The sequence below is a fragment of the Cupressus sempervirens genome, chromosome 3 (assembly GCF_028749045.1).
Source record: "Cupressus sempervirens isolate cs-2001-9-10 chromosome 3, ASM2874904v1, whole genome shotgun sequence".
In the NCBI taxonomy this organism is placed as follows: Eukaryota; Viridiplantae; Streptophyta; class Pinopsida; order Cupressales; family Cupressaceae; genus Cupressus; species Cupressus sempervirens.
The window spans coordinates 208,876,686-209,020,864 of record NC_143120.1 but is presented as its reverse complement, the minus strand read 5'-3'; the positions used below and the strand labels follow the sequence as shown (position 1 = coordinate 209,020,864).

Genomic DNA, 144,179 nt, shown 5'->3' with positions numbered 1-144,179 from the left:
ATGTGATTTAAATCAACAAGTTAGTTAATGTTATTGAGATTAACTCGCAATTGATTCATTCCCTACCCCCAGTGCCTCGAGTGTTTGGTGTTGCTACTTTTAAAAATCTCCACCTTTCTTAGAAGTTTTTTATCACCATTTGACTATGAGTGCCTCTTAACATTTTTTTCTTTTTTAATATTTGAATAAATGGAGGAGAGTCTTCGACCGTTTAGCCTCTATCATATTAATCTCATTATTATTTGTATTACCTCTATTCATTAACCTTGTTATTGGATTCATTTTCCTCTCATGTATCAATATGTTTATTGGAGCCTTCATTAATTTTCTTATACATTTTAGCTCTATCATTAATGGTAGCCAAATCCAATTGCCATGCATTATGCCTCTTTTAGGCATGGTATCATTAAGGGTTTCATGTTGAGAGAACTTTTTGGGCCTATCTTTCTCACCAAAATTGGCATGTCTAATTTCTAGTTCATCCTCAAAGAGAGGATTAGTCAAAGAAACACTAACAATGCTCATCATAACATTTGGGGATTTACATTTTCAATATTCACATTGTTTCCATTTATAAAATTGACATCTATATTAGCCAATTGAGGGCCATGAGAACCCTTTTCCCCTATAAAATTTTCACCTTCTTGTTATTCAAGTTAGAGATAACCTTAAATGCTTCATTATTATTATTTTTGACGAGTAATCCATTTTGTTATGCCCATTTTTCTTATAGTGGAAATAAGCATTTAGGTTACCCAATAATGAAATTGTTGACCTTATGGTCAAATCATTTGTCTATTAGTGACTTAACACTTAGTTAGTTGGTTTCATTGCTACCAAGTCCTACAATGTCTACCGAGCTTTAAAGGCAATGTACAGTATTACCTGAGCATAGCAGAATCTACCAAGCTTTCAAGTATAAGTGATGAAGATCTTAGTGTTAACCAAGCTTTGTAGTGTTAAAAAAGTATATCAGTCTCTACCAAGCTCACAATGTTAATGAAGTGAATTCAGCATTCATCAAACCATGTAGTGTCAACCAAGTAATTAAGCATCTAATGGGTTTCTCATTATTCACCGAGTTATACAGTGTTGGCTAAGTTCCTACTACTCAAAGTGATTAGTATGGACCATGCTTCAACTTCAACTGAGTGCTTGATTTTATTGAGTGTTATAACATCACCGAGTTGTCTTGAAAACCTGAGTTACAATAGTGGTCGACCTAGTGAATTATGATGAATTTGGTATTGTAGTCAACTCTAGAAAGTAATTTATTGGATTGGTATATATATGTAATATATCTTTCCATACCCAATGTAATCAATTGATAAGAAAAAGAAGAAGTAGTAGATGAGTGTGAACTAAAGAAGGCTACAAGCAATATAAGGAAACAAAGAGACTTATCTATCACAACTAGGTGATCATTGTTGTTCAAAGGAATCTCATTTAGCAAACTGAGTTGCAGATCAAAGATCAGCTACTGATCCTTCCCAACATGGATGCAATGCAAAAACATATTGCACATGCAAAGACATTGGTCCATGATAATAATTTCTCCATAGCTATTCATATGATGGAACTTTCAGCAAAAGTATAGATAGCCTTGCATGCATCAAAGGGGAACAAGACAATGACAATCATTTTGAAGGTAAACAGTGATTTCTTGTCACAGTGTGGTATTAAGTTGTAAATATTTTGCATCTTTGGCATTTATGTCAAAAAGGGGGAGAATATTATCATACTCCAAATATATGTATAGGAGAGAGATATATGTATGAGGGAGTTGTAATAAGAAAGGAAACACATGTACAAATAGCATAAAATATGTTTACAAAAGAAATTTTGAAAACTAAAATAAAATAGAGTAAGAGGTTACCGAGCTACAATAGTAGACATCAGTCAAAACTAATTTAAAGACCCAGAATGTGGAAAGAGGGAATTTTGACTTGTATTTTGAGCATTCAAATGTTTTGTATGATAATTTTTTTGTCACTATTGTTAAAGGGGGAGATTGTTGACCTTATGGTCAAACCATTTGTCTATTAGTGACTTAACATTTAGTTAGTTGGTTTTATTGCTACCGAGTTCTACAATGTCTACCGTGCTTCAGAGGCAATGTGCAATGTTACCCAAGCATAGAAGAGTCTACCAAGATTTCCAATATAAGTGATGACGATCTTGTTGGATACAATTGACTAATTGTGTGAGGCCTCACCCTGACCCATCATAGCATAGACATGGTACTAGCATTTTGATATTCAAGACTTTGATATTTTGATAGTTATTCGAGACTTAGATGGATAGTGGATTTCTTTATCTATTAATTTTGATATTTTAGTAGTGTTTTTCATTTATGATATGTATTATGAACCTGATATAGTGGAATGGTCGAACACATATGGACGCAACTTTATGACAAGATAATATTAGATTATATTGCAATGCGAAATGTCAATTTGATTATGATGATTTATGATATGTAGACAAATGTTTAATTGATTTTGATGATTCATGATATGTAGAGGGATGTTAAATTGATTTTGATGGTTTATGATATGCAAATTTGATATTCTAACATCTTGAATAATTTATTTGAACTGATTTAGGAGGAAATATAATTTGAATTATGTTAATATGGATTCTATTATTTGCATTTATGATATATATCTTTTATATGACCTCCTTGTACTATTGATGTTTGAGTTTAATGTACAGAAAGTGGAAATTTTTGGGGGGAAACAAGTTCCAAACCTTTGTGAACATAGTTTAACCAAGGCGAACCTTTGGAAGATTCAAAAGCCTCATTGTGAAAGTATTTTTCTTCATAAATGTGAGTTTGTTTGCATGTAAAAATGTTTAATCATAAAGATGCATTAGGGACATGTCATGGTGATGTGGAATGTGTTTTTATGTGTCACTTGACACTTGTGAACTTTATGTGTAATTGACATGTCATTTAGGGTTTTGATCATGGTTGCAATTTACCCTAAAACTAATTACCTTGTTAATGAACAAGTAAGCCCACTTGATAAGGGGTAGGATGGGTCACAATCAAAGGAAATTCGAATTTGGACTTGGCTATGGTTTTGAGGGGTCATTAGGTGGTCCCAAGGTGTCTTTTATGTTAAAATAAGTTAGCCATATGATAGTATATCAAGTTAGGGACCTAATTTTGACCATGTGTTAGGAACCTGTGTGTTCCTTCTGTTTATTTTGTTAGAGTAGTGTTGTTGGATGCATATGCTTTGTAAGTCGTCCCGTGAGTATATTTTATTATCCCACATGCATAGGTAGTATTACTTTTCTAGATCGTACTCAGTATATAAGAATAGGTTGAGGCCCTTGATGGGCACGGACGAATTTATTGTATTGAGCTTGCTCAAAGGAGGTTACCCCCTCGAAGTGGCCTGCGATCAGTAGATTCATTCTGAGTTCTGCTATCACTTTGTATTCTGTTATTTCGAGCATTCTCACGATATTGCTATAAGGAGGTTCTTCACATCTGGTATCAGAGCACTCTCTTGGGCTCGCTGGGTGGAAATTACATCAAATTTTTTTTCTGTCGTGGCCTTCAAGTTCCTCTCACTTCTAATATCTCTTGTTATTGCAATAACTCTTTTCAGTTGTTCTGTCCGTGAGTGAATTTTTCTAAGTCGACTGTTCAAAAAAAAAAAAAAAAAAAAAAAAAAAAAAAAAAAAACCTTGCTTTATGGTTGTTACGCGTACAGGAGCAAAAATCATGGAAGAAGAAATGGCATCCCTCAAAACCAAACTTCAAGATCTGGATGACAAAATTCTGGGTCTTAACTTTCAGCAGTCCGCCATGAGCCGAAACCATTCAGGAGATACTGGGTCCTCTTCTGGCAATTTCCGTGGACCAAAGCTTGATTTTCCACGCTTCGATGGTTCTGATCCGACTGGATGGATCTATAGGGCAGAGCAATATTTCAGCTTGCATAATACTTTGGATAACCACAAAGTCCCCCTTGCATCTTTTCATTTGGAACATGAAGCTCTTCAATGGTTCCGTTGGTACATCAAGGCTAATGTAGGCCCAACATGGAGAGAATTGTGCACCCTCATTTTGGAGCGCTTTGGCCCTAGTTCCTTTGATGATTTCACAGGAGCACTCACTAAACTGCGTCAAACAGGCACTGTAAGAGAATACCAGACATAGTTTGAAAAATTAGCTAATCACACAGAGGGCTTGTCTGATGACTTCTTCCGTAGTTGTTTTGTCAGTGGTCTGAAGGATGCACTTCGCTCCGAAGTCAAAATGTTTCGACCTACTACAATGATGGAAGCCCTTGGGTTGGCTAAATTAGCGGAAGACAAGATTAGTGCTCTACAACGCTCCAGATCTAATTTTGTTCCATTCAGAAATACAGGTTCTCACAACCCTCCAGTCATACCAGCTCCCAGAACTACTCCGATCAAGCACTTGTCTGAAACAGAGATGCGAGTCAGGCGAGACAAAGGGCTTTGTTATAATTGTGATGAGAAATGGTCTCGGGGCCATAGATGTGTTCAGCAAAAGCTCTATCTCTTGGATGTGGATTCTCCACCGGAACTGGAAGAATATGTAGATGCTCAGGAAACAGTGGATGATGAGGTTGAGCCTCACCAGCCTGAACCTCCTTCACCAGAAGCTCCACCAGAGATATCTGTCCATGCTTTGGCAGGAGTCACTACTCCACAAACCATGCAGGTCCAGGGTTTCTTCAAGAAGATCCCTCTTACTATACTCATTGATTCTGGTAGCACTCATAACTTCATTGATCCACGAATAGCCAAACAGGCTGATTGCTTTATCCATCTCTGCTCTAGCTTTGAAGTCATGATTGCCAATGGGGGCACTTTACCTTGTAAAGGGAAATGTCGCAATGTGCGTCTCTCTATTGGCGATTATAACATGCGCTCTGACATGTTTGCCTTACCCTTAGGTGGCTGTGATGTGGTTTTGGGTGCCCAATGGTTACGCACTCTTGGCCCCATTCTCTGGGATTTTGCTGAACTTTGGATGCAGTTTTCAGCTGAGGGGCACCAACACACTTTGAAAGGCTTACAACCAGGGTCTCTCAGCATCATCAGTTCACACCGTATGGAAAAACTTCTTAAGAAGAATTCACATGGTGTCATCGCTCAGCTCCATTCCATTCAGATGCAGCCATCAGCAGTCTCTAGCACTCCTGCCGATCTCCAACACATTTTGGACAAGTATTCTGGTGTATTTGCTGAACCTGTGGGATTACCTCCTTCTCGTCCAGAGGACCACCGTATTCAGCTCCTTCCTGGCAGTGTTCCGCCCAACATCAGGCCCTACCGCTACCCATTTCATCAGAAGACCGAAATCGAGATACTTGTCCGTGACTTACTGAAGCAAGGTATTATTCGCCCTAGTACCAGTTCCTTTTCTTCTCCAGTTCTGCTTGTTCGCAAAAAAGATGGGTCATGGCGACTCTGCATTGATTTCTGAGCACTTAATCATCTCACTATAAAGGACAAGTTTCCCATTCCAGTTGTTGATGAACTTCTTGATGAACTTCATGGGGCTCATTTTTTCTCCAAGTTAGATCTTCGTTCTGGGTATCATCAAATTCGGGTTAATGAGGAGGATATACCTAAAACTGCCTTCCGCACACATGATGGTCACTATGAATTTTTAGTCATGCCCTTTGGCCTCACGAATGCTCCTTCAACATTTCAGGCAGTGATGAATAACATATTTCGACCATACCTCCGGAAATTCATTCTGGTCTTCTTTGATGATATCCTCATATATAGCAAAACTTGGGCTGAGCATCTCCATCATCTGGAGCTTGTCTTGCAACTTCTCTCTGATCATCAACTCTGTGCAAAACTATCTAAATGTGTGTTTGGCCAGGAGGAAGTGGAGTATCTCGGGCATATTGTTGCACACCATGGAGTGCGGGTGGATCCTACAAAAATAGATGCCATGAAAACTTGGCCGCATCCTAAAACTCTCAAGAGCCTTCGGGGTTTTTTGGGCTTGACTGGCTACTACCGCAAGTTTGTCAAAGATTACGGGAAAATTGCAGCACCATTGACAGCTCTGTTAAAAAAGGATGCCTTCTCCTGGACCCCTGTTGCTGAGACTGCATTTGAACAACTGAAACAGGCTATGTGCAGTACACCTGTTCTCGCAATGCCAGATTTTTCCAAACCCTTCACTATTGAGAGTGATGCTTGCGGCAATGGATTGGGTGCTGTTCTCCTGCAAGATGACCATCCTATTGCGTTCACTAGCAAAGCCCTCTCTGGTAAGAATCTAGCCCTCTCTACTTATGAAAAAGAAATGATGGCTATTTTGCATGTTGTACAGAAGTGGCGGCCATACCTCTTAGGGAGTCATTTTTGCATCAGAACCGATCACCAAAGTCTGAAATACTTCCTGGAACAACGGGTATCCTCTCCTACACAACAGAAATGGGTCAGCAAACTCATGGGGTATGATTATGAGATCACCTACAAGAAGGGTAAGGAGAATATTGTGGCAGATGCTCTTTCTCGCACATTTGATAATCAAGCTTCCCTTTCCGCTATTTCTATGCCCATTCCCAATTGGTTAGCGTCTGTTCAGCAGGGCTATGACAGTGACTCTTCTTTATCTCAAATCATTCACCAGCTAACCAATAATCCTTCTGCTATACCACATTACTCTTGGGATGGTGCTTCTCTTCGATACAAGGGTCGGCTAGTGCTTCCTCAGAACCCAGCTCTACATCAGGCTATTTTTTATGAACTCCATGCTTCTCCTTCAGCAGGGCACTCAGGCTTCCTCAAAACTTATGAGCGAGCAAGGAGAAACTTCTTTTGGAAAGGGATGAAACAGACGATTCAACAGATGGTGGCTGAATGTGATACTTGCCAACGCCACAAGGGTGAAACGACCCTCCTTCCTGGCTTGCTCGAACCATTGCCCATCCCTACACGGATTTGGACTGATATTTCTATGGATTTCATTGAAGGGCTTCCTAAATCCGGTGGCAAGACAGTGATCTTGGTTGTGGTTGATCGTCTCTCGAAATATAGTCATTTTTGTGCCCTCAGCCACCCCTATACTGCCTCCTCTGTTGCACAAATCTTCATGGACCAGATATTTCGTCTTCATGGACTCCCTTCTTCCATTGTCTCTGATCGTGATGCAACTTTTACCAGTCATTTTTGGACTGAACTGTTTCAGAAAACTGGCACCAAACTGAAGATGAGTTCGGGCTATCACCCACAAACTGATGGTCAAACTGAAATTGTCAATAAATGCTTGGAAACTTATCTTCGTTGCTTCACTTCCGAACAGCAACATCAGTGGGCCAAGTGGCTCCCTTTAGCTGAATGGTGGTACAATACCTCTTACCACACTGCCTCTAAAATGACTCCATATGAAGCAGTCTATGGTCAGGCACCTCCAGTGCTCCTTCCCTACACTCCCAACAGCTCACCAGTCCAGGCAGTTGACATAGTTCTCCGCAGCAGGGATCAGATTCTTCGTACCTTACTTAGATAATCTTCACATGGCCCGTAATCGGATGAAACAGCAAGCAGATCAACACCGTTCTGAGCGCTCATTTCAAGTTGGGGATATGGTTTTTCTTCGTCTACAGCCATACAAACAATCCTCCCTAAAGCTGAAAGGGCGTCATAAGCTGGCCCCAAAATTTTATGGGCCTTATAAGGTTCTGCAGAAGATTGGTTCAGTTGCTTATAAACTGGAACTTCCTCCTTCTTCCCGCATTCATCCAGTCTTTCATGTTTCTTGTCTAAAGAAAGTTCTGGGTACCACTATCAGAGCACAAACTACTCTCCCTGAAATGGATACGGAAGGATCCATTATCCTGGAGCCGGTGGCAATCATTGACCAGCGCACTCGCCAGCTTCGCTCTCGCTCCATCTCTGAGGTCTTGATTCAGTGGCATGGCATGCAACCAGAGGATGCTACCTGGGAACCCCTTCTTCAGATTCAACAACAATTTCCACACCTTAAGCTTTGAGGACAAAGCTTTTTTCTAAGGGAGAGGGGATGTTAGGAACCTGTGTGTTCCTTCTGTTTATTTTGTTAGAGTAGTGTTGTTGGATGCATATGCTTTGTAAGTCGTCCCGTGAGTATATTTTATTATCCCACATGCATAGGTAGTATTACTTTTCTAGATCGTACTCAGTATATAAGAATAGGTTGAGGCCCTTGATGGGCACGGACGAATTTATTGTATTGAGCTTGCTCAAAGGAGGTTACCCCCTCGAAGTGGCCTGCGATCAGTAGATTCATTCTGAGTTCTGCTATCACTTTGTATTCTGTTATTTCGAGCATTCTCACGATATTGCTATAAGGAGGTTTTTCACACCATGTCAGTGCCTAGACAGCCTAGGGGGGCCCAATACCCATGCATTCTTCCATCAATTCGAATTTGGAGTTGTCACATGTGTTTTCTCCCATGTTCCCACTAAGTCAAATATAGCAAATTTAGAGGAGACAAATTTGTAAGAGGAAGTGGCTAGGTGTTTTTGCTAAAATAGTTAGTGGGAAGGACTTATTAGGGAGTTCTGGTCAAATTAGTGGGTTGTTCACCCACTCTCTAAGTTTAGAGACAATTAGGGTTTTGGAGGGAGGTTAAGGGAGCTCTACTACAACTATCATTGCCTTTAGCTTGGACCAAGATTGGTGATTCAAACCATGTTCATTTTTCTTTCCTTTTTGTATGGCAAAGCAAATCTACAAGTATGGAGTATGTGTCATGGAATCATGCATTATGTGGTGAATCTTTGGTTTGTAGATTTGGGTTTTGTGTTGTGAACATGTGAATGTTTATTGTATTGATGAAAATTTCTTGGTTTAGCCTCTTGATTTTCTTATTTTGATTTGAACTTTGAATGTGACCATGGGTGTGAAGGCTTCACTCACCCTGGGAGGAAAGAGAAGCCTTGGGTGAAGGGGTTTAGTTGGGTTCAAAAATGTAGTAGAGAGCCTCTTCTCTTGGAGAGAAGGGGGAAGATTTTATGGAGTATGGGCTCCATTGAAGCCAATGTCTTGATATTATGATTGGGGGTGATAAGTGGAAATATGAATTTGGGGGTGATAAGTGGAAGTTTGTGATGTAAAATATGTATGATGCAAGCCTTGTGGAAGCATGGTGAATCCAATGTGTGAGAGTTGTATTGACATGGAAAATCTCCTCTTGAAGAGCCCACCTTCACCCAATGTTCTTATGATTCCAATTGTGAATCAATGTGTAAACCTTGGAAGGGAGTATTATGTGGTGACTTGTAGGTGTTCTCATGCATCACCATATGTTGAATGTGTATGTATCCCATTTGGATCTTGTCTCCCCTATGTTGGCGCTCAAAATTGTAGCCTGAACTTTGAGCACCGTTGAAGAAATTGAGCCCTATAAATGCTTTTGATGTGATTGTACCTGGCTGTGCCTTTGAGGCTTAAGAGGTTTTCAATGCTTCTAACACCTTCCATTTAGTGCATCTACCTATTCCATGAAGTTAAATTGTCGTTCTGAGCCATTCTGTGAAGTTTCATTTTGAGCATTTGTTAGGTCTGCATTTTACCCCAACTGTCAAACAACGACAGGAGGTTGTGTTCGTGATTGAATATCTCGCACCCAGAAATGTTTTGTGACATGCCGCTTTGGGAGTGTTTAGTGTCCATACCTAAGAACCTATGTTTCAAATTTTGAGTTGTTTCAAGTCTATTTGACTAGGTTTTGAATCCATCAAAGTTGGTCAGTTACTATTTTTATGCTTTTGCAATTAATTCTGAATTCTAGGAAGCCCTGTTTGATGTGTTATAACTTTTGACTAGTTGACCAAAATAATAAATTTCCTTTTTCATTGTATTGTAGATGTCAGAGACTTGTTATATTTCAAGTTTCATCTCATGACAAATCCGTTTGATCAGTTTTCAAATGCGATACCAAACGTAATTTCTATCTTTTTTATTGGTGTCAACATTTGTAGATTGATCAGTACCCCTTTTCAGGACGTCATAACTTGAGATCCATGATTGGAAAGATCAAATGGATTGTACCATTGTGTTGTACTCTAAAAATACGCCAAGTGCGCCAGTTTGCAAGTTTTGACGAATCCATCTGCACACTTTTCCAGGTCAATTCTATTTGTAAAAATCATTATCTTGTTAGTGTTTCCAATTGCAAATTCTGAGTAGCCCACTTTGACCACTCGCCATTTGCGTCCTGTTATTCATAATGAGCCCAAATTGCAGATCCATATTGTCCTCATGACAGAGAATCGATGCCCCGTCTTTCATTTCCCCATGTGCTCATTTGCCCAATTTTCAAAGCCAAATCCGAACCCAATTTATGGTTTTCTGACATGTTTTCTTGCAGGTAGTTTTGAGAGGTAAACTTTGGCAGCGAATATCTTTTGACCCAGAATTCTTCATGAGACAAGATTCGACATGGTGCAAGAGTGCAAAGAAAAGAGTCAGTGTGTATGATTTCAAAGCTCGTTCAGATGTTCGGGTTAGTTTCTAAAACTAATCGACAGGTGTTGTTAGCAAAAAGTCGCAGTTTGTAGATAAGTGTCAAATTCATTTTCAGTGGTCAAATTTGTTTCAAATCAGTGTCGAAGAGCATATAAGGCAGTTTTGTAGTTCGAGTGTTCAAAAATGAAAAAAAATTAGTCATACCCACTTTGGGGCCTGACTAATTCAGCCTGGATTGATAGATTTGGAGAAGGTTCTCTAGTTGCATGTCGAAATTATTGAAAGAGCTAGATGTGCAGATAAGAGACACCATGGTCGGCACTTAGGACGTGCTTCTAGTTTTCAAAATGGACCTCCAGATTGGCCTGGTGCTGGACATATAGGCTTCAGTGATATGGGTGCTCCTCAACAAGAAGGGTTGATGTCTTATGAACAATTCATACAAGAGAGGGTGGAGGGACAATCTATTTGTAGCATGACAAGAAGATCTATGGATAAGAATCGCATCTTGCAGACAAATGAGGTAAAATATTAGGAGGTTTTATCAGATACAGAAGAAAAGCAAAGTGTCATTCATAATGATGGGGAAACTTGTGGTCTAAATGATCAGACTCAAGTGAAGCAAGAGATTATAATTTTTGAAGTGTCACAGGGAACAAGGAGCGCATCTAATCCACTTGTCACATTAGAATACCATGAAGAAGGTGAGGATCATCTTCATTTGGAGACTTCCAAAAACTCTAGCCTTACCATCTGCATCTCATACTGCTACATTTGTTGCTATGCACCCAAAGGATTTGTCCTTTTTTGTGCATCATGAGGATGACACCGAACCAGCTGAAGGAGGAGTCATTTTTTTTCAAAAGGATGTCCATAAAATAGAGCAGAAGACCCCACCACGTGTTGAATGCTAGAACTAGCATTAGAGGCAAATTGAACCATCATTAACAGGGACGGCACCTGCAAAAGACAGTCAACGCCAAAGAAAGAAAGAGGGAGACATCAATAAACAGGGCAGTCCCACACAGCTATAGAACACAGCAATCATAAAGTCCACACTGATGAAGAGGAGAAGCCATGTGATGTTCAGGTAGCATTTCACACATATAAAGAAAGGCGCCTACATTATGAGAAAAGAGCCCAAGCCTTTGAGGATAAGGACTATGCTACTGTGAAGAAAGCAAAACCTACGATTTGCAGAGGAGCAAATGTATCTGATTTTAAGGTTTGGCCTGGTTTTCTATGGTAGTAGCTCATGGCTTTGTAATGAGGGGAGTCATTTTTTGAGAGACCAAGTCATTGGGTTAAAGTAAGAAATCCCTATGCAGCGGGTGAATGCAAAAGGTGCAGCCCAGCTTCATGAAAGGAATAGTTAGCATGGTTGAAGGAAGTCTGCGCCAAGAAAGGAGGAGACACCATTTGCTTTGATTGACCACATGGGGAGCTATTCCATGCCAATAGACAAAAAAAACCACGAACTTGCAAAGAAAAGATCTATGCAAGGAAAGGAGTAGAAAAAAAAGAAAAGGCGTAGGACTTAAGTCCCATATTGTTCGTGTGGGAGAGTTTTAAAGTATTTAAATAAACCTCATCACATATTGTATTGTGTCTCAAGCAAAAGTGACTTTTGGAAGCTGAGTTTGCATAAGGGCTCCATCGATAATGTCAGTCAAATTTGAGTAAAGCATAATTTTGAATGAACCAACGCGTGCGCTGATGTGGCACCCAAACTAGAGATGCAATGAAATTTCAACACGTGGCCAGAATCTACAGTGCGCACAAGCTTGCATTATAAAGTTGCAAGGAGGATAAATATTGTAGGAAAGCGGGCTACCACCACATGGCAATGGGACCCACATGTGATGAAGTGGTAGTTCAGAATGTGATCCAAGTTCAAACGCTTCAGATGCCAACACGTGGCACATCGAACGAATGGTGCACGCACATCACCCAAACTAGAGATGCAATGAAATTTCAACACGTGGCCAGAATCTACAGTGCGCACAAGCTTGCATTATAAAGTTGCAAGGAGGATAAATATTGTAGGAAAGCGGGCTACCACCACATGGCAATGATATGATATGATATGATAGATTTTAATGACGTCCACGAGACTAAAGTAGTCTATGGGACCCATGCAATCGCCCTCCCGAGTCAGGAGCCAAACTAGTCAGTTGCAAAGTTTTGGTTAACTTGTTTCTTCTTCTCTGAATTTTGATAATCAACTCCGCTGTTCTCTTCACTTGATCTTCCTCAAATAAATAGTTGAAGTCCTTGTTCTGCAGAATTTTTGTATAATCAGATCTGATGTCGTTGTAAGCCAAGCATTCCATGACAAAGTGTTGCTCTGTCTCCACTGTTCCCATATTGCAAAATAAACATGTTCTGTCTGCCCACTCTTCCTTTGGAACTTGCCATCTACCAGTTTCACATCGCAGCTGATGTGAACTAGTTCTAATTTGTGCCATCAACATTTTTGCTTTCCAGTTAATAGGTGCCCTTATATAGGCCTTTTCATCATGACTAGAAGTGGGATTAAATTCTTTAATGTAATAAGATTTTTTCCTCCCTATGTGTCTTGTCCACAGAATATTGCGAAATTTTTCATTGACAAAATTTTTTATTTCTTTAATGTTATCCGGGCAAGCTTGGATGTTGATATCCCATTTTTGCATCCATTTGTCATTTTGTTTCATCCATGTGCTTTTCCGCCTCACAAGTTTTTCCTCTATTACCAACTTGGGCCAACGATGTGTTTCTAGACCTTGAGTTTTCTTTAAATAGCTTAGCATTCGGGTCAATGCGGCGGCTTCTAATGGAAAGGAACCCACCTCCGCCAAAAGGATTTCATACGGAACTGTGGTCTTGACTTTAAGATTGCATGTGATAAAGTGTTTTTGAATTCTTTCTACTTGCCGCCATTTCTGTTTGGACATACTACCGCCCCACACTTCACATCCGTATAGAATAACCGGAGTGACCAGCAAACCAAACAGAGTTTTCATGGTCGTCCAATCCCATAATTCTGCGTTCCTGCACTTGTTTTGTAAAGAGTACAACGCCTTCCAGCCCCCTTGGATTCTTTTCGATCTACAAGTATCCCAGTTGAGTTTGTTATGAAAATCGATGCCCAAGTATTTGTACTCTTCCACAATCTCAAGGGGACTATTTTCAAACAGAAACTTGTCTTGTATGCCCCTATTCTTCTTTAGTGAGAAGATCATAATTTTGGTTTTGCTAGTGTTAACTTGCATTCCTACATCATGGCAAAAAAATTCTAGTGCTTTCAAGTGCTCTTTCAAACCTGTAGCTGTTCTAGCAAGAATAATGAGATCATCTGCATATAAGAGCAATCTTATCACGAAGTGGGCCAGCTGCACCCCCTCACCATTGGTCTTGTTTATCCACTCTTCTAACTTGTCAATATAAAGCCCGAATAGTGTGGGAGAAAGCGGGCACCCTTGCTTAACCCCGATGTTGCTATCAAAATCTTCTGATAACCCTTCTGTCGTTCTGATTTTAGCTTTGACCTGCTCATATAATCTGTAAACCGCTGACGTAAGTTCTTTAGGGACATCCAGCTCTACCATTCTATCCCATAATTTATTACGTGGCACTGTGTCGAAAGCTTTTTTAAAGTCCACGAAACAACAAAAAGCCTCGTTCCCCGGAGTGTTCCAAACTTTCTCTATCAAATGCCTGAGAGTGATGCCGTGATCTATAGTAGAGTGTTTTGGTCTAAAGCCTGCTTGCCCTTTTGCACGTTTGCCTTCTGTTTCAGCCCAGTTGCTGATTTTTTGTTCTACCAAACTACCAAATAACTTGCCAAATAGTGGATTGATCATGATGGTTCGGTAATTAGAAGGATTGTTTATATCTCCACTTTTGTGGAGTGGGATCACCACACTTGTAGTCCATTTTACAGGGAAACCCTCTCTATTGACACTGTTGAAAATCTTAGTGATGTGTGGTGTGAGGATTTCAGCACCCCATTTTAAGTATTCCGCTTGTAGCCCATCTATATCTTGCGCTTTACCAACAGCTAACCTTTTGATGCCTTGAATAATATCATTTTCACTGAATAACTCCCCCGTAGTCTCTGTTTCCATGATACTGTGTTCTCTTAGATCACATTCGTAGAGAGTCTTGGCATATTCCAACCATTTGGTTCCTGTTATGTTATTCACTATCTGAGTTTTTCTCTGCTGAAGCTCTTTCCAAAATTTTCTGGGGTTGTTTTTACCAAGATTAACCAACTCTATTCTTCTTTTGTTCACATACTCTTCTTTCTTCTTTTTAATCAGTTGATTATACTCTTTTCTACTTTCTTTGTTCATGTTCTTTTTCCAATTCCTTTTTGCCATTTTGCACTCCTCATCAAACCAAGGATTGGCCGGAAAAGTGTTCTTGGCTTCTTTTGTGGCCCTAGATCTTTTACACTCCTCCAATGCTTTAATGATAGTAAGAACAAGATTATCCTTGTCCATGAAATGTTGTTTTTCAGACTCTAGATGGTTTCCCGGAACCCTAGACAGCCGCAAAAGAGAGTCTTGAAAAGTATCATGGTTTTCTTGTGTCATTAAAACTTTGCCAGTCGGAATCATCTTCCTCTTCTGTAAAAGTTTTGGGACAATATGTTGATCTTTGAAGTGAGTAGTCACCCTTATCAAGATGGGGTTATGATCAGATTTTAACTCCATGGGGCAATCTTCTATGTCAAAGTTAATTATCTTTGTGACATAGTCTTGCGAGCATATAACATAATCAACAACACTTTGTCCATTGTGTCTTTTGCATGTGATGCCTCCTGATTTAGGCCACTTTTCCATACCATTGCATATAACCATGTTGTATAGGCAGCATAATCCTAGTAATTCAGCACCAAAATGATTAATCTTTCCCGTGCTATCCTGCGAAGATCTTTCCCATTTTTGTGTCCCTTCTTCTTCGAGCCAAACTGGATCTCTGTTTTCATTGTAACTCTCCTTAAGATTGAGAGTTTGGTTGTTTGCTGTTCTAGCATTGAAATCCCCTATTAACATTATTTCCCCTAAAGAGCTAAAGGCTGTTATGTCTTTTTTTAGCGCAACAAACGGATCTTCTCGATCCAACCTATGTTTTTTATATACTTTTGAGCCTTTTGGAGCGAAGTAACATATAGCCACCCTTGTAGAAATCTGATTCTCTGTTATTTTTATCCAAATATACTGCTTGTTTACATCTTCTTTCTCTAAGTTTACAAATCTGCTCCAAGTTTCTTTTATTAGAACGGTGATGCCTCCATGCCCCTTACCATTATCTATCTTTTCATTCCACAGTGATACCTTCTTATATCCTTCAAAATCTGGAACTCTACATCCATCATGCTCATGAGTCTCGGTAAGCATAATGATGTCATTATCTTTAGCTATCGGCCCTAACCCAGGTCCTCTTCTCCAAGGATAACCTCTACAGTTCCAGCTAACTATAGTTAAATGTTCCTGGGTGGGCCCGAGTTCCTATTTATTGCGTGTGATTTTGTCGCTGATTTGGGCTTTGCCATCTTGTAACCACGCCCACTTGCCTTTTCCTCTTGCTGTTTTCACTTTTTCCCATTCCTTCCTCCTTTCTTCTTGTTGAGTTACGGTGAGATCATCATCAAGATATATGCGTGTGCCTCTAAGAAACTTCCTCTTGCTGAAAATGTTATTTTTATCTCCTATATTCTTCATTGTCACTCTAACATGTCTATCTTTGCCTCCTCTAATCCATTTTCCGATTCTTTGAGCTTGTATGGTTGTTCCATGCCAATCTAATTGGTCTTTAAAGAAGTCTTTAACTAAATCCGTTGTTTTCTCCTGTTCTCCATAGTCTCGTAGCCCTTTGACAACGATATTTGTTGCTTTCTCATTTCTTTCTTTTTCCTCTCTAATCTGTCTCCGAACTTGTTTTTCTATGTTGTCAATAGGAGTGTTTGCTGGCCCCTTTACTATGTTGGCCCATGATCTAACTTCTTCAATCTGTTCTCTAAGTTGATTCTCTTTTATTTCCATATTGGCCATGGCATCTTGTATATTTTTCATTTGCGAGTTTTTGTCTGCTTCTGTAGCCTCTCCTTCTCCCATAGTACTTGCTGCTGTCCTCTTTTCCCCTACTTCTTTCTTCAACAATATTAATTCATACTCTCCTTTTTCCATATTAAATTGCAATTTTTGAATTTGTTCTCTAAGTGATTTGACCTCCGCTGCCAGCTTCCAGTTATCTTCAGTAACTCTTTTCATTGTGATACTTTCTATTTGGTTCCTCTCCTCAAGTGCCCACACCCTTTCCTTCATAGCTACTAAATCATTCACAAAAATGTCTGGATACCACGTCATAGGTGTCCTTGTGGGGCTGTAATTATTCGGTAACCCATCCTCCACCATGTCTATCACCTGAGAATTATCTGGCTTCCCTTTACCGTTAATATCTCTGATATTATCAAACTACTCAATTGTTTTAGAGACCCACATGTGATGAAGTGGTAGTTCAGAATGTGATCCAAGTTCAAACACTTCAGATGCCAACACGTGGCACATCGAACGAATGGTGCACGCCCACAAAAATAAGTTGCGGGGAAGATAAGCAATGTGAGAATGCGCCCAGGCGCCATGTGGCAATGGGCCTGGGACGCCTTCTAAGGTGGAAAAAAGGTTGGGGCTAGGGGTGAGTATGTGGCACCTTGTGGGGTAGGTATGTGGCACAGGTTGGCCAATCAGGGGCTACCACATGGCAGCCCGGGTGGCGCTTAGTGGGTCCAGTAAGGAAGAAGGAAAATTTTTGATGAATATAAAAAATAATTTTTAATTATTTTTGCAGAAAAGGGATGTGTACAGATTTTTTTATTGTGAAAAGGCATTTTCTAATGTTCAGACATGAGAATGTTTTAAAATTTTTGAAATTTTAGATTTCAAATAATTGCAGACCTAGACACTTGTACCAAGGGGACTTTTTCAAATCAAGATTATGAAGGTTTCTAGTAGGCAAAATATATGCTCCAATATACCATTGGAATCAGAATGGGCTAAATTTTTTGAATATGGAGTTATTTTTTGCAAAAAATGCCACTGGTTCAAGCTACAGGAGGATTTGTCTCAGGTTCTTATCTTGCAGCCGAATTCAGGTATCAAAGTTCAATTGTGATTTCTAGCAAGGTAATGACTTGAATATGCATAAAAGACAAGGAAAATGCAAGTGGGGTAATTTTTAAGTCAATTAAATGGAGTTTTATCAGCATTCTTGATGCAAATAAGATATAAAGGATTTCATCGTTCAGCAAGAGATATTTTCCAAATCAGTTACAAGGTAATGATGAAACAAAATCAGATCAAAATGGTAGAGAGAAGAGAGAGGTGATTCCGTTGCTGGAGATGGAATTCTAAGTGGGCACCTATCATTCTGAAATCAGATCTGAGATCTCTTTCTTGTTTATATCTTTCTTTCTCTTATCCATTGTAGGGGTTCTAGTCTTTGGAGAAAAACCAGTCACTACTGAGATACCAGGTCTTGGATCCAGTTTTGATGTGTTCCCATACTATGATACTAGATATTTTTCAGCAATTTCTCTTGTATGAATAGCAGTAGTGTACGTTAATACATATAGTTCACATCTATTAGGTGTTTTCATGTTTTCATTTCATGCATTTGGTTGTATTGTTTCAAGGAAATTAATACAAAGAGCAGAAGAATTTCATTAGTTTCATTCTAATTCTTGTCTCCAGTCTCAGTGAATTGTCAATGTTTTATGATCTTTGAACAAAGAGCTTAAGTCATAGTTACAGTCCTTTAAAGTTGTATGTTGTTTTGTTGTTGCTTATGAATCAGGGAGTTATGTAAATGCTTCAAGGAATCAACAGGGTTGCAGGTTCATTGAGAAGGATATCATGTAAGAATGAGGGTTGGATTGAGCACAGATGTTTATTTACAAGGTAAATAGATAGATCGTATATTTGAATATATACATAAGTATTGCTATCCATATGCATGCATTTGATTCATGGATTTGACCAATAGATAAGGCACTGATCGATTACAGGATCATCAACTCTTACTGCTGCATATCTGAGGGTTTGTTGAAATCAACATTATTAATCAAAAGTGTTTTCACCTTTCATGTTGAAGGACTTAAATATAATTCCCTCACTCAGCTTCTGAGAATCATAGCTTTGCATTTAGCTACTGTAGATCTATGTCATTTCATGAGTCATTAGGAGAAATAAGGGTAAAATTTGCTTAATAGATTCAGGGATATGGTTTTGCACTGGTACAATATCATTTGAATCTGAGGTCTACCTGCCTAGGTTTAGCAGAGCCTAAACTAGAAGAAGGGTCATGCCTTATAGTTGGCCTGTTGTCAGAAATGGCATGTTGAAAATGGGAGTTAGCTTCCCCTAGATATGTCAGTTTCTCAGTGGGATAATTGAAAACCCTCCAGCATTTTCATACACCAACACCCTACTCAGTGGGTGGTTTCATAGAAGCCTAAGATGGGAGGTGAGCCTCCATGATTCCAAGTTTTGTGTTGTGTTGCAGGTTTGGTGAAGACAGATTCCTTGGAGATATTAGGGTTTATTCTTGGCAATGTTGGAAACCAAGTGTGTGTAGAGAAACCAATGTTTCATTTCATCTCAAGTGTGTTGTGATATCAACCTTCCATTGTTATTTCAATGTGATGTTAAGTCTCCATTTTGTTTCAATGTGATGTAAAATGAAACCCTCATTTCATTGTATATGGTTGAATTGGTGATAGGATACATTGAGAAATTATATATAGTTCTTGCAAGGAAGTATTCACGGTAAGATTTACATTATTTGATTGATGTAATGTGGAAAAGCTAAGTGATGAGACATCTTTTTTTTATAATGGTCAATAAACCAATTGTTGAAACATTCCATAAGTTGTTGTAGAACCTCATTTGTATGGTTTGCTAAATTTGAAAACATAGGGGATTGAAAAGTAAGATCATATATCATGTTTAGATACAATAGAAAGAAAGTATTATATTTTCATAGTTTGTTGCATACGCATGGAAAATGATTCATTGATTTCAAGTTCAATTAGACCCTTGAATGTGATAGATGCTTTAGTAATAATAATACTTGCAAAGTAAAATTAGTGGGGTAGTCAGATTAGAACATTGGCAACTAAAAAATATATGTCCAACAAAAAAAGAGAGAGGAGAAATGTATTAAACTTAGGAAGAAAACTTCCTGTAGATTCACTTTTCTTCTCTGGAAAATGTATGGGAAGGAAAATAATTTCTTCCCTAGATTACAGATAAAAAATTTATTCAAGAGAATATACCAAGAATTTTGTGTTAGAGTGTAAATAAAATAATGCTTGTACTAAAGAGTAAGACTCACATAATAATTATGGCTTAGCCCTAAATTATCTATGAGAAAAGACCCTCATGATTGACGTGACCATTGGAACACCATGTTAGAAAAAAAAAAACATAAAATATAGTTAAATAAGACTATGATTATAAGGAGGATTAGACACCTACCCTTTTTAAACTAGGATATACCAATGAGATATCCCCACCAAATAATAAAGCAATTTTCAAATAAATATAAAAAAAAATAGTAAAATCCAATTCACGCAAGTGCTTGCCATTTATTTAGGAATGTTATGTGCATGTGACAAGGGATTTGGGGGAAAGGGAACAATGCTGACATAATGTCAGACCCTAATCCCAAGTACCCCACCTTGGGCCAAGGGAAGAGCATTGTTCAAGGGTCCTAAGGCACCAAGTTTGAATGGGAGCCAATGAATGACTAAAGAAAATAAAATAATAAACCAATCCTAAATTCTATTAACAGAAGGGCCATATGTAAGGATGAAAATAAATCCAAAAGGGCAGGTCTTAGGCATTGAAAAATTGGGAACTCAACCAAATCTCATGCTAAAGCACCCTGACACATGTCAGGCACCCTTATCTAGGTGCCTCCTCTCTCCAAGACATCCTAGGCGCATGATGTGACAAAAGGTGACCCATGTAATCCCTCCCACCTTGGTGCCTCCACCTTAGTATGCATGGAGAAAGCCACTAGCTTGGAAGGGCCACCAAGGTTAGGTGAAGTTGCCTTGGAAAAAAAGAGTGAAGTCTTGGGTGGTAAAGGTAAGGGGGTAGGGATTTTGTTTATAGGATAATTAGTATATGGAAAATTATTAATAAAATTTGGTTTGGACTTGGATTAAGGGTAACTTTAGTATTAATGGGCTTAGTTAGAATCATGTTAACATTAAAACCATGTGGTAGTGGTAAAACTTATGATGTAAGACATGTGTTAGTAATAGGAAACCATGGTAAGATTAATGGGTGTTAGTATATAAAATACTTAGTAGGTGAAGGAGTAGGGGGTAGATTAGTAGTTAGAAATAATGTAGTTAGTAAATAAAATAAATAATAATATTAATTTATTATTGAATGAGTTCATATATTTATCGTTATGTATTCATATGTTGTATCCCTATATGCAATCATATTATGTGTTATTTGGTGCATAGAATACCTACATCGAATTAGTATAGTTTATGAAGCTACATTATCAAGTACGTGTAACTTAAATTTTAAATAATCATTTTAATAATAATAGTGACCAAAAGAAATAATAATTAATTAAATAATTAATTAATTAAAAATAAATAAATTTAAGTAAATATGTATATATATGTATATAACGAACAATTTAGTTAAATGACCCATCTAAGAGGATAAGGATGGGATGAAGGTGCAATTTAGGAAATGTAAGGTTAACAAGATGAAATCTACTAGGAGGTGAAGTATTCGGTAGACGTATTGTGTAGTAGGTATTCGAAATATAATTGTTAGCGATCATGTTATCAAGTATGAAAGGTTAGAAAAAGATGAGTATAACTAGTAAGTATTCAAGGTTACTAGTAAGCTTTGGTGATAGTTTGTTTAGAGAATAAAGCTTGAAAATAGGTAGTAAAGTGTTGGAGGTTTTTAAGTGAAGTTTGATGGGAACGATTCGATAATGAATCTTTAATAGAAAAAGGGCATTAACCGATGTTATTGATAATTAGGAGAATTATTCTATTGATCAGGTTGTCCCTTGAAGGATGGAATTTAGTAAGGGAATTACTTTTGTTTATCACATTTTTGAATGCCTTAGAAAGCATATTAGCTAAGATAATGTTGATAAGTATAGGATACTTAATATTTTAGTAGAGTTAATTATCTGTAAGATAAGATGGAAGTGCAAAATAAAGTATGTTATGAAGAGGTGACAGCCATGCAAAAACATAAGATTCTTATTTATATTATCATTGTGATATAATCCATCCACCTATGTTGAATACTGAAATTTTATATATAACCCTAATATTGAAAACACATATACATACTAGAATGAATAGGACTATCTACCTCAATGCATAGCTTTGAGTAAGTTGTGAGCCTATATAAGGAATTGATATCCCACATCTAGGAATACAATGATGTTTTCAAATTAAAAGTGGTATCACTTATCGAAATCATGCACAACAAGGCCTTGGGAAAGCTTATCCCCTAGATACGATTATAATCTTGACCATGTGCCATCACCCAAACTTCAATGAATGATTTCAGGTCTTCCATGAAGGCATATAAGTAGTGATAATGAAGTATCATACAGGAAATCATCTGGCAATGTCACTAACTATTTGATAACCTAGTTGCATCATGCACATGTCAACATGTGATATCTTAGGTTTAGTTTTAAAAATAAAATAAAATTATTCGTTGTGTTTTTGTCTTGCAAATTTTGGGCATGATAAATTGTGTGTTATCTTTGATGTTACACAAATGTCATATCATTATCAATTAGTATATGTCGAGCTCACTCGGGCAGTGGAGATGGTTGTCAGTGTATACCGAGCATTCCTATGCTTGCCTAGTTCAGAAGGCAGTGTCTACTGAGTTCACCCAGGTGTCAAAGGAAAAGATGCAGAAAGTGAGTGTTAACCATGCTCACTCAGTTAATGAAGGAAATTTGGATGGAACTAGTGCTAATTGGGCTCACTCAATTACCAAAGGATTTTTGCAAGTTTGCAATGTTAAGCAAGCTTTTGTTGGTTAACAAAAGAAATCATTTATGAGTTAGTTTCTACTGAGTTGGGTCAAATAATGAAAGATTTTCTTATTTTGGCATATTAAGCTTAATTGATTTATCTATTGATTCCAGCCAACTAAGATGATGAATATTAATTATTCTAAGTTGTATTTGAGCCTACTTGACAAAGTGGAAGATATAAGTATAAGGTCAAGTTGTGATTTCAAAGTGTGTGAAAAGGCATGAAGATGTTATTGAAGATTTAATGATGAGAAGAGGAAGTGAATTTGAAGGATAAGTAGAATATCCTTGTGGAGTAGCAAAGCTATATTCAATTAGGAAGGATAAAGTACAAGCCAGAATAGAGATCTATAATTAGCAAATCAGTTGCATTCAAATCAAGTCATCTCATTGTTATTCTCTAACCATTGTAGCAGTGATCTAAATCTCTTAATAGAGTTAGCTTAACAGCTATTTTCAAATCCTCTAACAAGGTTGCAGTTTTATTAAATTCTCTCAAGGCCTCTAACAAAGCCACTCCTAATAGGGTGATTAAATCCTCCAACAGGGTCACACCTAATAGTGTTTTTTGTAACCTTTAACAGGGTTGGCTCCTAACAGGGCTCACTTTAGAAGAGTGAAAAATAGCAACTAGTTGCAATTGGTGGTTTTTTCCAAATTGGGTTTCCACATTAAATCTTGGTGTCATATGTGTTCATGTTATTTTCTTTTATATTTTTGCAACTCGATTAAAGTAATGGTAATCATAGACAATATCTAAAAGTTTATATGTTAAGCATTTACCGAGCTAATTCAGTCATTATCGAGTTACAAAATTATATGTGCATTTACCGAGCTTCGGCAGTTTTTAGTTTGCATTTTTGTACTGACATCTAAGGGATCTAGGATTTATTTTAGTAGTAACTGATTCACCTCTCCCCTCTCAGTTACTTCTCTTATATTTCCAACAGATCTTAGTGTTAATTGAGCTTTGAGGTGTTGAGCAAGTATATCAATGTCTACCAAGCTCATAGTGTTAATGAAGTGAATTTTTGTGTTGACTGAGTTCCTGCTACTTGAAGTGATCAGTATGGACTATGTGTCAATGTCAACTGAGTGCTAGAGTCTATCAAGTATTGACAATGTTTTCCAAGTGTCAGAACATCATCAAGTTGTCTTCAGAACCTGAGTTACAGTAGTGGGTCGACTTAGTGAATTATGATGAATTTGGTATTGTAGCCAACTTTGGAAAGTAATTTATTGGATTGATGTATATATATATATATATTCATATCCAATGTAATCAATTGATAAGTACAAGCAAAAGAAGCATATGAGTGTGAATTAAAGAAGGGTACAAGAAGTATAATGAAAAGAAGAGACTTATTTATCACAACCAGTGATCATTGTTATTCAAAAGAATCTCATTCAACAAACCAAGTTGCAAATCAGAGACCAACCACTGATTCATCCTAACAGGTGCATCAGTCAAATCATTTAACAAGGTGGACTTAACATTCTAATTCCAAATCTCCTAACAGAATGCATACTTCATTGTATGTTGTAAATCCTTTCACAAGGTGAACCTAACAGTCCTTATTGCTCCTAATAGGGAAGATCATCAGAAGTGATCAATTGTAAGCTTTAACACGCTAACTGTATATTGCAGTAATAAAGCTTGTGGGTATCATCCCCATCCCAATTTTACTTTCTATTTGGAAGGTCTCTAGGTTACCAAATATTGTGTCAAAGTGTTATGAATATTTTATTGCTTTTAATCTTTCATGCAATTAGATCAGATTACATGGTGAATGTTTAATTGGTGAATTAAAGTATAAGTTTTATTGGTTCCTGATTCACGCACCCCCACCTTCAGTCACCTAGTTTATACTACATTTCCAACGAAAACATCCCAACATAGACTTTTCTCTTCAATATTTTGAGAAATTTTCTAGGAATTTCAACCTCTGGGTTGAGTGATATTGAAATCCTGACATTTAAATGTGATAGAGTTGCCTAAGACTTTTTTATTTGAAGGACATTGCCTATTACTTTCAAAATATGCAGGAAGAAAGGTCAAAATTTCCTAAGGACATTTTGAATTTCCATCCAATTTGGAGCAGACCAAATAATGAATTGCTCTTTTTCACCCTTTGGCGACCATGTGAAAGCCCTAAAAAAATAGTAACCCACATTCTAGAATTTCTTTTTCAAAACCCTGTCTTGCATGTTGTGTTCAATTTAAAGACAACCAACAAGTCTTTGTGCAACATCTTTCAAATATCACATAAATACCAAGCTTCTTGCCCTAGATATAATCAATCTAATCATTAAAAAAATTCATAGATGGCAAAGCATTTACATCCATGCAAATATAAAACATCACATTTTTAAGCCGACTATTTTCACTCTTAATTACCTTAATCATATCATCATTTGGAGTGAGGGAAATGATCTTTAGTCTAGAAGAAGGAACCGTACAATTTTTTCCTCCTTCAAGGTCTCCATTTAGTCCATGTCTTCTGACCCCCAATAATTTGCTTGTTCCCATTCCACCAACAACCATGACTCTTCCAATGAACTCTACTAAAGATGGGCACTCTAGTCAACTTTCATTTGCAAATAAAGTAGACATATATGTCATTTTCTGCAACTTATTGTTCTCTACAAAAAATAGTTTACATTATTTTCCCATTCTTTGTGGGAGTATTTGTATCAACCATGGTTTCGTCTATATCAAATATATATAAGCCTTGGGACAAGGGTCGAAGCCACAAATGAGTTTGGAAACTAAACCAAGGGAACGGGGATGGTGACATATCGTCTCCTCAACCTGCACTCCACTAGCCAACTCTCTAATGTTCATGAAATATAATTTCAAAATTGATAATTATTTCAATCTAAATTAATATTTCAATAATTAACTACATTTTAATATTAATCTAAATTAATTTCTTACTTTTTCTATATTACTAAATTAATCTTTAACTCCCAAATTTGTTTTACACCTCTTTATTTTATTTTAATAACGAAAGATAGAAAAGAAGAGTAAGTTGCTATCAATTTTCAAAATCCATACAAATCAGACAAGATTGATAAGAGTGTTTTTTTTAAATAAAATAAAGAAGATATTCCATACATAAAATATTACATATCAAACACTTCGATAAGAACTAAAATGACAAAAGCTTCTAAACACCAGATATTCAAAGTAAATAAATGACACTTCGAATACTTTTTACTTTGTTTTTCTTCCTTCACCGCGTCATATGCTGCTAACCAGTCTATAAGCTGTCAAGAATTCTTCGCACTACGATTAAAGCTCTCTCTTTTTCCCCTCCATTCAAGAAATAAATTTGTTTTCAGTGAAAAAAGAAACGTCACTGAATTCACTTTTCACAGGATCTGAACCTGTTTTCCACTCAAAAACATTTTTTTGTGTAAAGAAAAAGTGGTATTACCGGTCCACTAATGCAGTTCTGTACCCATTCATATCCATCATTCGGCTCTGCAACTGATGACATTTTTATTTTGAAATACCTTAATTCAAGCTTGAACATTTGAAGACCCGATGGAGAAGATAAGCTTGATATTGTTTTGGGATTGGGACATTCCGACACTTCAAGAGACTGAAGCCCTGTTAGAGAATCTAATCCTGATATTGTTTCCAACTCACGAAATATAGACAATTTAAGAGACTAAAGCCCTGTTAGAGAAGATAATTCTGATATTGTTTTACAGTCACATCCCCACACTCGAAGAGACTGAAGCCCTGTTAGAGAAGATAGCCATGATGTTTGCTTCAGTAGGAGACTTTCCAGCACTTTGAGAGACTGAAGCCCCCTTACAGATGATATCAATGATAGTGTATCTAATTTGAAACAATATTCCACTTTGAGAACCTGAAGCCCTGTTAGAGAAGATAGCCCTGATATTGTTTTCAATTTGGGGCATTCCCACATGTAAAGAGTATTCAGTCTCTCTAGCTGCTCTAAGCACGTTTCTTTTAGATTCCCCATGTGTCGAAGTTTCAATGATTGAAGTCTGGGACAAATCTCTCCGCTAATTAGCAACTTTGATATATTATTTAAATTGCCAAAGTCTATGGTCTCAAGTCTATTCATCCGAATCCTTGCAGAAGAACCCAAATTAGCTGAATCTGTAGCTTTGCTCAGATCCAAATTCCCGCTGAAGGAGGCACCCTCCCCAGACCACAATGACAGTGATCTCAGATTGCTAAGTTGTTTAAGTGATTGCACGAAGAATGTTAGATCTGTGCTCTGGAAGGAACAGCCTATGTTTAATTCTTCTAGATGATTGAACATTGCTATTAAATCTGGAAGCTTTTCCAACGAACGAGAGTAGTAAATCTTCAGCACTCTCAGCTTGAAACTGGCCTGGCATTCACAATTACTCTCAAAAAATAAATTAGTTCTCAGTAGTAAACAATTTTCGCGAACGAGGTAGTCCAAAATGTATGCTCTGCCATTTAGGGAGAATTGACTTCCAGAAAAGAATAGGGAAATACCTGAGTATTTGTCTGCAACTGTTTGTGAAAACTGTTCCACAAATCTCCCACGCTGTTAGCGGACAAGCTGTACAATCTTCGTAGAGGAATTCAGGAAGGAATACTTTCTAATTTGCCACCAAGGTAATTACGGTTATCTATGTGAAGCGACAAGAGGTCGGTTTCAGTAGAGTCATTTGAACTACCTATAAAATAAGTAATTATGGCTTGGAGGGGCGGATCCTTGAACGAATGGAAACACCTGCCCTTTGTTTCTGCCAGAATTTGTTTAAATCCTTTTGCTTCCTACATATAAGGATCAGGGTTAACGGTGTGTTAGGGGTGGATTTTTTTCAGTAGAAAGTCAAATACATAAATTGAAATGGTTTTCAGAAGCTTTCTATAGCTTAAATTTCAAAGGAAAAAAGAGAAGCAGCACACCATAGATTTAAGAATGTCTGATTTCCACAGCCGAGGAAGGCCCAACTCATCTGCCATTTGTCCCTCCAGATCGTGGAGGTGATCAGGCATTTCAAAGCACTGGAAAATACAACCGAACAGGGACACCATAGATCTAAGAAGATTTGGTCTCAACAGCCGAGGAGGGCCCAAGTCAACTACCACTTGTCTTCCCAGATCACATAGATGATCATGCATTTCAAAGCGTGGGCCTTCCATCCTCATAGAACCTTGAATCATAACCAGTTCAAGCAGGCACTTATCTTGCAGTGTTTGAACTGCATGCTCGGCACTCCAACCAGATGCCTTCCAGATTGTCATAACTTCACTTTTGAAATCAAATTCACTCAGTAGTTTCTTATTGAAGAAACAAGCTATGTCTACAAATATCTGTTTCTCCTCACTATCCAAACCATCAAAACTAATTTTAAGTCTTTGCATTATATCCTTAGACTGGATTTTGCTGACTTTTTCCAATTCTAACTCCCAATAATGGTCCTCCCTTCGATAAACATGGGCACCCAGAACCATGAGGGAGAGAGGTAAACCTCCACAGAAATCTACAAAGTTCTCAACCAGTTTCTCATATTCAATGGGTGGATCCTATCCACGGAAAGCATGTCTACAAAAGAGGAGTTTAGCATGATCTTTATCCATTTCCTTCATCTTCTAACGGATATCTGCACCCCTTAACACACTCTGGTCACGGGTTGTAATAATTACCAAGCTACCAGAGCTCAGCATATCTTCAAGTAAAAGGGCATCTAACTGGTCTTCATGATCTATATCATCTAGGATGATAAAGAAATGCAAATGCCTTGCCCTTCCCAGATGATACTTCAGCTTTCCGACTCCATCATGCACACTCCCAAATGCCTTTCCATTCCCAGATGATACTTCAACTTTCCGACTCCATCATGCACACTCCTTATGTTTATGTCTTTAATCTCTTTATTCTTGGGGAAAAGATCTTCTAAAAACTGACTTTGCAAACAGTGCAATTCACCTCTGGCATGTGATTCTCTCACATCAGAGAGAAAACATGATGCATGGTAGCCTGAACTCTTCTTGTTAAACAATTCTTTTGCCAGGGCAGACTTACCAATCCCACCTAGACCAAAGCTCCCTATTATGGTGACCTTGTCCCTCGCTCTCTTTGAACAACACCTTTCAAAATCTTGCACAAGTTCAGAAAGTCCAATAGGATACTTTGCAACATCTAATGCTATACTTTTTTTCTTTTCTTGCACTACCTGTATCACACGAGACACAATTTTTTCACCATGGGGACTCTGCATATCGTTTTGAAAAAATGGCAATTCATACACGAGATGAGCATATACCATTATGAATGGCAGCCGTGATTGGATCTCCTCCTTCTATCTCTTCGTGGTCTAAAATACCCAGCACTGTCTAGCCTTAAAAAGGTCGTATAGTTGTTTATGTTGAATATGAACACCTGCACAATCCAATCTATAACAGTAAAGATGATAAACAAGCAAAATAAACAAACCTCCAACAATGAAGAAACAGAGTACGCTCTATTTTTTTTTAGCAGAATCAAACAACTTTTTTATTACAGATTATACTATTCCAAAAAACCATTACACTCAATACCATTGCTGGTATATTTATTTAGAAAAAGAACTAATTAAAACTACTACCTAATCTCAAGTTCTATATGGCATCTTCAGCATGATTGCATACATTATTAACCATCAAATTTAGAATTTGTATGACTACTAAAAAAACTGCTGATAACCATGCAATCTAACAACTATGCATGAAAGTTTTAATTTTAATTGTTGTGAACAGTGGTGGAACTGGAATTTTCTATTTTCGAGCAGCAGCAATCTTGGCGTTAATCTTCATACTCCCCCTTGATGCTGAGAGGGCCAACAATCTGATCTCTGAATGTCAAAAACTAATCTTTTGCACCTGCCTTTGTGAAAATGTTTGTGATTTGCTCCTTTGTGTTGATGTACTTCAACTCAACCGCTTTATTTTGTACCAAATCTCTGATGAAATGTTGTTTCAAATCAAAGTGTTTGGTCCTGCTGTGATGAACCGGATTCTTGGCCAATTTAATGGCACTTATGTTGTCACAAAAAATCACAGTACGCTGAACCTGTATCTCTCCAATTTCTTCAAAAAGCTTTCTAAGCCATAAAGCTTGTGTGCCAACTGAAGTGACCGCAACATATTCCGCTTCTGTAGAAGAGACAGCAACCATGCTTTGCTTCTTTGAACTCCATGTAATTAAACTAGAACCCAAAGAAAAACAATTACCAGATGTAGATTTTCGGTCATCCAAACAACGTCCCCAATCTGAATCACTAAAGCCAACAAGCTCAAACTTATTAAAAGAATAGTGATGCCAAAATCCACTGTGCTTTTCACATACCTCAAAATTCTCTTGGCTGCCTTCATATGTTCCTCTGATGGATTTGTCATATACTTTGAAACCAATGAAACTGAATAAGCAATATCAGGCTTTGTGTGAGTTAAAAACATCAAACTCCCCACAATGCTCATGTATAATGTCTCATCAACAATTTTAGCACCATCATCTCTACATAATGTAACTCCATGAGCAATTGGAGTGGAAAGAGGTTTACAATCTGCCATATCAAATTTCTTCAACATATCTTTTGCATGCTTTTCTTGACAAATAAAAATTTCATCTTTACCTTGATAAACCTTCATGCCAAGAAAGTACTTCATGAGACCTAAATCTTTCATCTCAAACTCATTCATCATAGCAACTTTAAATTCATCTTTCATCTTTGAACTACTACCCATATATAACAAATCATCAACATACAAACTCACAATGAGAATATCATTACCTTCTTATTTGTAGTAAAGGGTAGGTTCACTCTTACTTCTTTGAAAGCCATTCTGCTGAAAATATCCATCAATTCTTGCATACCATGCACGTGGTGCTTGCTTGAGGCCATACAAAGCCTTCTTCAACTTGTAGACATAATCTTCTTTGCTTTGAATCTCAAAACTTTGTGGCTGTTCCACATATACCTCTTCTTCTAAGTACCCATTCAAGAAGGCACTTTTCACATCCATGTGATGAATACTCCATTTCTTTTGAGCTACAAGAGAGATTAGCATCCTAATAGTTTCTTGTCTTGCTACTGGTGCAAAAGTTTCTTTATAATCAATGCCATACCTTTGAGTGAAACTTTTAGCAACCAATCTTGCCTTGTGTCTTTCAACACTCCCATCACTATTATACTTGGTCTTATAGACCCATTTTGTGCCAAACTTCTTCTTCTTATGTGGAAGATCTACAAGCTCCCATGTTTCATTCCTATCAATGGAATCCATCTCTTCATTCATTGCTTGCATCCAAACCTCATTAGCGCATGCATCTTCAAAACATGATGGCTCAAAATCAGCTTTAGCAAGTAATGCAAAATTTATTGTCTCACCTATTGGATCTTCTTCATGTGCTTGATTTTGACACCTCTCATAGATATCACTCAATCTTCTTACCTTCCTTGGAGGACTTGAGGATGGACTTGCTCTTGGGATTGGTGAGGGGTTTCTTGGTGAGCTTGGTGATCTTGAAATAGAACCATTAGTTGGCTGCTCATTATCATTATCAACAATATCATCATCACCCAAAACTGATTTTGGCTTTCCAACGTGTTGTTTTTTATGACCATAAACTCCCCCTTCATCAAAAATCACATCTCTTGAAACAACAATCTTATTAGTAATAGGATTGAATAATCTATAAGCTTTTCTTTCCTCACTATAGCCCACAAAAATACATGATTCACTTTTAGCATCTAGCTTTTGCCTATTCTGATCAAGGATGCGAACATAAGCCAAACAACCAAAAACTTTAAAATGATTTACGTTAGGCTTTTTCTCATACCATGCTTCATATGGAGTCATCTTGTGTAGGGCACTTGTAGGACTCCTGTTGAGAATATATACAGCTGTAGCAACTGAATCAGCCCAATAAGAATTGTTCAAACCCTTGGTTTGTAACATGCTCCTTGCCATTTCTACCACAGTACGATTCTTCCTTTCAGCCACTCCATTCTGTTGGAGTGTGTATGAAGTTGTGAGTTGTCTTTTGATGCCATTCATCTGACAAAAATGTTTAAAATCGTTTGAGCAAAATTCTCCTCCTCGATCTGTTCTCAAACATCTGATTGTGTTCCCTTTCTCATTCTCTACACGAGCTTTAAACCTCTTGAATGTATCAAAGGCTTCATCCTTATTCTTCAAAAAATATACCCAACACATGCGTGAGTAATCATCTATAAAAGTAATGAAATATGATGACTTACCCAAGCTTTGTGTTTGCATTGGACCACAAATATCTGAATGAATAAGCTGAAGTGGGTATTGGGCCCTCCATGCATTGCCTTTTGGAAATGATTCCCTTGAATGTTTCCCTTTTGCACACCCTTCAAAAATCTGTTTATGCTTTTCAACCTTAGGCAATCCAAGAACTAATGCATTTGATGTTAGATTCTTCAAACTATTGAAATTCAAATGGCCATACCTAAGATGCCACAACCAACTTTTATCCTCATAAGCCATATTGACAAGCTAATTGTCATTTTGACCAAACTTCAAAGGAAATATCCTATTCTTTGTCATAGGAACAACTGTAATCACTTTATTTTTTCGATTCTTATCATAGATAGTACATTGCATATTCTCAAATACCACTCTATAATTCTTCTCACATAGCTGCCCAGCACTCAATAAATCATGCTTCAACTTGGGAGTATAATAAATATCTTGAACACTTTTCATACCTTCCTTTGTATGAACATCCATGGCTCCTTTGGCCGCAACATCCACAGTATTGTTATTACCAAGGGTAATATTGGATTTGTAACTATCATCAAGCTTTGAAAATATTTCTCTGTTACCAGACATATGGTTAGAGCATCTAGAATCTAAATACCAAACATCATTCACATTACTTTCACCTTTCCCATAACACAAAAATAAATTACCCGAAGAAGGATCCTCATCTTGTTGGGCATAATTTGCATTATTGTTACATGATTTCAGTCTACACTCTCTCTCAAAATGTCCATACTTATTGCAATGATAGCATTGGATGTTCCTTTTATTAAATCTGCCTCTACCTCTTCCTCCTTGAGCACCTCCTCTTCCTCTAGATCCTCTTGAAAAATTCTAATTTTGGCCCCTTCCTGAGCCTCTGTTATTGATACTACTGCTGCTAGCACCATCGTTCTTTGAAATTTGCAATTGGGAAGCAAAAGCCTTCTCATTAACACTGGTAGATGTGTCCCTTATTCTATCCTCATGTGATATAAGAGATCCAACCAATTCATCATACTCCATGGTAGCTAAATTTTTTCTTTCTTCTATGGCAATTACTACAATATTCCATCTTGGGGTTAGAGATCTCAATACCTTTTGTATTATTTGCTCTTGAGCAATAGATTCACCCAAAGTGGCCATTTTATTAGTCACATCTTTCACTCTCACCCAAAAATCTCCCACACTCTCTGTCTCCTTCATCTTCAAGTTCTCATATTCTCTTTTCAAAGATTGTAGCTTCACAACCTTGATCTGTTCATTGTCATGGTAAGCATCTTTTAGAGTCTTCCAGGCCTCTTTTATTGTCTGTGCATCAGCAATTCGGGGAAACAAGCTCTTATCAAGAGCCATCTGAATGTGAAACAATGCCATTGCATTCTTCTTCTTAGCTTCTTTCTTCAATCTCCTGTCATTAGTTTGGAGAGTATTCCAATCTGCAGGCTCTACATATCTGAATTCAACAATCTCCCAAAAATCTTTCCCAATCAAAAAAGTCTTCATCTTGATTGACCAATATTGGTAATCAACTCCATCAAACTCTGGGATTTGCAAATTGTTTGCCATGCTGCTGTCTTCCAAACACCTTCAGCTCTGATACCAAATGTTGAATATGAACACCTGCACAATCCAATCTATAACAGCAAAGATGATAAACAAGCAAAATAAACAAACCTCCAACAATGAAGAAACATAGTACGCTCTATTTTTTTAGACCAGAATCAAACAACTTTTTTATTACAGATTATACTATTCCAAAAAACCATTACACTCAATACCATTGCTGGTATATTTATTTAGAAAAAGAACTAATTAAAACTACTACCTAATCTCAAGTTCTATATGGCATCTTCAGCATGATTGCATGCATTATTAACTATCAAATTTAGAATTTGTACGACTACTAAAACAACTGTCGATAACCATGCAATCTAACAACTATGCATGAAAGTTCTAATTTTAATTGTTGTGAACAGTGGTGGAACTGGAATTTTCTATTTCCGAGCAGCAGCAATCTTGGCATTAATCTTCAATTTAGCAAGGGTTTCCTTGACATCAAGGCCTCTATGAATGAGGAATACATCATACAGTTTAGTAGATGCAATTGATCTTGCCTCAAGAGACGAGGAGGAGAAAGCCATGAATAGAGAAATACAACTACAAATTTTACTGAACTCTCTAAAGCGGAATGGGCTGGATTTGATAAAGGGATACAGCAATAGTGAATTGTTACCAACTGTAAAACTCGGAGTAGGGTTAATTATGTACACAGAGAAGAAAGAAAGAGAGAAAATTGTGGGGTCAATCGCAGAAGAATTCATTCTTTGAAAGTGGGGGTTTAGAGAGATGTGCGTCATGGTAGCATCTTGGCATTTAAAATTTAAAAGGGAAGATGTCTCGAATAATTCACGCCTTCCAAAAACCAAAAGCAATTGTTATTTGTTATCAACTCTTCGATTTCTTGGGAGATTGTGTTTAGGTGAAATGGGTGATAGGCACTCGGTGTATTGTTGAGATAGAGGGGAAAAGATATAGGCTTAATCAATGTCATTGGCATACCTTACTGTAAAGTGTAAACTTAAATTTCATTCATGATATTTTCCATATTATAGATTATTGCAATACAATTTACGAAACAAGTGTCACATATGACTCAGTACTTGTCTTTAATTTTTATATAGATATTGTAGACGCCTAAATTTGATTACATCGCTTTGGTAATCTTATTTAGTTATCTCTAAAGGCATCATTAATTAAATTCTTATTTAATTAATCCTTTGCCATCCCCTAGCTAATTAATTTAATTAATCATCTATAGTCCTAATTGATAAATCAAATAACCTATTACTTATCAATTAAATCCTATTCTCCTATCTTAAGCTTAGTCACTAACTCACCCACCCTCATGAATGCCATCCACTTGCAAATCTCTAACAAGCTTAATCTAATCCTAAACCATCTCTAAATCCCCCCCAAACTTGTCACATTCCCTAAGCAAGCTTAAGACTTTCCTAAGTCAAGCAAAGTCAACAATCTCAACTCCCTCCAAAATATCCCAACCACTAAGCCTTCAATGTTCTTACAAAGGCCATAAAGACTCTTACAAGCCCATTCATTGCTCTTACAAGCCATAATAAAGGGTCTTTATGAAGATATTATCCCTTGAGCCTCTTTTGTTGACTCATCCTTCCCTTTTCCTCCATCCACTCACCCTGTGACATGTGTCACTCCCTGATTGGTGCTAAACAAGCACAATCCATGTGCTCTCCTTTTATGCAATCTAAGCCCTCCATAAGCTTTTTCCTTTCCTTCCATCTTAGCCCTCCATCCCTCAAGCCTCTTGCCTATAAATTGAATCCCCTCCCAAGCCATTTCATCACAACCTTTTGAGCTAAAGTTATAATGCTAGTTTGAGAAGCAAAAGCCTTAACCATACCCTTATAATGCCAAATTGAGAGCTCACAAAGCTACCAATTTGCCATTTCCATCTCCATTGAAGCTAGTTTGAGAACCTTGAGCATACATCTCATATCCACATAATAGACTCATCTCTAAATCAAGTGACCATTCTCATTGGGAGAGCCATTCCATGGCTCATATTCTCATTTGAGGGTTTTCACTTTGTCTCTCATATATGTTATGATTTTTATGCTAGTTAATGCTTTGTTCTCTTGATAGATTAGTGTTTCTTGCTAACATATTTCTCATATACAGATGTAGTTTCAATTTAATAAAAAAATTATAATTTATAAAATATAAATATAAATATTATATATTTATAGTTTTCTATAATGATATTAATTACAATTTAAATTTTAAATTTTATTTATTAATACAATTATTGATATATATTTTATTGTATATATATCATGTGATACTATTATATTATAAATAAATTATAATATTTTTATAATAATAATATGTAATAATATTTCTTAAATGATTATATAATATAAGAAATATCATTGTTTTAGTATTTTTAATTGAATGATAAAAATTATATTATAAAAAATGCAATATAAAAATATAAAAATCTAAATCAACCCACTTACATTAAAAAAATTAAAAATGAATCATAGTCATCTTAATAAAAATCTACAAACCTGACCATATAAGAGCTAAATAAATTCACCCAATCAAATCTTAGAAATATATTTTCTAAAAATTGTAAAGTTAAAAATCTTACATCTGTCAATAGGCCCTTGGTCCAATGGTGAAGTTGAATGGCTCACAAAGAGCTCGCTAGGGATCAAGTCTTGTTGAGCGCAAGACTCCAACACAAGGTGATTTTGATGGCGTTGATACCCCTCAGTCCTTGGCTCTAAGCCGAGGTTCTGTGCTTCGCAGGTCTGAACCCTCCATCAAAAAAAAAAATCTTGCATCTATGCTTATGCAACATATTAATTTCATAACAAAAGTTAAAATCAATTAGTACTTAGCCTACCGGCAAGTACTAATAATGATTGTCATTCATCATATTTTTCATATTATAGATCATTGTTTAAAAATAACATAATTTAAGAAATAATGTTTCACCCAATTTTTTATTTTTTATTTTTTATTTTTAAAAGAAAAGAAAACTTCAATTGTATATAAAAGACAATATAAACATATTTCCATTGAAGAATTTATCTTATATTTGATTTATTTTGTTTTAAATTTCTATTACATATAACAACAACAAAATAATATGTTTCTATTTTGAAGATTTAATTATTTTATATTAATTAGAATTAATTTATTCTAACAGCTTACAAAATATAAAATATTTTTTATTTATAATACTAAAATATTATGTATCAAATTATTGTATATTAAATTAGATTTTATTTTATTTTAATGACTTGCAAAATATAAAATATTTTATTTAGAATGTTCTAAAATATAAAATATTTTTATTTAGAATATTCAATTATTATGTACCAAATTGGATTTTATTTTATTTTAATGATTTTTTATTGCTTTTGCTTTATGACTTAAGCATATTTTTAAATGACTAGATCTTTCTATTCTTAAAAGAATGAATATTTTTTCCATTTTTTTTTTAATCCTAATTTGATTGAATTAGCTAAGTATGAAAAGCTAAATAAAAAATGAGTCATGGAAAGATTACAACTCTTCTTTTGAATTTGTCTTTCATAAGCATGCACATTTCTTTTTTACTATTATTTTGATGTCCCCTAGAGAGGAAATTGTGCATATTAAAATGTATTGTCCCCTATGCTAATAGGAGCATCGTTAACGTACTCCCAAAAACTTGAGAAGTTGAGAGTACCTCTTACTCATGATACATCTCACACTATAGTATTTAAAAGTGAAGTTTCTATTTCTAATTATGTGAGATTCTTCTACATCTCATTCATTTGAATTTGGCAACAACAACACTTTGAATTTTACCATAGACTGTAACAATTTTGTAATGCTCACATTTTGTGATTTATATGTCTTTGGAGGGGTAATATCTAAACTTATTATTTCTTATGATAATAATTTAAATTTCATTTTTTGCAGTGTTCAAGTACATTGTAAAAGAAAGTTCAGTCTTGTGGCGATAGTAAGAGGCATTCTAAAACACCAACACACCAATGCCACTTGATTGTGTTCAAGCTTCCAAGGTTGGGAAAGTTATAAATCCTCAAAATTGATTAGGCAAACTATACATCACCAAAAGTATGACTTTATAGAAATATCTTGGTCTCCTCAAAAAAAAGGCTAGGAACAAACAAGCCTCTCTCTCTCTCTCTCTCTCTCTCTCTCTCTCTCTCTCTCTCTCTCTCCATCTCTCCGTAGCCTATGATGTGTGGGATATGTCATATGCCTTTAGGATCACTTGGTTATATTTTTGTTATTTCTAGTTTAGTTGGTGAACTTTAGACAGTGCCTAAATTGGAGGCTCTTGTACTCCATTTCTTTTTTCCAAATTTGATACTATAACTAGGAGCCACTAACCATGACTAGAAGTTGATGCAGGAGCATCCTAGGTGTAAGGAAATTCTTGCATCACCCAAAATATTTATATTTTTGTCTTTTCAATAAGGGTTATTTTAGTGAAGATTTATTGTTTGTGGAAGCTTACTATTTTTAATAAGTTGGTCATGTGAGCTCAAAATATTCCAATCTCATAAGTGGGGGTTCATCTTAGATATATCAGCTTGCCAAACAAGTTTCACAACCATATCTTATGTATTTGTGAATTTATCTCGAATTTTCAGTATGAATTTTTGGTAGTAAAACTTCAAGCTCAATTTTGAAGGCCTAAATGGCTCTGAAACGATGTCAAACCTTAGTTGACACATGATTGAGTAGTTAACAAGTGTAGAAAAGAAGCTTTCATTTCCAAAAGGGGTTATAATAACCAATTAGGTCAATGATTTATAAGTTATGGTCTTCAGAACTTGGGCTACCTAAAAATATAATTTGTAAATTGTCTTGAATTGATTCTATGTAATAAAGTATAATAAAATACTATAATTTTGGGTTGGTTGACCTCAAGAGTTAGGGCTAAGTGTCTAGAACCTTATTGGGCAATGGAATGTGGCTATATAAAGAAGGCTTATAGGTTATCAAGGGTAATTTTGAGTTGTGGTTCACATCTTTGTCTTGTTTAATATTGTAAGTAAGATGCTCATGTGGTTTTGTATATTGTATTTCTAAATTTTGTAATTCCATACTTTTTCATTTATAGTTATTGCAAAATTATTATTGTTTCTTTATTTTCTTTTGTGTTTGTGGTATTAAGAGAAGTACTCTTCATCAAGTGGTATCAAAGTAGGAGTTCCTAAGTGCATAGACAAATCACTGACTGTGAGGCAACTTCCACTAGCATTGGAAATTATAATTGGAACAATTGTTATGTTTTCATTGATGTCAAACCTTATTGGTAAGACATTTGCTAACAATGTAGAGTTATATATCAATTGATTGATGAAGAATATTTGAAAAGAGGAGATAACAAGGTGAACTAGTAAAATTTATGAGTTTGATTAAGTTGTTTGAAGTCGTTCAAAGTTGAATTGGTATATCTAGACTTGAGGATAACTAATGCACCCCTTCTTAGCTATTCTAATCACTCTAACAATTGGTATCAGAGCATTGGTGCTTGTAAGGGAAGTTTGAAGGGACTTAATCTAAAGATCAAGATCTACAAGAGAGAGCTACCTAAGTTGAACAAACAAAACTTCTCAGCATGGCAACATCTAATGAGATTGCATCTATCTAGAGTTGGAGTTTTGACACTATACTACTTAAACAATGAATTTATTAAAGTGCCTAGACCCATGACAATTGAGATAATCAAAGAGAAGCAAGAGCATAATCAAATGATGATAGATTTGGCATCTTCCCTAAGTTATGTGGAGTTTGATTAAGTGAAGGATTCCACTAATGTAAAGAAAATGTGGGATAAATTGGCATGAATTCATGGAGGAGACAAAAATGTGTTAAGGGCTAAAGAAGAAAGTTTGAGAGGCAAGTTTGATGACATGAGAATGAAAGAAGGAGAGATCATTGCACAGTATTATGGTTGAATCAAAGAAGTGGTGAATGCAATTAGAGGTGTTGGAGCAGACATATCTGATGAGACTATGATTAGAAAGGTATCAAGGACCTTACTTCCTATCTATGCAATCAAAGTATCTACAACATAAGATCTAAGATGTACACCTGGTAATGATTTGGCCTTAAATAGTCTAACTAGTAGACTAGCTACATTTGAATATTTGTCAAATTTTGATAGGTATACCCCTTCTAGTGTTGAATGTGCTTTCAAGTCTCAACTAACTCTTGATGGATCTAAAAGAAAGAAAGTGTTGATCTCAAATTGGTTTTGACAAGTGAGTGTCAACACACTTAAGTTATTTACTTAGTTCATGTTGAATTAGTAATGCATGCCAAGCACAACATGTAAATATTAGACCATGTCGAGTCATAGTGAGTGTCGAGCCACTCATGTGCCAAGTCACTCAAGTGCCAAGCAGACAAACCATGTCGAGTGATTTAGGAGCCAAGTAAATAGTGGATGTTGAGTAATACAGGTGTCGAGTCACAACAGAAAGATTAGTGTATGTCAAGCATCAAAGACTTTAGATGCCAAGACAGACAGTTTTGACATATTTGTTTGTAATGACACAAACAACTATGTAAACCATTTTTGAGCCGACTTAAGGATGAATTACAATATTTTGGAGATAAGCATGAATCTCTAGTTGGATTCCCTATGCAATTACATGTTGCTAATCAGAAAATAGAAGGATTAAGCGAAAAATGGATGAATCTCAACCGTAGATTCATACCTAACCCTAAGCCACCAAAAGTCTTCTTAAGGAGGATGAAACCCTAAAATTTCTAAGTGTGTTGAAGGAGTGAAGAGGATAGTTTGCATGCACAAACAAAGCATTCATGATGACTTAGAAGTTATGAAGTGAAACCACATTACAAAATCAGTTAGAGCATAACAAAGGATAGAGAAAAGGATACAACAAAGTAGTCCTAATAGACTGTATGAAATCCTTTAACAGGGTGCTTACTTAGTTGTAAGTTAAAGTCCTTTAACTAGGCACACTTCTAATAGGGTGTTGAAATCCTCTAACAAGGTAAGACCTAATAGTCTTTGTAAGCCTTTGATAGGGCAGACCTTTCACAGGGTAGATCATGTTTCATGGTCAAAACATTGTAACCTTTATTGGATACATTTTATTATTGTAGTAGTAAATATTTGTGGGTGTCATCCCCACCCTAGTTTTACCTTCTCACTTGGAGGGTTTCTGGGTAATCATATCTGGTGTTATGTGTGTGGATGCTTACATGTTTCCATGATTTAGATGTATATACTTAACATGTTATTTCAGTTTACTCATTGAATGCATGAGATAGATGTGTGGTAAAGTTTTATGGGTCCAAGTTTAAACTGTTGATTCACACCAACACCCCCCCACCTTAGAAGTTTACCTTTTCTATTGTATTTCTAATAGAAAGGTTGAAAGAGTAAGCTTGTGGATAGTGATAGTGAATCAAATGATGATCTGAAGATCTAGAAGCATTATTGGCAAGAAGACAACCAAGGGGGAAAGGAAAATACAAAGATAAACTTCTTATAATTTGTTATACATGTAACAAAGTTGGTCATATTGTTGCAAGGTGTCCTGACAAAGATGAGAAGTAGGAAAGGAAAGACAAAAAATATCAAGGAAGGAGAGGCAATAGAGAAAACAAAGGTAACAGAGACTATAAAGGAAAGGTAAGAAATCTTTTTATATTGCTAGAGAAGATGGTTCTGATAGTGATTATGATGAACATGATGAAGAAGTTGCTTATGTTGCAATGAAAGATGAATCTAATGAAGATGAAAATTTTAAAAAAATTGCTCTAATCTCACATGTGAGTAATGATAAATGGATAATTGATAGTGGTTGCTCATATCATATGACTGGTGATACAAGTATGTTTGAAAAGCTTGAATGCTATAATTGTAGTTGTGTCAATTTTGGAAATGATGCACCATGTTATGTGAAAGGTAAAGGATCAATTATATTGAATGATAAGATCGGATGTGACAATGCATATTGGTTTGATGGATTGAGATATACTCTGTTAAGTGTGGTACAATTGAATAGTTGATGAATTTATGATGCCACTCATGAATTAATTAGAAGTGGACAGAAAACTAAGAAGAGATGCAACATTGCATCAATTGTTATGATCAGAATATCTTACAAATTGATGTAGGAGGTTACACTTTAGGAGCTTCCTAAAGCTGTGAAAAGAAGGAAAGTTGTATTAAGATGAAGTTGCAGGTCAAAAATGAAAGGAGTGATATTTTAAAGATCAATCAGAATAGTGACAAGAGGATGATGTGTATAAGTGGATGATGTCTTTTGCATTGTTGTCAAAGAGGGAGAAGTATGGCAGTTATCATCCAATTACAAGGAGTAAAGTTGAATATGAATGTAATATCTAAAGTTGTGTAAGGGAGAATAATGTCAAGTTATAAATCAAAAGGGAGAAGGTGTATGTCAAAAAGGGAGGCATAAATTTGGTATTACAATAAAGAATCTAAAATTGGTATCATAGAGGGAGAAGCGTACAAGAAGTGATGAGTGATAATCAGAATGAAACTAAGGATATTAATATAGATATGATACAAAACAAAGAGGGGTTGTTAGTGGAAAGCATGAGAAAGTTTTTTCTATTTCATGGTAGCTAAAGGTGTTTCCATCAATGCCAAAGAGAGAGATCATTGGAAAATACAATTGGAACAATTATTATGTTATCACTGATGTCAAACCTTACTGGTAAGACATTTTCTAATAGTCTAGAGGGTCATATTAGTTGATTGATGAAGAGGATTTGAAAAGAGGAGATAACAAGGTGAACTAGTAAATTTGATGAGTAAAGAGGAGTAAGTATGATGTAATTACAATGTGCACTTGATCAATTAGACTTTGACAATATAATGTGTTGTTTGATCATTATTTAAAATGAAGAAGAAAGATGAGTTGAAGTGTAGAAGAGATGTTTGTTGGAAGACAAGAAGTTGAGAAAATACTAAGCTTGACTGAGTGACAGTTCACTGGGTCAATGAAGAAGTTGAAGAAGAAAATTAGGGAACTTAAGATATAGTCAAGCAAACAGTATTCACCAAGTGATAGTTATGGTCAAGCAAGATGAAGAAGAAAACTAAAGAAGTAATTGAGCATTGTGAAGGTTGAGTGAGCCAATGTAAGCTAAGTGAGACTATACAATATAGACTAAGCTACTCAATAATGACTAAGATGAAGAAAATAATGATGGTTGAGTGTTAACAATTTAATAGTTTGTGTAAGAATCAAGATTTGAGGCTGACACAGATGAATTTACGAATTGAACAAAATGTGTAAATAGTAAGGGTTGATGAGCTACCATATTTAATGCATGAATTGAGTTTGTTAAGAAATCTATGGTGAGGATTTAAGGAGAAGTTTCTAGAAGTTTCAAGAAAGTAGATGGAGGACAAAATGATGGATAGATTCAATGAATTTGATCAAACACCAAGATCTACAATGATATTTAAGAGCAACAAGATCAAAGCTAATTATTTAAGGAGGTACAAGAGATGTTTTATAGTTGTTGATTGGAGAATTTGTGAAGAACTTGCGAAGAACAAAGGAGCAGAGGAAAAGTAATAAGTTTTCATAGATTGATTGCTTGAAGGGTTTCCAAGAAGATCAAAGATGGAGAATGTAATGAAGTCTAGTCAATGAACCAAGAATGAGCCAAATGGATATCTAAATTTTCAAAGTGAGTTGTATTTTATCATATCAAACCTAGATGTTACTTTCTAACCATTATGGTAGTAAAATCCTTTAAGAAAGGTTGACCTAACACTCATATTGTAAATCCTTTAATCAAGGTGACATTCTAATGGAATGATCTAAAGACCTCTAACAAGGCCACTCATAACAAGGTATTAAATCCTTTAATGATTCCACACATAACAGTGTGTTTTGTAATCTTTAACAAGATTGGCTCTTAACCGAGCTCACTTCAAAAGAGTAAAAGTGGTAGCATGTTACTTGGTAGATTTTCCCAAATTGGGTTTCCACGTTAAATCTTGATGTCATATTTGTGTGAATATTGTTTTCATGATGCATGCTATTTACTATTATATATTTATGTTATTCAACATATACTAAACAGAGAGTTGGTGATAAGATGAATAAGTTTGCTTACTGATATTTTTTATTTTGGTTGAGTGGATATATGGGTGTGGTTAAGTTGTTTAAAGTTGTTAAAAGTTGAATTGGTACATTTGGACCTAATGATAACTGATTCACCCCCCCTAGATATTCTAATTATTCTAACAAACCAAGACCATGGTTTAGGATTCAATGATAAGCACAAAAATGCCTCCATGAAAGCAACATAGTGGAAGAGGTAGGGGTGTGACACCTGAGGGTTTTAGAGCCCTCCAGAGATAAGTGTAACATCACAAGAAGAGATTCGATGAGGGATGAATCTTTTCGAAAGAGATAAGAGTGGAGATGAAAGAGTAGAAGAAGAAAATATTGAGTAGGAAGAAAAGGAGAATTTCTAAACAAAGAGGAAGAAATGATTTTCAGAGCCATTTCTAAGATTGGGGAAAGACCTAAGTTTGATGTTTCCATATTTTCAAGTAATCAACACCTTGAAGAATTGATCGACTAAATCAATGAATTAAAATAATATTTTGAGTATGAAGATATTGATGATTCTAATAGGGTAAAGTTTGTAAAGATCAAACTAAAGGTTCATATGAAGATTTGGTGATAGGAGATCCTATTGAAGAAAAATAGAAGAAGAAAGGAGAAAATCACAAAATGTGATTGAATGGTGGATAAATTGAAGTGACAATCCATTTTCATTGATTATGAGATTGATCTACTAAATAAAATGCAAGGTTTGAAGCAAGCATAAGTATATATTCAAGAGCATACAGAAGAGTTCTATCGAGTCCTCGTCAGGATAGGTCATGTAGAAGTTGACAAGGAGAAAGTTTCCCATTACCTTGACGGATTACGAACAAGTATTTAGGAGGAGTTGATTTTGGTTAGAATTAAAAATATTAAAGAGGCATACCAATTTTCCCTAAGAATAGAGAAAAAGTTGAACAAGAAGTAGACAAAGTAGAAGAGTGTATGGTGGAAGATCTTATAGAGGCCTAAATGAAGATCAAAAGAAGGATGAGGCTAGTAGTAGCAATTAGAACCAGAGGGGAAATAACTTCAATCATGATAAGAATAATAGAGATCAGAGAAGAAGAGGAAGAGGAGAAGGATAAGAAAGATGAGGATTCTATGAAACATGTTTTTACTGTGGATAAGGAGGACATAGGGAAATTTCCCCAGTGCCAAGGTAGGATAGATAGGAGAACTTAAGGTCAAGAAAGAGTTGTACATGTAGATGAAGATGCCAAATCATCAAATTCTAAAGATGTTAAAAGAGGAGAAGTCCTAGTCAATATAAGAGTCCTATGAAGTGGTAAGGATGAACCCAATCAAAGGAGGAGCTTGTGTCACATGAAGGGAAAGTGTGAGGATAACTATTGTGATGTGATTATCAATGGTGAAAACACTAAATGATGAAGGGTGCTCCCCTTAATACCATAAACACATAATAGAAACAAAGAAACAACAACAAATGCAAGAAAAAAATATGGACTTCATATTATCACTGCAAATGTGAAATTACAAAATTTAAAATTACAATATGCTAACCCAAATGGGCACCTTCATTACAGTAATCTACTAGACAATGTTGTGAACTATCACCCAAAGTTGTCCTAGACAATGTTTGAGCCTTTCTTAAATAGGCAATTTTATGCCTCCCAAGAAGTTTTTAGATTCTCAAACTTAATACCTAGCGCCAACAGACCCTAACAATATATATTGAGTTGGCCAAATACATCTTTGACATTTATTTTAGAAATTTTGGATAGCCCAACTTTGGAATGCCATAACCCTCGAATCGTTGCTCTAATTGGCTATTATAACCACTTTTTGGAAATGCCAACTCCTAATATATAAGCTCAAAATGGCATAATCACCCTTTCATTGAGTTTTCAAACCTCATTTGGGCACTCTAAGGCCTCCAATGGTGAGCCTAAAGACTTTTTTGTAAATTTTTTCACCGAAAATCTGCAATAACTTCTTTGATACTTAAGCTAGAGCAATAGGATTTTTATGGTAGGCTTATAATTCTAAAATGAACCTTTATGTAGAAAATGAGAACATTCCAAGCTCATATGAAAAACTAACTAAAATTAGTAAGCTCCCATAAATAGTAACCACCTTGTCTACTAGTCCTTATTAAAATAAAAAAGACTAAAAATAAAAATATTTTTGGGTGATGCAAGATTGCTCTTACACCCAGGATGCTCTTCCATCAGACACCTAGGGTAATTTGAGAAGTGAACCCATCACATCTCAGGTGTTCAGAGAAAAACCAAGACAATTAACCTCCTCCCTTGCTATCCATGATGAATCCTCTACTCACCTCCCTTTCCATTTGACCAATTATTCTTCATAATTTTGTTCCTTGTACTTTTGCCAATACGACTATCCAGTATCTCCTCAATCTCCTTTGTATCTAAACTAGCTATTGGAATACTCCACTATGCTTCTGTAACTTCATCTCCATCACCTCCTTCATAATACTCTATCAAATTTGAAATATTAAATACTAGTGAAATATCCAATTTAGCAGGCAACTCTACTTCATAGGCATTTTTAGAATCATTCCTTTTCACTATCTTGCATGGTCCAAACTTCTTCATATTCAGCTTATTATATGTACCCACTAGAAAATGCTCCTTTCACAAATGAACCATGACTTCATCTTCAATATGAAATTCCTTATACCTCCTTTTCACTTCTGCCTTATCCTTGTACTGTGTATTCATCTTTATGATGTGCTTCCTCACCTCCTCATGGATGTTCTTCAAATGGTCTACAAATTCTTCTGCTTCAGCACTGCTTATCTCTCCTTTATCCAACTGTCACAATTCATAAGAATTTCTAGAACTGCTCCCATATACAATTTGAAATGGTGATTTACTAGTACTCCTATTGACAAAATTATTATATGCAAATTATGCCTATGGTAAAACCAGATCCCATCCTTTTGGCTTGTCTCCAACCAAACATCTCAATAAATTTCACAGACTCCTATTCACCACTTATTTTTGTCCATTAGTTTGTAGATGATGTGATGAACTAAACTTCAAATCCATCTTCAACTTCTTCCATAATGTACACTAGAAATACCCAATAAATTTGGTATCTTGATCTAAAACTATACTCTTTGGCAGACCATGTAGTCTCGCCACTTCTCTGAAAAACAAATGTGTCACATGAACAACATCACTAGTCTTCTTGCAAGGAATGAAATGTGCCATATTTGAAAACTTGTCAACCACCACAAAAATAGAATCATGCCCACATTGTGTCCTTGTTAATCCAAGACCAAAATCCATGCTGACATCCTCCCACAACTTCTCTAGTACAAGTAATGGTTGATACAACCCTGTATTTTTCTTCACTCATTTTGCCATCTGACATACTTTGCAACTCTGTACAAACTTCTTCACATTTGCTACATTTGTGGCCAAAAATAATTCTCAACACCAAAGCTATGGTTTTATCTCTACTAAAATGTCCAACCAATCCTCCACTATGCTTCTCCTTGATGAGATTCTCTCACATTGAACTTCTAGAAATGCACAACTAACTTCCTTTGAACACCATACTATAATGGATCACGAAATCCAACCACTTTGTCCTATCAAGTGTAATAGGTTTTGTACAACCCTTATATGCTTCACCAAAATCAAGATCATCTGAATATAATTGATTGAGTTCCTTGAACCCAACCACCTCTATCTACATTTCTATCAGCAAAATTTGTCTTCTACTAAGAGCATCTGCAACTCAATTAGACTTCTCACTCTTGTGTTTCAAAATAAATGTATAACTCTACAAAAATTCAACCCACTTCAAATGCCTTTGGTTTAATTTTCCTTGACTATTCATATATTTTAAAGCTTGATGGTCAATATACAAAACAAACTCCTTAGGAAGAAGATAGTGTCTCCACTTCTTCAATACTTGAACTATAGCATAAAATTTCTGATCATAAATAGAATATTTTCTTTTTGCATCATTCAATTTCTCACTAAAGTAAGCAACAAGCCTACCTTCTTGGCTCAAAATAACTCCTATTGTAGTACCACTAGCATCAAAGCCTACTTGTAACACCTTGTTAAAATCTAGAAGTGTTAAAACATGTTGCTCTTTAACTTTATATTTCAATGGATTAAAACTCTTATCTACTCCAATCCACTTAAATTCTTTCCTATCCCCTCTCATTGTTTCAATCAAGGGTCCACAAATACTGCTAAAACCTTTGATGAATTTTTTGTAAAAACTAGCCAATCCATAAAAATATCTTATCTCTATGACACTCCTTGGAATAGGCCATTCAAAGATAGCCTTCACTTTCTCTAGGTCCACTTTTAGACCTTCTATTGAGACTACAAATTCTAGGTACACCAATTCCTTCTTTACAAAATTTCACTTCTTCAGGTTTATCAACAACTTTTCTTCCCTCAACTTATCAAACACCTTTTGAATATGAATCAAATGCTCCTTCGATGTCTTACTAAAGATCAAAATAACATCTAGGTAAACAATGACAAACTTAAACAAAAACTCCTTTAGTACTTCCTTCATGAGCCTCATGAAAGTGCTTAGTGCATTGGTTAGCCCAAAAGGTATGACTACCACTCATACATTCCTTACCTTGTCTTGAAAGTAGTCTTCAACTCATCACCTTCTCTAATATGAATCTGATGGTACCCATTCTTTAGATCTATCTTTGTGAAATACTCAGCTGCACTCAAATAGTCCATAATATCATCCATCCTTGGCAATGGAAATATGTACTTGATTGTGATCTTGTTGATAGCATGAGAATTGGTGCACATCCTCCATTCTCCATTCTTCTTTGGTGCTAACACAGCTGGTACAACACATGGACTCAGACTCTCTTGAATCAATCCCTTTTATAACAACTCATGAACTTGTCTATTTAACTGTTCACTTTCTGCTAGTGTCATTCAGTGCGCTACCTTGTTTTGTAAACTAGCTCTTAGAACCAAACATCTGGTGATTGATCTTCCTCATTAGAGGGAATCCATCAGGTACATAATATCTGATACAATATTAGAAAACTCTCCCAACATATTTGCAACTTCTATAGGTGCCTCCACTACTTCTTCTTTACTATCTTTAAGAATTATAGAAAAACACACATGCTCATGCTTCATACCATTGAGAAACTCTTTTCCATCAACAAAACATATTCTAGTAGCACTACATACCTTTTCTTCTTTCTCCTTCAATGGCTTCAACTTATGCTTCACTCCATCCTTGATCAGAGTATAGGTATTTCCCCCCCCCCATCATGCACAACATGTCTGTCAAACTACCATGGCCTACTTAGCAACATATGACATATGTTCATAGGTATTATATCACAAAGTATCTCATCCTCGTAACTTCCAGTCTTGAACTTCACTAAGCATTGCTCAGTAACCATGACCTTGTGGTCATCTTGCACCCAAGCAATACGATATTGATGCGGGTGTTTCTGCCTCTTCAACTTCAACTTTGTGACCATCATTTTTGACACTAGATTGTCAGTACTTCCACCATCAATGATCATATCATAATACCTATCTTCACATCTACACCTTGTGTGAAAGAAGCTTCTTCTTTGATCAAGTTCATTCTCACCACTCAATAGGACTCTTCTATTAACTAGGATTTTGCCTCTTTAAACAAAATGTGATGATCTAACATCTTCATCAACATGTGCAACTCTAGCCTGGCCTCTTTTTTTTTGATATGTCCTTCCTTGGTACTAGGAATATTCAAATGCTCTATGCCCTTCTTCTCCATAGTGAAAACATTTCCCGCGGAAGTCTCCTCTTCTAGATCCTTGTCCTCTGCCTCTTCCTCTCTGATCTTTATTATTTTGATCATAGAAATGATTTGGATTATTTCTCCTCTAGTTCTAACTACTACTTCTAGCCTCATCCTTATTCTTTTGATCATCATTATGGCCTCCATAAGATCATCTTCCATGACCTCTTCCACTATTCTTGTTTTCAAACTTCTTGCTTAGTTTCTCCTCAACTCTTAGGGAAAATTGGTATGTCTCCTCAATACTAGTTACTCAAACAAGGCTCATCTCATCTTGAATGCTTAGCCTTAACCCATTAAGATAATGAGCCACTTTCTCCTTATCAACTTTTATATGGCTAGTTCTAATTAGAACTCAGTAGAACTCTTTGATATACTCTTGAACAGATTTTCCTACTTGCTTCAACCCTTGAATTTTCTTCAATGGATCAAGATAATAATCCATAGGAATGAATTATTACTTTAGTTTAGCTAACTTCTGATCCCATCTAGTGATTTTGTTCTTGCCCTTTCTATTCCTCCCTAGTTGAACCTCCTGCCACCAAATCTTTGCATATCCCTTTAGTTTTGCCTTCGCAAACTTGACCCTATCAGGATCCTCAATATCTTCATACTTAAAGTACTCCTCTAGTTCATTGATCCAATTGATCAGCTCCTCTGGGTTAAGATTTCCCAAAAATGTGGGAACCTCAAACTTAGGTTTTTTTCCAATCTTGAAGATGGCCTTAAAAAGCCTCTCTTCCTCTGGGTTTATAACCGTCTTTGCTTCTACATTTTCTTCTACTTTGTCCTCATCGTCTCTTTCATCTCTTATAGGAAGATTTATTCCTCTATTCTTTTTTTCTTTCAATGCTTGCATTTGTCTTTGGAGGGCTCTAAAACCCCCAAGTGTAACACCTACAAGTCTTCTACCATGCTCTCATCGTGGAGGCATTTTCACACTTATGCTAAAACCCTAGTGCAAACTACCTCACAATTGATGATCTGTCTACACACTTAGCCCAAACCATAGTCCTGGTGCAAATTGCCTCATATTTGGTGATCTATCCACATACTCAAGAAACTTGAATTTGATACCACTTGATGAAGTGTGCTCCCTTTAATACCATAAACACAACAAAAACAAAGAAACAACAACAAATATGAGAACAAAATTCATGTTATCACTACAAATGTGGAATTACATAATTCACAATTACAATATACTAACCCAAATGGGCACCTTCATTACAGTAATTTGCTAGACAATGGTGTGAACTATCACCCAGAGTTTTCCAAGACAATGTTCGAGTCTTTCTTAAATAGGCAATTTTATGTCGCTTGAGAAGGTTTTAGATGCTTAAACTTAATACCTATGGCCAATAGACCCTAAAAATACATATTTAGTTGGCCAAATACATCTTTGACATTAATTTTAGAAATTTTGGGTAGCCCAACTTTGGAAGGCCATAACTCTCAAACTATTGCTCCAATTGGCTATTATAACCACTTTTCATAAATGCTAGCTCCTAATCTACAAGCTTAGAATGGCTCAAGTGCCCTTTCGTCAATTTTTTATACCTCATCCAGGAACTCTAAGGCCTCCAACAGTGAGCTTGAAGATTTTTCTTCAAATGTTTCCACTAAAAATCTGCAATAACTTCTTTGATACTTAAGCTGGAGCAATGAGAATTTTATGGTAGGCTTAGAATTTTGAAATGAAACTTCATGTAAAAAATTAGAACATTCTGAGTTTATATGATAAACTTACTAAAAATTGTAAGCCCCCATAATAGTAACCACCCTCTCTACTAGTCCTTATTAAAATAGAAAAGATTAAAAATAAAAATATTTTTTAGTGATGCAATATTGCTCTTACACCCAAGATGCTCTTGCATCACTAAAAATTTGGTGTCAGAGGAGATGGTCACAAAGTTAAAGCTTAAGATTCATAAACACCCACACCTAGATACCATATTGTTTAGGTGTAGGATGACCACTAGGTCATGGTCATTGAACAATGCCTAGTGAAGTTCAAATTTTGAAGCTACCATGATGAGATACTATGTGATATCATACTCATGGATGCATGTCATATGTTGTTAGGTAGGTCATGATAGTTTGACATGTGTATTATATATGATGGTCATGTGAATACACTCCTTGACAAAGGATGAAGTGTGACATAAGCTAAAGACAATGAAGGACATAGAAGAAAAGGTATGTAGTAATGTTAGGACAAGATTACTTGATCAAAGAAATTTCTTATATGGTATGAGGCATTAACATATATGTTGTTTCTATAATTCTAAAAGATGGTAAAGAAGAAGTAGAAGATGTACTTGCAAAAGTTGTTAATTTATTAGATGAGTTTCTAGATATTGTATCTGATAATGTGCCTGATGGATTGCCACCAATAAGGAAGATCAATCATCAAATGTATTTGATTCCAGGAGCTATTTTTCCAAATAATGCAATATATAGGATGACACTAGTAGAAAGTGAAAAGTTGAGCAGACAAGTACAAGAGTTATTGCAAAAGGGGTTAATTTGAGAGAGTCTAAATCTAAGTGTTGTTCCAATGATATTAGCACCAAAGAAGAATGGAGGATGGAGGATGTGTAGAGATTCTTGGGCTATCAACAAGATCACAATCAAGTATAGGTTTCCATTGTCAATAATGGATGATATATAGATCTAAAGAATGGATATCATTAGATTTGGATTAGAGAAGGGGACGATTGGAAGAATACCCTCAAGACAAAGGAAGATTGTATGAGTAGTTAGTCATGTCCTTTGGCTTAACTAATGCACCAAACCCTTTCATGCAACTCATGAATGAGGCACTGAAAAAATTCGTAAGTAAGTTTGTCATTGTTTACCTATATGATATTTTGATCTTTAGTATGACATTGGAGGATCATATCATGCATATTCATAGGGTGTTTGAAAAGTTAAGGAAGAAATATTGTTGATTAATTTGAATAAGTGTACCTTTGTGAAGGATTTTGTATATCAGTAATTTGTAGTTTTAGTAAAAAGTACAAAAATAGATCAAGAGAAAGTGAAGGCTATCCTTGAATGGCCTACTCCAAGGAGTGCTACTTAGGTAAGATCTTTTCATGGATTGGCTAGCTTTTACAAAAAAAATTATCAGGAGTTTTAGTAGTACTTGTGGACCCTTGACTAAAATAATGAGAGGGGATAGGAAAGAGTTTAAGTGGACTACATGAGCATATAAGAGTTTTAATTTATTAAAATAGAAAGTTATAGAACAATCTATTTTAGCACTTTCAAATTTTAATGAGGTGATTCAAGTGGACGATGATTCTATTGGTACTACAACAGAAGTTTTTTCGAGCTAAGAAAGTAGACATGTTGCCTATTTAAGTGAAAAATTGAATGATGTTGAAAGGAAATATTTTGTTTATGATTAGGAATTTTATTCTATAATTTAGGAAATGAAAAAGTGGAGACACTATCTTATTCTTAAGGATTTTATTTTATATATTATAATTATGCTTTTCAATATTTTAATAGCCAAGGAAAGTTGAATTAGAAGTATCTAAAATGGGTTGATTTTTTGTAGAGTTACACAGTTGTTTTGAAATATAGGAGTGGAAAATCTAATAGGGTTGCAAATACTCTTAGCAAGAGATAAATTTTGCTAACAAAGATGTAGATTTAGGTGGTTAGGTTCAAGGAACTCATGAGTTTGTATCCTAAGGATTTTTATTTTGGTGAAGTTTGGAAAGCTTATGTAAAACTTGTTACACTTGGCATAACAAAGTGGTTGGATTTCATAATCCAGAATGGTATGCAATTTAGAGGAAGCCAATTGTGCAGTCCAAGAAGTTATAGGAGGGATAATCTCATCAAATTATAGAAGCATAGTGGAGGATTGGTTCGTCATTTGGGTAGAGATAAAACTATTGATTTGGTTAATGAGAAGTATTATTGGCCACATTTGCAAAAAGATGTCAAAAAGTTTATATGAAGTTACAAAGTATGTCAAATGGTGAAGGGAGATAAGAAGAATACATGGTTGTATCAACCATTACTTGTATTAGAGAATTCATAGAAAGATGTCAACATAGATTGTGTTCTTGGCTTGCTAAGGACTCAATGAGGGCATAATTCAATTCTTGTAGTGGTTGAAAAGTTTTCAAAGGTGGGACATTTCATTCTCTAAAAGAAGACTAGTGATGTTGTTCATGAGATAGAATTGTTTTTCAGGGAAGTGGTGAGACAGCATGGTCTACCAAAGAGCATAGTTTCATATCAAGACACCAAGTTTGTTGGGTATTTCTGTTGCACATTGTAGAAGAAGTTGAAGACATATTTGAAGTTCAACTAATCATAGCATCCAAAGACTAATTGATAGAAAAAGGTAGTGAATAGGAGTCTAGGAAATTTCCTAAGATGTTTGGTAGGAGATAAGCCAAAAGGATGGGATTTAATTTTAAAGCAAGCACAATTTGCATAATAATTTTGTCAATAAGAGTATTGGTAAATCAACCATTCTAGATTATATATGGGAATGGTCCCATAAATTCTTCTAAATCGATGAATTTGAATAAAGGAGAAATAAGTAGCATTGAAGTTGAGGAATTTGCAAAACATCCATGAGGAGGTGAGGAAGTACATCACAAAGATGAATATATAATACAAAGCTAAGGCAAATGATAAGAGTAGGCATAAGGAATTTTAGGTTGGAGATGAAGTCATAGTTCATGTGAGGAAGGAGAACTTTCTAGTAGGTACATATAACAAGTTAAAAATGAAGAAGTTTCGACCATGCAAGATACTGAAGAAGCATGATTCAAGAGATTCCTATGAAGTAGAGTTGTCAACTAAACCAAAAATTTTACCAGTATTTAACATTTTAGATTTGACAGAGTATCATGAAATAGGAATTGAAGAAGTCACAAAAGTGTAGTGGATTATTTCAACAACTACTTTAGCTACAAAAGATATTAAGGATATACTTGACAGTTGTGTTGGCAGGAGCACAAGGAACAAAACATATGAAGAATATCTAGTCAAATGGAAATGAATACCTATAGAAGATTCATCATGTCTGACAAGGGAGAAGATTATATATTTAGGTTTTTTTCTTTGCACAAATGAGACATGACAAGTTCACTTCTCAAATTACCCCAAGTGTGTGATGCAGGAGAATCCTTGGTGCTTGCATCACCCAAAAATATTTATAATTTTGTCTTTTCAATAAGGGTTATTTTAGTGTAAAGTTGTTATTTTTTGAAGCTTACTATTTTTATTATGTTGGTCGTGTGAGCTCAAAATGTTCTAATTTTGTAGGTGGAGGTTTATCTTAGATGAGCCTGCTAGATGGAAAAATAATTATATATCTTATGTATTGGTGAAGTTATTGCATATTTTCAGTGTGAGTTTTGGTATAAAAAATCTAGGCTTGGTTTTGAAGGCCTAAATGGCTCCAAAATGAGCAAAAATTGATAGGCAGATGCTTCTATGATTAGTCATTATACAATATTAGTTATTTTCAAAAAGGGATTATACTAGCCATTTAGGTCAACAATTTGTAAGTTGTGGTCTCCAAAAGATGGGCTACCTAAAAATGTAATTTGTAAATTGTCTTGAGTTGATTCTATATAATAAAATAATATAAGCTTTGGTTGGTAAACTCCAAGAGTTAGGGCTAAGTGTCTAGGACCTTCCTAAGTGGTAGAAAATTCCTATATAAGGAAGGCCCATAGGTTATTTAGGGAAGTTATGAGTCATGGTTCACAGATTTTTCTTGTTGAATATTGTATGGAAGGTGCACATGTGGCTTGGCATATTGTATTTTTGAATTCTGTAATTCCATACTTTTGAAGATAATAAGAAGCCCATTTTCATTTCTTGCAAAATTATTATTGTTTCTCTATTTTATGTTGTGTGTTTGTGGGATTAAGGGAAACACCCTTCATCAAAAGTATTGGTTTGTAACTGTAGTAGATTGTGTCTTTTGGTGGGTCCATGTAAAAAATAATATATTTATGAGTTCATTGCTTTTATTGTTTCTTAAAAAAAATTCAATATTAGGAAAAAAAAATACACTAACATATTTGACTACTTATTTGAATAAATTTAAATTTGCAATACAACATAATGAACTAACAATTGTTAAGTGTCATTTTCAAATTTTATTTTGCATACAATTATTGAGTATTCTTTTGTATTCCACAAGAAAATACACTTCTAGAAATTAAAAATGTAGTGCCTACCCCTAGGTTGCATTTTGTTATTGTTGCTTAACTCTTTTAGGCTAGTTTTCTGCTTGATGTTTTATAGCATTACTTTCAGATTATCAGATATTGTTTCAGATTCATTTGATATATGATGAGATTACTTGGTACTCTATATTTCATGTATGCATGATGATTATTCAATGATTTTAGTTATTGATGATGATTAGTTAGACGGATTATTATGTGTCTTCTTATGGATGCTTACTTCGTACTACATGTGTATGGTGTGCGTGTTTGTTTTCTTTATGTATGGCATTTCTTATGTGGTTAAGGAAGGGAGTTGTAATCATCTGCTAGTTTGGATCTACATGATGCACCACTTCCTGTTGTTGCCTATTTAGCTTAGAATATTGTATTTGTACATGCGTAGATTTTATATAGGTTACAGGTACTAGGTATCGATTTTCTTAAATTGCTAGGATGAGCATACCCTACCACATTATCTCAATGGTAAGAGAGTGGAGATAAATTCTTAAGTCCAAATCCTAAACCCTTAAGCCATTTGTCTTGGAAAATTAGGACAAGTATCTAAGTTGAGTATCTTTTGAATGCATCAAATGATGTTAATTCATGATTATAACCCTTTAGCTTGATTTTGTATATGTTTTTTATGATGGGTTTTCATATTTTATTTTATGAGTCTTTGGTGAATTTTCTATTAATTAAGTCTAATTAAAAGATTTAATTTAATAGAAAATTATTAAGATATTTTAATATTTAATTAATTAATAGGTAAATTAATTAAATAAAAAAGATTAAATTTAAAGATAAAAGTTATAAGAATAAATTTACAATGTGATAATATTTATTTAATTTAATAATAATATATTTAGAGTTCATTTTTAAATAAATGCTAAATATTATTATTATTTAAGTTAATAAATATTTTATCGATTAAGTTTTGAAAATAAATTAAAAAGTGAAAAGATATTAATTTATTTAAAAGTTTTTAGTTCGCATGATGTATGCATGAGATGAAAATATAAGAAATTAATTAAAAAGATAAAAAAAAGTAAATTTAACAAAGATATTTTAATTGCATAAAGTGTGCATGAGATTGAAAATTAATAAATTAATTAAAAGAGAAGTCAAGTGAAAATTAAATAAAGTTATTTAATAATTCAGTTTAATGTGCATGGAAAAGATAAAGAAAAGTTAATTGGAGTCGAAGTTTGGTGAGCACAGAGTTCTCTCAAGTGAATACACAATTAGTGCCCCTATTTAAGGAGAGAAGTCTTTATCACAATTGAAGGGTTCATTTTCAAGGGACATGAATTTTGATGGCGAATTTTGGAGAATGAAGGAATTTTCAAAAAGGGGAGATTTTCTCTACAATTTTCTAGGCTGTAGCGATTAGCATCAGTGTCTAGGTAGACACTTGTGATTATTTGCTCAATTTATTATGCTCTTTCTCTCCTGTCTTCATCATGTCTGTTGAATGGTTTCTGAAGAATTCTTATGACGAATGTTCTAGTATTGAGTAGTTTTAATATGCATGTTAAATCTGTTGTTTATAGGAAAATCAAAAGATTAATATAATCCTTCATAAATAGAATAGAAAGTGGAAAAAGAATGGGTAAGGGTTCTATAGCAAAATTGAAGATTTCGATTGAAAATTTGACTAGTTGGTCGTGTTTCCTCTATCTAATTAAGCTAGAACTTTTTATTAAAAATATATATATAATAATATAATTGCATAGCAATTTACAATTTCTATGTAATTATTACTTTTTATTGGATTGGAGGAGGGTTTTATTTCTTTTATTAAAATGAATTTTATTAAAAATAATAATATAAAAATCAAATTAGGGAGGGGCATGTTTTACCCACCCCCTACCCCCTTACTTTATAATGAACGGCTATAAAGCTGACGGTAGCTATCGCAGCCATGCCTGTGATTGCGGTCGTAGTATGACTGCAACAGTAGTCGTAGGCTAATGGCCACCTGCGATTAGAAATCACATTGGTGATTTGAAATTTGTTTTATATATATATATAATTAAATTTTATTAATTATTTTAAGTATCAATTATTAATAATTTTAATAATAGTTTTATTTAATTATTGATTTAGTTATTATAAAATTTAATTAATAATTATTAACAACATTATTAATAAGTTTTTTTTTAATTATTATTATTTAAATTAATAATATTTATTAATAAGATTTTAATATTTCTTTATTATTATTATTTTTAAAATTTATTAATAAAGTTTTATTATTATTTATGAATTTAAATAAAAATACATTTAAATATAGTTAATTTTTTATGAATAAAATTATTGATATTTTATTAGTTATTAATAACTGATAATTATTGAAATATTATTGTAAGTATGTTGTTTGATAATCATTAATTAATTTAATTAAAAATTTGTTTAATTAAATTTAATTAATGATGAATATAGTTAAACGCAAATTGTAGATTTATTTTAATATCATTTTTAATAATATTGTTTACATTGGAATTACTTATTTATCTTAATAAGTTAAATAAATAACTTGCCTTTAGATCATTTTAGAAAATTGACCTAAATCAAATAGGGGTAACTTTGTGAATTAGTTTAAAACAAGAATGGGTTAATTGTAAGGGTGAACTATAAGACTATTTACTTGAACACAAACACTAAAAACTGAAACCTTATTGTTTAACTCAAAACCATGTGTTTTCAAATCAAACCAAATTGTGAGACTATTATGTTTTCTATGTGTTGTCTATGCTTTGGGGTTTCGAGGTTTGTCCTAGAGAGTTGACAAGTCTTAGGTTGTTACTAGAGACTCGAGGATTATGTGTTTGTGATGTCATGCTGATATTTTGTTCTCGATCTATTTAAACCCAACCATGGTAATGTGATGGTATGCTCTATGATATGTTTGTATTTACTATTCGTTATTGCTTTCCAGTGATCTTGTGTGACACTAAGGTGAATGTATGACCTACTTGACTTAACTATTTTTGAGTCCTCGATCAGTTATACTTGGGTTACTTTCTAGTCACCTTGATAGGACTGAAGTGTTTGCTATGGTTTTGATGATGTCATGTTGTTACATGTTTGACTTAACCATTTTGAATCATTGATCAATATTATTGGGATACTTTTCGGTTGCTCATTGAGAATTGATAGATATTGTGATTTATCTTTGATGCTTTCCAGTTGCTCGCAGAGAATTGATGTGATTATTATGATTGTCTTTATGATGCTTCCTAGTCACTTGTATAGGACTGAGGTGATTTTACTATGATTCTTTCATTTGTGATTTCATAAGCTTAGGGTAGGTTATCTACATGTAGTGTTGGGAAGTGGCTTGTAATGGGGGTCGGGGCCTTAAGTGGTTTTGAGGGTAACCCATTGTAAGTTGTTTAATAAGTGAAAATATTACACTAAATGGGGATTAAAATGAACCTAATAAGAGTCTTTGTATGTTCTCGCCATGCCTCAAGTGCTAGTACTGACTAGGATGGGAGTAGAGAGAATGCTTGGTTGTGACCTTGCATTCTATAGTATGCCTTGTCAATACAAGAGGATACTAATGGCTACATAGGTATTACTAGGGACCCTAGGGTCCTAAGAGACTGCCAGAGTAACTCTAGCATGATTCATGTGATGACACTTGCTCGCTTACATGGTAGGTTTTCTACGAGTCTTGTGTGCCTCTGGGTCTAGATGTCGATCTATGTTGGAACCCTTGAGTTAGAATGCTTCTAGGGATTCCTAGACTTAGAGAGTACTTGTGTTATGTGATTTGATATCCTATTTGGGACTTAAGACTATCTCCTTAGTGCAGTGGGAGTGGGCCATTTAGGTTCCATGTAGTTGGGTGGTAGTGCTTTTTCACTCTTACCATTGAGATCCATCTATTGCTACCGTGGTTGGAGCTTCCTTGTCTACATTTTCTTTCATTCTTTCTATGTATCATTATGATGGATGATTATATCTTTTATGATGGATGGATATATCATGTATGGTGGATGGTTTCATTTATTTTATTGTACTTATATCATGGATCCGAGGAGGATGATGTATTTCTATTTGTACATATGTATATTCTTTTAGCCTTTCATACCTTGTGACATGTACAGTGGATGATTAAGCATTCTAAATTTCATTTGCCAAGAGGGATTCAGAACAAATGTATATTATTCAAATGGATATTGGACTTTATAATTATTCTTTCATATGGATGTGGTATTTGATGGACTTAGTATTGATTAAATTTAAATGTAATTCATTGTCATGGGATCCTTAAGAAATGTAACTTGTTATGTATGCTTTTAGTTGATTGTATGTTATTGCTTTCACTACTATGTGTTTGATGTGCATGTTTTATTTTTCTTGTTTTAAGAAAAATTGTTGGAAAACTTAGTAAAACTTTAGAAAAAAAATTTGGATCCCTAGGCAAGGTGTTACATATGGTATCAAAGCTTGAGTTTCTACATTGGTAGCTTTGGGTATATTGGAACAGCACTATTATTAACTAGTTGAACAAAAATAGAAACTTTAAACTGTTATATGTACCTATATCAAACTAAAATTTGAATTAGTTGAACTGAAACAAAACTTAAACTTTTAGTTGTATATTTTTCATGCTTCAACACTTATACTTCAAAACTGAAATTATACTCAAACCTAAAGATAGGCAAAACTAAAAATTGAGACTTATTCTGTTTTCAAAACATTTGTCTTTCATATATGCTTATAGTAGTATCAGTTATGGTTATTATAGCATCTTGCATGTTTTCTAATAGATTAGGGATGTTGATCCTTTTTTTAGAGTGTTTAGGGGATCTATTTCAGTATTTGTTAAAAGAATGAATGTTGGATCAATGTGATTTTCGGTTACTATTAAACCATAATCATATTGCTCTAATTGATTGAAAGTAGTATGTTATCATAGTACCTTGTTATCTCGGATATCATTGTTGTAGTGTTCTCAAGTGGAGTCATATCCTTCCACAGGGGGAAAGGGTCCAATGGGACCCACACAATAAGTTCATTAGGTTTACCTTTCTTGTAGGCTTCCAGGAGTAAGCCTAAGTCTAGGGGGGGTGGATGTAGTGCATGCCCCTAATTTGCATTTTTTTATTGTTGTTAAACTCTTTTAGGCTAGTTTTTTGCTTGATGTTTAGTAACATTACTTTCAAATTATCTGATATTGTTTTAGATTCAGTTGATATATGATCATTATGTGTCTTCTTATGAATACTTACCCCATACTACATGTGTATGGTGTGTGTGTTTGTTTTCTTTATGTATGGCATTTTTGATGTGGTTAAGGAAGGGAGTCGTAGTCACCTACTAGTCAGGATCTACACGATGCATCACTTCCTACCATTGCCTATTTAGCTTAGAATATTGTGTTTGTACATGCATGAATTTTATGCAAGTTGTAGGTACTGGGTATCGACTTTCCTAAATTGCAAGGATGAGCATACCTTATTGCATTATCTCAATGGTAAGAGAGGGGAGATAAATTTTTAAGTCCAAATCCTAAACCCTTAAGCCATTTGTCCTAGAAAATTAGGACAAGTATCCGAGTTGAGTACCCTCTGAATGAGTCGAATGACATTAATTCGTGATTATAACCCTTTAGCTTGATTTTGTATGTGTTTTCCTATGATGAGTTTTTGTATTTTGTTTTATGAGTCTTTGGTGAATTTTCTATTAATTAAGTCTAATTAAAAGATTAAATTAATGATTTAATTTAATAGAAAATTATTAAGATATTTTAATATTTAATTAATTAATTGAGAAATCAATTAAATTAAAAAATTAAATTTAAAGATGAAAGTTATAAGAATAAATTTAGAATGTGATAATATTTATTTAATTTAATAATAATATATTTAGAATTCATTTTTAAATAAATGCTAAAAATTATTATTATTTAAGTTAATAAATATTTTATCAATTAAGTTTTGAAAATAAATTAAAAAGTGAAAAGATATTAATTTATTAAATGTTTTTAGTTCGTATGATGTCTACATGAGATGAAAACATAAGAAATTAATTAAAAAGATAAAACAAGTAAATTTAACAAAGATATTTTAATTGCATAAAGTGCGCATGAGATTAACAATTAATAAATTAATTAAAAGAGAAGGCAAGTGAAAATTAAATAAAGTTATTTAATAATTCAATTTAACGTGCATGGAAAAGATTAAGAAAAGTTAATTGGAGTCGAAGTCTAGTGAGCACAGAGTTCTTCCGGGTGAACGTACAATTAGTGCCCCAATTTAAGGAGAGAACTCTTTATCACAATTGGAGGGTTCATTTTCAAGGGACACGATTTTGACGATGAATTTTGGATAATAAAGGAATTTTCGAAAAGGAGAAGGTTCTGAGAGGAGGGGTTTTCTCTACAGTTTTCTGGGGTGTAGCAATTAGCATCAATGTCCAAGTAGACGCTTGTGATTATTCGCTCAATTTATTACACTAATTCTCTCAGTCTTCATCGTGTTTATTGAATGGTTTCTGAAGAATTCTTGTGACGAATGTTCTAGTATTGAGTAGTTCTAATATGCATGTTACATCTATTGTTTACAGAAAAATCAAAAGATTAATATAATCCTTCATAAATAGAATATAAAATGGAAAAAGAACGGGTAAGGGTTTTGTATCAAAATTGAAGATTTCAATTGAAAATTTGACCAATTAGTTGTATTTTCTCTATCTGATTAAGCTAGAGCTTTATATATATATAATTACATAGCAATTTACAATTTCTGTGTAATTATATTATTACTTTTTATTGGATTGAGGGAGGGGGGTTTTATTTCTTTTATTAAAATGAATTTTATTAAATATAAAATTATATATATATATATATATATATATATCAAATTAGGGAGGGGCGGGTTTTAGCCACCCCCTACCCCCTTACATTATAATGAACAGCTATAAAGTCGATGACAGTTGTTGCAGCCATAGGCTTATGGCCAATTGCGAGTATAAATCGCCTAGGTGATTTGAAATATGTTTTAAATTATATATATATATATAATTAATTGTTTTAGATATCAATTATTAATAATTTCAATAATAGTTTTATTTAATTATTAATTTAATTATTATAAAATTTAATTAATCATTATTAACAATATTAATAATAAGTTTTTTAATATTATTGTTAATTATTATTTAAATTAATAATACTTATTAATAAGATTTTAATATTTCTTTATTATTATTTATTAATTTAAATAATAAGACATTTAAATATAGTTAATTTTTAATTAATAAAATTATTGATATTTTATTAATTATTAATAACTGATAATTGTTGAGATATTAATGTAAGTATCTAGTTTGATAATCATTAATTAATTTAATTAAAAATTAGCTTAATTAAATTCAATTAATGATGAATATAGTTAAACAAAAATTGTAGATTTATTTTAATATCATTATTAATAATATTGTTTAGATTGGAATTACTTATTTATCTTAATAAGTTAAATAAATAACTTGCCTTTAGATCATTTTAGAAAATTGACCTAAATCAAATAGGGGTAACTTTGTGAACTAGTTAAAAACCAGAATGGGTTAATTGCAAGGGTGAACTATAAGACTATTTACTTGAACACAAACACTAAAAACTAAAACCTTATTGTTTAACTCAAAACCATGTGTTTTCAAATCAAAACAAACTGTGATACTATTATGTTTTCTATGTGTTGTCTATGCTTTGGGGTTTCGAGGTTTGTCCTAGAGAGTTGACCAGTCTTTAGTTGTTACTAGAGGTTTGGGGGTTATGTGTTTGTGATGTCATACTAATATTTTATTCTTGATCTTTTTAAACCCAACCATGGTAATGTGATGGTATGCTCTATGATATGTTGTATTTACTGTTCGTTATTTCTTTCTAGTGATCTTGTGTGACACTAAGGTGAATGTATGACCTACTTGACTTAACCATTTTTGAGTCCTCGATCAGGGCTACTTTCTAGTCACCTTGATGGGACTGAAGTGTTTGCTATGGCCTTGATGATGTCATGTTGTGACATATTTGACTTAACCATTTTGATTCGTTGATCAATATTATTGGGATACTTTTTGGCTGCTTATTGAGAACCGATGGATATTGTGATTTATCTTTGATTCTTTCCAGTTGCTCACAGAGAATTGATGTGATTATTATGATTATCTTTATGATGCTTCCTAGTCACTTGTATAGGACTGAGGTGATTTTACTATGATTCTTTGATTTGTGATTTCATGAGCTTAGGGTAGATTATCTACATGCAGTGTTGGAAAGTGGCTTGCAATGGGGGTTGGGGCCCTAAGTGGATCCTAGGGTAACCCATTGTAAGTTGTTTAATAAGTGAAAATATTACACTAAATGGGGATTAAAATGAACCTAATAAGAGTCTTTGTATGTTCTCGCCGATGCCTCGAGTGCTAGTATAGACTAGGATGGGAGTAGAGAGAACACTTGGTTGCGACCTTGCATTCCGTAGTATGCCTTGTCAATACAAGAGGATACTAGTGGCCACATAGGGATCACTACAGACCCTAGGGTCCTAAGAGATTGCCAGGGTAACTCTAGCATGATTCATGCAATGAAACTTACCCGCTTACATAGTAGGTTTCCTATGATTCTTATGTGCCTTTGGATCTAGACGTTGATCTATGTTGGAACCCTTGAGTTAGAATGCTTTTAGGGTTTCCCAGACTTAGAGGGTACTTGTGTTATGTGATTTGATATCCTGTTTGGGACTTGAGACTATCTCCTCAATGTGGTGGGAGTGGGCCATTTAGGTTCCACGTGGTCAAGTGGTAGTGCTTTTTCACTCTTACCATTAAGATCTGTCTATTGCTACCATAGCTGGAGTTTCCTTGTCTGCATTTCCTTTCATTCTTTCTATGTATCGTTATGATGGATGATTATATCTTTTATGATGGATGGATGTATCATGTATGGTGGATGGTTTCATTTATTTTACTGTACTTGTATCATGGATCTAAGGAGGAGGATATATTTCTATTTTTACATATGTATATTCTTTTAGCCTTTCATACCCTATGACATGTACAATGGATGATTGAGCATTCCGAATTTTATTTGCCAAGAGGCATTCAGAACAAATTTATATTATTTCAATGGACATTGGACTATAATTATTCTTTCATATGGATGTGGTATTTGATGGACTTAGTCTTAATTAAATTTCTTAATTAAATTTAAATGTAATTCATCATCATGGGATCCTTAAGAAATTTAACTTGTTATGTATGCTTTTAGTTGATTGTATTTTATTGCTTCCACTACTATGTGTTTGATGTGCATGTTTTATCTTTCTTGTTTAAAAAAAATTGTTGGTGAACTTAGTAAAACTTTAGGTCATTTCTTTTGAATCCCTTGGTGGGGCATTACAAAAAACCTATCAACTTATCATTCTATGTACAAAAACATGCAACTACTAGTATATATATGGTGTTGTGTTTTTCTATGTTTCTTTATGTTAGCATACTTATGTATGAACTTATTTAGATAAAAAATTAAGTTATCAATTTATCTAGAATATTTTTATGGCTGAAAATAGCAAACCTTACATTTTAGGACTCCATATTTTAGGGGTTAAAATTGGGATGAGACTAAAAATTTAGTCCACTAATTTTAGAATGGTATCTCTTGCTTATAGAATCCTTACCAAAAAAGAACAAAAAAAGGTGGGATCTTATGGGAGGTACTTCAGGATCTAGTTTTAAGGATAGGCATTATACTATTAATGAACTCTTTTCTTTAAAAATAATGATTTCAATTGGTGGAAAAGTTGGTGGGTTAGAAATTGCTCCATTTTTTTAGCTTTTTTATACCACTTGTTACTCATCATTTTTTTCAACAATTTTTTATATTTACTCATATGAATTGAATATGTTGACTAATAAAATTTGTGAGACCACTAAGTCCATAAATTTTGTAGCTTAAACTTTAAATAATAATAAATCTCATAAACACGCATAATTTTTCTAGGAAGTCCCCTCTATGGAAACATAAATTTATTTATTAATTTTTTTTACAATATTATTTATGAGACCATCAACTTTCCTAAATTTTAGAGTTTAATTTTCAAAGTGATTGTACTACTAAATTACAAACTCCTTCCACAAAAATGATTTTCCAATATGCATAATTTTACTTTCATTTTTAACTTAATTCATATACACTTTCTCTAGCTTTGTTATTTGGGACTTCAAAGGTTGGTCATCATTCCTTTTAGTGCATCAAGTCAATGTTTTCTAACTAGTTTCCCTTGAATGTTTCTCAAGTGAGATATATAAAATGAGTGTCAATTAATGTCTTTAAATAGTAGGGCACACCAACAAACTTTTCAAAATGTGTATTTAGTTGACTTGATGGTGTGGGAAATTCAAAAATTTAATATATTTGAATCAAGGTAGAATTAAGATTGATGAACTCTCAAAAAGTCCTAATGCTTCATCATTATGAGTAGCACCTAGATACAATGAATGCTAAAAGGATTATTCATGCACATGCGATAGAGTTTATTGTCAACCATGACTCATAAAATAACTAAGAGCTACTAAAACAACTCAACCCCATTGTGCTCCAGTGCAATATGATAAGAGCTAGTGAAACAACTAAACTCCATTAGTGAATTAGCCAGGAGAAATTCTTGTAGTATGTAAAATGCTACAAAGAAGAAGCATAAGCAACTATACTACTTCCTACATCATTACATACACCTCAAAATATGGAAGTAAACATGCAAATAAGGATGACATGAAATAAAAAGAGCATTAAACCATTCAAAGTAGCACTAATGCAAACCTCATGAAATCACCAAGTGGTGATGATTTCCACATTATGGGATGTGGTTGCTCACAAATCTTGCAACATAACAATGGGCTAGATAGTGCTTCATATACGGAGATGAGGAGAGGGCTCTCCTTTTATAAGAAAATGGAAGGTTGAGATTCAATGCAAGATGAAGGGCTAGGATCTCTCAAGATCAATAAGGTGTCCATGAGGTGGAGGCCAAGTAGACTCCATGTGAATTATGGTTTTTGACCATTCAAAGGGGGGGGAAGATGCCCACACATGTATGAGTAACCTTTGATGTGATAGGTCAATAACAGGTGTAAGAGGTGTGAGAAGCATGGTTTCTCACAAATGTGTGAGACACCTTGATTCTCATGTGAAGGGGGACACATATGTAAGAGGTGTGGAAGACATGAGGGGTGTGGAGAGTGTGAGGGTTCATGTGTGAGGATTCCTCACACATGTGTGAGCACACACTTAGGATTAAAAGGGGATTAACAAGGTGATTAGGAAAAGTAAGTGTGATTAGGTAATGGGTAGGCTTAGAATGATGGGTTGGGTTAGAAGCCATGTGCTCAAATAGGATTAAATTTAACATCTAATTCCAAGTGGGATTAGAAGGGGATTAATTAAGTAAATGAAGTACTTTACCTAATTAAAGTGAATGGGTTAGGATGTAAGTGGGAAGGCTAGGATTTAAATAAACCTTAGTTTATTTAAATCAAGGAAAGATGAATATAATTAAATAAATATAAATTTATTTAATTAAAGGTAGAAAAAAGACAATAATTAAATAAATAATAAATATCTATTTAATTAGTCAGGTTAAGGGTATTTGGATAATTTTAGGTGTCTACATTTTGCCCCTCTTTGATATAGCATTAGTAATGTTATATCAAAGAAAAATAAAATATAGTGGTTGGGAGAATAAGACTAGTAGCATGATGCCCTATTCATGGAAAGATGAGGAAGGATGATGAGGATGAAAAGGTATGCCCCCTTCAGAGGATATGCGGGTTAGGAGAACACAGATATTCTCTCGAAATGGATGGGAGTATGGAAGGGAGTGGAAAATGAGAAGAGTGATAAAGTTATGTTGCAATGGTGTGAACAACCTAAGTTTGATATTGTATTTAACACTATGCACCAAGGTATGAGGAACCAAGATGACCATGTGTCAAGTATGTGATAAAAAGGTGTCTAATACAACCATATGCCTTATGAAACCATGATATGGAAGACCATGATTTCTAGGGTCAATAGGATGCAAAGACCATGATAAATGCAAAAAATACTAATGTATACAAGTAATAAGCAATCATGCACAATAAACCAAAAGAAAACCAACATTTTGCCCCTAGTGAAGCTGAAAACCCAAGTAATGGATTGATTGGTGATGATTGATTAAGGATGGCAAAGCTAACAATAAGCACAATGCACATCCAAGGATTGGGAAGGATTCATCCCATGATAATGTTGAATATGGTTAAGGGATTATCAGCTGATTGGGTCAAATTGATGAATTGATTAAGGATTGATGTACAAGATTGCAAGATTAGATTGATTGAATTAGTATTGATTGCACAATGATATTTATTTAATGTTTTGATTTTATGGAAAGTTTGATGGATAGATTGAATTGAAGTGCAAGTAGAAGAATGAACATGGGTGAGAGTGGAAGAATGATGGTGATAGAATGAAGAATGATTAGAGTAGAATTGATTTGATGTGAAAGGATTAGAAGAAGGGAAGATTGATGGAAATAGAGGATAAATGAATTTGATTGAAGTGAGTGGAAGAATTAGATTGAATGAATGTGGTATAGAATGGATTGGGACCAATGACAAGGGAGAGCCAAGGCATGGTAAATGAAGGAAAAGAAATGTGAGTCAGTGGATGAAAGGAATGGTAAAAGGGTATTAGGGGTGAACCGCCTCACAATAAGTGTTCTATAGTCATGTGCTAGGCCTGGCTTAGGAATAATCTATTCAAACTAAGGACTACTTTTCCCCTACCATGAGGTGCATTTAGATTGTCAACCCAAGGATGTATACTTGAAATGGTCGGCACAGTATGTGCACTAGGTATCTTAATGAGTCATTATGCTTGTGCTGCAGGAAAGTAAAAATGCAAAGGAAGGAAACTACACTACTGCTATGGAAAGGAAAATACTGAATCTATGAATGTTGAAAACACAATGACAAGATAACAGAGATTCCATCTTGACTCATCCACTAGTCTATTCTCACAGATGCTATAGGAACGTTCATGAAGTGTGATGCTATAGGAAGGAAATAACTAACTACATCTTACTTAAAATACGGCTAATGCTAGTAAAATAAATCTATTCTATCCTAATCTAATCCACCTCTCAAGTGGGCCCCCTTGGTTGGCTTCTCTAATCTACCAACGTAGGATATAAATTAAAGAGAACTAATTCATTTTATTAATCAGTCATTACATGATTCAGAATTGTAAAACACAACTACAACAAACTGTGAATCAATGTTCTCTCTTACTCGATAAAACTTATCAAAAACCAAAACTAAAACTTCACACATAGGAGTCGATCCTGACATTTATAAGGAATCTACTCTTTATTAAATAACAAAAAAGTAACATCCTAAATTAAGTCTACAAGAGAGAATATAGGAGAACAACTGAAAGCAGAAAGGAAGGATAACGGAATTGAGGAGGGAGCAATAAAATCTTGGCATCCGCTTGTTACAACGTAAATGTAGAGAAGGCAATGGCTCATAAAAGTTCCTCCTTATTTGCTGCCATGTTTCCTGGAGTGGTTATAACTTCTTTTTCATGGTTGTTCCTTGATGCTCGTTTCTCCTTGAATGCTATCGGCAACCAACTTCTAGATTCTTTCGCTCATCCTTCAATCCTTATCATCAGGTTAGTTATGATATAAGACATATTCGCAAATAAACATCCATCAAACTAAATTCAAGCATAAGAATGCACATTTGGATATTTATATGAAATGCTGCATATTAGATATAATTTAGGCAAAAGATGACATAGTTTTTCTACCCCATAAATCATCAAAGGTTTATCAAACATAGGCTTATAAGTGTTAAAACAAGGATAAACGGAGTATCACAAAGTATCTTAAACATAACAAAATAAAGGCATTTTTTAGACTCATCATCTGCCCCCTGCTAAACTAATGCTTGTCCTCAAGCATTACACTTCTTTGTCAAAGATTTGAGCTCCCCTACTTCTGTCTTTCCCTTTCTGCTACTCTTGAAGGTGTAATAGAATCCTCTGGTCCTTTCCCATACTTCTCGCCTGTGGTCTTCTTGTAACTTGTCAAGTTTTTCATCATTAATATCATACAGGGGCCATAAAAGCATTGGAGGTTGCATGGTCAAAGGACACCATAGCTCTGGCCTTAGTTGCTTTCCCTGTTCTAAATATTTTGGAACTCTATTTAGTGCTACTTCCAAATTAATAGGACTGTACGGCTCTGATTTCTTGAGAGAATTAGGTAATCGTGCCCATCTACTTCTTTCTCTGGCCATAACTCTCTAGAATGCAAAGTAGGGAAAGTTTTCATATTCAGCATACACTTTGGCTCTAGCAGCAAATACCTTCTTTCTAACTTCTGGATTACTCTTCCCATAGGTTAATATAAACCAGTCTCGAAGCATTTCTTCTGGTTGTTTACTTTTTGCCCTCAAAGGTAAAGGTTTTGTTTTCTCCTCATCTCTATAGTTAGCTAGTTGTCTTTCATAATTCACCTCATTAGACATCCATGACATTAAAGCTTTCAAATGCACATCTCCTATATAGAGCAAAGGATTCCACTCAGTTTCTGCAGGAATGACAAAATTATGAATATACAACTCACACAATAGATTTTGCTGCCATGGTGGTAAGGTTTCATACAACCCATAAAACTCTTGTGCAGTTTTGAATTCTGCATTTACATTTCTGAGGGTTAACATCAACTGAAGTAAAAGATATTGTTCTTCCAAACAAAAAGCATATACTTGAGGAGGTGGTCTGCAAGAAAGAGCTTGATCAACTAATTTAAGTGCATGTTCCATGCGCTATTTCTGTCTTTCTAGTTGTTCTTTCAATTCTTCAATCTCCTCATTTTGTGATGTTATGATCTTGCTCATTCTTTTCTTCTCCTCTTTCCATAGTGATTTAGCAAATAAATGTTGTCCATATAATTGGAAAAGGAGTTTTTGCAAGGTGACGACACTGTTATCCTCTTCATAATCTTTTTTCTTTTTCTGTTCCCGCCATAGATGTTTTGCCAAACTATTGATCCATGTTGACTTATATGGTACTAAGGTAGTATTCAAATCATGACATTCAAGAACTACTTCATTTTTATGTCTTGAAACACCTGGTAAATCCATTAAGGTTTCATTAATTTCTTGCTCACTTGCTGCAGGAGGATTACCAGAAGCTTCTGTCATCTCAATGTGAAGGGGAGAATGGTCAGAAATTATCTGCACAGGAGACTCTAGAGCAAATGCTTTAGACAATATAGGATCTTTAAAAACCTACCCTCTCATTCTAGGGCTTCTCTGCAAAGGAGTCTCTTCTTTTACTACTATCTTTTGCCTACTTTTTTGTTTCAGTGTCACTGTTGCAGGATCCTTCTTTGTTTTCTTCTGTTGTTCAATTGCAGGACTAGGTTTTTGTTGAGCAGTGGTTTCTTCTAGTGACTTTCGTTTCCTTTTAGCTTTACTAGTAGTGGGTGTAGGGATGTCCTGTTCAGGTGGAGGCACATTCTCTTGAACGGAAGCAAATTCTGGTTCAATCCCTTGTGTGTTTTCTGTTTTAGCTCCCTCAATATTTTGTTCTGCAGGCTCACTACTGGGAACTACATTTTCCTCACCCTACCGTTCACTAGGGTCAACTTGGGGTTGTAGGGTTTTAAATTTCACAAAGTCATCCCATGTCAAAGGGGATACATCCCTAAGAGACCTTTCTATTAACAACTTAATCAAGGCATGGTGAGTGACAGAATTATCTTTCCCTTTTTTAGTCTCTTCCACACTAATACAGAGCATATTATACAGAAAATTTGGAAGATTCACGACAACATTGTGCCTTATACAACTAAGCAACTTAAAATGGTGTGCATGTAAATGAGAAAATCTGCCTTCACAAGTAAAATATCTGATGACATGCATTGCTAGGTCAGGGTACGGAGGCAGCAAAGACAATCTCTTGCACCCCTGCTTTGTAACATCCAATTGAGGGTCATGTGGGGTAGTGAACTAGGCCCTTGCTGACCTAGCATCATGCGAGCTTGGATAATGCTCTCCAACAGAAGGTAACCCTATTACTTCTGCAATTTATTCTTTTGTTGCAATTACTATCAAACCCCACACAGAAGCTTCTCCTTCATCAAATGTCTTGGTGAATTCTACAGCCGCTTCTTCATCATATGCTATTAAATTTAAACAATAACCTAACCACCCGCATGTATTGAATCTTCTTACTGCTTCTATGTCAGAGAGCAACAAAATGTGCTCAATTGGCTCTCTTCTCTGTAAACCTCCTCCCATTTCTTGATACTTCTTATGCTACTCCATTTCTTTCTCCCTTTCTGAATGCAACTTCAAGACTCTACGCTATTTCTCAGACGCTTCACCGCTTCTTTTTGGAAACATTAATTGCCATAACTAATTGTTATGTGCCATAATTAGACTTTAGGTAAAAGTAAATCATGAATTTGCATCGAAATCATCTGAAAGCATGGTTCAAATGCCAAAATTTTAAAAATAGGTCACATCATGGCTTAGCACAAAAAATTTGGCACGAACAAGGAAAAAAAAAACCAAATTTCATTCAGAAAGTGGAAGTACAACACTTGACATGGCATACTTATGGCAAAAAGTTCTCATTAATAAGGGGTAATGCCAATGATTTTAGAAAATCATCACAATATATTATGCATGTCATTAGATAGTATGACACTCCCCTGCCCCCTACTAATTTTATGACAAGTGTCCTCACTTGTCAAACTAGTATGGGTCAGGGACTGGAATATGCTGTAATTATAAAGACTATGCAGTATTATATATAATTAACAAAATCTACAAACTTATAAATGAATAATAGTTTGAAAACATTTATACCTGCCAAGTGGATTGTGACATGCTCCAAAAAAAAGGTGGCAGAAATAATGTAAACGACAGCATCCATCAGTATGTGTAGATTTGATTGAAAACACAAAAACTTAATTATGTAGAAAATGAGTGGATGGAAGATTAAGAAATGGAGTGGGGTGGGTGGATGGAAGATTAAGATATGAATGGAAAGAAATATCATGAAAATAAAATGGACTTTATGCGAACATAAAGTTATTATTATGGACATGCAAATTAGAATTAATGTTGAAGAGGAGCAGGCAGAAGGTTTTCACCTTCTGCTGCAGGAAGAGATACTTGAGTTGTTGTTGGATCCGGTTGTTCGAACTGTCACATGAATTCAGCTTTTGTTTGTGGCTCTTTGTAAAGCTTAAGTCAATGATCATTGATCAACATTTTGAAAGGCACATCATCAATTGTGGTTAGTTGAACTGTTCCATTGTCAAAGACATGGATGATTTGATATGGTCCTAACTATCATGTCTGCAGCTTACCTGGCATATCCTTAAAGCGAGAATCATATAATAATGCCCAGTCACCAGCTTTGAACTGTTTGTTGAGGATATGAGAATTATGCCATTGTTTTCTTTGTTTTTGCACCAGTTCAGTGTGTTCTAAAGCAGTCTTGCGCATTTCATCCAAAGAATTAAGATGTAGGAGGCATTCTCTTTATGCTGCAAGAAGATCAATATCTAAGGTCAAGGTTGTTGTTAAAGTCTTGTGTTCAAATTCAATTGGAAGCATTGCCACTTTCCCATAAAAAAGCTCAAATGGTGTGAATTCAGTAGTGGTTTTCCAAGTTGTTCTATAAGCCCAAACAGCTTCTTGTAACCTGTTGGTCCAATCCCAATGATGCAAATGGACTGTTTTACTTAGAATATTTTCCAGCTCACAGTTGGTAACTTCTACTTGTCCATTGGCTTGTGGATGATAAGGACTGGATCTATGATGCATGACATTATACTGTTTTATCAATTCTGAAATTAGGTTGGAAGTAAATTGTGTGCCTTGATCAGTAATCAATTCTTTAGGAACTCCATAGCATGTAAAAATCTCTCCATATAGGAATTCAACAACTTTTTCATCACGGGCATGCTTCATAGCCTTAACCTCAACCCATTTGGTTAGGTAGTCAGTACAAACTAGAATATAAGATTTCCCATTGGATGGAGGATCAATAGGACCGATGAAGTCCATTCCCCATTTGTCAAATGGTGTTAACACCACTTGAGGATTCAGAGGCATTTCATCTATTTTGGTTGGGCGACCCATTCTTTGGCATTGGTCACACTTCCTTGTATAATTGATTGCATCTTTATTAAGGGTAGGCCAATAGTAACTAGTGGCTAAGATTTTGAAAGCTGTTCTTTTGGATGCAAAATGTCATATGTCTCGTCTTCTCTTACACATCTGTGCATAACTTGATCAGGTCCAATATAGAACAGAAAATTATTTATCCATGAGAAACAGAAGCTTTCTGTATGAGCAGCTTTCTCTCCTTATAAGAAAAATGCACTGGTATCTTATTAGCTACAATGTAGTTGGCAATATCGGCATACCATGGAACTTTAAGGGAAATATGAAACAAATGTTCATCTAAAAATGCATCATCTACCAAAGTAGTATCAGTATCATGATGATTGATTCTTGACAAATAATTAGCTACGACATTCATTTTTCCAGGCTTATCCACTATGGTTATGTCAAATTCTTGTAGCAATAGTAACCATCTTGCTAACCTACCAGTTATAGTAGGTTTCTTCATGAGATATTTGATTGTTGCATGATCAGTATGAACATATATAGGATAACCTGTGATATAATGCCAAAATTTATTTAAAGCATAGACTACTGCTAACAATTCTTTTTCAGCCATTGTGTAATTCAGTTCTGGGCCATGAAGACTCTTACTGATATAATAAATGGCATTTTCAAGATTTGAGTGTTTCTGTGCTAAAACTGCACCTATGGCATAATCAAAAGGATCTGTATATATGTGAAAAGGTAGGTTCCAATCAGGGCCTTGTAAAATTGGGGTTGTGGTCAAAAGTTGCTTAAGCTGTAGGAAAGCTTTATCACACTCCGGCATCCAATTGAATTCAACTTCTTTGGTGAGCAATTTGTACAAGGGACTGGCTATTTTACTGAAGTCTTTTATAAAATGCCTATAATATCTAGCATGTCCCAGAAAAGATCAGATATCTTTTAATTTAGTGGGTATGGATAATGTTTGAATTACCTCTATTTTTGCTAGGTCTACTTGTATACCTGCAGTAGATATAAAATGACTAAGTACCACACCCTCTTGCATGACCATGAAACACTTTTCACTATTTAGTGCCAAATTATGTTCTTGACATCTTACCAAAACTTTTTCAAGATTTATCATTGCTTTTTCAAAAGTAACTCCAAATTTTGTAAAGTCATCCATATAGATTTCCATACAATCATGTGATATATTAGCAAAAATCCTAATTACAGCCCGTTGAAATGTTGCAGGAGCGTTACAAAGACCAAATGGTAAAACAAAGTATGCAAAAGTACCCCATGGATAGGCAAATGTAGTTTTGTCTTGGTCTTCAGGAGCAATACTAATTTGATTATAACCACTGTATCCATCTAAAAAGGAGAAGTACTTCTTTCCAGCTAGTGTATCCAAAACTTGATCTATGAAGGGTAAAGGAAAATGATCCTTTTTAGTAGCCTTATTCAACTCCCTATAATCTACACAAATTCTCCATTTTCCTCCTTTATTAGGTACTATAACTAGCGGTGATACCCATTTACTATCAGATATAGGATAGATAAAGCCAGCATCAAGCAGTTTCTGCAATTCTGTTTTGACTATTTCTTTGAGGCTTGGATTTATCCTCCTCTGAGGTTGACAAAGTGGTAGACAACCTTCATTAATGTATATCCTATGGGTACACAGTGTAGGGCTTAATCCTTTCATATCACCATAATCCCAAGAAAAAGTATTCTCATGCTTCTGAAGAAATTCTTTTAATTGTTCCATCTGTACAGATATCAATTTGGGGTTAATATGCAGTTTATGGCCTTTAATCAGTTCAACAGGAATAGTGGATTCTACCATAGCAACTTCAGAGATTGGGCTTTCTTCTAATTCACAGGGAAGTAGTGAACAAAGATTTTTAGGTTCCTTAAGTACAACTTGTATCAAACTCCTCATATGTAATCAATTCTAATCCAGAGCTTTCAGACACATATTTTCCTACCACACAAGTGTTGGTAAGGATGCTCTGGATTACTAAATCTTCTTCTTCATCTCCTAAATCTAGCCAAAAAGATGTACTCAAATTTGGTAATGGTTGTGCAGGAGGATATAGATCAAATTGCTTGGTTGCTTGGCCATTTGATATGGTCATATTCCTTGATCTGCAATTTATGTTTGCATTAGCTATGGCCAACCATGGTCTACCTAGAATGACAGGATAGCTAGATAGGTTTACTTTAGGGGACAAAATCATGAAGTTTGCAATATATTCTAGGGATCTAAGGTCACAACAATATTTTCTATCATTCCATCAGGAATGACAGTAGAACTATCTACAAGCTGCAGAATAGTTGGTGTGGGCCTTAATCCTTCTATTTCTAACTTCTTCATGGTTTCTTTGGTCATCACATTTATAGCAACTCCCAAATCTACTGAGGCATTTTTAACAAATTGACCATTTATGCTAACACTTACTACTGGACTCCCTGGGTCAGAATATTTTGGTGAAATCACTCTTCCTAACATGATATCAGCTAAGTGTCCAACAACATGAACTATGGTAGGATCCTTCTTCTTCCTTCCAGGTTTCTTTAGACAAGCTTCCCTTATAGCTTTTCCATAAGCAGGAATGTCCTTAATAGCTTGAAACAAAGGTATTTAGACATGCATATTCTTCAACTGATTAACAATGTCAAAGGGTTTTTCCTTGCTTTGTTCAAGTTTCTTTTGTATTAGTTGGTCTGGAAAAGGAGGCTCTACTGTTGGTTGAACTGGTATTGGTATGGTAACATTAGTTGGGTCAACAGGTTCATCAACCAAAGGTTTTGATGCTACAAGAGAGTCTGATACTTCAGTTATAAGAGGTGGCTTTGGTGCTGGTAAGGTCGTTCCAGATCTCAAATGTATATCTGCGACATCTAGGGCATAAGTGGGGTACTGCTAGGTATCAGAACTATACATGGGCTACTGTGGTTGGCTATTTGGATTTGGTTGAGGCTATGCAGGTAGCTGTGTTTGCTTTTGAGGTCCACTATTTGAAGGTGGTGGCATTAAAGAAGGTAATTGTGGAGCTGGAGGGGGTAATTGTGGAGCACCAGTATTTTGGTTAGGCCATTGTTGAGATCCCTTCCATTGGTTTGGAGATTGCCAATTCTCTTGGGGTGGTTGCCATTGGTTCTGCTGGTTCTGGGGCCATTGGTTATTTTGCTAGTTAGGCCAAGGTTGTTGGAAATTTTGAAACCATTGAGACTGTTGTGGGTTATTTTGCCCAGCATTATTCCAATTGGGTTGGTTTTGTGGAGGACCTTGGGTATTGCGGTTTTTCCATTGATTACCATATAAATTTGAATTTTGCAAGGGGTCTTGAGGCATACCTTGATGTTGAGCCCATGGTTGGCATTGAGCAACAAGAAATACTTGCTCATCATCCCCATCTATCTTGACATATTCAGTTGGAAGATGTTGGTTCTCCATGCTTGCAACCAATTTATAGTGGTAACCCTTCTTTTGCTTCCGGCAATGAGGACAGTACTCAACTAGTTGTAACTCAGCCTCTGCTTGCTTCTTCTTTGCAGTCATTGTATCCAACTGTGTAGTGACATCATTAATGATGTCATGTTTGAAATCTGACAACAAATTGGATATTTCAAGTTTTGAAATGCCTTGACTAATTCCTTTTGTAACCGTAGAACGGGGTCCTCGACCTTTCTTCATGGTTGACCTTGAGTAGTTATGACATATCTTTTTGAGGTCATCCCATTGAGCTTGATATACACCTCCACTGGCCATCAGGTCCAATGCTTCCAAACAGTCTTCATTCACTCCTCTTAGAAAGACTAGTTTTTGGGAATCTTCAGACAATGTGTGTTGAGGATTCTTTTGTAGTGTATATAAAAATCGAGAAACATAGTCTTCTAATGTCTCTTCCTCCTTCTGTGATATCCTAAAGATATCATCTCCTCTTGTGCTAGATGCTTTGCAATATTCTTTATATTTTTTCAAAAACAAGGCTTGCATTTCATCCCAATTTGTAGCTGCATTGGCTCCTAAGCCCATGAACCATCGTAAAGCTAATTCTTTCAATGTGGCTAGAAATAATTTAAGCTTATGGGCATCAGTGTTGTAGTCAAAACTATGACAAAGGATGTCAAACTCAAACGAGAAGGTATCAGGGTCTTCAGTTGCAAGGCCATAGAACTTTAGAAGAGCAGTGGGAGGTATATTCTTGAGATTGGCATTGGTTATGAGACTTGGAAGTGGAAATGGAAAAGTGGGTTGTGCCATCACTGGTGGGACTGGATTATGAGGTTGCTGCTAAAAAGGAATGTTAGGCACTGGATGATTAACAACTGGTGGATTCAAGGTAGTGTTACCAAGAAGACTGGTCAATATTTCAGTGAAAGGTTGGAGACCAGATATATCTAGGGATTCAGCTCTTGATGATGATACTGTGGGAAAAATAGGACATGCGTCTTCAAATGGCAACTCAACTTCTTCTTCAGCTTCTTCATTCAAATTAACAGATCTTTGTGGAAGAAATCTTCCATATTCATCTCGTCATCTTCCTCTTCGATGCATGCAACTAAAATTTTCACACTGGTGAAAAGAACTTAATGTAAAAACTATGACTCAAAAATGCTCCTAGCTTGACACCATCCCTGGTAACAGTGCCAAAAATGAACCACCTCACAAAAAGTGTTCTATAGTCATGCACTAGGCCTAGCTTAGGAATAATCTATTCAAGCTAAAGACTACTTTTTCCCTACCATGAGGTGCATTTAGATTGTCAACCCAAGGACGTATACTTGAAATGGTCAGCACAGTATGTGCACTAGATATCTTAATAAGTCATTATGCTTGTGCTGCAGGAAAGTAAAAATGCAAAGGAAGGAAACTACACTACTGCTGTGGAAAGGAAAATACTGAATCTATGAATGTTGAAAACACAATGACAAGATAACAGAGATTCCATCTTGACTCATTGTTAACATCATAATATTTTTGACACTTGAGTGCCAAAACACTTATTCATATTCCACATTGGATGTCGAGTACATCATGCATGCTGAGTGATCTTCATGTGCCAAGTAATTTTCAGTTGCCGAGTGAAGATCAGATACTGAGTGAAGTTCAAATGTCGAGTGAAGATCAAGTGCCGAGCGTTAACAAGTGTCGAGTGTTAATAAGTGTCGAGTGTTAACAAGTGCCGAGTAACATAAGGTGCCGAGCTATCCAGGAAACAGCATGTGTCAAGCATCAACAATACTTCAGGAGACGAGTAACTCAATATATCAGCATAAGAGTTTGTAATTGCACAAACTATGATGCAAATAGTTTTTATAGCCGACATAAGGTAAATCTCGAAGGATTTAATGATGAGATCGAATCTTTTATTTTCCCTATGTAATTTGCATGCAACCAATAAGAAAAATGCTAAAGGCATGCAACTAATCAGCAAAAGATAAGTATTAAGTGGAAAATAAGGATTGAATATGGATCGTAGATCCATACCTAACCCTAAATCTTCAAATGTCTTTATAAGGAAGATGAAACTTCATTGTAAAATGTAAGAGAGATGAGAGGTATGAGAAGACATACAAGGGTTCGCAAGGAATTCTATTTTCAGAAGTGAGGATTATCAGATCACAAAAGGATCCAGATCAGAGAAAGCAGAACAAGTGCCTACAATCAGCAACCAAGGATTGTAATTAGTCAGGTTTATTGTACCTAATACTCTCTAGCAATTGTATTAGAATGAAAATCCTATGGTGATAGGTTAGCTTAACAGCTATTTCGATAAATCCTTTAACTAGGTGATGAAATCCTTTAACAGGGTAACACTTCATGTTAAGTGTTTGAAAGCCTCTAACTAGGTCACTATTGGCATAGTGTAAAGCCTTTAACAGGGCAGGCCTTTAATAGGGAAAACCATCAAAAGTGGTTGAACAATATTGCTGCAGTAATTTTTGTAGGTATCATCCCCACCCCAGTTTTACCTTCTTATTCCTGGAGGGTTTCTAGGTTACCAAATTCTAGTGTTAAGTGTTATTGATGCATGTGTTTTGTTACATGTTTATTTGATGTATTTACATGCATGCAATTTACTTTCAGTTAAGATTTTTATTGGCTAAAATATGATACTTATGACTCAACCCACCCCCCCCTCATAAGTACTCTTTCCATATTTGAAAATTCCAACAGTTGGTATCAGAGCTTAATCTAGGTTCTCTTAAGGAAAAGCCTAACAGCTTGGAGGAAAAGATCTAAAGATGGAAGCCTTCAAACTTGGAAAGATCATTGAAAATCAGGTGATAGATGTGCAACTTGCTTTGCATAGCTTGGAGGAATTCAGAAACAAGTTGAGAAACTCATTAAAAAAAAGGAAGGATCTAGCCATAGCTGAAAATGATATACACTACAAGGAGATTGATACCACCAACATATTTTTCAGTGGAGACACTAAAGAGTTTGATGCAGCAATAGCAGAACTGATGGAGAAAAATAAAATTCAAGCAGATGAGATAAGATCTCTCAAGATGGAACATGAATCACATGCCATAATGATATGTGAAATTACTGAACACAAGAAAAGAGTAGTTGAAGATAAAGTGACGTTGGAAAATGATAAAAGAAATCTTGCAAATAGACGTGAAGAAAAATGTACTGAACTGACAAGGATCTCAAACATGCAGATGGATACACTTGCCTAAATGATGAACCTTCATCATGAACTCAATGTAAAAGATATTGAGATCTCCACCTTGAAGATGCAGAATGAACAAATGTAGAATGAATTGAACAGAGAAAAAGAGGTAGCAGAGAATCTCAATAAATCAAGTGAAGCCATCAAGTATTTTGAACAGTTGCTGAAATCACCAAAATCTGCCCATGATACATCAGGACTAGGATATAATAGCACTGAAGTTGGAGAATCATCAAAGAGTGGTGAACAAAGAAGTGATAAAGGTAAGAATTTAAAACCCCACTTGTCATTAATATAATAAGAAGGGACATACAGCTAATGTGTGCAGGAGTAGAAGATTCAATCAATCAAACATACCCAAAAGTTTCTATCACAAGTGCAACATGCAAGGACATATGACACAAAATTGCAGATCCAATGTCACAAGGACTTAAAAATTTGATGGACATTGTTATAATTGAAAAGTATGGACATAGAGCATTTGAATGCAAATCAAAACCTATGTGGACATCAAATCAACCAGCAAAAATAGAAGGAAATGGAAATCATTATCATTGGGATTACAACACCAGGTACAGTTGTCACTATTGTCAAGAATATGGACATATACCACAGAACTGTATAAGAACACATTTCAAAGGAAACTACAAAAGATGGTTGAATCAAACTACATGTTTCAGTTGTTTGAAGACTGGTCATATCAGCAGAAACTGTCCTACAAGATCAAAGGCACCCAAGATTGAAGATAACAAAGGAAAACAAAAGATTGACATTGAAAAGATAAGAGGGAAAATGAATAAGACTTGGAAAAAGAAGGAAGAGTGCAACACATCAAGTGGAGGGATCACTTCACCCAATGGGTCAAGTGATCATACTTCATCAAACTAAGAACAAAAAAAGTACACAGGACTGATATACAAGGCTATATCATACATTAGTCTCAAGACAAAGAAGCTAAGCAAAGTATAAATCTACATGAAACAAGATGTCAAGATAAAAACTAAATGTTGATGCCGAACTGCCTTTGGATGTCGAGTTAAAATAGATGTCGAGTTCTCAATAGCGACCAAGCTAATAACTGATGCCGAGTTGGATAACTCTGATGGAAGCCGAGTAAAAGGGAAATAATGGAAGCCAAGTTAGGTCAAAATTTCTTTAGAAGCTGATTTGGTAGTTGAGCATTCAATGCGATGAAATTAGGGTATATTATCACAATTTCAATCAGTTTTTCGCATCGCGATCAAGAAGCAAAGGAGAAGAAAGAGAGATGAGCGACTTCATAGCAAGAATCTAGTATTTCAAGCAGATTGCAACCTCATTCAACACGTTTTTCATCGATCTAAAGGTATTTTCGTTTGTGCTGAGCTACATAGTTTTATACCCATTTTTTGTATAAACCCTAGTTCACAAAAATGGTGTCAAGTTCAAAGAAAGTCAGGGAGAGAGAGTCTTTTGAAGTCCAGTTAGTTTCAAATGAAGTGAAGCAACCTGATTTTTTCCCTATTCCCGAAGTTGCTTACAAAATGACCCAGCCGGAGCTCTCTCCCACATTCCCCCAAAAGTTGTAATGGTTTAAGATGTGAGAAAATGTTACAATTGCAAGATAGGAGCTCTAGGAGATATGGAAATTAGACATGCTTATGATAAACTATGTGTAGATGGAGCATTGAAAGAAGAATTTAAAATCGTTGAAAGAAAGGGTTTGACCTGAGTTTTAAGTTTTCCCACTGTATTCAAAACTGAATGGATTAGACTTGTATTAAGCAAAATCCATGGTGGAAACTTGTGGTTAGAAGATATGCCGATCAAATTGACAAAGGAAATTATACATAGAGTAACAGGGTACCCAACCCTAGATCGGTACAAGACCCTAAGAAGTGAATCAAAGGAGGTCATTGAAAGGAATACTGGTGCACAATGGAACAAAAGAGGAATGACAATTCATACTATAAAGGATCCTCTAGTTGAATTTGTTGTTAGAGTTATTGCTCAAAAATTCTATCAATCCAGTAGACTCAACAGTGTACCATGCATTGCAGTAGATGTAGGTTACAAATTGGTGAAAAAGGATCATACTTATGATCTTGCAGAACTGCAATTGCAACAGATCAACGAAAACCTAGCTACCATAAGAAGAACAAAGGGCACACAATGCAAATTTGGATCAATCCTAGTTTGCATATTCTTTTATGTACAGAATGAATTTTCCTCTTTTGGTAAAATAGCATGGAGGAATGAAAGAACCAACATTGCACAAATTAATGAATATATAGAGCAAATGGGAGAAAATTTTGATACTTTGATGACAAGCTATTTTGAGGATTTCAAGAAATCCATGAAGAAAAGGTCAAGGATACCAGCTTCATTAGTGGAAAAGCATACTAATGATATATGTTTCTTAGTTGACATTGATTTTACTTACATTCAAGCAGTAATACCAAGAGTAAGATGGCTAAGGCCATTTGGATATGAAATCAATATTGATGAGGCATCAGCAGCAATAACTGCATTATTGGCAGAAGAAGTAGATAAAAATGCACCACATTTTGGCAGTTATGATGTGGTAAGATCAAAAATAAACATGGAATTAAAAATTGCTTCTACATTGAAGAAGAAAGATAAATTAATTAAGAAGATCAAGAAGAAGTTTGGCAAAGAAATTGAGGCTGAGGCAGAAGAAGAAGAAGATGACAGTGAGGATGAAGATGAACAGGAACAAGGGCCAATGGAACTAACTCAAGGTCTTGGAAAAGACAAGGAGGAAGGTGTAGAGGAAGAAGAAGCCAAGGAAGCACCAACTGAAGCCGAGCCAAAGAAGAGAAAGGCAACAGAACAGCCTTCAGCCAAGCCCAGATAGAAGAAAGCTGCCACTCCATCACCTCAAAAGCCAACAACACGAGCATCAACAAGAGCCTCTACTCAAAAGGCTAAAGAGGAAATTACCAAGAAGAAACAAGTCAAGGAATCATAGGAAGAGCTGAGAAAAAGAAGAAGATATGTGGCTCAACCTGACACTAATGACGAAGAACAAACAGAAAAGGTAAGCAATTCATCAGTTGATACCTTATGTAAAAAGATTGCAAATGGTGACTTGAATAATTTAAATAAAGTTGATTTTAGTAAATTTAATAAAGAAGAACAAAATAAAATAGAAGAAATAGTGTATGGAATGATGGCACAGTTCAAGTACACTCCACTTGAACTAGATGGTCAATTGCTAAAGGAGCTGTCAAAAATTGTAGAAGACAGATGGCATTTTTGCTTAAAAATGGAGAAGGAGATGAGGGAATCAACCCTAGCCAGTGTATTGCCGGATTTGACTAGAGAACAAGTCAGCAAAGTAGTCAAAAGGCATAATAACAGGTTTACACTCAAATATAGGGCATTCTTTATACTTCAAAACAAAATGGAAGAGATTTTTCAAAGAACAATGAAATCGTGGAAGGATTTGTATAAAAAGATTGAAGATTTTCTTGAGGAAGAATACAAGGAAGAAGCAGCTATACCAATAGAGGAGAGGAGAAAAAGGAAAGAAGAAGAAGAAAAGAGAAGAGAACAAGAGAGGAAAGAAGAAGAAGAAAAGAAAGATGGAGAGGAGAAAGAGACACAAAAATAGGATGCAATGGCAACAGCTGAGCCAGAAGAGCAACCAGATCAGAGTGTGCAAGACACACAATTTCCACCCCCTAGCCCTCCATAAGCATCCATCCCACCTGTAGATACTATTACAATTACTGATGTTCTTGATACTTCTAGTCAGAATATCAATCCACTAATTGCAGAAGATCTGAAAAGAATTCTTGACCAATCAACACAACAAGCAATATTATGTGCAGATCCAGTACTGGTCAGTATAGATGAGTTACAGAAACTAGTAGAAAGTACAGTTAAAGATAAGGTGAATACACAAGAATCACCTTCTATCACAACTACTAGTAGTCAATTTGAAATACCAACAAGTATAATTGATGCTGCAAGACAAAAGCAAAGTGCAGCTGTAGAAAAAGGAACAGAACAAATAGGACAAACTATTACATATGATCCTACAGCACAAATACAAAGTGCACTTCCAAAAATAACAATAATTGATCATGGTAGATAGAAGGAGGAGGAAATAGTAAAAACCCCTAAAGAATAGGAGGCAATTCAAACATTAATAAATTTGCCTACCTCGGGAACTCCTTCACTCCAGCCATTGCAGATTTCAGTACCATCATCTAGTACTACCAGAGTTGCAAGGGTACTTCACTATGGAGACCCTGAATTAGATGAAGAGATAGTCATACCGAGCTATGACTCAAAATCAATAACCATTGATCAAATCAATGAGGTGCAGGATGCACTAAATAGAAGGAAAAGACAGGAAATACTCAGGAAAGAGTGTAAAAATAAGCAAACACTTTATGAGATCAAGGACATCTTTATGGATATCTTCAGTTTGCAATCACCGGATGAGTCAAAGCATATCACAGAGCAACTAACAGATATTGTTGACCAGGTGACAAATGAAGACCTAGAAACCAGTGCAAAACTTATGGAATGGTTAGAAAGAAAATTTCAAGGGAAAGTGAATGAGAAAATATCAAGACAAATCACACTTTCACAAGTAGAATTGGCAAAGCTTATTGATAAGGTGAAGAAGGTACTTGAAAATATATTCTCACTGTATAAAAAGTTGTGTGATTTTTCATACTTCACACAAGAAACAAGCCAAAAGATACTGAGCTTGGAAAGAAATTTAAAACATTTCAAGCATGCAACTATCGAGTGATCTAGCTCAAAGTGAGAAGCATTTTGCTCAATCGCTTCACACTCACAAAGAAATAGCTATCTTAACAGCAGATGAGGCTAATATTAAGGCCAAAGTAATACAGCTCCAGTCCTCCATTACCCCACATTTAGAGATACTCCATAAAGAGCAAGTATATGCTGAAAATTTACTCAAGAAAGATCCAAATCTTTCTACATTAGATGGACTTATTCAACTTGCTGCCGAGACTGCTATCCAGCATAAGTCACTAGAAATTGCTTTGAACAATTGGGATGTAGCTCTCAGAATGATTATGGAGGTAAATAGCACATTTTTGGCTAAATATGGTCTTAACCCTTAAACACTCTTTGACATAAGTGTCAAAAAGGGGGAGATATAGATTGTAAAGGGGGAGATACAGATTAATAAGGGGAGAACAGATATAAAGGAGGAGCATTGATATACAGATAAGGCACAATCAACTCAGGGGGAGTTACAAATTTTTTGAGGTATATATTGTAAGATTGTAAGTCACAAATTTTGATCAAAGTTTTCAATATGTACATACCAATCAGATTAGTAAATGTACTTATAAGGTCAGTTAATTGTTTTTGTCACTCATGTCAAAGGGGGAGATTGTTAACATCATAATGTTTTTGACACTTGAGTGCCAACACACTTAATCATATTCCACATTGGATTCCAAGTACATCATGCATGCTGAGTGATCTTCATGTGCCGAGTAATTTTCAGTTTTCGAGTGAAGATCAGATACAGAGTGAAGTTCAAATGCTGAGTGAAGATCAAGTGTTGAGTGTTAACAAGTGCCGAGTGTTAATAAGTGTCGAGTGTTAACAAGTGCCGAGTAACATAAGGTGCCAAGTAATACAATTTTGTTAAGGTTCTGAGCTATCCAGGAAATAGCATGTGCCGAGCATCAGCAATACTTTAGGAGCCGAGTAACTCAGTATATCAACATAAGAGTTTGTAATTGCACAAACTATGATGCAAATAGTTTTTACAGCCGACATAAGGTAAATCTCGAAGGATTTAATGATGAGATCGAATCTTTTATTTTCCCTATGCAATTTGCATGCAGCCAATAAGAAAAATGCTAAAGGCATGTAACCAATCAGAAAAAGATAAGTATTAAGCGGAAAATGAGGATTGAATATGGATCGTAGATCCATACCTAACCCTAAATCTTCAAATGTCTTTATCAGGAAGACAAAACTTCATTGTAAAATGTAAGAGAGATGAGAGGTATGAGAAGAAATACAAGGGTTCGCAAGGAATTCTATTTTCAGAAGTGAGGATTATCAGATCACAAAAGGATCCAGATCAGAGAAAGCAAAACAAGTGCTTGCAATCAGCAATCAAGGATTGTAATCAGTCAGGTTTATTGTACCTAATACTCTCTAGCAATTGTATTAGAATGAAAATCCTATGGTGATAGGTTAGCTTAATAGCTATTTCGATAAATCCTTTAACTAGGTGATGAAATCCTTTAACAGGGTAACACTCCATGTTAAGTGTTTGAAAGCCTCTAACCAGGTCACTATTGACACAGTATAAAGCCTTTAGCAGGGTAGGCCTTTAACAGGGCAAACCATTAGAAGTGGTTGAACAATATTGTTGTAGTAATTTTTGTGGGTATCATCCCCACCCCAATTTTACCTTCTTATTCCTAGAGGGTTTCTGGGTTACCAAATTCCAGTGTTAAGTGTTATTGATGCATGTGTTTTGTTACATGTTTATTTGATGTATTTACATGCATGCAATTTACTTTCAGTTAAGAGTTTTATTGGCTAAAATATGATACTTATGATTCACCCCGCGCCCCCCCCCCCCCTCTCATAAGTACTCTTTCCATATTTGAAAATTCCAACACTCATCCACTAGTCTGTTCTCACAGATGCTGCAGGAATGTTCATGAAGTGTGATGCTACAGGAAGGAATTAACTAACTACGTCTTACTTAAAATACAGCTAATGCTAGTAAAATAAATCTATTCTATCCTAATCTAATCCACCTCTCAAGTGGGCCCCCTTGGTTGACTTCTCTAATCTACCAACGCAGGATAGAAACTAAAGAAAACTAATTCATTTCATTAATCAGTAATTACATGATTCAAAATTGTAAAACACAACTACAACAAACTGTGAATCAGTGTTCTCTCTTACTCGATAAAACTTATCAAAAACCAAAACTTAAACTTCACACACAAGATTCGATCCTGACATATATAGGGAATCTACTCTTTATTACATAACAAAAAAGTAACGTCCTAAATTAAGTCCACAGGAGAGAATATAGGAGAACAACTAAAAGCAGAAAGGAAGGATAACGGAATTGAGGAGGGAGCAATGAAATCTTGGCATCTGCTTGTTACAATGTAAATGCACAGAAGGAAATGGCTCATAAAAGCTCCTCCTTATTCGCTACCATGTTTCTTGGAGTGGTTATAACTTTCTTTTCGTGGTTGTTCCTTGATGCTCGTTTCTCCTTGAATTCTTTCGGCAACCAACTTCTGGATTCTTTCACTCATCCTTTAATCCTTATCATTAGGTTAGTTATGATATAAGACATATTTGCAAATAAACATCCATCAAACTAAATTCAAGCATAAGAACGCACATTTGGATATTTATATGAAATACTGCATATTAGATATAATTTAGGCAAAAGATGACATAGTTTTTCTACCTCATAAATCATCAAAGGTTTATCAAACATAGGCTTATAAGTGTTAAAACAAGGATAAATAGAGTATCACAAAGTATCTTAAACATAACAAAATAAAGGCATTTTTTAGACTCATCAAGGGGCCAAATGATATGGTATCAGAAAATGCAGAGCCAAGGATCATGTTTTGAAGGAGTCAAAATGCCCCATTCCAAGGATAGGAAAATGGAAGGAAATATGGTGGGAAGGATGCATGAAAAATGGAAGGATGGTACGAAGGCTAGTGTATGGAGGAAGAGACGGCATGTGTTCTACCAAAGCATGTATGAACATTTTGTTGTTGTGCCTCTATTATTGATCACAACCATGGGTATGAAAGTGGAATGAATAAGGGATATGGGAGGGAGGGTATGAAAAAGGGATAAGGATATGAAGAGTATGGATGAAGTGTATGATATGAAGTGGAGGAAATGGATGGGATAACCAAGATCAAGGACATATGAAAGTAGGATGGAAGTATTTAGGAGGGAGACAAGATATGGATAGAATGTCAAGATCAAACACATGGAAGAGTTATGGGATTATCTAGGTTAATGTATGGATAATGAGGAAGGGACGTGGAAAGTGCATGTGGATGGATGAAAGTCAAGATCAAAGAGGGAAGTAGATGATGAATGGTAGAAGGAAGTATGGAATATATGTAAGGCAATGCAGTATGGATGGAGCTTTCCCCCAGTGTAGAGTGCAAGTGCAAGAGGATAAGTGAATGGATGGATAAGTGGAATTGGAAGGCATTGGATACATGATAGGAAAATGAATAGAGGACTCAAGCATCAAGATATATGGATGGGATCCCTTGATATTTATGTCTCTTTCTTTGTTATTTTCAAGGAATTTTTACTATTTTCTCATAGATGTTGGTAGGATAGTGAATCTAGAACAATGACTTATGAAAAAATTGGATTAAGGGGATGGAGTGGGTGGGAGGAAGATATGGTTGATGGATGCTAGGTTGGAAGACTTGTGAATGAGTGGATGAAGGATGTTGAAATATTGTCATTGACACACACCTTGAAGGGTGATGGAAAGGAGGAAATTTCAGAGGATATGTAGGAGAAAGTTTGAATTTTGGGATATAGTGACCCAAAATGGATGAAGGAGACGATGGATTTAGGATGGTGGATTTGGGTATATACGAACCCAAAATGGATTTGGAAAATGGAAGTTTGGATGATTTGTGAATGAAAGAATCCTTTGAATTAGCAATATTGGATGCCATTTTTAAGTTTTCTTTGAGATTCATTACTACATTAAGTAGCTTTGGAATCCACATAATTTTTGCATTTTTGATGTTTAGCCTTTGTGGCCTTTTGTTTTTGCTTTGGATCATATTTTCATTTTCTTGTACGTGTCTTTTAGAGGAGAAATGTTGATCCTTGGGCTTTTGTGGATTTTTGGCTTTATTCGCTTTTTCTTTAGCATCCAAATTGCTTCCATTGGCTATGGTATGGGTGCATGAAGATAAATGGGGAGGGTTTTTAACACTCAAGCATGTAGAACACACCAACAATACTATAAGGTTTCAACTAGGAAGTACAAGGATCAACTATAGGGCATCCTTGATATACACAAGGTATGTGAGGCCCAAATCTATAGATGAAAGAAAATAATGCCACACAGCTGGGGGGAGACAGTAACCCAAATCTCCTCCTTTACTTCCCAAAGGTATAAATTTCTTTAGGGCTTAGCCAAGAGTGACAAGATTTTGCTTCCAAGAGAGGTGTCTTTCGATTCACCTCCTGATTTTTATACTCTACTAGAATGTTGGAGTTGAGGTCATCCCAAGGGGTGATGAAATCCTCAAGCAGGTCTCCTAAAAAAAAAAAAAAAAAAAACCACTTATTTCTTGTGCACCCAAGATCACCCGAAGGCACGAGGGGAGAGAATATGTAAGTGGCCTCGAAGTTTAAAAGACACGTGTTCTTTCCCAATGAAACTTTAGATTTTTTAATCTACTGTGAAGACACATTTTTTTATAGCATATAATGTTCTTTCCAATTTGAAATCATCGTCAACATAAATGAAATGTGTGGATTCATCAAGAAGAAGTAGATTGAGCATGTGCATAAGAAAATTGCTGAAAATGAAATCAATTTCCTTTAAGGTATTCAAGAGTATGTGAATTCATTTTAAGCACCAATTCTAAATGTTTTCCAGCCTAGACATGCATGTCCATTTCCTTAAGGCATTCAAGAGTGTGTGAATTTTTTTTAAGCACCAAGCCCAAATTTTTGCTATCCTAAACATGCATGTCCATTCCCTTAAGGCATTCAAGAGTGAATTTGATTGTTTTAGCAGTAACCATCATTCAAAGACAAGTGTTTAAGCATACAAGTTCATTCCCAAAACAAATTTAAAGCAAAACCTGCAAGCAATATGGTTAGTGAGAAAATATCCCTACAAAACCACAAGTTAGGGCATTGAAAATGTATGAAAAATGTGAAACAACCCTACAATGAAAGTGTTAACACAAAGTTTGGTCTTTGATAGAAAAAAAAAAAAGGGATATAAATAGCATCAAAATCTCATGAAACCACCACCATGACAATGGGCTTGAAATCAGTTGTCCGACGATATTTCATTTTTTGAAAACGAAGTCTGTATTCTCAAGTTATGAGCAAAAAACCAAAGGCTACTCCTTATGGTCTAGAAAGGCATGTGGAATGCTTGTGTAGTGATGACATCAGTGACCTGCAAGGTTAAAATTCATGGTTAGAGGCACGTCAGGCAAATTTTTTTTTATTTTTTGACATTTTTTGGAGAAAAAAAAAAGAAACCTAGGTGGTTTATTAAAATAATAATAAATGTAATTTTTTTTTTTAACAATAAAGCTAAAAAGGAACACAATCCTCACAATTTTAATCTAAATATTTAAAAATTAAAAAAAATAAACCAAAGTTTTTTAAATGGGTGGAAGGGGTGAGCGGTAGAAGGGCAGGTGGAGTAGGGTTTCCACTAGTGGTGAAGGTGGGCAGTTATGGAGGTGGGAAGTGTTAGCCACGGGAGGGTAGTTGTAGGGTTTTTTCAGTGGTAGTAGGGATGAGAGCAAGGTGGCATTTGGAAGCGGAGCTCATGTTTGGAAGCGAAGCTTGCATTTGGACCATGCAGGAGGAGCAATGGAGTGTGGTGGAGTGGAGGGTTACAGGGTGAGCCACAGGTTTGAGTGGTCAGGCAGAGGTAGTGAAGTGGTGCAGGGTAGGTAGAGATCAGCGATGGTGGTGGTGATGTAGGTCATGGCGAAGGGTTTTGGATGCCGCATGGAGAGGGTAGAGGAGGAAGGGGTTTACGGTGGGGGTTTGTAGTAGGATCAGCGGCGATGGTTTTTGCGAATCTTGCGAGCAAAGGATGAGGTTGCATAGGGAGGTTTGGTCAATGGGGGTGAGAGAAAAGCGGTGGAAGGGAGGCCATGGTGGGGGTCTATTGCTGCGAGGGCAAGCAGATGGATGCAGCAGAGTGGAGGGGTAACCATCGGGAGTTGTAGAGGCCACTAGCTGCAGTGGCAGTTGTGCCACTCGCAGGTGGTGGTTTCGCTACTCATGAATAACAGACCTACGCAAACAAAACAAAAATTATTTTTTATTTATATTTTTTTAAATTTTTTTCTAATTTAAATTTCTACTCTACTCTAATCATCCCTCATTCAAACTAATATCATTTCTTTTTTTAAACAATTTATATATATATATGTTATATAAATATATATAATAATATATATTTATATTGCTATATAAATATGTGATATATATATATATATATATATATATATATTGATTTTTTTTTTTAAAATACATAAACAAGATACACTTAACATAAAAAAAACCCCCCATTTTTATTTTCTTTTTCCTACCTATTTATCTATCAACAAAGAAGGAGTAATTTTTTTTTAGTTTTCCTATTTTCCTAATTATTGAAGAAGTATACATAATGTATATACACTCCTACAACTTAGATATAGAGAAACAAAAAATATAGAGTGTTATATGTCAAAAAAAACTTCCCTTATGCGTTCCAAAGACAATGATGGGCTTTATGGCTAGATTAGAGGCTCCTCATGAAACTTGATCTTTAAGTGCAAGCCCTCAACCTACAAGCTTGAAAACTCACAAATAAACTTTAAAAATACGTTAGATGATTAGTTTGAACCCGTGAAGTGGGTCCCACCAAGTGTGCCAAAATGTAGTATGTAAAATGCTACAAAGAAGAAGCATAAGCAATTATACTACTTCCTACATCATTACAACACCTCAAAATATGGAAGTAAACATGCAAATAAGGATGACATGAAATGACAAGAGCATTGAACCATTCAAAGTAGCACTAATGCAAACCTCATGAAATCACCAAGCGGTGATGATTTCCACATTATGGGATGTGGTTGCTCACAAATCCTGCAGCATAAGAATGGGCTAGATAGTGCTTCATATATGGAGATGAGGAGAGGGCTCTCCTTTTATAGGAAAATGGATGGTTGAGATTCAATGCAAAATGAAGGGCTATGGTCTCTTAGGATCAATGACGTGTCCATGAGGTGAAGGCCAAGTAGACTCCATGTGGATTAGGGTTTTTGACCATTCAAAGGGGGGAAGATGCTCACACATGTGTGAGCAACCTTTGATGTGATAGGTCAATGATAGGTGTAAGAGGTGTGAGAAGCACGTTTTCTCACACATGTGTGAGACACCTTGATTCTCATGTGAAGGGGGACACATATGCAAGAGGTGTGGAAGGCATGAGGGGTGTGGAAAGTGTGAGGGCTCCTCGCACATGTGTGAGCACACACTTAGGATTAAAAGGGGATTAACAAGGTGATTAGGAAAAGTAAGTGTGATTAGGTAATGGGTAGGCTTAGAATGATGGGTTGGGTTAGGAGCCATCTGCTCAAATAGGATTAAATTTAATATTATATTCCAAGTGGGATTAGAAGGGGATTAATTAAGTAAACGAAGTACTTTACCTAATTAAAGTGAATGGGTTAGGATGTAAGTGGGAAGGCTAGGATTTAAATAAACCTTAGTTTATTTAAATCAAGGAAAGATGAATATAATTAAATAAATATAAATTTATTTAATTAAAGGTAGGAATAAGACTATAATTAAATAAATAATAAATATATATTTAATTAGTCAGGTTAAGGGTATTTGGATAATTTTAGGTGTCTACAATTCTAAAAAATTTGATGAATATATTATTAGAACTTCCAATGTGAATTCACTTGTCTACATTAGGTGCTTTTTATTGAAGATAGACAATTTAGTGGAATGCATCCCCAATAGCCAATTTAGAGAAGTAAAATATGATGCAAGAGAGAAAGGGCATGTACTCTTTGAAAGGAGTTTATGTCAAGATCTATTTGGCCTCAAATTACAAAATTGGAATTCAACCATTGCATGAGAAATAGAGAAGTTTATGCTCAACTTCAAACAAGAAAATAAATAACATAAAATGGGATTTTTTTGATTGCATGGGAAGCAGTAATCAACTATTGATGTGGTAAAAAAGAGGGCAAAGTATACCATAATTTAGGCAAACTTCACAAGATTTATTTCCCTACAAGTGCAACCCTCTTAAGAGGGGCCATGGTCATGATATCATGATCTACCATCAAAATCACTCCTGCATTTTCTAGATTGTTTTGGATTGTTTGATTTATTGTCAAGTAAATTGATTTTTTGGGGGGTAATTATGTTTAGATGAAATGGGCAATAGGTGCTAGGAGTATTGAGATAGAGGGGAAAAGATATAGGTTTAATCAATGTCATTTGCATACTCTAACAGAGCATATTATAAATGGTAAAAGGTAATGTTAAATTTTAAGTTGTTAAACTTAATGGTTGTCATTCATAATATTTTTCATATTATAAATCATTGATTAAAAATAACATAATTTAAGAATTAATGTTTCCCTAAAAAAATTATTCGTAAAAGAAAACAAACTGCTAATTACAAATAAAAGGCAACATGAACATATTTCTATTAACATAATCTATTTTATATTAGAATTTTTTATTTTTTATTTATGTTACAAGTAACATTGAAAAATAAGATGTTTCTATTTAGAAGATTCAATTATTGTATATTAAATTAGAATTAATTTTATTTTAATGAATTACAAATTATAAAATGTTTTTAGTTAGAATATTAAATTAGTATATATCGAGTTATTGTATATTAAATTAGATTTTATTTTATTTTAACAACTTACAAAATATTAAATATTTTTATTTAGAATATTCAATTATTATGTATCAAAATAGATTTAATTTTATATTAATGATTGCAACTTTTTATTCCTTTTGCTCTATGACTTGAGCATATTTTTAGATGACTAGATCTTTCTATTTTTAAAAGAACAAATTTTTTTTTTTATTTAAAAATAAATCCTAGTTTGAATGAATTAGCTAAGTATAAAAAACTATATAAAAAATGAGAGTGATGGAAAGATTACAACTCTAATTTTGAATTTGTCTTTCATCAGTATGCACATTTCTTTTTTATTATTATTTTGACATCCCTAGAGAGGAAATTGTTCATATTAAAATGTATTGTCCCCTATACTAATAAGAACATCATTAATATACTACCAAAAACTTGAGAAGTTGTGAGTACCTCTTACTCACAATACATCCCAAGCTATAGTACTTAAAAGTGCAATTTCTATTTCTATTTATGTGAGATTCTTTGGCATCCCATGCATTTGAATCCGAAAAAAACACTTTTAATTTTAGCATAGACTATAATTTTGTAATGCTGAAATTTTGTGATTTATATATCTCTATAGGGGTAATATCTAAACTTATTGTTTTTTATGACAATAGTTTTATTTTCATTTTTGTAGTGTTCAGGTTTACTGTGAAGGAAAATTCAGTCTTGTAACGGAATTAGGAGGCATTTTAGAACAACAACACAATAATTCTTCCAAGGTTAAAAGTTAAAAATCCTCAAAATTGATTGGGCAAATTGTAAATCACCAAAAGTGTGAATTTTTACAAAATTATTTGTTTCCTCAGAATAAAGGCTAGGAACAAAGAAATCTCTCTCTCTCTCTCTCTCTCTCTCTCTCTCTCTCTCTCTCTCTCTCTCTCTCTCTCTCTCTCTCTCTCTCTCTCTCTCTCTCTCTCTCTCCTGTGATGTGTGAGATAGGCCATATGTCTTAAGGATCACTTGGTTATATTTTTTTATTTCTATTTTAGTTGGTGAAATTTAAACAGTGCCTAAATTGGAAGCTTTTGGTTTAGAATGAATAGTATTGAAGAGGCATACTAGTCTTCCCTAAGAGTAAAGGGAAAATTGAACAAGAAGTAGACAAAGAGAAAGAAGGTGTGGTGGAAGATCTTCTAGATAACCTTATTAAGGCAAAAATGAACATCAAAATAAGAAGGATGAGGCCAATAGGAGCAGCCAAAACTAGAGGGGAAACAATTTCAATCATGATCACAATAATAGAGATTAGAGAGGAAGAGGAAGAGTACAAGATTTAGGAAGAGGAGGCTTCCATAGAATATATTATCATTATAGAGAAGAATGACATGGTGCATTTAAATTTCCCCAGTTAGAAGGAAAGATAGATAGGGGAACTAAAGGCTAGGCAAGAATTGCACATGTAGATGAAGATGCCAAGTCATCACATTCTAAAGATGTTTAAATAGGAGAAGTCATATTCAATAGAGGAGTCTTGCTAAGTGTGAGAATGAACTTGATCAAAGAAGGAGCTTGTTTTGCATTGGGTGCAAGTGTAGGACAAGTGTTATGATATGATTATCAATGGAAGAAGCACTGAAAATTGGATGTCAGCAAAGATGGTTGCAAATTTAAAGATCAAGAGGAAAAAAACACCTACACTCATACCATATCTCCTATGTGAAGGATGACCACAAGGTGATGGTCAATGAACAATGCATAGTGAAGTTCAAGATTGGAAGTTACCATAATGAGGTACTATGTGATAGTGTACCCATGGATGCATGCCATATGTTTTTGGGTAGGTTATGATAGTTTTACAAGTGTATTATACATGATGGTCATGCAAATATCTATTCCCTAACAAAGGATGGAGTACAACATAAGCTAAAGCCATTGAAGGACATAGAAAAAATTGTATGTAGTAGTGTTAGAGTAAGTTTAATTGATGGAAGAAAGTTCCTAGAGGGTATCAGGCACGAATAATTTTGACGAGCTCCTAGATTTCACTCAAACTTTTCATTAACTTCTTTATCTTAGTCAGGTACTTTCCTATATTTTCCTTCAAGTCTTCAATGGTGTCGAGTGCTTTGCCAAGTTTCTTCTACAATCTATGGATTTCCATTAGATCTACCCTCAAAATTCCAAGCTTTTTGTTGTAAGGGTCTACGCTCTAATACCAATTAATGGTCCCAATTGGTACTAAGAGGGGGGTGAATCAATACAATTACTCCAACATGTTTTCTAATTTACCATTCTAGCAAGACTATACAACAACCACTTAACAAATAAAGAAATCATAAATGCAACAAGATAAAAGCATGTAAACTCATACAGAAAAGAATTCATCAAGTGACACAATAATTTATATGTGGAAACCCTCAATGAGAGGATGAAAACCATGGTGGTTGTAATGTACCCACTAGCCCTTACAATGCATGTAAAGGGTTACCTAGTCAAGAGCTACAATTGTTTCTTCTAGAAACACATCCTGCTAGGAATGTATATTATATGCTAGAGTTACAAGAGCTTGTAAAGATACCTAGTTAGAGGATTTAAAAATATCCTTATGAGAGATACCTTGTTAGAGGATTTACAAAAACTAACTAATCAAGCTTTCCCTATAAAGAGACACAATTAGATGCAATGGTGAGAAAGAAATCTAATGTAAGATCTAAAGATAACATTTTTTTCCTTGTAAATCTTTGTTGTATATCTTCATGATACTTTGATCTTCTTCTTTTTTCTTCTTACTTTGTGACCACTACAGTCTCACCTTTGTCCTTGGTTTTTCAAAATAGTATGTTTTTTGTATCACTACTCTTTGCAACTGATTTCTTTGTGAGCTTTCACTTTGAACAATGCTCTGTTCTTTCTCTTTTAGGAATCACTATATTTCAACAACTGTATTATTATTAGTATTTATTATTCTTCTTCATATTCCACAAATGAAGTCTAAGTTCCTTAATGCATTCTGTAGTGTTAGGGGACAACTACCCATTACAAGAATCTTGATCAATTTTGAATTGAAATTTTGAATTCCATGTCTGAGTCATTCGTAGAAAATTCATGAACCCTACTCCTAGGGTCTAGATTGGTAGCCAATCTTTCTATGAGCCTATGTGTAGCTATTGTCCTTGCCCATTTTTGCTATTTGGCTCTTCTCTGCTATCATATTCAATCTAACTAATCTCTATCATAGTCATGTCCATGGTGACTTACCTCGCAATTGATCACTGATCAAATATCCTTCATGCATATATGTTGGTGGTAGCCTAGAATAAATCAATGTACATATGTGTATGCACACTACTTTAATCTTCTATCGATGACAATTTTATGTTGTAACATCTTCTTCCCTCAACTAATTTCTTATTAATGATAACATAATTATACAATAATTAATTCAATCAGACTTATGGGGTCAACAAAGGAAAGAGAGAAAGGGCATCTACTCTTTTTAAGCAATTTATGTCAAGATCTAGTAGGCTATTCAACCATTGCATGAGAAATAGAGAAGTTTATGTTCAACTTCAAGAAAGAAAACAAATAACACAAGGTGGTATATTCTTTGATTGTGTGGGGAGAAATTATTTAAGAAAATAAAGTTGAATACTATCTGAATGTTGAATGGACAAATCTAATAACTATTGCAAATAAATTTGAATATCATGTGCTTGTCGAGTGGACAAATCTAATAATTGTTGCACGTGATAGTATGCAATGAAAAGATAAAATAATTATAGTGATACATGATGATCCATGACCTAATCAAATTATCAAAGATAGAGTATGGACATTTCATCATAAATAACATGCACAAAAAGTACAATGAACTTTACCTTCCAACATTTGAAAGGAAACTTTCAATTCATTAAACTAAAATTGTAATTATAAATGACCTATAGGTTATTGCTTATCTTTGCAAATCTTCAAACAACATTATGACACACTAAATTATTCAATCTTATTCTAACCTTACCTATTTACCTACTAATAAATTTTTTTTTGGCCAAAAGAAACAATAACAACCATTTTGATCAATAATTAGTGCATGTTATTGAACATGATAATTCAATCAATTGAAAAGGTACATGTTTCTCTATTGTAATCTCTAAATCAAGTTGTTCCTCTAGTTGGTTCTTCACAATGGAATATTCACAAGAGTAAGATTACAAAGAAGATGGACTGGGGGGACATTATTTTAACAATAGCCAAACCCACTTTTAAATTTTTACCTTAAAAAATCCATGATTGTTGATTTAACAAAATAATTAATTCACGTGCTTCAACTACAATAAAGAAAAATTTAGTAAAAACCCTAGGTTGCATCAATGAATTTGTTGAAAACTACAATTGAGATAATTTTTATGTTGTCATTGATGCCAAACTTTATTGGTAAGACAAGTTTCTATTTTATTTAAGTGTCATATCTAGATGATTGATGAGGAGGATTTGAGAAGTTGGTCATAACAATATCACCCAAAGGAAAGGTTGAGTTATGGAAAGGAGACTACAATGGACTCTTGATTAGTTAGACTTTGACAAGATAAAGTGGTTGTTTAATCATACTACAAGTGAAGAAGATAGTTGTATTGAAGCCTTGAAGAATTGATCAAAGATTGACCAAATGCATAGGCTTGACTGATCAAAAGAGTAGAAGTCCAAGAAATTTGAAGTTTATGTCGAGTGATTCTAGTGTCGATCGAGCACCAGTATGTACTGAACAAAAGTAGTGTTGAGTTAGCATAATTATTGATCAAATTCCAATATATGTACCAAACACAAAAGATACTAGTAATTGAGTAACCCAATGATGACCAAGTGTCAAAACACAATGTTGGTTGAGGGACAACATTTGACTGTTTATGACAAAATCATGATTTTCAGCCAACAGAGTTGATTTCTTGGAAAATGTAAAGCATGTTGAAGATAAGGATGGATGACCTGGAACATTTAAATCAAGGGAAACTATGTTTTTGTGTTTCTATGCAAGGATTCAAGGAAAATTTTGGAGAAGTTTCTAGAAGAGAAAAGAGGAATGAAATGTTGGAAGGATTTGATGAATTTGACCTAAACCTAATATCTATGGTGATGTTTAAGTGCAAAATATTAGAATTACCTATTTAAGGAAGTATAAGGTCTAACCTAATAGGCTTGGAGAATTTGTTGTTGTTATTGATTGGTGGACTTGAGTAGGAGGCTGAGTAGAGTTGTGAAGAAGTGAAGAGTAATTGCTTGAAGGGTTGCTAAGCAGATTAGAGATAGAGATGACAATAAAGGCTAGTTAGTAGATCAACATGTTACTATTATGACCAACTTCTCAAATATTTCCTCTAGAAATTTGGAGAAGTCTCTAGAAAAGAAAAGAGGAAATGATATGATGGAAGGATTCAATGAATTTGACATAAACCTAAGATCTATGGTGATGTTTAAACAATAAAAGATTAGAATTACCTATTTAATGAGGTACAAGGGCTAAACTTATAAAGGTTAGCAGAGATGGTGAAGACCTAAGAAGGTTAGAGCAGTTGTTGATGCTATTGATTGGCAAACTTGAGCAGGAGGCTAAGAAGTGTTGTGATGGGGGGAAGAGTGATTTCTTGAAGTAATGTCAAGAAGATCAAAGATAGAGATGACAATGGAGGCCAATTAGTGGATCAACATGTGAACCAAAATATGATTTGTATTTGCAAAGTGAGTTGTATTTTTCAAATCTAAATCCTTCTATTACTTTCTAACCATTGTATTAGTATTGAAATCCTTTAATCAAGGTTGACCTAACAGACATATATAAAGCCCAAAATAAGGTGGCATTCTAATGGAATGTTCTAAAGTCCACTAACAAGGCCACTCCTAATAGGGTGATTAGGACTTACTGTTAATGTTTTTACATTGTCCAAGTTTTTTATATTTAGGATAGTGGACTGCTAGTTTATGTTACTAAAAGTTTACTATAAAGATCAAGCTAATGGATGTTAAGATCTGAAGTAGTTGAGTTGTTTATTTGTTCAATTGGTATATCTAGACCTTTGATAAATTATTCACCACCCCCCCCCCCCCCCCCACAAAAGTTATTCTAAACATTCTAACAGAATTATCCTTGAGAACATTTAACTCATATTTTAATGAATGGTCCATTAGAGATTATTGGGAGGATTCGGCGTGGAGTGCTCATTGTAAGTAAATGCTTTATGAATCATGAGGAAAAAATGCCCAAAATCAATTTATATAAGAAGAAGAAAGTCATTAGGATGAGAAAAAAAAATGCCCAAAATCAATTTATATAAGAAGAAAAAAGTCATGAGGAGGAAATAGAGCAACTCCCTTTTTAAAGAATTTTGGGTCAAGGTCTCATGGACCTTAAATTGTAAGCTTGGTATGCAACTATAGCATGCAAAATAGAGAGAAGTTTGTGCTTAGTCTCAACAAAAATTGGTGAAGTTTCCAAAGTCCTCATGGAAGAATAGGAGATGTAAGTATGCATTATAGTCAAACTAGCAGTGTATTGTTTTATGTACTTAAGCTGAAAATAAAATTGCACACAAAAATGGTGCCTAGCTAAATCTCAAAAAGTGAACTCTTAAATCTATAATAGAAAAGAAATCAAAGTCTAAAAATATGCTTCTAAATCTAAAACTACATACATGCATACAAACTTAATGCTAAATCTGGAACAACAATTAACTCACAGCTTATATTTATAATGGAACCTTGTCATGAAAGTGTTGTTTAAAATATAAAACCACACTAATTAGGTTAAGAAATGTTGCACATGAAATATTTCTAACATGTAGAGAGTATAAATTCAAAAAGCATAGAAAACATATATATGAGGAAACTTGGAGTTTCTGCTTTGTCCAAGTGTGACTGCAATCTCCTTTATACCCTAAGTCTAAGGTATGAATGCTGAAACATATGTGTCCATGTATTATAAAATTACACAATTTAAGATTGGAAGCTAGGGAAATTGTTGTTGTGCACTATTTTATCCGAATTTATTGATTTCATAATAAAAAATTATGAACTTGAAAATTTTACCCTAATGACATGCCTCGATTTGTACACCACCAAATCCAAATCATGAAAAATTTGCATGATTTTTCATTTGTGGATATAAAGCAACAGGCATGTGTGGTAGTGAAATATTACTTGTAGGAGTAGTATTGTTTGCTAACAAAGAAAATGCATGAATATTTAAAAGTTATAAACATGTGTGTCCTACTAATTAATTTAGCTGTAAAGTATGTTGCAATAACATAATGTTGTCAAACATTTACAAAATAGTTGGGGAATCTTTCTAGTGCATAATTGTGTATTACAAAATAATTTTAATGCAATGATAGATCAAGACATGTATATCTTGGAAATTTTAAAGTAGTTATTTTAAACCTAAAAACAAATTTCTTTATGGAAACTCTACAAATATTATTTTTCCAAAATTCACCATCTGGAAAATCTAATTGGTGAAAAAATAACCAGTCCACAATTTTATAGTATTTTTGAAAAACATAGTTGATTGGTAAACAAATGTATTATCATGCTCCAGCTACAATAAGATAAGAGCTACTCAAGCAACTCAATTCCATCAGTTGACTAGTCATGAGCAATTTTAACTATAATTTGATCAAGATACTATTAAAGCTCCCTATGGTGATCTACTTACATGCATGAGATGATCTTTATTAAAAGTAGAAAATTAAGTGAAAGGTATATACAGTAACTAATTTATAAAAGTAGGTCTTGAGAAAAGGGGGATGGGGCACTACTCTTTTTAAGCAATTGAGGTCAAGATCTCCTCCACCTCAAATTGCAAAGTTGGAATGCGAGCATTCCATGGGAAATAGAATTTTTTTTGCTTAACTTCAAGTAGGAAATCAAATGAATAACATAAGCTTGAATATTCTTTAATTTGATAGAGAGAAAACTTTTAGAAGATAAACATGAACATAATGATGGAAACTATAATTGGAACGATTGTTATGTTATCATTGATGCCAAACCTGGTTGGTAAGATAGTTTTCTATCTGATTTGAGTGTCTTATCTAGATGATTGATGAAGAGGATTTGAGAGAAGACATAACAATAGAGCTTAGAGGAAAGGTTGAGCTATGATAGGAAACTACAATGGGCACTTGATTAGTTAGACTTTAACAAGATAAAGTGATTGTTTAAATCATGCTACAAGTGAAGAAGATAGTTACATTCAAGACTTGAAGAAGTAATCAAAGATTGACTAAATACATAGGCTTGACCAAGAAAAAGAGTAGAAGATTAAGGAACTTGAAGTGTATGCTGAGTGATGCTAGTGTCGACTGAGTGCCAATATGTGCTGAGTAGTAGTGCTGATCGAGCATCAGTATATGTGTTGAACAGAGATGTTAGTAGCAACAAAGTAAACCAGTGATGGTTGAGCATCAAAACATGATGTTGGCCAAGGGACAACATTTAATTATTTATGAGGAAATCATATTTTCTAGCTGATATAGTTGACTTCTCATAATATGTAAAACATGTTGAAGATAAAGAATGATGAGTTTGATCATTTAAATTAATGGAAATTATGTTCACGCATTTCTATCCAAGGATTTAAGGAGAATTTTTGAGTTTCTAGAAGAGAAGAGAGGAGATGAAATGTTGGAAGGATTTGATGAATCTAACCTAACCCTAATATCTACAGTGATGTTTAAGAGAAAAAATATTAGAATTGACTTTTTAAGGAGGTGTAAGGGCTAACTTTAAAAATTTTGTTGAGGTTAGCAAAACTAGTGAAGAAGTACAAGGTTGGGGAAATTGTTGATGCTATTGATTGGTGAACTTAAGCTAGAGACTAAGAAGAGTTGTATAGAGGTGAAGAGTGATTTCTTAAAGGGTTTCCAAGAAAATCAAAGACAAAGATGACAATGAAGGCTAGTCAATAGATCAACATGTTAGCTAAATTGTGGTCTGTATTTGCAAATTGAGTTGTATTTGTGAGAACAAAACCTATTGCTACTTTCTAACCATTGTATCAGTATTGAAATCCTTTAATCAAGGTTGACCTAAAACTCATATGTAAATCCTTTAATCAAAGTGGTATTCTAATGGAATGTTTTAAAGTCCTCTAACAAGGTCATTCCTAACATGGTAATTAAATATTTTAACAAGGTCACATTTAACAGTGTGTTTTGTAATCTTTAATAGGGTTGGCTCCTAACAGAGCTCACTTCAAAAGAGTGAAAGATTGGTGACATGTTACTGGAGGTTTTTCCCAAATTGGGTTTCTACATTAAATCCTAGTGTCAAACTTATGTGGATGTTATTTGTGGTGATTTACTATTAATGTTTTACATTCTACAAGTCTTTTATTATTAGGATGTGTACTGCTAGTTGATGTTACTAATAATCTTCTATAGAGGCCAACTTAATGGATTCTTAGATCTAAAGTAGTTGAAGTTCTTAATTGCTCAATTGGTACATTTGGAGCTTGGATAACTGATTCACCCCTCCTTTCAATTATTCTAAACATTCTAACACAAAATGTGCACCTACAAAAAACATAAATCTAAGTTTTATTGCACATAATATTGTGTACTAAATAAGCAAAAATGATTTTATCAATGATCCTCTAGCTAATCAAAAGGAGAGAATTTATGCACCATAAAGAAAAACACACAAGAAAGAAAAAAGAACTTTTACTTCCAACATCTAAACGGAAACTTACAATTCAAAATCTAGACTAAATATAATTTTAAATGAACTGTGGGTTATTGCTTCTCTCTATAAATCTTCAAGTGGCAATATGACACTACTTTTATTTAATCCAAATATTACCATCCTTATGGACCTACTAATACCTTATTTATAAGCCATAAGAAAAAAACTTGAGCCATTATGATCAACAATCAATGCATGTTGTTGAACATGATAATTCATTCAATTGAAAAAGTATGTAATTCTCCCCTACAATCTTCAAATCAACTTTTTACTTTGGTTAGTTCTTTCACATGGAATATTTATAGTAGGAGGCTCACAGTGATGGATCAAGGGGTTTCCAGGCATGCCCATTTTTCAATGATTTGAATAACCTTAACCATCTCATAACTATTCACCACTTTGTTTTATCTACAGATTCCTCTAGACACATTTATGCTTATATTTTATCCTGGGGCATCCACACAAAAGAGGGGCTTTCCATTGAAATAGAAACAAAGAAAAGGGGGACTATGGCTATTATGGTGCATTAAATTCTCATCCTCAAAAGAGATAGGAAAACTTAATGTATCAAATTCTAGAAAGTTTTGATTGTGAAATTTTTTACTTCTCTAGGTGGCATTGAACTCCATTTGGGAAAAATATTATGAGGATTGAGATCCTCTAAAATAAGTAAAAAGCCTATAGATTTATTATAAAGAAATTTGGAAAATGTTTGGGGGCTACGTAGGGGAAGTAATTGAGGGATTGGTGAGTAACACACAGTTGGCATCAAAGAAAAATGGTTATGTAGGATTGGAAGAAAGAGATTGTGGTGTGTAACAAAGAAGAAGAGGAAAAATTAAAAGAAAAGAGAGGAGGTTATGAAGAGGGAAGAAGAGGGTGGTTATAGTGTGAGATGGGGTTGTGTAGAAGAGTGTGGAAAGAAGACAAAGGGAGGATTCTAGGAGGAAGATTTGCACAGTAAGATAATAGAACAAAAATGTGTGACCAGGAAGAATTATAGGTATCTATGTGAAGCTTTGACTGACACTAATACAAATTTTTAACTACATGGGAAGCTCTAGTTGTTTATGGTAAAAAAGAAAATTGGGTTCATATTGAGAATAGAGGATTGGGAGTTTCAACAAGTAAGGTTTTCATATGGACAAGATGCAGAAGAACAAAATTTGAATAAATGGAGGATTTGCTGAGATTTTGGTAGCAATTTCAATGATAAGTTGTAGATTTTATTTTTAATATGGCTGAGAGAAAATTTAATTTTCTTTTAGTAATGCTCACTTTTTAGGACATAATCTCTGTTGTTTCTACATATTGATTTTTTAAGTTGCGGGTAGGATGTTAATTTTTCTTAATCATTTTTCCACATTTTATTCTAGAGTAAATTTAAGCTTATCATTAAATATTTCCTTGACATGTTAGATTTATGATAACATACACAATTTTTTCATGTTATAGTTGCACCATGTGTGTCATTTTAATGGGTGCTTCTTTAACAGAGCTATTTCATATTAAAAAGCATGAACCAAAGGATATTAGTTTTGCATTCCCAATAATAGAAGAGAGAATTTAAGAAACCCCAAATTTAGGTTCTCTCTATAGTCTTCCTTTAGAGGGGATTTGAGCTTCATTTTAGCTAGGAAGACTTAACTTTAGATGTCTAGCCTAACAATCCTTCTCTCTAGAATTGAGAATGATAGCATGTGCATGATACTTAAAATGGAAGTTGAGAAAAGTGGTAAATAAAAAGAGCTACAACATCTAGGTGGCACAAAATCAAATTTGGTATAAAGCATGTAACAGTGGAAACTTGTGTCTTAGAGTTGTCCAAGTGGTATTGCAATCTAATTCTTTACTATCAAAGTCAGAGGCATAAAGGTCCAAAAATATTTGCATATATATGAAACATTTTAAATTGGAAGAAGTCCAAAACCTTTTCCGCCATTGTAAGTAACTATGTTTCTTGAATTACAAATCAGCAGCAATAAAATTAAAAAATTTACCCCAATAATAAATGCCTCATTTTTTATGCCATCAAATTTGAACCATCATACAATTTTGATATGTATCATATATGGATATAACACAACACAATAGGTGGCAAGGAAATTTTACAAGTAGGCACAACCAATCATATAGAGAATCGATAATTACCATATTAGCAAAAAAAATCCTAACATGCTCTAGCTAAAATAAAGAAAAAACCTAATAAATTTAATTCCATCAATGAATTGGCCATGAGAAAATTCAATGATGTTTTGATGAAGGCTCCTCTAGGGATTCCTATGGGGAGTCATTGTTGGAATTACAATAAGAAAGGTAAACTTCTGGGGGGGTGTGAATTAGTAGTTTAAACTTGACCCATAAAAACATACACCACACATCATCTCATACATTCAATAAGTAAACTGAAATATCATGTAAAGCATGTACATCTAAATCATGTAAACAAGTAAACATTCACAAATGTATGACACTAAATATGATTACCTAGAAACCCTCCAATGAGAAGGTAAAACAGAGGTGGGGATGACACCCACAAATCTTCACTACTGTAGTAATAAAGTGTATCCAATGAAGGTTACAACGTTTGATCATGAGACATGATCTACCTTGTGAAAGGTCTGCCCTATTAAAGGCTTATAAAGACTGTTAGGTCTCACCCTGTTAAATGATTTCAACACCTTGTTAGAAGTGTGCCTTGCTAAAGGACTTCAACTCACAATTAAGTAAGCACCTTGTTAGAGGATTTCAATACAACCTGTTAGGACTACTTTGTTAAGAGACCTGACTGATTCACATGTTAGACTGCAATAATAAAATGTATCCAATGAAGGTTACAATGTTTGATCATGAGACATGATCTACCCTATGAAAGGTCTGTAGACACTTAAAATTATCCTAAACACTATATTAATTTATTTAATATCTCCTATGACATTATAATTATTTATTTAGTAATAAATAATATTTGTCATATTCTTCTACTTATTTAATTAATTTTATTTAATTAAATAAGTTCATTTCCCTAATGTATTTAAATCTAATTTAAATACTTCCCCCTAATGTATTAAATTCATTTAATGCATAAGTATTCCATAAATCCCCTTTTAAATAAATTATGTTTATTTAATTCCCTCCATTCCATTAAATTCTACAATCCTATAATTAAGTTAAATATTATTTTATTTAATCCTAATCTTATCCTAAAACCTAGTCCACACCCATCACTATCATCCTTCTAAGCTTACCCACTACCTAATCCCACTTGTTTACCTTAAAAACCTTTTTTAACACCTTCTATCCCCTACGTGTTTGCTCACACATGTATGAGAAGCTCTTGATCCAATAAACCTTCCACTTCATTTATGCCTCTTACATCTCTTACACATTTGTCCCCCACTCCTTCCCCCAAGGTTACTCACACATGTGTGAGCACACCTTGAGCCTCTCAAACATTAAAGGCTTATGTTGACTTTTGCATGGCTTGTCCTTTAGCCCATGTGTCTCCCTTGTGGCACCTATGTGGATGCCACATGGATGACACCTCCCCAAGGCCTCTCTCAAACCTGTAAATAGAGCCCTTATCTCAAGCATTTTCCATCTCCTCCATATGCATTGTTATCATGCTAGTATAATGCTAGAGAATTTTAGAGATTTTATGCTTAGAACTAACCTTTGGTAGTTTTTTACATTGATTTCTAGTTCTTGCATTATTTTTCGTGGTAGTATGATGTTGTAGGTTTCTTTCTTGCATTGAATTTCCATCTCACTTCTAGAATCCTTCGAAGATTGGCTCACTCATAGCCATTTCTTGAAGGTATTCTCCATTCATCTTAGGATAGACTCATTTCATGTTGCATTTTCATTGACAAGGGATTCAATAGTTGTATTTGGGAGAGCACATCTACATCCCTCACACTTGAGCACACCAACAAGGCCTCTTATGGGTGCCCTTGTTGAGTTTCTTTGAGGTTATGTGAGGACTTTAATTTGTGGTTGCATAAGTTGTTAAACTCAAGTAGATTTTAGTTCTATTTCTGTTGGTTTCTAATCTCTCATATGCACATGTTACAACTAATTTTTGCTTGTTTATGCATGCTCCCAACAGGTTAGGTTTTTCCATACACATTTTGGCATGCTCGGTGGGACCCACATCCCTATTCCACCCTCAAAAATTATCAAAAATTGTTAACTCACTATTGAAACCCATGCACTGTCATCTTCGCTAGGATGCAGTGTTGTCTGCAAAGATGCTTTGTCATCTCTGCAGACCAGCATCTGTGCAGTTTAGCATCTCCACCACTATTTTTTTTTAAATTGACCTTTTATTCCATTATACCTAGTTTTTAGCATCTCTAAAGTTTGATCTGTCATCTGTGTAGATTTACCTTGTTGTCGTCTGCATTGTGGGTGGCCATTAATACTTGTTCAAAATAAATTTTTATCTCAATTTCTACAAAGTTCTATCATCTACGACCCTTACTTTGTCATCTATGTTGTGTGCCACAAGAACTTGTGTCGGTACTTTGTCATCTATGTATTCTAGCATCTCTGTGTTTTGGTGTCTGTAACTCTATCCCGTCATCTATGACTAACAACTTACTAGTAAATTATTAACCATACATCCTAGTGTTCTATCATTTGTGAGTTTTAGCATCTGTGAACTTTGATCATCTACGAGTTTTAGCATCTACAAATTTTTGTCATCTATGCTTGGTGTCTGTTGTCTCCACATTTTGACAGATCAAATCAATTTTTAACACTTAACTCGTTGATTGAATGATTTACAGGGATTTCTAACTAATCTTTATTGTAGGAAACAAACTTTGGAAAACTTCCTTTTAATGATTTTGGATCACTTAAAAATTTGTAGTGATTTTAATCACTTAAAGGTCTATAGTGATTTTAATCACTTGGGGAATTTGTAGTGATTTTGATCACTTGTAGGATTAGATGGTGAATGAACTTGTATGAAATAAGCATTTGTCTTTGGAATGTATGTTGTAAATTAATACCTAAAGTCCAAACACACTCTTGAATGCATTAAGATAAAAAAATTACACCCAATCTTGAGTGCCTTAAGGAAATTTACACACCTTTCATTGGAATGAATGATGCTCAAACACACTCTTGAATGCCATTAAGGAATGAAATAGTTTTTCATTGGAATGCATGTTTAGACTAGTCAAACACAATCTTGAATGCCTCAAGGAAATTGATATGCTTTCATTGGAATGAATGTTTAGATAGTAAATACACTCTTGAATGCCTAAGATCAATAAAGCTTAGTATGAAATATTTGCATTTGGTGCTTAAAATGAATTCACTCAATCTTGAATGACTTAAAGGAATTGGTTGCATTTTCAGCAATTTGCTTATGTTCATGATCGATCTAATTTTGTTGATGAATCCTCATTTTTCATTATGTTGATGATGTTGTCAAGTTGGAAAGAACAATGTATGTTGAAACACGAGTGTTTTCAAGAGTATATTACAAAACCTAAAGCTCCATTGGAAAAGAACAAGTTTCTTTTAACCCTGAGGCCACTTACATATTCTCTCCTCTCATTCCTTCAGGTGATCTTGAGTGCACAATAAATAAGTCATCTTGTTTGTATTTTTTAGGAGGCCTGCTTGGAGATTTCATCACCTCTTGGGACAACCTCAACTCCAGTGTTCTGGCAGAGTATAAGAATCGGGAGGTGAATTGAAAGACACCTCTCTGAGAAGTAAAATTTTGTCACTCTTGGCTAAGCCCCAAAGAACTTTATAGCTTTGGGAAGTGAAGGTGAAGATTTGGGTTACCGTCTCCCCCCAACTGTGTGGCACTATTTTCTTTCATCTATAGATTTGGGCCTTATGTACCTTGTGTATATCGAGGACTCCCTTTAGTTAATCTTTGTACATCCTAGTGGTAGTCTTATTAGGATTGTTATTGTGTTCATAGTATTTGATTGTTTAAACATCTAAAACCAATACCAAACATCAAACAAGTTCAAAAATGAGTGAAATGGTGAGCTAAACTTTCAATGAGTGAAATAGTTGTAAGTGGGTCCTCTTGATCTACAGTTATTTTTTAGGAGTTCTTGTATTTGGTCTACCATTTGGAAGTCTTTGGGTCTTTTGGTCACAAGCTTATTTGTAAGATTTTTGAAACTAGATTTATTGATCCTACCATGACTGACAAAATCAAACTTAAGAAGGTGAAATTGTCCAAGCCATTTGCCTACAAGGAAAGGAAGAACCTAGCACACGATGATAAACAATTCTAATATGCTATTGAAGACATCAAGAAAGAAGAAGTTGAACAAGACCATTATGATAGAATCAAATACAATGCTAAACTTTGAAATTGGTCTACTTTCCCTGGAAAAAACCCGAGATTTTTGTTCCCAGTGAGAGAAGATTGAGTCAACCGTATAGTGAAAATAACACCTTCATTTTCCACAGTAACCCCATCTCCCAAATTTCTAGTCTTCCATTTGCAAAATTTCCTCTAGAGAGTTTGATCATTTGAACCTTAATCTTTTGGACATAAGGACATCTTAGTTACAAAACTTACAAGATTACAACACTAGACTTTTATCCATAAGCAAACATTTATCATAGTTACACTCACTCATTTGGGATCACAAGTCCATCTCCAAATAGTGGGTAATCAATTTGATGTCCTATCTTTCCTAAAGATCACTTGACAATCTTTGGTAGGAGAAAGATACTTTTATCCTATATCACACTTTATTTGTTAAATCAACAAGGTCTTTTGTTTACATTTAGGTTGTTGGCCCTTTTAGCACATAAGGTTCAGTAGTTCTCCCGCACATTCTTCTCTTTCTTCCATAACCTTCCACCCATTGGTTTGGTCACTATTGTATGGTACATACACAATCCAGTGGATTCACATTTAATACCATGTCTCATTTTTTAGAATCATTAAGGTGACAAGAGATGGAGAATCCTTTTCCTCCATGATTAGCCTCATTGGGGAGCACATTTCCCCCTAGTACAAACTTTGGCATGCCTAGCTCAACATTCACACAAGAACCAAAGGATCCTTTCTGCAACACAACTCTAGGAAGTAATTCGCATGATGATGAAGAAGTATACCAAAATGAAGATCCTATTAACAACAACAATATCTCTAGTGATGTTTGAACATTTCTTGCAGATCCATACAAATTGGAAATGATGGAAAAGTCTATTAAGGAAAACAAAATTAAGATCTTCCTAAACTTGGTTAAAGATGGTGTTAATGTCCCTACAAGTTTTGATGAGAGTGCCTTGTTTAGACAAATCACAAAGAGTGGTCCTCTCGTATTACCAACTTCAAACACAACCCAAACATCTAGAAAAGAGAAGGAGCTCGTGATAAGAACTAGTTCCATACCTACATCAAGTGTCTCAACACAACCAGCATTCCAATTAAGTGTAGAACATATCCAACAAATCATTAGTGCTATGCCCAACACTACTAATGCTAGTATTCTACAGTCAACCTTGATAGGTCCAATTGTAGGATGCCTAAACATTGGGCAAGTACCTACACAACAAATGGCAATTCCAACACAACCGATATATTCTTCTTATTTGCAAATGCCAACAAATATGGTGAAAACATATGTGTCAATTCCAACAACTACATATCAATACACTGGCCAAAGTGGAGAACTTCCACCACCTCACAATATGTTTGGAACTCCATATAACTTTGGAGGTGGTTTTATTAATTTCCAACAATCACAAATGCAACCAAACCAAGATCTAGCCAAGTAGTTGCATGAACCTCAAAATTTGGTCCATACCATGAGCAACAAGGGGGTGAAGGATTTCTCTTTTGAGGAAATTTGCCCCTTTCCTTTTGACAGATCCATTAACATGATCCCATTTCCACCAAACTTTGAGATTCCTAAATTTGACAAATACACAGGAGAAACATGGCTTGTCACATATCTCAAGGAATTCTCCATTTTGTGTCAAGAAGTAGCCTACAGTGAGAATTATCTTAAGAGGCTCTTCAGACGAAGTCTTGGAGGTCCTGCACTAGAGTGGCTAATGAACTTACCCAAGGGTTCCATTACTTCCTTCAATGATTTAATGGGGAAGTTTCTAGCACAACACTCTTACAACATTGAACATCATGCCTCATTAAGTGATCTGTGCAACACAAAACAACAAAATGGTGAAACATTTGCCAACTTTCTACAACGGTGGAGGCATCTTGCTAATTGAATGCCATATAAAATTGAGGATTCCCACCTTGTGGATATATTTATCAGAAAGTTGATACCAAAGATGTCTTTCCACATGAAGATGGCTAGCCTTGAAGACCTTTCCACCTTAGTCAAGAAAGTCAAGAACATTGAAAATGGACTCCTAGACAAGGGTTCCATTAAACATTATAGCTCTTCATCCTCAAACAATGACATGAACAACAATAGAAAACCCAAATTTTGGTCTTAAAACAAAGGTGTTACCCATAATGGTGTCACGGATGTTAAAAGTGTACAAAACCTCCAAGGTGGGAACAACAATAACAACAACTGTCATAACCAAAACAACAACAATTCAAACCATGGAAATTAGAATCAAAACAATCAGAAATCTTGTAATCAAACACAATTTTTTCCTCGTAACAACAATACCAACAAAAATTACAATTGTGACTATGATTGAAATTAGAAGTTCACTAACTTTTGTGAACCCTTGGATGCCATATTCCAAAAACTAGTGGATTACAATTTGATGGTGTTTCCCAACACACAGCCCTTTGATGAGAATCAACCCAAATCAAAATGGTATAGGAAAAATGAATATTTCAAATATCATCACATCAAAGGACATGACACAAACAAGTGTATAATACTCAATGTCTTCATTCAAAATCTTGTTGATGATGGAGAAATTGAGGTAGAAGGGGGACTGCCCTCTAAAAATGCTAAACTAGAGATATTTCAAAAGCCATTTCCTGACCACAACAATGAAAATAACAAAAATGGAAACAACAATACAAACAATGTAAATTGAGCTTCCACATCAAATGCATTACACTATGACTATTCTACTAACCACATATCAGGGTTTGACTCATTGTGTGGTAAAATAGAAACAAATGATATATGTGATTTTGACTCCATGTGTGGTCACATTGAAGAGGTAGACACTAATGTGAATACCCTTGTCCTACAAGCAGTTGATTGTGATGCAACCACTTGATGGGGAAGAATGACTTTGCAAGCCACCACTCCCAAACCCACTAATCCATCAATTCTACATGTGCCTGCTGTGCCATCCACCTCACAAAGATCCACTTCTCACTATGATGTATTATCCCAGTTAGGGAAGACTCCTACACAAATATCCATTCTAGAACTCCTCACCACCTCACCCATCCACAAAGAGATTTTCTTTTATAGTCTCATGTGCCTGGAAACATTAATGCATCCTAATTCACCACCATGTTTGGAAATCTTGCTGCATAACAACACCTTGTCTTCACAGATAAAGATTTCCAAGGTCCTAACCAACACCACAATTTATTTCTCCACATTGAAGTCCTTATATAGTTACATAAGATAAAAAGAGTCCTTATAGATAATGGATCCAGTTTGAACCTTTGTACATTGAAGATGATCCATTTCTTGGGGCTTCTAGAAGACCTCCTAGATATCAATAAAAGGATAACAATGAAAGCATATGATGAAAGAGAAAGAGAATCAAAAGGAGTTATCATGCTACCGCTAAAGGTTGGGCCAGCTATCATAAACATTGAATGCCATGTCCTAGACTTACATTTGCCATATAATATCTTGCTTGGTCGACCTTGGATACACAAAATAAAGGTGGTCCTATCTATATATCATCAATGCTTGAAATTTCCCTACCAAGGAAGAGAGGTCACAATTCCAGGTGACCCTTTGTCTTTTGTTTTTTGTAAGAGATTGGAAGGTATACCAACAAATTTTTGTCCAATTAGTGAGTTTGCTAAGGTTATACCTAAATCTCTCACCATAACGGAATCACCTTCCACAATAGTGCCAAAGTTATCCAATAATGATTCCAGTTCCCTTAAAGGAAAAGAGAAAGTCAAAGATACTAAGGTCAATACTACAAGGAAGAAGGTTACTTTTGCTAACCTAGGAATGGGAGAGCATAAGTTTGAAAATGCCTGGTGTATTGGATAACTACCACTTTCCCCCCATTCCTTTAGAAAGACTTCACAAATACCACCTTCTACAAATAAGGATACCATACATGTTAACAACACAACATTTGAACAATGGGGATCACTTAGTGATGAACACATGGAATCTAATATCCTAGATTGGCTATATTTTAATGGAAAAGATGAACCTATGGAATTCCCCAAAGATAAATATGTTAAGGCTCCTCCCATCATTAAAAAAATGGGATATCATGGTACCAGCCTTGGACCTAAAGAAGATAGAATCAAACAACCCCTTAAGGCTAATAGCTATCCTAAAGGACATGGTTCGGGCTCCATTAAACCTAAGGTGTCCTTTGTTGACAACTATTGTATACTTGAACCTAATTCTAAGACTGAAGAGGAGGAATTCTTTGAAGTACCCTTCCAATACATTGAGGATGACCTAGATAACCATGTTTTTGCCATTACCATATCCAACCTTTCATCCATCGACCTAACTCTCACCAACCTTGACATGATAGACTGGGACCTTTAGGAGACACCACCAACTCTTGATATTTGTAACTTTGACGAAGCAGCGATGGCACTTTTTGGCCTTAAGAATCTCTAAGATTACAAACATGAGATCTAATACAACAAGGAAGCCTACTTTGGTAGCCAAGTCAACTCTCTTAGTCGTAAAAGTGAAAATAAAAATTAAAAAATAGAAGAAACATACTCTATTGAAAACTCTTTTGGAGTACTTTTGGATGAAGAAAAGGATAAAATAAAGGATGCATCTTCTAGTGAAAACCTTCTAGAGGTGCTAGAAGAGGGAGAGGTTTACTTGCTATTCAAATCTTTACCATCAGAAAAGTCATCTATTCTGAATGAGGACACAATTCTAGGTAATTTGGCCACAATAGATAATCCACAAATCACCTACATTGCTGCCACTTTAAGTCCTAAAGAAAAAAAATTGATGAATGAATTCCTACAAAAAGGCAAAATCAATTTTGCATGGACCTACAAAGACATGCCTGGTTTAGACACAAATTAGGTTGTGCACCACTTAATAGTGGATCCCATGATTAAACCTGTGAAACAAAAACTACCAAGATGCATCCTAAGGTAGCACTTTTGGTCAAGGCAGAATTGCAAAAAATGCTAGAGGCAAAGTTTATCTGCCCTATTGATTATCTTGAGTGGGTTTCCAACATTGTTCCTATAAGAAAAGCATCTGGGGGCATTCGCATCGATTTAGATTTTTGAGATTTAAATCTCGCATGTCCTAAGGATGATTTCCCACTTCCTAATACAAAAATTATAGTGGATTTGACTACCGAACATGAAATGTTCTCTTTAATGGATGATCTCTCTGGTTACAATCAAATCAAAATTGCAAAAGATCAACATAAAATGACATTTATCACCCCATGGGGGACCTTTTGTTACCAAGTCATGCCTTTTGGCTTGAAGAATGTCGATGCCACCTATCAACACACAATGACTACAATCTTCCATGATCTTCTACATGTCATAATGGAGGACTATATTGATGACATTCTAGGAAAGTCTAAGACCCATGATTCCCACATTGATGTGCTCACCACCATTTTTGAAAGGTTGGAGAAATATAAAGTTCACCTTAATCCAAAGGAGTGTGTTTTTGGGGTCAAATCAAGCAAGTTGTTAGGTTGCATAGTGTCAAGAAGAGGCATTGAGGTAGATCCCACCAAAGTTAAAGCCGTCATGGAAATGCCTCCACCTACCACATTGAAACAACTTCACAGTTTTCAAGGAAAGTTATAGTCTATTAAACAGTTAGTGTCCTAGTTAGCAAATAAGGTCCATCTACTTCAACATTTGCTTCGAAAAGATACTAAGTTTCAATAGGATTTCCTATGTCAAAAAGCATTTGAACAAGTTAAGGTATACTTGGCTAATCCTCCAATTCTAGTCCCCCGAATTGTAGGATGACCATTGATTCTATACATTTTAGCCACTTTAGTTGCCTTAGGTGCCCTTTTGGTACAACTAGATGACAATGGTAATGAGTGAGCTATATACTATCTCAGTTGAACATTAGTTGGCTATGATTTGAACTACACTACTGTTGAGCGAGCTTGTTTGGCAACAGTCTTTTGTATGCAGAAACTATGCCATTATATGCTTAATCATACTACACATCTCATTTCCAAGATAGATCCACTGAAATATTTTCTATCAAAAGCCTCCCTCATTGGTTGAACTGCAAAATGGGTCTTGATTTTAAGTGAATTCGATATTGTTTACAAGGATCGCAAGGCCATTAAGGGACAAGTAATTACGGACCAACTTGATGAAGCTCCTCTTCAAGGAGACCATCCCATTATAGTAGACTTTCCACATGACACAATTATGACTGTTACCCCTAGTACACAATGGGAGCCATTTTTTGATGGTTCATTCACACGAAAGGGATCGAGGGTAGGAATTTTGTTTGTTACATTGCAAGGAGACCTCATTCCTAAGTCTTATAAAATTTCATTCCCTTACACAAACAATATAGCTAAGTATGAAGGATTAGTCACAAGGCTTCATCAAGCTATTAGATGGAATATCAAAAGCCTTCTTGTCTTTACAGACTCTTAATTGGTCATTAAACAAGTCACAAATGAATACCAAACAAAGGATGAAAAGTTGTTACCATATCACCATATAGTTGAAGATCTTAGACAACACTTCATTGAGATAGTTTTTTAGCAGATACCAAGGGCCAATAAAAAAATAGAAGATGTCATGGCCACCATTGCCTCCATGATTTCCATGCTTGATTACAATCCTAAGAATGAGTTTCTTGTTGAGAATCTTTTCCTTCTTGCTTATGAGCAACCTGATTTAGAAATGGTGTGTGACATTGTCGGTCCTAAGTCTCCATGGTATGCTGGAATTTTTGCCTATCTTCATCACACAATGATTCCCATAGCCCTCTCCTTGAATCAAAGAAAAACCTTCATCCGTTGCACCGCCCAATATACTATCCTAGGTGATACACTTTTCTGGAAACACTTTGATGGAACCCTCCTCCAATGTCTCAGTTTAGATGAAACTAGAATGGCATTAAAAGAGGTCCACCAAGGAATTTTTGGTGCCCATTCCAATGGCCTTATGTTAGTGAAAAATCTCCTTAGAATGGGTTACTATTGGCCTACTATGGAAGTAGATGCCTACCATTTTGTGAAAAGATGTGTTCCTTGTCAATAGCATGGCGATTTGAGACAAGTTCCTGCCCAAGACCTTCAACCCACCATCACATCATGGCCCTTTTCCCTCTAGGGATTTGATCTTGTTGGTCAAGTATACCCAAATTCTACAAATGGCCACAAGTATATTATTTCCGCCACTAAGTACTTCACAAAGTGGGTCAAGGCTATCCCATTAACCTACACCATCAAAAAATAGGTTTCAAAGTTCATCTTGAACTACATTATCTATCATTTTGATATACCTCAAGACATCATGACTGATAATGGAATGCCTTTTAAAAATCAAGAAGTTGCCACATTGTATAGGAAATTCGAAATCACCCATCATTTTCCCACCAAATACTACCCCCATGGCAATGGCCAAGCTAAAGCTACCAATAAAACCATTTTGAAAATCCTAAAGAAAACTGTTGACGTAGCTGGTCATGACTGGCACCTCCAAATTGCTCTCGCCCTTTGGGCCTACTGCACCTCCATCCGTACCCCCACAAGAACCACTCTATTTTCCCTTGTTTATGGTTCTGAAGCTATCTTACCCACGAAATTGAGCTCCCTTCCCTCAAAATCTCTCTCAAGAATCTAATGTCCAAAGAAGAATACTAAGTTGCTTGCTTGCAAGAGCTGCAACTCCTCGATGAAAGATGTCTCAATGCCCTAAACCACCTCAACGTGTATCAAAATCACCTTCAACTTCAGTTTCACAAAAAAGTCAAGCCTCGAGAGTTTGATGTGGGTGACTTAGTTTTACAACATAACATGAAGAACCTCCAAAACCATGAGAAGAAAGGAAAATTTGAACCTAATTGGCTTGGTCCATTTATCATTACATCCAAATATGGTTCTAGGGCACATCAGATTGTCACTTTAGAGGGAGATCCGCTCCTTGAACCTGTAAATATCCAACACCTCAAGAAGTTCTATGCTTGAGTTTGCAGTTCTTGTATAGTGTTGTTATAGTTCCACAAAATACAAAAAAATAAGAAAATTAGAAAACTCCAAACACATTCATAAAATGTTCCTAAAGAAAAGACTAAAAAAAAGAAAAAGTTCCTAAAAAAAGTATTTTGGTCCATTATCTATAAGGCTCATCTCACTTCACCCCTTTTTCACCATTTCATCCCATCTTTGCGCAGAAGTCCTATCTGACTTGGGCTTTTCATGCATCTAATAAAAGAGCTCTTGTCTATGAGGCATCCATTCACTTCCATCTCCCTAAAGATCTCTAGTTCGCGAGGCATTTTTCCCATTGAGTGTTGATCCTACAAACCCATTACACTGAGCTTTTTCTCACAATAGTGACTACAACAGAATTTAAACAAAATCACCTTTAAGACTTAATGATTTGAGAAAGTGGTTCTTTTCACAACCCTTGCCAACAAACATTTGTGACAATAAACATCAGACAAACTAACTTTCATAGGATGAATCCTTCCTATAATTGGCAGTAAGACATTCACCTTTAGGCCTTAACATTCTTGGTAGGAAATGTGGACTAAATGACTTCTTGGTCATGAGGTCTCTTTTTGGTTGATTTCATTTTGTGTGTTAGTCGAAGCCTTTTATGGTGTGCCTCGATCTTCTATATTTTGGTATCACCTGAATAGCTCTCATTAACTACATGTGTTGTTTGTGGTATGATCTTTTTTTATGCTTTAGAACATATGTGTCAGTTTCAAGTTATGTTTATGCATTACACACTGAGGGCAACGGGATAGTACACTTTACACCAAAGATCCCTAAAAAGATGTTGGGTGTGCCTAGACCTCTCCAAGGCATATATGACATTTGTTCCATCATGACAATGAAAACTATGACAATGAAAACTACACTTATTATCCTAAAGCATCTATTGTGTTGAGAGTCTAGTCCACGCAAAGGGACCATGTCATTTATGCTTCTATAGCCTATAATCCATAACTCCTCTTGCAAAATCAAACTAGGGTGTTCTCTCCCATATAAACACAACTAAATACCTTGGTATCATGTAGTTAATATTCATGTAGCTAGGATTTCATTAAGCCCTACTTGAGACAAAGGTTATGGTTATCCCCCCCTCCCATGCTAAGCTCTTTGATTCCTACACGTGAACAGTTTGACACATGTACATTCATTAGGTTCATTTATATTACATTTGCATCATTTAGGGTCTTTTTATTTTTACTTTCATTTTCATTTAGGATACATTCATTTTCATATTAGGTACATTCATTTCCTTAGAACATTTCATTCGTTATTCAATCTCATTGTTCATTACATTACTCTATCCATTTTTTCCATCACACGTAGTAACATATACATTATGAATATATCTCATAAAGCATATAGTACATCCATACATGTATAAAAACAAAATGCATACATATCATATACCACCAATAAAATCTACATCACCCACACATTAGTCATTATATATGCATCATAGGAAAAATCACATCACACACATCCTGTATCACAGTGTTAGTAACCACATCATAAAAATCACATGCATAAGAAAAAATCATCCATATACACTTAAGCTCATCGAATCATGTCATATATATATATATATATATATATATATATATATATATATATATATATATATATATATATATAACATCATTGTCTGTATAGTCCATATACAAAAAGAATCGTGTAGCATCATGCATCATGCATCATCAAAAACTTGCTACATTTGCATCACTATGTCAAAACTACTAGCTATCAGAATCATGAAGTTGGCTGTGAGGGTCCGACCCCTCTTGTATCCCCTCCTCATAGAGGTCCTCCCTATCCCACTAACTGCTCTAACTACTGGCAGCCCCCTATGGTCCATGAACTGGATGCCTCGTGAAAATTTGGTTGCCATTGATTGACAAGCACAACATCATGATATAGGGACCTATAATAGACTGCCTCTAGCACGACCCATGTCTCCACTCAGTAGGCTACCATAGCCTCCTACATCATAGCCATGGCTACCTTAGGTTGTACTACCTATTGAGCTAGATCATGCTACCGATGGTACTCATCTAGCTGTGCCTAGTGCATCTTCTACTCTGCCCGTAGTGTGGCCAGCTCCTGCCATAGAGTCTCTATCTTAGCCAACTCATCCACCTCCTCCTACATCCCAAAATTGTTAAACTCTGTAGCATTGATCCTCACTTGTAGGGTTGCCAAAGCCTCCTGGACACTGTCTGCCCTAGCTCACTAGACATGTACCTATGCATGTAATGTTGCCAAGGCCTGCTGGGCACTATCTATGTATACTTGCTCCACATGTATCTCACCCTTGAGATGGGCAACCTCTGTCTGAAGACTATCTCACTCCACCCTAATCATACCTATATCCTCTACCTATACCTGTGGCCCTTGCGCCTGTGGCCCTTGTGGCCCCTGTACCTATAGCCCTTGTGGCCCCTGTGACCCTTGTGCCTATACGTATGGTGGCCTTATTGGTGCTGGTGCCCTCCTCTGACGAGCTTTGAACCCTCAAGGACACTATTGTGCACCCCATGCTGGTGGTGGCACCACTACTACCTACCCCCCATCCCCTACTCCATCACCCTAACCCTATGCCTGCTCTATTGGTAGTGGCACTCTAGGTACTATCAATCATATTAGCTGATGGGCTGCCCACCACTGTGTGTAGGTAGGTGTCATCTCTCCATCCCTTTGCTCCTATCTATGCACCCAAGGAACTCGTTACATCCCATGTCATGATATCCTCACTAATCTCAGAGTGGTCCCATGTCCCCATAACTTGTCGTACTCCTGGGATACCACTGGGTATACAAACCTATCTAGTACTACATCTTATGTCCTCCCAAACTGTTGTTGTACCATAGAGGGCATATATCGCATAACAACATACATGGTCTACCTGATTAGCCAATAGTTTGTTTGAATGTATCAGAGGTACAACTAATCCTCATTATCATCCTCTCCCCTAGCTATTAATGTACTCCACCATCACTTTACATCGTCATATGGTGTCCAGTCGAACATGATAATCTCGTCTAAGCATCTCCTCCAAAAGCTAATAGACTCAGTGGAGGTATACTGGATAGGTGGCCTGTAGCAGCATGCAAATAGCTCACCTGACTATTAGGTCTCTCATTTGGTAATGGGGCATGTAACACCTATGTGCTCCTAAGACCACACCATCAATAGTGTCAACCTTGGACCTATAGTCCGCTATGTCCTGTAGGCACACATGTGCAGGTCATGGTATAGCTTGACTAAAATGGTCTAGCCCCAATAGAAGATCATGCCATCATCCTATAACAACATGCTCAACACCCATGTCTAGCCAATCAAGAATCCATGCCCTGCAGGTCCTGTACCATCCTCCATATGAGTGAGGCAAGGTAAAGAGGAAGTTGTGGCAATCCCTGCTCCATAGCCTCCCTCCATGTCAGTCATGATCTGTGTATTAGTAGCCTCTATCATCGATGCCTAAAGCATTCTCATAAATATAGATCGACACCCTCTAGCATGTACTTTGGGTATGCCCCACATATCAGCACTCACAAAATATGCCACACGTCCAACAAGGTAACTGTCACCTCTCCCATAGGTAGATAGAAACTAGATGTCAATGCATGTCATCACTCTATCAATGCTAACAGTTGTGCTAATTGCATTCTCAAATTAGGCCACTCGTGGACATGCTCTAAGATGCATAGTCTCACATGCCCCCACTCTACCTTCATTAGTGTGTCACCTAGCATTATGGTCACCAGATAGTGCTCCTGTGACCAGAATGCCACTGACTCTATCTACATCATAGACATGCACATGATTAGTGTATCCTCTCTCTTATGCTTCCCTCAGTATTGGGCATCCTCCTCTATTCACCCCTAGTCATCCCTACCCCTATTGTCTACCAATTCATCCAAATCAACGAAGATGCAAATGAGCACAAACATTGATCCATGTAGACATTGATCGACATAGATGTTGATTCATGAAGATGATAGAATATGGAGACGTTGTTCTAGCATCTTTTGTAGCTGCGCAGATACTGGATTCCTACTAACGACTACCCAACTATTGTCTACGAAGATGATGATATAGAGATCATTATCTCCACCCTAGCTCTGACCCCTATTTTCCCCCTTTCATTGTCTATGCATATGATAGGATGCATCCTATCATCTTTGCAGACCTCCTTGTCCCCATTTTTTGTCTGCATAGACGATCGAGTTTTTGGCCCCATAAATGTGCAATAAATACTATCTAAAACTTCAAAATAAAAAATTTGACAAAGCTTGATAGTCAACTTACTAGTGGGCCCATCTCGATTAGTCTCTGGTGCTTTCGAATGCACTCTCCAAACTATAATCTGTCGATCAGATCCATCTTTCGCTCTGGTTCTCTGCTCTCTAGATGTGCAAATGACCCTTCCTTGAGCCTCTTGGAGACTTATATAGTCCCTCCAAGGCCCCCTTTGCAAGCCCATACCCTTTCCTGAGCCATGTCGACTGTTGTTTATCCCCAAGTCATGCAAAATGTTCATCTATTCCTATTTCTTACCCTTTCTTTTCTTCTACAAACCTTTTCATGAAAATTGCCCAAAATTCATTTTTTGTGCTATTTTTGCAAGGGGGCACCCTCTTCCCCTGTCATCACTTCAACACCACTCCTAGGACTCCTATCCTTTATTGGGCAACCTATATTTTTTTTTCTTTGATATAATGTCATCCTAACATCACATCAAAGAGGGGCAAAATATAGGCACTCAACATTATCCTAAACACTATATTAATTTATTTAATATCTCATGTGACATTATAATTAATTATTTATTAATTAATTATATTTGTCATATTTTTTTACTTATTTAATCAATTATTAAATAAGTTCATTTCCCTACTATATTTAAATCTAATTTAAATACTTCCCCCTAATGTATTAAATTCATTTAATGTGTAAGTACTCCATAAATTCCTTTTTAAATAAATTGTATTTATTTAGTTCCCTCCATTCCATTAAATTCTATAATCCTATGATTCAGTTAAATCTTATTTAATTTAATCCTAATCCTATCCTAAAACCTAGTCTACACCCATGACTCTCATCCTTCTAAGCCTATCCACTGCTTAATCCCACTTTTTTACCTTAAAAATATTTTAAAACACCTTTTAGCCCCTAAGTGTTTGCTCACACATGTGTGAGAAGGTCTTGATCCAATAAACCTTCCACTTCATTTATGCCTCTTACATCTCTTACACATTTGTCCCCCACTCCTTCCCCCAAGGTTGCTCACAAATGTGTGAGCACACCTTGAGCCTCTCAAACATTAAAGGCTTATGTTGACTTTTGCATGGCTTTTCCTTTAGCCCATGTGTCTCCCTTGTGGCACCTATGTGGATGCCACATGGATGCCACCTCCCCAAGGCCTCTCTCAAACCTATAAATAGAGCCCTTGTCTCAAGCATTTTCCATTTCTTCCATTGAAATGTCCCTTTTCTGATTTTGTATGATATTTCCAACCTTTAATTAGATCTTTAAGATCAAACAACTGATATCACAAAGATCCACCAAATTTCTTAAGAAACCCCAAATCGGGTATGTCGAAAATAGTGCCAAAAAGCTTCACAGCTTCACCTGTTATTAATAAATCTGAAAGTAGACATTTTTACAGAAATTTGAGCAGAATAACAGCCTATAAAATGTCATTTCCAGATCTATATAGCCTTTACAAAACAGCTCACAAATGTAGGACAAAAACTATGCTCATCGGGCTCCCGAAATTAACACAAAAATGCTCGAAAACACCACAAAAACACTAATAAGCTATCTCAGAAGTTTAATCACATCCCAATACATATATTCAGCTCTATTTTAACAGCTTAAAGTCTAAAATACAGCAGCAACCAAAACTGATATGAAATGCTCAACTGAAAACACCAAACTCATGCAAAAAACCACACCCAAAAACCCACAAATCTACACTGTTCAACACAAAGGCAAACTCTGTATGAGCATGCACATGGAATGGCTTCAAACTCCCATCCTTAGCCTTCCTAGAAACCTACAAACTCCCATTCTTGGGTCTCCCTGGAAACTTGCAAACTCCCGTTCTTGGGTCTCCTTCTCCACAGGTTTGGCAGCCTCTAAAGAATAACAAAGAATGAGCAAAAATCAAGTTCTGGAATGAGCCCAAAATGCCTCCAAACCCCTTAAAAGAGGGCATAACTGTAACTCATGTCCAAGAGAGGTTAATGAAACTTATTTTAATAATAATTTTCATTTATTAGTCCAACGGTTTCCAAAGATTAACCCCCTTTTTCCGAAACTTCACTTTCTTGGGCCTGCCTGCCTTAGCAAAGATTTTCTTTTTTAATTATTTGAAAAGGGGACATGACAAGTCCTCCCCTCCCAATAATTGCTTGTCCTCAAGCAATGGTTGAACAATAAACCAATCAATCCACCTGGATCCCAAATGTAGTCATGAACTATACTACTACCAATTAACACAGGCTCCTACAATATCCTCTGCAATATGACCAAGAGGAATCCATAATCAAATTAACAATTATAGCTCAACCAAACTTCGAAATCACCACTACCACAATCAAAACCCATGAGGCACAAACTCTTAGAACATCAGAACCCAAGTAAAGTGGACAAATCAAACTACCAACACAGTAAATACCATCAACGCATCCCACTGGCCTATATGGAATGTACAATCCAACTCTGCAACAATGGTGAACCCTCTCGAATGAAACTGTACCAAGTATGGAGAATCCACACACTGTACAACTCCTGCAGTCAACACAACTTTGCAAATCATCAGCCACTATCTCATAACCATAACTCCCATACACTGCTGATGGTGAAAAGACATTACAAGATAAAGAGTAAGAAATGGAATCCAAACCAAATTTGTCTGCCATCAACTCCTCAGCACAAAGATCAAATGCTAACTGATGTACATACCCTGCAATATAATGTTGAAAAAAAAAACCAACCTCAGTCAATAGCTCACCATGAAGAAGTGATACAACCCACTGTGACTGATCACCAGCTAAGTCAAGAGATGTCATAGCCAAAGGAGTAGAATCAATAACAACACCTGCTAAAGCATCACTCCAAAACTCCTGCTCTAAGTCATGTATTATCAACCTTTCAATTGCAGGACCTATCACCATGTCATGCCCATCACAACTCTCATCCCGAGGCATCAAACTATCCCATAACTGATGATAAGCACTAGGAACCAAAGTACATCTCTGTATCATCATCTCATCAACATGGTCATCAAAGGTAGATAGATGAGCATACCTCATAGTGTAATGCCGATAGAATGCACCAATCTCAGTCAGTGGCTCAGACTGCAATCCAGATGTAACTAACTGCAATCGATCATTAACCAAGTTGGAACTGACTACTACCTCTAAAGACATTGCGAAGGGAGTAGTATTACTAGTAGGAACCATGCCAACTATCAGTTGACCAACGTCACACATGGTCTTTGATACAACATCTCTAGTCTTCGTGCCATTAGTACTAGAGGTCACCACCATGTCAGGCACACCACAAAAGTCTGCTACAACACCCAACTCAATTGAACCTGACTCTAGTGGGAATGAACCTAATATGCCAATGTTAATATCAAGGATGGATGCATCCCCATCTCCACTGTCTCTAACAATCTCGGCCATGGACATCCTCGAATCACCAAACACCATAGCTTGTGACTGTATAGAATTAGGTAAAGACTGTAGTCACTCTAACTCCATGGTCACTTTAGCCAAATGAAACTGTGACTCCTTGAGAGCCAACTGTGTACTCTCAAGAATCTCATAAGTCACCTCAAGCTGCTCAGTAAGCTCACTCACCTCATCTTCCTTGGCCAACAATGCATCATATGCTGTACTGCCCCACTCCATAAGATAATCTCTGTCGGCTACCAACTGCATATAATTTTGTCTCAAAATTTGAATAGCCTCCCATAAAGAGTGGATCTCTGTCAAGGAAAGATAACTTCCTCCCTGCTCATCACTAGTAGGAGAACCCCATCTATAAACTGCTAACAACTGACGAGCAGCATCGAAATGTTGGCAAGTGATAGCAATGTCTTGGTCACTAACTCTCAACTGATTAGACACATGATGGCACTGGCTTGACTGTCTCCTACAAACCTCCTCTAATGCACTGTCTGAAGGAGTGTCCTCAAAGTTACTAGTCTCTAGAGTATTACCATCCATATCCTGTGAATCAAATCTAAAGCTTATATCAACATACGGAGTATCAAAAACATTAGCATTGCTGTCCAACTCCTCTGTACCCAAGGAAACTAAGTCTTCAAAACTGCCCACTGCATCCTCCTGGATGTCATCAATGCCAATATGATCCTGGGACTCATCTATACACACTGCCAAATATGAAATATCATCAACACATTCCAGCAAGTATGGTCGACTGGATATATGAACAAAGCCCAACATTGGTGTATAAAAACTAATACCAACATCAAACAAGATACTGGCACAAGAAAAGACAACACCATGTAATCTGCTAATCAAATCCATGATAGCACCCAAACAAACACTGCTACCAAAAAGTGTTAAAGATCTCCAGTCAACTGAATCCCAAATGCCAATATAACAATCTCGAGTCCATATCCGTAAACTAGAATCAACTGGTAACTCAAGCAAACTCCTCACCTGAGTAATATGACCAATACCAACTAGCTCCACATACCTGTCATGATGAGATAATGAAGTCACAATACTATCTTGGTTCACCTTCAGCTGGCTGGACAAATCATGTGAAGTACTACCAGCCTCAACCTCATGTGATGAAGCATCTAACTGTGCCTGGTACTCTTTCTCAGCAAAGTCATGAATGCTCAATGTCTGCTCATCTCTACCAGGTATCTCACCATCCTGCACAACAACATCCTCATAATCATCATCTGAACCCACTACACTGTAGTCACTGCCTGTTGTAACTATACCATCTTGAATACCTGTGGCATCACCCTTTGACGACCTGTAAACAATTGTCTCAATTTGAGTATCAAGTTGACTGTTACTATCAATCTATGTGATATCCTTTCCCACCACCTCCTGTGGCAGAGTAGAATCTGAGACCTCTACCTGGCTATCAGCTAGTTTCTCAAACTCCTCATGCAAGTTCTTGGGAATTGTGTCATCTGTCCTGTGAGAAAATCTGCCAAATAGAAATCCAGTCAACTTATCCACCTTAGCTGGGTCAGATAACATGTCATTTATACGGTGGTGCTCAACCAACTGTTTAGACATGTCATGGCTTATTTTCATAAGTTTATCTCGAATGTCTAAATAACCATCCTTTCTACTATTTTGACTCTGGCTATCAATTGTCCAAGATCGTTCCCTCTGAGACTCTGTACTATACCTGTCCATTCTGGATAAAGTAGAGTGTAACCCCAATAGGATATAACTTCTTCAAGCACCAAGAACTAACATGCAAATGATTAGAAGTAGCATGAAACCATAGATTTGGACATGCAACTGATTAGAAGCAACATGCAACAACCAAATTATGACATGCAAGATCTGGGTAGTTGTCAAAACTGACATGCAAGATCTGGGTAGTTGTCAAAACTGACATGCAAACTTCTACAACCACCAAATTCACCAAGAACTAACATGCAAATGATTAGAAGTAGCATGAAACCATAGATTTTGACATGCAACTGATTAGAAGCAACATGCAACCACCAAATTATGACATGCAAGATCTGGGTAGTTGTCAAAACTGACATGCAAGATCTGGGTACTTGTCAAAACTGAAATGCAAACTTCTACAACCACCAAATTCACCAAGAACTAACATGAAAATTATTAGAAGTAGCATGCAACCATAAATTTTGATATGCAGCTGATTAGAAGCAACATGCAATCATAAATTATGACATGCAAGATTTGGGTAGTTCTCAAAACTGAAATGCAAGATCTAGGTAGTTGTCAAAACTAACCTGCAAACTTCTACAAACCCTCAGGCTGGCAAGATCGTGGCTCTGATACCACTGAAATGTCCCCTTTTCTGATTTGATATGGTATTTCACACCTCTAATCAGATTTTCAAAATCAAAGAACTGATATCACAAAGATCCACCAAATTTCTTAAGAAACCCCAAATCGGGTATGTCGAAAATAGTGCCAAAAGCTTCACAGCTTCACCTGTTATTAATAAATCTGAAAGTAGAAATTTTTACAAAAATTTGAGCAGCATAACAGCCTATAAAATTTCATTTCCAGATCTATATAGCCTTTACAAAACAGCTCACAAATGTAGGACAAAAACTATGCTCATCGGGCTCCCGAAATTAACACAAAAATGCCCGAAAACACCACAAAAACACTAATAAGCTATCTCAGAATTTTAATCACACCCCAATAAATATATTCAGCTCTATTTTAATAGCTTAAAGTCTGAAATACAGCAGCAACCAAAACTGATATGAAATGCTCAACTGAAAACACCAAACTCATGCAAAAAACCACACCCAAAAACCCACAAATCTACACTGTTCAGCACAAAGGCAAACTCTGTATGAGCATGCACATGGAATGGCTTCAAAATCCCATCCTTAGCCTTCCTGGAAACCTGCAAACTCCCGTTCTTGGGTCTCCCTAGAAACCTGCAAACTCCCGTTCTTGGGTCTCCTTCTCCACAGGTTTGGCAGCCTCTAAAGAATAACAAAGAATGAGCAAAAATCAAGTTCTGGAATGAGCCCAAAATGCCTCCAAACCCCTTAAAAGAGGGCATAACTATAACTCACATCTAAGAGAGGTTAATGAAACTTATTTTAATAATAATTTTTATTTATTAGTCCAACAGTTTCCAAAGATTAACCCCCTTTTTCCGAAACTTCACTTTCTTGGGCCTGCCTGCCTTAGCAAAGATTTTCTTTTTTAATTATTTGAAAAGGGGACATGACATCCATATACATTGTTATCATGCTAGTATTATACTAGAGCTTTTTAGAGATTTTATGCTTAGAACTAACCTTTGGTAGTTGTTTGTATTACTTAGATTTCTAGTTCTTGCATTAGTTTTTATGGTAGTATGATGTTGTAGGTTTCTTTCTTGCATTGCATTTCCATCTCACTTCTAGAATCTCTTAAGGATTGGCTCACTCATAGCCATTTCTTGAAGTTATTCTCCATTAATCTTAGGATAGACTCATTTCATGTTGCATTTTCATTGACAAGGGATTCAATAGTTGTGTTTGGGAGAGCACATCTACATCCCTCACACTTCAGCACACCAACAAGGCCTCTTATGGGTGCCCTTGTTGAGTTGCTTTGAGGTTATGTGAGGACTTTAATTTATGGTTGCATAAGCTTTTAAACTCAAGTATATTTTAATTCTATTTCCATTGGTTTCTAATCTCTCATAAGCACATGTTACAACTAATGTTTGCTTGTTTACACATGCTCTCGATAGGTTAGGTTTTTTCATACGCAAGGTTTACCCTATTAAAGGCTTACAAAGATTGTTAGGTCTCACCCTATTAAAGGATTTCAACACCCTAAAATGTGCCTTGCTAAAGGACTTCAACTCACAATTAAGTAAGCACCTTGTTAGAGAATTTCAATATAGCCTATTAGTACTACTCTATTAAGAGATTTGATTGATTCACCTATTAGAATGATTTAGCAATTATCCTATAGTTAGCACTTGGTTACTTGATGATAGATCACCTCTAAACTGATGCATTCTCGATCCTTCTTGATCAAATGTCTCTTTGCTATATGTTATCTCCTTTCCTCTATTCTCCTTTAACTAATTATGTAATGTAATCTTAGATCACAACTCCTTAGCCACCATGAATGCTCTATTTTACACATGTAAACTTCTCTCTTCACTCCTTCATGCACCTTAGAAAGTTTAGGGTTTGTCCTCCATAAGAAGACTTAGGTGACTTAGGGTTAGGTATAAATCAATAGTTGTGATTCACCCATTTTTCCACTTAAACCTTTCCTTTACCTAATTGGCTACATGCAATTCATAGGGACTCCAACTTAAGATTCGTCCTTATCTCCAAAATATCATAATTCAATCTTTAAGTTGGCTCAAAATCAATTTACATAGTTGTTTGTGCCATTACAAACAATTATGAAAAATTTGTCTCACTCAGCATTTGAAGTCTTTGATGCTTGGAATATACTATTTTCTTTACTATGACTTGGAATCTATATTACTCAGCATGTATTGCTTGCACAACTCCTATATCACTCGGCATACACTGACTACTTGAAACTTGAGTGACTTGACACATGAGTGGCTCCACACTCACTATGGACTCGGCATGCTCTATCAAATACATGTTGTGCTCAACATGTATTACTTGTTTGACATGAACTCAGTTAATGACTTAAGTGTGTAGACATTCACTAGTCAAAACCAATACAAGACCAACAATCTCCCCTTTGACATCAGTGTATAAAACACTTCATCATGAATTGATATCCTTATTGTTACAAGCATAAAATATCTCTTATTCAGCTTATATACAAAATTTCAAAAAAAATCAACAACACTTATACCTCAAAATCTAATAACTCCCCCTGAGTTGATAGTTCTAGTTTTGTACTCAAAATTAATTTTGGACTCTTGCCGAGTAGATATGCCTGTATATGTTGTTCTCTGATAACTAATACTCTTTGCTTCTTTCTCCCTCTTTATTCTTTCTCCCTCTTAGCTAACTTTTATTCTCCCTCTTTTTGACAGTTGTGTCAATGGGCTATACAACGATAGTGTGTTTTTCCAAGAAAGATTTATGGACCTCAAGAATTATTTTGAGAACTACATCCCAATTTTCACATGCTACATCCAAAGACTTAATTTGGATGGCCATCTTGACAATAAGGTGGACTAGGCTATCTAATGTTGAAAGATTGGGGTCTTTCTTCCTAAGAATTTTAGCATAACCTAATTCCTTGTGCAAAATCTCGATGTGTGGGGTCAATGTTGTTTGGATGCTAATCAGTTTGGCCCTTATATTGGCTTCATCTATAGATAATGCTACTAACAAACTTTGTGTTAGTAATAATATTCTGAAGTGCTTCCCACTTTGAGCTAGATTCATAGGCAATTTTGCACATGATGAATTAACTTGACTTTCCAAACTCAAAATGTGTCTTCTTGTCTCTTATGTGAAGAGTATTGGATTGCACAGTTTAGTGTACAGTGAGAAAATGTTCTCAAGTACCTTCTTCACACTTTCTACCATAGTTGCTAATGCAACTCCTGTGAGTGTTATACCAACTAATATTTTCTCATTCACTTTGTTTTGAAACTTCTCTTTAGACCATTCTAATAATGTAGCATTTGTATCAAGGTCTACATCACTAACCTTTTCCACTATAGTTGTCAGTTGTTCAATGAGTGACTTGGTTTCATCTAGAGTAGGCAAACTGAATGCATCTAGAAAGATATCTTTGATATTAAGCAATCCTTACTTCTGCCTATGCTCTTTTCTGAGTAGTTCCCGATGCTTCTTTCTAGCTATGGCTTCTTGTAGTATGTCCATCTACTTAATTGTCACTGTGTCATAATCATACTCTGGTAACACAATCTCTTCATCAAGACTTACATCTCCATATTGTATCACTTCTTCAGCCTTTGATGTACTTGGACTCAGCACTAAGATTTGTAATGGTGTTACATCTATGCTTAGCTTTTGAAGAGTATGACTGGAAGGAGTGCTAGACTCTGGTAAAGTTACCAATGCTTGAATGGTTTCTTGATCCTTCATCTTTGGTGTCAACTTGATCTCTTCAGGCTTGTCCTTATTTTCCACAATGCCTTTTGATGCACCTTGTACTTGTGTTGGAGGTGCAGAAAGATTTATCTGACCTATTTCACTCTATGTATCAATAGTGGCTCGAGTTTCCACTGTATCCTTTTCAACTATATCAACCTTTTTTGATGTAAGCTCTGGCATTTTATCTAAAGGTTGTACACTAGTGACTTGAGGGGTGATGACAGGTGGTTCTTGTGTATTTACCACTTCCCTTGAATTTTCAGTCACTGATTTCTTTAGTTCATCTACACTCACCAATATAGAATTATCACAAAATTTTTCCTGTAGTGTAGATTGATCAAGTATCTTTTTCAAATCTTCCTCTCTTAGGGGGTTGATGTTTTGAGCTATGAGATGAAAAAAATCCTTTATTAGTAATTGTTTCAATATTTACACTTGTTACATGTTGAGGGTTGACATTAGGCAATTATGTATCTTGTACCCTCTATTCTTCTTGCTGCTTTGCCTTAGCTATTGTCTAGTCATCTACTTTCACTTTTGCATCTCCCTCAATAGTGTCTTCATTGTTATCATCTTCTTCTTCATCTTTTACCTCAATGGGTTTCTATTCTCCTTCTTTTACTATTGCTAACCCATATGTAACTTTCGACATCTCAGTGGACTTCTTCACAACATCTTCAATAGTGTTTTGCAGTATGTTGAAGGCTCTATATTTTGGAACAAATCTAATAGCATATTTCTTCATAGCCTTAGCAATTTGTGCCTTACTAAGTTCAGGCATGACTTGTGCAAGTGATGACTCTCTGATTTGCCTTTCTAAATTCAAGCAATAATGCCATTTTTGCCCCACTCTCTCATATAAGCTTTTAGGCATAGAGTTTTTAATTTCTAGTGGGGCTTTCTTAAAATTTTCCATCATGGCATATATAGCCTCCTCCACTTGATTCTTTTCAACTTTACCAAGGTTATCAAAATCAATATGAGAAAATCATAATAGATCTACACTATTCTTAACATTTTCACATAAGTTATCTAGATCTGATAATGGATTGTGACTCACCACTTTGAATTGGCTATTGTCGTCTGATTTTGTTCTCTCTTTATTAGATTTAGCTTGTGCAATATATTCCCTCCTTGGTCTTTTTTACACTCCTCCTTCCTACTCTATAGGTTTGGTCTTCTCTTTTGCCTTTTGTGTAGTGACACATGCACTAGCCCTTGTAGTAGGTGTTGTAGGTTTGGGCTAGCTTGGTTTGACAGTTTTCTTGGACCTTGTCACTAGTTGAGCCTTAGCCTTTCTCTTCTTTTGATCAATAGAAGTAGGTGCTTCCTTGGCTTCTTCTCCCTCGACACCTTCAACAACTTTTATCTCTTCCTCTGGCTGATCTTCTCCCATTCCTTGTGTTAATGGTTCTTGGGTTTGGGTGTCTTCTTCCTCTTCATCCTCTTCCTGCCTGGCACCTTCACCAAATTTATCTTTTAACTTCTTTACCAACTTCTCCTTCTTATTTATGATAGAGGCAGTCTTCAGTTCCATGGTAATCTTAGATTTAACCATCTCATAATTTCCAAATGCTTTGGCATCTTTATCAATATCTTCTACTAGTAAAGTTCTAATAGCTGCAAAGGCCTCATCCACATTTATTTCATATCCTAATGGTCTCAGCCATCTTACCCTTGGAGTTTTTTCTTTAACAAATGTATAGTCAGCATCAATTAGGAAACAAACATCATCAGAATGCTTTTCCACTAATGATACCAGAATTATCAATCTTTTCTTCATAGACTACTTAAAATCCTCAAAGTAGCTAGTCATAACTAACTCAAAGTTCTCACGCAATTGTTCAATGAACTCATCTATCTATACTACAACTAACCTATTTGTCTTCCATCCCACAGTGTCAAATATAGGGAATGTTTTTTGAACATAAAAGAAAATGCATATCAAAAGAGAATCAAATTTGCACTGAGCACTTTTTGTCTTCCTTATTGCTCCTAGGTTCTCAATCAATTGTTGTAATTGTAGCTTGACAAGATCATATGTGTGATCTTTCTTAACAATCTTGTAACCAACATCTACTACAATACAACACACACTAATTAATCTACTTGATTGATAAAACTTGTACCCTTGCTACAAAATCTATCAATGGATCTATGATGGTGTCAATTATCACTCCTCTCCTATTCCACATGGCTCCTGTATTATTTTCAATAACCTCTTTTGAATCACTCCTCAAAATCTTATGCTAATCTAGGGTCGGATACCCTATTACCCTATGGATTATTCTTTTGGTTATTTTGATAGGTCCATTATCTAACCAAATTGAATTATCATGAATTCTACTCAATACAATTCTAATCCATTCAGTTTTGAATACATTTGGGAAATCTAGGGCACAAATTAACCCTTTCTTCTCTACAATTTTGAATTCTTCCCTTAACACACCATTCTCACGAAGTCTATCATATGCTTTCTTGATCTCCATATCTCCAATACTTCCAATCGTATAGTTGTAACACTTCTTGACATCCTAAACCATTAAAACTTTTGGTGGTATCATGGATAATGCACCAGAGAGATCTTGTTTATATGCAATATCAAGTATGACTTTGAAAATTGGTTGTTTGACCTCATTACTAACCAGTTGAATGTTCAAAACCTCCTTGCCCTCCACATCCTTTGAACTAGATGCCATTATGTAAAACTAAGGTTTATGAAGGTCTAAATAGCGTAACTCGGCACTTGGTTTAAATACCTTGCAAGATCTGACAAAATGGTGTTGAATCGCTGCTCAAATCTTTTGCAATCACTTTGGATGAATTCCTAGATCACCTCTTGCTCTTCTTGCTCTTTCTCAAATTTAAAATGATGTGAAATGAGATAAAAATCAATCAAATACCCTTTGGAGTACTATAATTAATGTTGAGTGCTTACCTAGCTATAAGCTTGAAATCAACCAATTTCAAGCTCTTTCGGCATCCATTAGCATTTCATTTCTTTGGCAACCATTACAAGCTCAGTATCAACTAGTTTGTCTATTAGCTTGGCATCCTCTAGCATTTCACTAGGCAATCATAGGAAACTTTTCATGCTCGGCAATAACATGAAAAACTTAAAAAAAATTCTTGGATTCCTAATAACATCTTGCATCTTTATTCATGCTTATGCAATCTTTTCAGTACGAAATCCTTTGGAATTGATGTATGATGCAACCTTTGAATATTAGTCCCACATACCTCTTGATTGCTTAGTTTGATGAGGTGTGATCACCTCACCTATTGGGTGAAGTGATCCCTTCTCCATTTGATGTGTTGCAATCATCCTTTTTCTTCCATGTCTTGTTCATTTCATTTATGATATTTTCAACATTGGCCTTGCCTTTACCTTTATCAAACTCACAACTTGGTGCCTTTGACCTTATTGGGCAATATCTGTTGATGTGACCAATCTTCAAACAACTAAAACATGTGGTTTGACTCAACCACCTTTTGTAGTCACTTCTGAAGTGTGTTCTAATACAATTCTCAGGAACATGTCCAAACTCTTGACAATAATGACAACTATATCTTGTATTATAATCCCAATTATAAGAGTTACCATTGTTCCTTACCTTTGTTTGTCTGTTTGATGACCATATGGATTTGGATCTACACTCAAAAGCTTTATGTCCATACTTTTGACAGTTATAACAATATCCTTCAAATTTTTGTGTGTGCATGGTCATAGTTTTGCATTCCTTTGCCTGATGACCTTGTTTGTTGCACTTATGGTAGTGAACCATGCTCTTATTCTTGACATTTTGATTTGTAGTTTTACTCCTACACACATTAGCAATATTTCCTTTCTTACCATAATTATAACAAGTAGGTTTAAATTCTTACCTATGTTGCTCCTTTCTTTAGCACTTTTGGATGACTCTCCTTCTTCAATAGTTGTGTATCCCAGTCTAGATGTATCATTGTTAGGTCTAGAGGATCTTAATAATTGCTCAAAATATTTGATGGCTTTAGTTGGCTTATTGAAACTTTTAGTAAATTCCTTTTCCCTTTTAGGTCATTATTCAATTTCTCATTCTGCAACTTTAATATTGTTATCTCAATTTCCTTGACATTTAGCTCATAGTCAGCATTCATCATTTGACTCAAAGTATCCAATTACATGTTGGAAATCTTGGTTAGCTCTAAAGATTTTTCTTCCAATCTGTTGCTCAAAATTTTTTTGTCTTCTTTAATCATGTCTTTGTCTTCCATAGCTTTCTTTTTCTATTCAGTCACTTCACATAGTATTATAGCTTGTGATTCTTGTTCTAACTCGAGATTTCTAATTTCCTCAGCTTGGGCTCTATTCTTTTCCATTATATCTGCAACTGCTACACCAAATTTATTGGAGTCTTCATTAGAAAATAGCTTAGTAATGTCCATCTCTCTATAATGTGTGTCATTCTCCTCAATAGCAATTTCCTTCCTTCTCTTCAAAGATTTTTTTACTTCTTCTCTTGCTTTATTCAATTGACGTAGAATGTGTTGTATTTCAATTCCCTGATTCTCAATGATCTTTCCCAACTTGTAGACTTCAATTTTGAAGATCTTTCCTCAAAGCTCCAAAGCTTCTCTTTTAGAGAACAAGGCTCTAATACCAATTGTTAGAATTACAATAGGAAAGGTAAACTTCTGAGAGGGGGATGAACCAGTAGTTTAAAATTTGACTCATAAAAAAATTCATCACACATCCATCTCATACATTTAATAAGTAAACTAAAATACCATGTAAAGCATGTACATCTAAATCATGTAAATAAGTAAACATTCACACCTGTATGACACCAGATATGATTACCCAGAAACCCTCCAATGATACCCATAAATCTTTACTATTGCAGTAATAAAGTGTATCCAATGAAGGTTACAATGTTTGATCATGAGACATGATCTACCTTGTGAAAGGTCTACCCTATTAAAGGCTTACAAAGATTGTTAGGTCTCACCCTGTTAAAGGATTTCAACACCCTATTAGAAGTGTGCCTTACTAAAGAGCTTTAACTCACAATTAAGTAAGCACCTTGTTAAAGGATTTCATTATAGCTTGTTAGGACTACTTTGTTAAGAGATTTGGCTGATTCACTTATTAGAATGACTCAACAATGATCTTGCAGTTAGCACTTGGTTGCTTGATGGAAAATCACCTCTAAATTGATGCATTCTTGATGCTTCTTGATCATATGTATCTTTGTTGTTTGCAATCTCTTTTCCTTTGTTCTCCTTTAACTAATTCTTTAATGTAATCTCAGATCATAACTCCTTAGCCACCATGAATGCTCTATTTTGTGCATGCAAACTACTCTCTTCACTCCTTCATGCACCTTAGAAAGTTTAGGGTTTGTCCTCCTTAAGAAGACTTAGGTGACTTAGGGTTAGGTATGAATCAACAGTTGTGATTCATCCATTTCACTACTTAAACTTTCCCTTTACCTGATTGGTTATATGCAATTCATAGGGACTCCAACTTAAGATTCATCCTTATCTCCAAAATTTTGTAATCCAATCTTTATGTTAGCTCAAAAAAGGTTAACATAGTTGTTTGTACTATTACAAACAACTATGAAAAAATTGTCTCACTCGGCATTTGAAGTCTCTAATGCTCGACATATACTATTTCCTTTATTGTGAATCAACATCTATATTACTTGACATGCACTGCTTGCTCAGCTCCTATATCGCTCGACATACACTGACTACTCAACACTTGAGTGACTTGGAACATGAGTGGCTCGACACTCACTGTGGAATTGACATGCTCTATCATATACATGTTGTACTTAGCATGTACTACTTATTTGGCATGAACTAAGTAAATGACTGAACTGTGTAGACACTCACTTGTCAAAACCAATCTAAGATCAATAGTCACTTGCATGTATGAGGTATTTATTATTGAAATTGAACACTTAATAAGTGAAAAGCATTCCCAAAACCAATTTACATTGAGAAGTAAATCATGAGGAGGAAACAAAAATTAGTTATTTGAAAGCAATTTGGCCCTCAAATTACTAACTTGGCATGCAACCATAGCATGAAAAAAAGACAAGTTTGTGTTAAATTTCAAAAATAATTGGTGTGGGTTGTGAAAAATTACTACTATAGTCATTGATTATTAATCTCCTATCTTATAAAGATTATTTAATTGTTAAAAATTAATTAACAACTAATAATAAAAATAACACAACTGCAACTTCACCAATAAAAATATGGAAAGAAATATGTAACACAGTGACACAATGTTTTTGGACAAATTATCCCTAGAAAAACTTGAAGGGAAAACCATTTCTACAAAAGACAAATTAAATTAAACTTCAAAAAAATAACAGTTACAAAATTCCTTGTTACTAGTGGGACTTTAATATTCTCCCAATTTCTTATGTTAATATTGCCCCATTGCTATCTCCAATGCTATCATGGTGCCCTTGATAAAATTGCAAGATTGTTTTCTATCACTATAAATATTTTTCAGTCTTGTGTTCTCCAAATGTCTCCTATTCCCCTTTTATACCATTCTAATTAGAAAATCAATAGTTGTGATTGATTCTTAATCAATGGTTGAGATTAAAAACAACTCAACAACCAATAACAAAATTGGTTTCTATTTGCTTCCAAAAGTGGTCAATTAATTAACAAATAATTATCCCTATTCTAACTAATTTTTTAGGGAAAAAAACATTTAATAAATAATAGCATATAGACAAAAAACCATCCAAGCTACCAAAACTAGCGCTCCTTCTTAGTAAGGAAGTTGTTCTACATGACACCCAACTTTCTCTAAAGAAGATAAATTTTGTCTTTCCTAATGCCTTAGTCAGAATGTCTACTACCTACTCCTCTATAGGTATACACTATAGATGAACAATCTTTTATTGTACATAATCTCTAATGAAGTGATATCTAATTTCTATATGTTTAGATCTATCATGAAATACTAGATTCTCAGATAACTTGATGCAACTTTGATTGTCATAGTGTATCACAATAGTCTCAACTCTTTGACCAAACAAGGCTACTAGCAATTTATGAATCCATATAGATTCACATGTCTCCATGCTATCTATTATGTATTATACACCTTCTGAACTTAGACCCACAAACTTCTACTTCCTACTAAACCAAGAAATAACTCCCAGTCCCAAACGGATACAACACCCTAAAGTGTTCCTCTTGTTTGTTGCACTTCCTGCCTGATTTGCATTAGTATAGTCTATCAACTTGATTCCTTCACCTCAAACAAATCTGATCCCATAGTCAACATTACCTTGAAAATAACACAATAGATGTTTATCCAATGTTCAATGAACTCTCTTTATCTCAACCATGAACTAACTAAGAGAGTTTACTACAAATGCGATATCTACTCTGGTGTTGACCAATACATGAGATAACTAATCAACTACCAATATAAGGTGGGATATACATCATTGTCTATGGATGTATCTATTTTCCTCCATTCCATGATCATATGTATAGACATGGCTTTGTAATCCTTCATCTTGAACCTCATTTGGATCTCGATGCAATATTTTCCTTGACCAAAGAAAATATCTCCATATATATACCACACCCCTGTGCCTAGAACATAGTGCATAAGTCTCAAATTCTTCACCTCAAACTCTTCTACAAGGTCCCTCTTGCAGTCCTCTATGAGCCCTAGTAAACCTATAAGAAAAAAATCATCCACATATAGAATATGAATGAGAAACTCATCCCCAACCACCAAGTTGTGAATGTTAGCATCCACCTCACTCTTCATAAAGCCCATTTCCTACAAGTATGTGTATGTCAAAAACATTGACACACTTCTATAAACCCTTATTCTCAAGAATAACCATGAAAGAGAGCATCTCAAGAGGCAGATTATAGCTCTTTATCTATGATGTGCAAATGTGCAAAATAGTAAAGTGGTGACTCTCAAATGAACCAAGCTATGCAACCCTTGCAAGGTACACTATAGGACAAGAGTATCAAAGATGAGAGCAAGAATGCTAGCATCCAAGAATCACAATGAGAATGTATGAAATGTAACATAAACTAAAATGATGTGCATGCATAACATCTACCTCTGAATAATTTCCTCTGATATATAGGTTATTTAATGTGTACTTTAGGTTGTGTGATCTAATTTTATGACACATCGGGTTCTTGTTCAAGTTCATGCTCAACTATAATCTTTGAATCTTTGGATGACTCTCCTTCAATGTATCCAATTTTTATCATGACTTCTTTAGGTTTTTGTACCATTAAATGATCATCAAGTTTATTTGTGCTTGAATATAGCTTCTCAATATGTAGCTTGGCTTGTACAAGTTATCCTTTCACAATAGTGTTATATGTCTGAAGTTTCATGTTCTTCAACTTTGTGTCTTCAAGTTTAGATGTTACTTTGGTGAGTTGTGACTTCAAATTTGTGAGCTCAAATTCTAGACTCACTTTAGCATTTCACTCATTAGACATCATAATCATCTTTAGCGATGTATTTTCAAGTTCATGCTTCAATATTTCATTCTCCTTGTTTAAATTGACAACTGAGTCTAAATATTTAACTTGATTTATTAGCTCTTTCCTCTTAGATCTTGAATTTTAAATATAATCTTTTAGTTTCTTAATGAAATCTTGTACATCATTAAGTTTGATCTTCAATCTATATCTTTCATCATTATCTTGATCCAATTCCTTAAGAGCTACTTCACAATTTTTTTGCGACTCTTCTAAATCCATATCGATCTTCCTCAAGTTATTATACTTCTTTTCAAAAATAGATCTTTAATACCAATTGTTGGAAATAGGGAATACTGAGGGGGGTAGGGATCTGTATTCCAACACATTTTTCTCTAATTAAGGATCTTTAAAATAAACAATAAATAAGCATAGATAGATGAATTAAATACAAATAATGAACATCCCACAAAGAAAATAATAACACCATATTTTCTTAACTAACAAAACCTTGGCCAAGAGAAAAACATGGTGGGGATGGTACTCACAAAATGATCCACTAATAAAAGTACCTTGTAAAAGGTTTTGACCCTGTTAAGAGTCTATTAAATACATATAGTGTACTTTTCCTTCTTAGAATACTAGACCTTTTTAGAGGTCTCCACCATGTTAGTAGTTGTAATACAAAATGAGCTTACAACTCTATAATAACATACAACTTTACACGTATAGAGAAAGTACAAAAAAATGGACTATAGTTATATCTCAACTATCTAATTAGTCATTTGTTGTTTCTTGCATCTAATCATGCTCATATACCTCTTCTATTTTCTTATTGTCAAAACATTTACATATCATCATGAACAAAGCTCTCATAACATAATGATACCATAGTATAATCATGTGTATGTTCACATATCAAAAATTTCTTCCTTTAAACCCTTTTCCTTAACTCTTTATTTAGTTGGCCTAAATTACCAAGTAACACGTTACTAAAACATGTTATTGTTAGAATATATAGTCCACTAGTATAACTGAGCAAGGGTGGGGGGTGAATCATTTATCCAACTATTATCATAATTATCAACCTTTTTTTAATAGATAATAGGTATTTGTATTTATAATAAATAAAAGCATTACACCAGTTCAAATTTAGAAACATCTAGCCCTTCCTCCTACCTCCCTACCTTACTATTTCTTCATAAAACATATACACCTTTACAATCTTCAAATTTTATAAAACTAGTTTAAAAAGCTTAAAATCCCTTATTTGGGCAGAGAAACTAGATGTAATATGCACAAGAGCTTTACTGTGTTAACAAAACCTGGCTCTATCAATATGTTGTCAATTGCTTCTTCCTATTCTAACCATTCCGCTTTGACAACAACCTAACAAGAAAAATTTGACCATCTTGTTGCTCCTCCATCTCGCAACCCCCAAAATTAATCTTCCTTCTTCCTCAGACATCTAATCTTATTCACCATCTAAGCCAGACCATGACCTAGTGTTTCTCCTACACTATCGAGGGACATCACTCCAAGTCCCTAAACTAGCTACACTCTCAGTTCATTCCACTCGTCCCAGCTTATGACAACCCTTAACCATGCCTCCTTTGCCTTTCTATACATTGACAGTTTATGAACCCCGAACTTCCACCTCAAGACAGGTATATATCCATAGCAGCGAGCTTCATCTTCATTTGTAAAGCACTCACTAATGTCTTGCCTTATTTTACGAATAGATTATTCCATTATTGAACCCAACCCATCCAACATGTCATTTGCAAATAGATCATGTGTTATAGTTTCCACCTCATAAGTGCTTTTGTTCAATTCCAAGCCCCAAGCTATGAATATTGATATCATGTCCAAATTTTTCCTCCTTTTAATCGCTCTCTCCTAAAATTGGTCTCCTATCACCCCTAATACTACTGAAATTATTTCCTTTTTCTTTATTTTTAGCAAACCTTTCATCCTTTTACAACTAGCTAGACCCTTAAAAGCCTTCATTTGCCTTACTAAATCTACAAAGAATGTCGCTTCCATCTTAACATTTTCTATGCTTTAGTTCATTAAGTTTTGTCCCTTCAGTTTGCTTATTAATAAACTCATTCCCTTTAGCTTGTTCATCACTCTTATGATGCAAGAGCATCCTTAGTTGCCTTGCAATCCTATAAGATGGTGTGGTTTGGCTTTGGAGTTTGGGAACTCAGCCAAAGAAGGAAGTGTGACTCGGTGGATGCTAATTTGGTTTGGATGTTGTGTTAACTGAGTGACTCGATTAATGAAGATGTTTGATAATGCTTGTGGGAGCTCAACACACTGGGAGCTTAGTGAAGCTTGGTTATAGTGTTGCCCGAGTTTCTCAATTGCTTCTAGAGGACTCAATGTGTTCTATGGCTTGGTTTGCACTGGTGAGCTTGACTTGGTCTACATAGTTTGGGTTACAGTGATGCCTGAGTTATATTGGTTAGTAAGGGAACTTGATTATGTTTGGTAGAATGCTGACACTCAGCTTGGTCTTGGTTCTTGTAGGTGTCGAGTTGTCTGAGAGCCAACTAGTGGCTCAACATATATTTAATGTGAGGGATTTAATTTAATTTATAATGAATTGGGCCAACTTGTGGCTTAGTTGGGTATAAGTAGAGGGTTTTGTAGAGTCCTTAGGCATTATCATCTAGCTCAGAGAAGAGGATGAAGGGTATATACGAACTTTGAAGAGCTAGTAGTTGCAGCTTGAGAATTAGAGGGTTGTTTGGTGGACTTGAGGGTACAAGTGTGGATTCTTCTTGGTGTTCTTATCTAGTTGTGGTTCTGGACTAGTTGGGATTGGGATTGTAAGTTAGATCTTATGGGATCTTGCAAAACTGATATTGTAATTATTGTTTGTATTTGGCTCTAACCCAAAAGGCCTTACAGTCAAGCATATTGCATGTAATCAATTATTTTATGAATAAAGAGTTGTGATTTGGTATCAAATATTATTTTATTATTGCTCATTATTTTGTTTCCACTATGTGGTTATTTGATGGGGGTTTGGACATCTCCTTTGGGGATTCTCCTACCATGCACTACATCATATGGTATCAGGGCCTAGCTTTCCTAAGTGTGTGATCCAATCGCCGAAGTTGAGGTAGTTTGCACTAGGATCTTAGGTTGGAGAAGGTTGATCTTATGGAGTTGATTGATCTTCTAGATTGGTGGATTTATTGCTTTGGGTTTGCAAAATTTTTGGAAGATGCCTCTAAGAAGGTTGGACCCTAGGGTAATTGATGATATTAGTGATGTTGTGAAAGAAAGGATCTCAGAGAAGATTAGAGCATAATTTAGATCTGAGATTGCATTGATGAAGAGTGACATGATTGTTGAAATCGTGAGTGCTTTAGGTGGTGTACCTAGGCATGTGGGTGTTGATGATGGCTATGACGAAGTAGCTGAAGACTTTAAAGTTATTGAATCTAGTGGTGAGGATAGAATTGGTTATGTGGAGAGACCTATTGGAAGTAGGGTTGGTCAGTTTGCTAGACCTAGATCTCACTTGAAGCTCAAGCATAAGATGGAGGTGTAGAAACCTAAATTTGATTACACTGCTTTGGTAATCTAATTTAGCCATCTCTAAAGGCATCATTAATTAAATTCTTATTTAATTAATCCTTTGCCATCCCTAGTTGATTAATTTAATTAATCATCTATAGTCCTAATTGATAAATCAAATAATCTATTATTTATCAATTAAATCCTTTTC

At 35.3% G+C, this 144,179-nt stretch overlaps 1 pseudogene; it reads right to left on the bottom strand.

Moving 5' to 3' along the window:
* Positions 1 to 25,870: 25,870 nt before the first annotated feature.
* On the bottom strand, positions 25,871 to 120,694 carry LOC149565548 (disease resistance protein Roq1-like; annotated as a pseudogene).
* Between the last annotated feature and the right edge of the window lie 23,485 nt (positions 120,695 to 144,179).